At 38.6% G+C, this 102211-nt stretch overlaps 5 protein-coding genes and 1 pseudogene across 14 annotated transcripts; 3 read left to right on the plus strand and 3 right to left on the minus strand.

Moving 5' to 3' along the window:
- Window positions 1-2829: 2829 nt before the first annotated feature.
- LOC143878100 (uncharacterized) lies at window positions 2830-3547 on the minus strand (annotated as a pseudogene).
- A 1036-nt stretch (window positions 3548-4583) lies between these two features.
- On the minus strand, window positions 4584-26476 carry LOC143879143 (peroxisome biogenesis protein 5-like). Of its 6 annotated transcripts, none has more exons than XM_077381337.1 (10): window positions 26028-26467; window positions 22797-23107; window positions 21202-21395; window positions 20029-20092; window positions 19841-19953; window positions 14427-14469; window positions 10597-10731; window positions 10406-10502; window positions 9953-10020; window positions 4584-4826 (listed from the first exon to the last, which is right to left on the minus strand). In XM_077381337.1, the coding sequence occupies exons 3-7, from the start codon at window positions 21352-21354 to the stop codon at window positions 10709-10711; spliced, it is 396 nt and encodes a 131-aa protein (XP_077237452.1). In that variant the 5' UTR covers window positions 21355-21395; window positions 22797-23107; window positions 26028-26467; the 3' UTR covers window positions 4584-4826; window positions 9953-10020; window positions 10406-10502; window positions 10597-10708. The 6 variants fall into 6 exon arrangements, with proteins under 6 accessions (XP_077237452.1, XP_077237451.1, XP_077237455.1 ...); XM_077381336.1 differs by lacking the exon at window positions 4584-4826 and adding an exon at window positions 6199-6555; XM_077381340.1 differs by lacking the exon at window positions 4584-4826 and adding an exon at window positions 11634-11805 and having other exon boundaries at window positions 9682-10020; window positions 26028-26476.
- Window positions 26477-26734: 258 nt separating this feature from the next.
- CSN6A (COP9 signalosome subunit 6A) lies at window positions 26735-38125 on the plus strand. 2 transcript variants are annotated; one of them, XR_013251139.1, is made up of 10 exons: window positions 26735-27321; window positions 27422-27510; window positions 28323-28416; window positions 30455-30516; window positions 30611-30689; window positions 30812-30904; window positions 34501-34601; window positions 34988-35039; window positions 35322-35377; window positions 37813-37893. XR_013251139.1 is itself a non-coding variant. In XM_077381330.1 (9 exons), exons 1-9 carry the CDS (start codon window positions 27078-27080, stop codon window positions 37892-37894), a joined length of 900 nt encoding a protein of 299 aa, XP_077237445.1. In that variant the 5' UTR covers window positions 26738-27077; the 3' UTR covers window positions 37895-38125. The 2 variants fall into 2 exon arrangements, 1 of the variants encoding a protein (XP_077237445.1); XM_077381330.1 differs by lacking the exon at window positions 34988-35039 and having other exon boundaries at window positions 26738-27321; window positions 37813-38125.
- A 768-nt stretch (window positions 38126-38893) lies between these two features.
- LOC143879141 (Ribonuclease E inhibitor RraA/Dimethylmenaquinone methyltransferase) lies at window positions 38894-47615 on the minus strand. Of its 3 annotated transcripts, XM_077381331.1 has the most exons (3): window positions 47456-47615; window positions 39903-40048; window positions 38894-39640 (listed from the first exon to the last, which is right to left on the minus strand). In XM_077381331.1, the coding sequence occupies exons 2-3, from the start codon at window positions 39927-39929 to the stop codon at window positions 39128-39130; spliced, it is 540 nt and encodes a 179-aa protein (XP_077237446.1). In that variant the 5' UTR covers window positions 39930-40048; window positions 47456-47615; the 3' UTR covers window positions 38894-39127. The 3 variants fall into 3 exon arrangements, with proteins under 3 accessions (XP_077237446.1, XP_077237448.1, XP_077237447.1); XM_077381333.1 differs by lacking the exon at window positions 39903-40048 and having other exon boundaries at window positions 38894-39634; window positions 47456-47611; XM_077381332.1 differs by lacking the exon at window positions 39903-40048 and having other exon boundaries at window positions 47456-47611.
- Window positions 47616-49127: 1512 nt separating this feature from the next.
- On the plus strand, window positions 49128-65159 carry WRKY2 (WRKY DNA-binding protein 2). Of its 2 annotated transcripts, XM_077381342.1 has the most exons (7): window positions 49191-49286; window positions 49755-49809; window positions 49922-50394; window positions 55642-55827; window positions 63189-64048; window positions 64125-64283; window positions 64527-65159. In XM_077381342.1, the coding sequence occupies exons 3-7, from the start codon at window positions 49978-49980 to the stop codon at window positions 65038-65040; spliced, it is 2136 nt and encodes a 711-aa protein (XP_077237457.1). In that variant the 5' UTR covers window positions 49191-49286; window positions 49755-49809; window positions 49922-49977; the 3' UTR covers window positions 65041-65159. The 2 variants fall into 2 exon arrangements, with proteins under 2 accessions (XP_077237456.1, XP_077237457.1); XM_077381341.1 differs by lacking the exon at window positions 49755-49809 and having other exon boundaries at window positions 49128-49286.
- Window positions 65160-70750: 5591 nt separating this feature from the next.
- CLC-F (chloride channel F) lies at window positions 70751-84107 on the plus strand. The gene is made up of 9 exons (XM_077381343.1): window positions 70751-71382; window positions 71618-72020; window positions 73016-73210; window positions 76016-76470; window positions 76561-76665; window positions 79074-79307; window positions 79485-79697; window positions 81680-81912; window positions 83660-84107. The coding sequence occupies exons 1-9, from the start codon at window positions 71098-71100 to the stop codon at window positions 83739-83741; spliced, it is 2205 nt and encodes a 734-aa protein (XP_077237458.1). The 5' UTR covers window positions 70751-71097; the 3' UTR covers window positions 83742-84107.
- The last annotated feature ends 18104 nt before the right edge of the window (window positions 84108-102211 follow it).

Below are 102211 nucleotides of genomic sequence, written 5' to 3' on the forward strand. Positions count from 1 at the left end.
TTGAATCTTCAACTCTTCCATAGCGCATACCATGATCAACCGTTCCACTTACATACCTTAGAATTCTTTTACCGGCTTCCCATTGACTTCTTTTTCGGTGATTCCATAAATCTGCTAATCATACTCACCGCAAACATAAGATCCGGTCTTGTGGCCGTCAAGTACATGAGACTACCAACAAGACTTCTATAAAGAGTTGCATCAACTCCTTTCTTATCTTCATTCTTGCTAAGTTTCAAGCCAACTTCCATAGGTGTGCTAATATGTGTAGCACCTTCCATTCTAAACCTCTTTAGCAAATTTTTTGCATACTTCTTTTGAGAAATTAAAATTACATCCTTTCTTTGGTTGACCTGAACCAAGAAAGAAATGGAGAAGACCCATATCGGTCATCTCAAATTCTCGCATCATATTTCTTTTGAATTCTTCATACATGCTTGAATAATTACCGGTAAAAATCAAATCATCAACATATAAGCAAACAACTAAAAACTCACATTGGGTGTTCTCTTTAATGTAGAGGGTGTGTTCATAAGGACACCTTTTGAAACCGTTCTTCATGAAATATTCATCAATGCGACTATACCATGCCCTTGGTGCTTACTTCAAGCCATACAAAGCCTTCTTTAATCGGTACACTTTGCTTTCTTCACCTTTCTTCACATAACCGGGAGGTTAATCAACATACATCTCCTCTTCAAGAAACCCATTTAAGAATGCCGATTTGACATCCATTTAATAAACTTATCAACTATTTTGTGCCGCCAAAGCTAGAACCATACGAATTGTATCAAGATGAGCAACGGGAGCAAACACTTCTTTGTAATCAATGCTATATCTTTGCTTGTAGCCTTTTACTACTAAGCGAGCTTTATACTTTTCAACTTCACCACTTGCATTCAACTTTGTCTTGTATACCCACTTCACACTAATAGTCTTTTGCCCATTTGGAAGCTCAGTTAGCTCACATGTATTGTTCCTTTGGATTTAACACATTTCATGATCAATTGCTTGCTTCCACTTTTCTTCTTGACAAGCTTCTTCAAAACTAATCGGATCGGCATCGGCAAACAAAGCAAAATTTACTAATTCTTCATCGGTAATTCTTCTAGACTTTTCATAAATTTATCTTATGCTTTTTGTCTTCCTTGGAGGAGAGACGGGCCTTGTTGAAGACGATGATGATGATGGAACCGAAGAAGATAGAGAAGAATATGGAGTGATAGGATGAGCCATATCCTCTTCATTTTCTTCAATTCCACCTTCATGAGTATCTTTGCTTTCATTCATATCAACCAAAACTTCTTTCTTCTTCTCACTTTAATTCCAATTCCAAGACTCTTTTTCATTGAACTTCACATCCCTACTTATGACAATCTTCTTGGTCATGGGATTGAACAACTTGTATACTTTTGAACTTTCACTATACCCAACAAGGATGCATTTTTCAGATTTATCATCCAACTTTCTTCTTGTTTCCTCCGAGAAATGAGAGTAGGCAATACAACCAAAAAATTTCAAGTGAACAACACAAGGCTTATGACCACTCCAAGCTTTTTGAGGAGTCATACCTTGAACACTTTTTTATGAAGCCCGATTCAAGATATAGATATCGCATGCAATGGCTTCCGCCCAAAACATATTAGGCATCCCTTTTGCTTTCAAAATACTTCTAGCTAATTCCAGAATCGTCTGATTCTTCCTTTCGGTAGCCCCGCTTTGTTGAGCTGTGTACCGAGTGGTAAGCTGATGCCGAAACCCATTCTATTTCAAGAAATTCTCAAAGTGATGAGAAATATATTCACCAGCTCTATCGGAACGCAAAGTTTTCAACATGAAACCACTTTGCTTTTCAATTAAGCTCTTGAAAATTTTAAAGCATCCAAAGACTTCCGATTTTTTTTTAAGAAAATAAACACATGTCTTTCTACTATAATCATTAATGAAAGTGAGAAAATATCGATTACCTCCAATTGATGTTGTTTGCATAGGCCTGCATAATCCGAATGCACTAGCTCAAGAGGATTTGATACCCTCCAAGCCTTTCCAACGGAAAAAGATTTTCTTTGATGCTTTCCAAATGCACATCCTTCACATACTTGATCTTGGCGGTCGATGTTCGGCATGCCTCTCACCATATGCTTCTTGTTTATGAGAGATAAAGTACTAAAGCTCAAGAGATCATAGGCGAAGATGACATAGCCATGTCATACCTTTGACAATGGTGTTGAAATAAGGAAGACCTTCACTTTGAAACTTTAGAGGAAACATCTTGTTTTGAGTCATTCTCACCTTAGCTATGAGAACATGATTCTTGTCTTTGATTTTATATATATCTTTCTTGAAATGAACATCGTGCACTTTCATTAGAAGTTGCCCAACACTCAAGAGATTGTTAGACCGGGAACATAGAAAAAATTGGAGATGCACTTGACTCCTTTTTTTGTTTGAACATATTACCACTTTCCCTTACGGAAAGCCTCTTGTCATCATCCGTTCGAACTTCACTTTGGAGAGACTCGTCCAAGTTTACAAACACGCCTTTGTTGCCGGTCATGTGGTTACTACGACCATTATCAAGATACCACGTTCTAGAGCAACTTTTTACACATTACAAGCAAGAAAAAGAGTGTCTTCTTCTTTACTTTCATCTTTCTCGTGGATGAAGGTAGATTCTTTCTTGCTTTTTTCTGCAATCTTCTTTCGACAGTACTTTATGGTACGACCAAACTTTTGACAATGATAGCATTGAATTTGGAATAGAGGTCTTCCTCTCCCTCTTCCTCTTGTAGAAGAACCACCTTCATCTTTTTCATATTCTTAATTTCTTTATCCACCATTTCTCCCTCTTCCACAAAAAGAATTTATTCCTCTTCCTCTAAAGCCTCCCCTAAAAGAAACTAGTTTGAAAAACTTGTTCTAGAGGAGAATAATCAAATTGCTTTATTCGTAGTTCATGGGATTTGAGCAATCTCAACAAACTTTCTAAGGATAAAGTAGCTAAATCCTTTGATTTGTCAATTGCAACAACAATATACTCAAATTTTTTAGTCAAACTTCTAAATATTTTTTCAACAATCCTTCGATCTTGAATATCTTCACCATTTACTCTCAATTGATTCACAGGAGAAATAACACGATTGTAAAAATCTTCCACCGATTTCGAATCCTTCATCCTTAATACGTCAAACTCACATCTAAGGGTTTGTAATCTTACCAACTTTACTTTGTCTTCTCCTTTGTATGATGTATAGAGTGTATCACATGCTTCTTTTTCTGAAGTCACCGATGAAATTCGTTCAAAGATGACTTCATTCACCGCTTGATAGATAAAAAACAAAGCCTTCTTGTCCTTCTTTCGATTGTCCTTCAACTCATTGAGTTGTTGTGGAGTAAGAGCCGCTTGATTCTCCGGTTCTTCAACGTCATTCTCAACAATATCCCACAAATCTTGAGATCCATACAAAACCTTCATTTGAATGCTCCATTGGTTGCAGTTCTTTCCATTGAATCGAGGAAGTTGAGGTTGCAACATATTGGAAGCCATAATCAACCTTCAACCTATGCTCTGATACCACTTTGTTTGAATGAAACCAACGAGGTTGGAAGGAGAAGATGGGTTTTAAGAGAAGAAGATTGTTCTCTTGATGTCAAACACACAATGTAACCCAAGTTGTTTTGCTACTCAAAACCCTTTAAATTTCACTAAAAAACTTACATATGAAGAAAATACATGGTCTAAAATATGGCCTACATTCTAAATCCGGGATCAACTTTTCTTAATTACTATTAGCTTTCCTAAACACAACTAACACACTATCACATGAAAAATAAAAGCATTTCATAATTCCAAAGTGGTCAAGACTTATCTTCCAAGCTTCCATGAAAGTGAGTAACTTAAGTCCCAAGAAAGTAAGTAACTTAAGTCCCAAGAAAATCAAGTTGATGGATGATCAAGATCTAGTGGTCAAGATTAATTCCCAACAATAGAAAACATGCACTTTTCCGAATTGTACTTGTCCTAGTTGGTGAATGCCGTATCTTCTTGGGTCAATAGACCCAAAAGCAATAATGTTTATATAGTTAAAAGAATCATTCCCATGTTTTCATTTGAGTTCCTTTTAAAAGATCCGGTGGTGATCTTATACCTGAGATTTCTATAGAGGCATGAAGTAATTATTATCTTATATGGATCCATCTCAGAAGAAACAAATTCATTTCATCTCAAGTACAAATCCTACCATAACAGTTTCAACATGATCCATGCAAAAGAAAACAAGGGTCATTGACTTTAAAGAGCATATAAAGCCTCTCGCCCCAATATCCGATGTGAGTAGCTACCATTTTGATATATGTGATGGGAAGCGTCTGAAATAAAAGAAAACAAGGGGCCTTTGATTCCGGGAAGAGCATAGAAAAAGCCTCCCCACCTCAAATTCCCATTTAGGTGCAGATCATGTTGATTTACTAGTTCATTCAACACGTGCAATCAAAGGAAAGCAATGTCATTACAACTTAGAAAGAGTAAAATACTTGTCAAACCAAAAACTTTATCTCGGTACTTATTGTATGTGTTGTTCTATCAATGAGTACAATGGGCGATGGGAAACATAAAAAACCAAAGAAAAGAAAAACCCATTGATCTTAGGAAGAACATAAAAAGCCCCTCAACCCAAAATTTCCACTTGGGTATCTGTCATTTTTTTATGTATGTATAAGTACGTATATTGTTGAAGTAGGGGAGTAGCTAGGCAAAGCAGTACCAGCAACCAGGTCACCGTCCACAGCTGGGATGTTGGATGGATCTGGGCAAGATATAGCATTTTCTAGCAAAACATATATAGAAATATAAATAGACATCGATATATCATATCATAGATGCATAAATAAATGGAATGAAATAGAAAAAGATACGTGGCACTTTTTTTCTCTCTTCTTTTTCTTCCCTGGTAAAAGGGTAGAAATCCCAAGATAAAATGGCCTGTGATCCATACGTGTGGATTTGGTGCATAGGATCCCCAGCCCATATATAATAGACTCTGGAAATGAGATTCTCTGTAGTGGTGAGAGATGCAGGGGCAGTAGTGTGATAGAGACGAGGACATCTATGGTAGGAAAAGGAGAGGATTTTCTCATGTTATAATGTACGTGGGTAAGGGTTAGGGGTGCAGGGAAAATACAAGGGTTTGGTGGGTAGGGCCGTGCGGGAGAGGTAAAGAAAAAGCAGTTGGCTATTTATTTTAGTGCACGTGTTGGCTCGTACTACACCTACTAAAAAAGCAATGCAACACAAATGATTTAGAGAGAGAGAGACTACACACGTGTAAACCTCTATGGATTTGATATGGTGGTCTCAACCCTCTACCCTACGTGTGGCACGTGTCAGATGATTGGTGCATTGTGGGTTTCAGCATATTTTGGCAAAGACCCCAAAGCTGGACTGTTCAAGTGATCCCAACTCCTAATATTCCATCCATTGCTTTTTATAAGTTGAATGTGGTTAGTGGCCTAGCTTTAACTTTCCAATTCTAGTCCACTACCGAGTGGTATATGACAGGCCCTGCTGAGGCTGAGGCTGAGGCTCTTCAATTGATAGGTCCAGGTCTATGAGAGCGCACGCTACAGGATGGTCAAGACCACCACAACCTTAGACGGTTGTGACTGCATCCGCAAGCAAATCACCGTATATTTAGCCAAGATGACATACACAAAAGAAACATGATTACAGCGGTTCATCACGCGCTAACGAACCCCTTTTAATTGAAATGAAACCAACCCTTTTTAATTGAAATTAAACCAACTGAATCGAAGAAGGCGGCAATATATAAGAAATGAAACCAAATAAATATAGAAGGCGGCAAATTAAACCAACTTGTTTTCGTAACACCAAACACACGAACAATAAAAGCAAGTTTCTGTACTACTAAAACTTCAAATTTCAATAAAATGATTCGAGGAATGATAGATGCAAGGGCTCCCTTTATGCAAGGGCCGGAGAAGGGCCACGTCATTTTAAAGTCGGTTGAGAAACTGAATTCAGTTGCACTTAATGACGTGATCCATTCAAGGGCCCTTGCATCTATCATTCCTCGAATGATTTATAGTAGAAGATAATACAAGACCCAATATATAGCCTAGTATTCAAATACGAGTTACCATTTCTTGATTAAACAGCTTTCCTAAAACAACGACGGGACTAAACATGTCACTATTCGCCATAGTCAACTTCCGTTGCATTAGTTAGTGACAAGGGCCTTATGGCAAAACACCCATTTACTGTGGATCCATCCAATTGTAGGTCATGGCGCAACACACCCATTTACAGCCAACAGGATTCACATATGAACAATAGAAAGAGGCAATAACTATCATGCCATATTCAGGTTATGCCGGTATTTATAATGAAAATGAAGCGGAGGCAAAGGCATTATTATTCGGTCTACAGTGGTATGAAAAAATTAATTGCTGAAGATGACTCATCAAATGCCATTGCTTGGGCCTCGAATCACGATCTGATCCGGATGATTCACCCTCGCCTTCAGCATATGAGGAAATCTGCAAACACGGCAGCAGATGCTTTGGCAAAGTAGGGCACAACCTTTGAGCAAGTTAGGATTATCATTTGCATTTTTTGTATCTTTGGATATACTGGTACTCTCTGGGGGGCGGTACTTCGTGGGGACAGCTTGCCCCCTTTGTAATGTGCTGAGTTTTTAATAAAATCAATTGTTATAGAAAGCACACAGAAAGGGGGTGAATTTCTGCGATCTCACTCGATAGAATTATATTGCGTGCCACTTATTCAATGACCCAAATCATTTATTTCCTAGGGCATATTATGGATGAGCCATGGAACAAAATTCAGCATGGGAAATAGATGATTTAGGCTATTGAACAAGTGGCCCCAGTTAGTACTTCGGCTCTATTTGGTTGCCAAACGATGGCATTCATTAGAGTTCCAAAACGCCAATGAACTTCTAGACATATTCCTATTCATCTTTGGTTGCCAAATTTGCATTGAAACTCCTTTTAACTTCCAGACATGTTTGGGACATCTTCATTGCCTTTTTTTCCTACGTTCCGCAGCTAATGTTCCCTCCCCTCATCTTCTAACCAAATTCTACCAATGTGGAGACATTTAGGTGGAAGTAGTATGGAGAAATTTAGGTGGAAGAAGAGTGGAAAATGTCTTGTCTTATGCTCTCTCTCTCTCTCTCTCTCTCTATATATATATATATATATATATATATATATATATATATATATATATATATATATATATATATATATATATATATCTGTGTGTGTGAGAGAGAGAGAGAGTGAGGAAAGTGTTGGCACGCTCGAGCACACCAAAGCTTATATGCGCTCGAGTGCCCAATCACATGGGTCCCACATTTTTGCGGTGATCCAAACCATTCATTTGGAAGGCCCCATTATAGATAGGGTGTTTACCAAAAATCAGGTCCATTGGATCATCCTAACTCCTCCAAAAGTGGAGGGCAAAAATGGGCAGATTTGTGAACAAACAGTGTCTGTCCATTTTGACCTCCACAAATGAATGGGTTAGGATGATCCTGTGGAGCTGATTTTTGGTACATACCCCATCTATGCAAGGGCCTCTCAAATGAATACTTTGGATCATCCTAACAAAGTGGGTCCACATGAATTCTGGCCACTCGAGCACATAGAACCTTGGTGCGCTTGAGCGCACCAACACTCTCTCTCTCTCTCTCTCTCTCTCTCTCTCTCTCTCTCTCTCTCTCTCTATATATATATATATATATATATATATATATATATATATATATATATATATATATAGAGAGAGAGAGAGAGAGAGAGAGAGAGAGAGAGAGAAAGAGAGGAAAAGGATTGTACGCTCGAGTGTACAAAGCTTATGGTACGCTCGAGTGCCCAATCACATGTGGGCCCACTTTGTTAGGATAATCCAAAGCATTCATTTGAAAGGCCCTTACATAGATGGGGTATGTACCAAAAATCAGCTCCACAGGAGGTCAAAATGGACAGACATTGTTTGAAAGGCCCTTACATAGATGGGGTAGCCCATCCATTTGTGGAGGTCAAAATGGACAGACATTGTTTGTCCACAAATCTGCCCATTCTTGCCCTCCAGTTTTGGAGGGGTTAGGATGATTCAATGGAGCTGATTTTTTGTACTCACCCTATCTATGATAGGGCCTTGCAAATGAATGCTTTGGATCACCACAAAAAATGTGGGACCCATGTGATTGGACACTCGAGCGTACCATAAGCTTGGTACGCTCGAGCGTACAACTCTTTTCTTATATATATATATAAGAAAAGAGTTGTTGCGCTCGAGTGCAACTAAGCTTAGCTGTGCTCGAGCACAGAAATAGGGGGTGGGGACCTTGGGGTGGTGATCCTAACCATTCATTTGGAAGGCCCCATCATGGATGGTGGGCCTACCAAAAATCAGCTCCATTGGATCACCAATGGGTGTCTATTTGTCGGGCAAAAAATGGGCAGATACTGTTTGTCCACAAGTCTGTCCATTTTTTGCCCCACAAATGGACACCCTAAGGAGATCCAATGGAGTTGATTTTTGGTGGACATCCTACCCATGAAAGGGCCCATCAAATGAATGCTTTGGATCTCACCCAAAATGCACCCCCCTGTTTTTGTGCTTTGGATCCCACGCAAAATGCACCCCCCCTGTTTCTGTGCTTTGGATCCAAACCATTCATTTGAATGATCCTCACATAGATAGGGTGTCCACCAAAAATCAGATCCATAGGATCATCCTAACCATTCAAACTATGGAGGCAAAAAATGGACTAATTTGTGAAGGTTTATACACGTCCATTTTACCTCCACAAATCGTAGGGTTGGAATGATCCTATGGATCTGATTTTTTGTGGACACCCTATCTATGTGAGGACCATTCAAATGAATTGTTTGGATCACCCAAACAATGTGGGCCCCACTGTATTTTAAGCTAGTGTGTAAGTAACTTACCTACACAAGTGTGTAGAAATGTTCTCTCATATATATATATATATATATATATATATATATATATATATATATATATATATATATATGAGGAAAGTGAAGCTACACCGCCGGCTTAAAATACAATGGGCCCACATTGTTTTGGTGATCCAAACCATTCATTTGATTGGCCCTCACATAGATAGGTGTCCACCAAAAATCAGCTCCATAGGATCATCCCAACCCTACGATTTGTGGAGGCAAAAATGAACGTGTAAAAACCTTCACAAATTTGTCCATTTTTGCCTTCACAGTTTGAAGGGTTAGGATGATCCTTTGGAGCTGATTATTGGTGGACACCCTATCTATGTGAGGGCCAATCAAATGAATGGTTTGGATCACCAAAACAATGTGGGCCCATTAGATTTTAAGCCGGCGGTGTAGCTTCACTTTCCTCTATATATATATATATATATATATATATATATATATATATACACACACACACTAGTGGGACACCCCGTGCAATGCACAGGGGAGGGGGAAAATTATGCTTGAATGTCACTTAAAGCCTTTAATTTACTAACTTTCTAACTTCTTGTGGCTATGGTAAATGCTTAAAACAAAAAAAAATGAAAAACGCTTTTAAAACTGTTTTAAAAAAAAAAAACTGCATTCATAAGAATGGGAAGTGGAAAAAGAGAATAAAAGTACGGAAAAAATATATCGGTAGTAAAGAACCTGTAAGATATACAAAAGTGACTATCTGTAGACTTGCGAGGTTCTTATGATTTGCTTCCTATTGTCAAAACCTCACTCTACAACCAAAACAACTATAGACACCAACTGAAACACAACATAACATGTAACTGAAACAAAAAAAAATTAGGAAATCTTGCCGAATTGATTTCTCTAAAGCATGAAAGCAAGTAGCCAGGAAAAAGTGAGTGGAAAAAATAACCCAGTTTTCGACTACCTGCTTGATGAAAAAATAAAGCAAGTAGGTAGTCGTCGTCGTCCTATGCGAAATGGTGCCGAGTGGACCTGCAAACTCAGTACATACACGGAACATCATTCAGGATGGGGGGAAAGCAAAAGAGTAGAGTTCAAGAGATAAAGAGAATCTTTTCCGTAAAAACTGAGAGAAGAAAAAATTAATCTAGTTTCCTGATTACTAAAGACCAATCTAAGGTACGTTTGTAGCTAGAGTACAATGAGTTAAAGTCAAAATGTGAGTATGAAATCCAAATTATGTACAACCAAACAGGGGAAAATGTATCTAAACCCAAAAACCAAGTGAATAAAATATGAAAATATACTATAATTATAAGACTGAGAAGCAAAAAAAAAGTCACAGAGAAGCAAAAAAAAAAAGTTATAGAGTAGATGTATGTACTCAAAAAAAAAAATAAAGGAAAGAAAATCAAACCTTTAGTATGCCATTAGCCCATTACATCCACATGAAGATTCCATATCCAACTATTCATCCGTCTCGGCAACTCCGCAATTCGATTTTCTTAGCACACCTATAGACGATGAATAAAAATAGGATCATTTGATACAATGACACAGCATTTAGCAAACTTATCAGACTGTAATAAGAATTAAATTACTACACACCTCTTGTGAAAGACCCTTTACTGAGGCATTAGCTCGAACAACTGGAGTGCAAACCATCGAGTATGCTGATTACATTCTCTGGAGCATCAGCCAGGAGGCAACCAATTCGAGGCTAAAATCTGACTTGACACCACCCTGATATGCATCAACAAAAAGTTGGTTTGAAATAAAACATACAGAATAAACATCTAACATCGAAATGACTAAATTTGTATGGGAAGACAGCTTAGATAACGAAACAGAGGGTAAACTCGACATCAGTACATTGGTTCTTACATAATTGAAGACCGCCCAATTTAGATATAAAACATATTTTTAAACATGAATTTAAAGAGGTTCTAATCAAGGTAGAGCATTTTCTAATCAAGCTAAGGAACAAATATCCATGGGAAACACTCAAAGCTCATGTAGATGTTGCTCACTGTTTGGATCAATTTGTTTCATATCAATAGGTCAAAGTTGATATCAACAACCAATGGATATATCAACTAACACATCAAAATAAAGAGAGGAAAGTTCATAACAAAATACACGGAGTAGTGCAATATCATCTCCTCTGTTTTATCATTTCAATTATCTACCCCCTTATGTTATAATATACAAATAAATTGCAGATATTAATTACCTTATCAAAAACTTAACTATATTTGTAAAGGCCTTAAAAGATCTGCAACAAAGGAAGTCAATAAAACAAAGACTTTAAAAGGAAAAAAACAGAAAGGTACCAAAGTTACTAATGAAACAAAAGAATAATGGCTAGATATGAAGCTGCAAATAAGAAGAGAGAAGAAGAAGCTTTGGCTCAGTAAAATAGCAACTAAATAGCTCAAAATGGGTTTTCCGGCAAATAATGACATACAAAGAAAATTTCCATAACAATGATAATGTAATTTTGAATATAATAATATGTGCCCACAAAATAGGTGGCTTCATTGGATTAATAGACAAAATTATGATGCCAAAATAAATGTCAAATCACTTACCAAATAAATAAATCAAAGTTTTTTAATTAGGTAGAAAGTGGGTGTAGAAATTACTTTTGAGTTCTCTGTTGATTTCCGGAACTGAGAGTGGCAGCTTCGATGGAAAAACAACTGGATCCAAGTTGCAAATATTCTCTCGGCCTAATGCATCAAGCTCTCTCTAACAGGAAAGCCAGAAAATAGAAAGGGGTAAAAAATCCAAGAGTCTCTGGATCCCACTATCCCACTGCTTGCAGAAGAATATACACAAATCAGGTTAAAAGCCTTATAGTTCTGACACATATAGTTTCTCTAATGATGCAAGCACCAAAGCCCAAAAACATAATCAACTCCTTCCTATGGACAACAAAGATGAAAACCCATCTCAAATCTCAAGCTGAATGAAATCAATTGATGAAAAAAAGTTGCAGGTGGCAGGAAAAACAGGTCAAATTTCAAAGACTTTGGAATTTAGACATACCTCTGTGAGATTGCAAATTCAAATGATCCGGTAAGAAAGCCGATGGAAATGGGGAGCTGGAATACCAACAGAATGTTGCTGATTTGTCGCCAAATATTATGCTTCCGACGCATTTAGAAGGAGCATAAATAGAAACTTTACATTGGTGAAGGGAGAGAATCCAGCCTTATAAAAACACTGTAGCTGATAGTCATAAGGAAAAAAAAACCCTGAGGGTTACCAAAGAAGGCCGAGAGAAAAGTGTGCGGCAAAGAAAATGGTTTGCATGTTGGAATGAGAGAAGGGATTGGGAACAAGCTCGTCAGACGGTGAGAGATATCCAGAAATGGAGATATGCGGTGGGGAGGGAGGGAGATGCATCAAGAGAGATCTGGAGAGAGAGGGTTTCGGGAGAAACCTCTAGAGAGAGGCTTTGTTAGCGAGCGCATGTGGGAGAGAGAGAGAGAGAGAGAGAGAGAGAGAGAGAGAGAGAGAGAGAGAGAGGGCGGGGGCTGGAACTTGGAACTGGGGAAAAAAATATTATATTATTTTCTTTAGAAGGAGAAAGTCAGAAAGGATAAACCAAAAGGAAATTATTTTCACTTTTAAAGCACTTGGTGACGCGTAAGGGGATTGCCAAGGACTTTTTTTTTTTAACATGGATTAGAACGGTGAAAAGGAGTAAGATGATATTTTTTATTAGGAAGCAGCTGTTGACCGTCCAAAACACACACAAAGTACACTCGCCAGCTTATTATATTTTACAGACGAAAGGAAAAGAAAATCCTTAGTATCCATTCCTATATATATATCCCGTGCGATGCATGGAATGCAGAAGTATGATTCAAAAAAATGCATTCATATAAAGATGGAAATTGGAAATGTAGCTTCGGCCTAAAAACATGGAAAAGAAGACACATTTTAACAGAGTTATAGTATGTAACAACACTACCTCTACAGAGTTATAGTATGTAACAACACTACCTATACTCTGAATATAAGACTTTTAATCTGGAATTCCTTTTAAAACAAAATCATCCTAATTTGACAACTTCGAGATTTCTGTAGTTATCCTTTCAAGAATCTATAACTACGAAATGATATAAGAAATCAGAAACCTTCCGGATTTGGGCATGTAGCTCAATGGTGAGACATTGTTTCTTTACCTTGAGGTCACAGGTTTGATCCCAGCTTACCAATCCAAAAATAAAAGAAAAAAAATCAGAAACCACGCCCTCACAGCTTAATTGACAGTTTCTTTGGGCATCTTGCATGAAATTAGAGTAAAATTCTAAAAGCATATGAAATTTGAAAGTATCAATCAAAGAGAATTACGTACATGGAAGCATTAAATTCTTCTTTGGTCCACTGGTGGAAGACACATGATTTAGTAGAAACAATATTAAAAAGGTGATGCGCGTTATCCTACAGGGGGCGAAAAAATCATCTCCCTATTTAGAAGGATGTTAATATTTCCTCCAGGACTGGTGGATGGATATTTATATATTTAAATATGTATATGATCCACCTGTAGTATTGAATGAAGACAATGTCTAAGATTGAGGAAATACTCATTCAATTATTTTCTTATAAAACAAAAAAAACAAAATTTCTGTGAAGGGCAAAAGAAAAAAATAACAACAAAATTTCATGAAACTAAAACAAAAAAATCAGGGAAAACATTTTAAAACGAAGGAAAAAAGAAAACATGAAATTGATCCAAAATCCACTAAAGGCTTCAAAAGATCAAACAACCCCTACTTCTATTATCTCAAACACATCAAAGAGAACAAATTTCTTCACCAAATTAACGTAAGGCTTAAAATTCCACCAAATGTTCCAAAAACCTATGTAAAAAGCTTAAAATGAAAAAAAAAAAAAAAGACTAAAATAAGTAATGAAAACCATACCCAAATGACGAAGAACTTAATTGATTACTTAAAATCTACAAAAGGAACAAATATTTGCAAGAAATAAAAGAAAGGCAACTACAAACGAAGAAGCTTTAGAAAAATGCCCAATATGAAAATATTAGCCCCATGCCATAGAGAAACGAATACAAATAAGACATCATAGTTTGCAATGGAAAATGGAAATCATATTGTTACTCTACATTGGTCAAGGATTCTGTGATTCACAGATGTTATGAAGTCACCCAATAGAACTCCACCATAGGCATTGGTTAGTAGCAGACCTTGAAAAATGTCATGATTCATCATACATATTGTTGCAAAAGGACAGGTAAAAGAGCCATATTGCACTAAAGAATTTAGAAGTTCTTAGCTTCATCTAAACAAAAGAAAAAGAAGAAGAATTGCAAGCATACATTTGGCAATGAATTTGAATTACGATGCAATTGCATTCAAACTCCTTGGAAATATAAAACGTCCAATAGACCCAAAGCTCACCTATACATTTATACCATTGCATCCAAAATCCGACCAAGCTGCCCTGCAATCATAGAAGGTACATTCAATTAATCAGATAAATATTTAAATATGTATGTGAACCACCTGTAATATAGAATGAAGACAATTTCTAAGATTGAGGAAATAAACATTCAATTATTTTGTTTTAAAAAATATATATGAAAGGCACAAGAAAAAAACATATCAACCAAATTAACATAAGAAAAGCTGAAAATTCCACCAAATGTTCCTAAAACCTATGTAAAAGATTCAAATGGAAAAAAAAATTGAAAAAAAACACGTAATGGAAACCATACCGAAGCGATGGAGAACTGAATTGATTGCTTAAAATCCACCAAAAAGATCAAATATTTGCAGACAATTATTAAAATAATTGCAACTACAAACTACAAACCAAGAAGCTTTAGAAAAATGCCCAATATGAAAATATTAGCCCCATAGTGAAAGAAATACGAATAAAACATCAGAGTTGGCAAGCGAAAATGGAAATCATATTGTTATCTGTACAAATCGCTCTTGTTATTGACATTTTTTCTGATTTGCAGATGGGATGATGTCACCCAATAGAACTCCACCATAGGTAATGGTTTGTCAGATCCTGCAAAATGTTATGATTCAAAGAGCCATATTGCACTAAAGTGTTTAGAAGTTCATAGCTTCATCTAAAGAAAAGAAAAAGAAAAAGAATTCCTATCATACATTTGCCACGTCACCGTATTTACTTTTTTTGAAAGAAACACATGAAAATACTCCAAACATAGCAGAACAAATTCGAGTTCCATCTTCTCTTCTGCCTGTTAATGACAGCATCAACAATTACATAAATGGGTTAGGGGTTTTTAGTATTTAGGGTTTCATTAGATGGCCTTTTATATATTTGTTTAAATGGATGGCCTTTTATACTATTTAGCATTAATAAATCCAACTTTTATAAAATCCAACATATCTCCTGCATGTAGCAATGAAGGATGCTGTAACAGTAAACCTTTCCAGGTCGGGAAAATCCTGGCAATTGCAGTAAGAAAATTTCCTTTCTATTTCTCAAGGAAGGAACAACGCTGCAAAGTTTCTGCTTTCATTACAGCTTTCCTGAATGATCCTGCCCTTTCATCATCTGATATCAGTAGAAGCCTCAGTTCCATATTTATGTTTTATCATTCCCTGGACATTGGTGTGAATCTTGTTGGGCCTCATATCCTAATATGGTGCCACTATCTCTGTTAGCTTGTCTCTTACAGCCCTCTGTTTTCCCAACCTGAATACCAATTATCACCTTAGGGAGAAACTAAGGCCATGTCTGGATTGAAAGAAAACAATTGCTTATAAAAATATTAGGAAATTTTTTTAATTTCGACAATTTAAAAGGACATGGTTGTGGCTTATTTAGAGGCATTTCATTATAAATTGAAGGTTCCTTTAAATAAAACTTGAACTGGGGTGGTTCAATTTAATATTTTCATGTGTAATCAAACAAAGGAAAATCAGGAAATTCTGAAAAAAAATTCTTTTACAAACTTTTCCAAAAAATTCTTGCAATCCAGACAGAGCCCAAACAAATGAACATCATCACTTATAACCATTAGGAGTAGAACAAAAGCTCATGAAAACAAAGCTATATTCATAAAAAAAAAGAAATAAAATAACAAAAGTGATATGTCCAAATAGAAATATATGACATGCCCATCGCACAGAACTTCATAAACAAAGATATTTTTCAAAGAATAGGAAGCCAATACAGGAAAAGTGTTGGTGGAAGAAGAGCAAAATGAGTGGAAGCGAGAAAACTTGATACAAAAAATGAAATTCTAGCTTTATTACCTGTTTCAAAACCCATGGGAAGAGATACTTCCAGCCCATTTGAATAAACCACTGTGATTAATCCCCTGTGATTCTTCTCTCATCGAGAAAAATCCCATTAGGGCTTTTTCCATTGATGGGTTACGCAGACAGAGGACATTGCAAAGAAGCCTCCATGGAAGAACTCTAAAATGCCACAGCTTCCAAAGAAAAAGAAAACCGTTTAGGGATTCGTCTCTGGTTTATGGCAGGGGACCAGAGAGAGAAGACGGATGGGAAGCCCAAGATGAGAAGGATCATCCTAACCCAATCAAAGGTGGAGGGGAAAATGGACAGACACTGTTTCTGACCATTTTTTCCCTCCAAAAATGGCAAGGTTAGGATGATCCTAAAGGGCTCATTTTTGGTACACACCCTATCCATGGAAGGGTCTTCCAAATGAATGCTTTGGATCACCCCCAAAATGTGGGGCCACATGAGTTTTTGAGCAGCTGCTCAGATAAGCTATCTGAGCAGCTGCGCAGGAACACTTTACTCATATATATATATATATATATATATATATATATATATATATATATATATAATGACACCCCTACAATTTTCACTACTCTTTTAGAGAATTGCCGCGCAACCAAACACTACTTACCACTCTTCCACTCGTCTAGACATCTTTCATTCTTCTCTACTTTGTTTTGACTTCTTATTCCATTATTCTCCCTGCTGCCACCTTTGAGCAAGGAATAGGAAATTCTCGGGAAAATTGAATATCTTTCCACCCTGCAAATGCACGGTTGACATGCATGGTGATGAACATGTGCCTCTTTTTCTACTTCTGCGCACAGCTGAGTCACAACTTGCACGCTGAGTTGAATCAAGTTTCAAAATTTGGGTTGAGTCAAAAAGTGGGAACTCGATCTATTAATAACACAGAAGAAGCTCAATAAAGGGCTGGAAAAAAAATCAAACTATGGGCAGATTAATTTCATTTTCACTTGAAAATTTCAAATGGGGTTTAACATTGATTGATGGTCAGCATTGGGCAACTTGAAGACCCTTGCCCTGATCACCGCCAATTATTACTTTAGGAAACTTGAAGCTGCCGAAGCTGAGTTAAAAAAAAAAAAAAAAACATGTATATCCTCCGCCTTCTGTAATCTTTATTCGTAGAGGGAGATGCTATTTCGATCATAGAGCATTTTCAACAGTATCATTATGCCCCAACCAAATAAATCTCATTTTTTAGAGCTTTATTGCCCCAATCCAAATAGCTCCCACCCTATCAGCCTTCCAACCGGTTGCATATCTCTTGCTCTTTTTAAACAGTTGTTCTACATGCCTCTCATTTGAAGTTGAAATGTAAATTTCTTTTCTAAGCTATAATAATCATGATGACTGAATGCCTTCGTTTGTGCTTCCAACTTCAATCTCTATACGTCCCTCTTCTAAAGCGTGGAATCGAAGACAGAAGACAGCCACATGCCACCTCCATTAATGAGTTAGCATATATACCCAGACGCCCCGATGCATCTTTAGAACATGAGGCAGCTCTAAAAACTAAGGGGCCGTTTCGATATGCGAATTTTAGAATCCGGGACTGCATTTTCCTATATCTAATAGTGCACTGAACTGATTATTCGTTCTCCTAACACTGCATCACCTAAATTGCTATTTGAACATTCAGGTACTCCTTAATTGCTATATGAACATTCATGTTCGGATGTTCAGTTCAGTAGCAGAGGCGGACTTCAAAGGAGGTGAGTATGAAGTGACAACCTAGTTGGGGTCAGTGTTGGCAAGAATTATCAAACGGGTGTTTTGTCATTTTAAGGGAACATGCGGAAAATTCTTAAAAGGTGCATCCTCATCAAACATAGGGGTGCTGATTTTTGCTTTTCAACCTATTCCTAGATCTGTATATGAAATGGTGAATTCACTTGCCAATAGTGGGTTGCATAGATGATGTATTGATAGTGGAGCAATGTCTAAGCCCAATAAAATTTCTCTTCTGTAGTTTTTGTCTTTTCTTAATAAATTTCTCGCTATTTCATAAAAAGGAAAGATAGGGGGTGATGATATCAGCTACCTAAAATAAATTACTATTGTAAAATCAACACATTCTATCTTTTAATAATAGAGTGACTTATAAAGATGCGTATTAGAGCAGAACAGCTTCTTAGCCAGCTGGTAGCAATCTCATGAATTAGAGCATAACAAATTTCTGACTAACCATTAAAAAAAAATCTTACTACTAAGAGAGGAATGTGGGTCTTCAAGTATTTGAGTGTCTCTTTTTCATGGGGCTTGTTTGTTTTTGCTCTTCATTCTTATACTGTAAATCAATAGTTTGATTCTGGCTAACAAGTTCGCCGATTGTGAGGTAAGTGCTTCAAAGTGAAAAAATGGGAACAAATAATAGTCATTTTCAGTGGTAGCTAGCCACTTTATGCCTTTCGGGCTTTAGCTAAGTGGCTAAAACTTAGTACCAGTGGGGTCTTATCCAACTGGCTTGCATCATGCTTTTCTTCTATTTAATTCCTTTTGGAAAACACTTCTAAAACAGGATCCCGTTTAGAAAATAAAGATGATAGTGAGATTGACGGGTGATTTGGTCAATCCCAAATAGATTTTTGGCTTTGTGGGGATTCATGCCCCACCTTTCTTGTCTCTTGTGCAAGTGTCACGAGAGAGGCTCTCGTCTTTTTTTTTAAAGGGGATTCCCATTTTGCTAGCAACCCTTATTTCTTTTATTGAAGTAAAGAAAACACTAGAAAGCTAATGCACAAATAAAATCCAAAATGTGACAGTAAGAAGCTTTCTAAATAAGAATTGATTAAAAAAAGCAAGCAAGCAAACAAAGGGAGACAAGAGAATGGACTCTTTAGTCTTCCAAATCACTATATAACTTGAAGATAAATGGTGTGCATGTGTTCCTGATGTGACAGAATAACAGTGTCCTTCACCATATCTAAAACAAGGCTTCAATAAATAAAAACATATATGTAATATAACAGCAGCCTGATACCAGTTCTACCTGCACTCTAATTAAAAATTTTAGACAAATTAGCACTATGGAATTCGTTTTCAATATCATCTCAATTTCACATGGTGAATAGTAATGATGCAGATTGCAACCCATTTTGGCAATCTATGGGCAGAGAAGGACAATATGTCTAATAGTTTGAAGGATGTAAGGTTTACTGCAAATATGAGGGAATTTATTAGGCTGTATCAACACATTATTTAAGAGAAAATGGGCAAAGTAGGCTCAAAGTATTAATTGAAATCGTTCCAAAAAAACAAAAATGGGCAAAGTATGCATGTCATGCAGATCAATTTTCAAGAACTCAAAGACAACTTGGAAATCGTATTTCACTCAACGGTGTCAATAAATACTCCTAGATCATACAAATAACCAGAATATCTGGTGATCGAATCAACTGATCTCTTATAAACTTAAGGAGTTCAATTAATACTTTGAGCCGTTCAAAGTGAATTGGCCTCTCCAAGTTCCATGTCGATTGGTGATTTTTCTGAATGTTGACACATATATTCTTATTTTCCTTGCAAAAGGCATTTTAAATAAGGTTTCCAACCTGCTCAAATTGAGATGCCTGACCATTAGTCCCATGCTGCTGTTCAAATAAATCAGCCCAGGGTTCAGGATTGCCATGTAGCTGGTGCTGGCGATATTCCGTAGCCCATTTATCTGCAGCATGAAGAGCCTCAGATTTTAAAGAACCTTGGGACTCATTTCAATATTCTTCCAACTCTGGGTGCCTACCTTGTAAAGGCCCTTTAATCCGGATATCATTATGAATGTCTAAGGAATGCAGCAGAGCATTTATCTGAGAAAACAAATTCAGCCCAAAGTGAAATAAATATAAGAAAAATACCGATGCACTCTAATAATGTGCTAAAAATAGATACATTCAGCAAACTAATTATTAAGAACATCAATGAAGAACAAAATCAGGCATCCATACTTATTGGAAACTTGCAACGCAGTGGATAAACCAAAGCTTCAACAAGCTAAAGCAAGATAGGCCCATATGCACCTCAGAAATGGAAATCAATACAGACATTAAACAAATTATTAAGAAAATAAATGAAGAATAAAATTAGGTATCCATACTCACCATACTTATTGAACTTGTAACGCAATGGAGAAACCAAAGCTTCAACAAGCTAAAGAAAGATAGGCTCATATGCACCTCAGAAATGGAAATGTGTGTTGTTGCCAGACATGGACATGAGGCGTTAGACACAGAAAAAAAGGCAAAGCCCATTTTCTGGCTCATCCATGCAGTTGGCTGATACTTTTGAAAGATGAAGTATGGTGTGAGTATTGGTACATATTTCATAACGCATAAGATATAGAAAAGTGCATCCATTAAAATTATATATATACACATATTTGTCTCGGGAATTTCTCAGGGAGGGTGTATCTCATAATATTTTAAATTTTTTAGATATTTTCAGGTTTTTATCAGGAAAAAAAACTGGGAAAATAAAGTATTTAAAACATAGAAGTTAAGAAAAAATTAAGCCAACAAATAATATCATGAATTTATTGAGATATTTTTCATAATATTTTCGCTATAACAAGTGAATATGAAGATATCTGGATGATTTCTCACATTTTAGAATCTTGGTATTTTGTCGTTTTATCAAACAATTGCAATATCGCGGTATTTTCGAAAATACCGGAGATATTTGTGAGTATGATATATTTAATATGTAAATGGAAAAAAAAATTAATATATTTAATATGTAAATGACAAAAAAAAAGCCCAAAAAAGGATTCTTCTTAAAACAGCACAACTGACAGGTTCCATTATGACACAGTAATCTTATAAAAGAAGTTGTGTGTCGTTGCACATATGACCCCATCTAGTGCTTCTGAAAGTATAGTTGTCTACATACAAAAAAAAGACAAGAAAGATGGATGTCAAACCTGCGCTTTGATAAAATCTTCATTCTTTTCAGCAAAAAAATGGCGTGCTATAATACAGCCATAATCATGCATACATTGTTTGTCACCTTCAGACACTCCCAAAGCCGGAAGCGCCACTGGTCGAAATGGAATACCAGCATCGCTACTGTACATGAAGGAGTGTAAAAAACTACACAATACTCTTTGTGGTGGCCCTGCAAGATACAGGACAGAGATGTAAAAGGCAAGGATAGGATTCTATTCCTAATACTGAAGTACAACATAGTATGAAAATCTTCTACAATGTGGACATTAAGGGTGTGTTCGGCAACCCTCATAAAATTGGTTTTCACCATTTTTTCAGGCGCAGAAGTGAGATAATCTCAAGACTCTTGTTCGGTTGCATCAGCCCACAAAGCCCATTTCAACTTTTCCACCTTTTTATGCGACTAGTTGATGAGATTCCACGGAGCGACTCGGAGTCGCTCCACAGATTCTCATCAATCTGTTTCTACCCGGATTTTTTTGCGAGAATGGAAAGCCTTGCCGAACACGCCTTAAATCCACGTCATAACAAGGTTCAAGATCCAGATTGCATGCTCAGAAAACATGGAAAAGTTGAGTTAATCAAATTTTGGTTCTTTTAAAGGGTTAACTCAGGCTTATTTTTTATGTTTTCTGTCAATCAAGCAGGGAATCGGTTCATTTTTTGTAGAACAAAGAGAAACTGTCGACTGTTTGAAAAGACTAAGAAAACTCAATTGAGAATGCAAGAAACTCAATCAGGCAATAAGGAAACTCAGAAAAATAAACAAATGGCCAAAAAAATAAGCTTTTCAGACACAAACTCAATTAATACTGGAGCAACTTTGAAGTGGACTTGGGCCCTCATAAAGTCCACTTCAGTTGTGAGTTTTCAAACCGTGTGTTATACATCTAAGAAAAAAGATGAAGGAATAAAAAGAAAGCTCCGTGTGGGAGATATAAATATTTGTTCGCAATTCTAGTGCATTGTTTTATACTTTATACAACTTAGATTGTACCCGTCCTAACTCCTAACTACTTGTGACTTCAAACTAAAATGTTCTAGATTGTAGCGGCAATCAATGCTGTTAGCTTTAAATAAAGCAATAGGACCAAAGCTAGCAGCTTTTCAGATCAATACTCAATTAAGAAATCAGTCATGTAATCAGAAAACTTGCATGATACACAGAAATTCCAGAAAAATACTATAGAATAATTAAAACCATAGTTGAATTCAGTAACTATGTTACTGCCCTTAACTACCCGTGAATTCAAACGAAAATATTCTTAGAATGCAGTTGCAAGCAATATACAGAAAAAATCCATCCACAAAGCAAAACGACCAAATGTAGCTTTTCTTAGGTGGAAATTTAACAGAAAATCTGCCCATTGGGAACAAGCAGACCTTTGGAAAATAACAGTAAGATAAAATTCACAGTAGATGAACAAGTATCAGAAATTTTAAAGCATGCCAGGAGTCAATTTTTCCATCCAGACATTAGTGAAGCAAGTTACTCGGCTTACTTAAAATCAGCAAAAGGAAAATGAGTACAGACATAGGGCACTATTTCTTACAGCATCTTGAGCCTTACCGTCCCAAGTGGGTTGAAAGCGAGAATTAACACCACCTTCATAAATCTGCTGAAACTCAGCAACATGTGCATGGCTTTCTCTTCGCTGAACATTGGGCGGAATTGGAGGCCCGTGAACCTCATCCCATGCATCGGCAAGTCCTCTGTGATTTGCAGAATGGAAGCTACGGAGGAATTCTGAGCTCTAGGCATCTGGGTGTTGATATTGTCGCTGATCGGACTCCAAACCTGGAAGGGTCGTCAAAGGACCTTTATCGAGAGGATTGACGAGACCAGTAGGGTATTGTTTCAGGAAGCTCCCTCAACCTATCCTGTATAAGCAATGAAAGAACGTCATGATGAAATGAAAAAAGAAACTAATCATGGCAGACTAAAGTAGCTGGATAAAAATTTGAAGAAAATTGAAACAACAGATCATTAGATAACTAATATAGCTGAAGTAAGGACAACTCAACTCAACAAAGCCTTTTTCCCAAGCTAGTTGGGGCCGGCTAAATGAATCCTTTAGAAAATATTTCATGAAGAAGGTGAAAGGAATCTACCCGACTCTAATCCTAGCTCTAGTTGGGTTCGTCTACGTGGATCATTTTCTTCCATTCTATCCTATCCAAGGTCATGTTCTCTGTTATGTTCCTAGCTATTGAGTCTTTCCTCACTGTTTCTACCCAAGTTGTTTTCGGTCTGCCCCTACCTCTTTTTACTCCATCAACTTGGCACGAGTCGCCTCTTCTCACTAGAGCATCCAAAGGCCTACGTTGGATATGTCCAAACCATCTAAAGCGGTGCTCTCTCATCTTCTCCTCAATTGGTGCCACCCCCACGTTTTTACGAATGTCTGTATTTTTAATTCTATCTAACCTTGTGTGGCCGCACATCCATCTAAGCATTCGCATCTCCGCTACACTCATTTTATGCACATGCTGCTTCTTGGTGGCCCAACATTCTGAGCCGTACATCATGGCTGGCCTCACAGCTGTCTTATAGAACTTTCCCTTCAACTTGGTAGGGATTTTGCGGTCGCACAGAACTCCTGATGCAAGCTTCCACTTCAACCAACCTGCTCCTATTCTATGGTAAACATCCTCTTCAATCTCTCCTTCCTTATGTAGAATCTATGGTCGAAAGATATCCCTCTTAGGTACCTCCTGTCCAGTCATATTTACTACATCCACGTCCCGCCTCCTTACATTACTAAAGTTGCACTCCATATACTCTGTCTTAGTCCTACCCAGTCTAAAACCTTTGGATTCCAAAGTAGTTCTCCATAACTCTAACTTAGCATTTACTCCTGCTTTGGTCTCGTCGATTAAGACTATATCATCTGCAAAAAACATACACCGCGGCATCTCATTCTGGATACCCTCCGTAAGCTCATCCATAACTAGCGTAAAAAGATAAGGGCTTAGAGCTGATCCTTGGTGCAGTTCTATTGTAATTGGAAACTCACTAAACGTGTCGTCTATGGTTCTGACACTAGTTATTGCTCCATCGTACATATCCTTAATCACATCGACATATTTAGTAGGCACTTTTTTCCTTTCAATGACCCACCACATAACACTCCTGGGAACTTATCATAGGCTTTCTCCAAATTAATGAAAACCATATGAAAGTCCTTTTTATTTTCTCTAAATCTCTTCATTAACCGCCTAATCAAGAAGATAGCTTCCATAGTCGATCGTCCGAGCATAAAGCCAAACTGATTCTCTGACACCTTAATCTCTTTTCTTAGTCTATGCTCAATTACCCTCTCCCAAAGCTTCATGGTGTGACTCATTAGCTTAATTCCTTGGTAATTGGTACAACTCTAAATATCCCCTTTATTCTTATAAATAGGTACTAATGTACTCTTCCTCCACTCATCATGCATCTTCTTAGTCTTCAAAATATTGTTAAATAATCTAGTTAACCAAATCAAACCTACATCACCCAAGCATCTCCAAGTCTCAATAGGAATATCGTCAGGCCCCCTAGTCTTACCTAATTTCATATTTTTCATAGCTACTCTTTCCTCTGATGTTCGATTCTACGAACAAACCTCCGGTTTGTATCATCAAAAGCGTTATCAAGTTCTCCCAAATTCGCTACAGGTTATCCATTAAACAACTTATCGAAGTAACTTCTCCACCTCTCTTTTACTGACAATCTTTTATTCTAATCTTTGATGCATTTTATATGATTCAAGTCCCTGCTCTTCCTTTCTCTCATCGTAGCAAGCTTGTAGACATCTTTTTCACCCTATTTTCTCCCTAACCTATGGTACAAATCCTCATATGCCTTACCTCTAGCTTCCCTTACTGCCTTCTTAGCTTCTTTTCTAGCCAATTTATACTTCTCAATATTCTCCTCATTTCTACAATTATGCAAACATTTATTGAAGTAAATGGAGCTACAAAGAAATAATAATCGACATTTTTCAGCACTAACCAACCAGAGCTTCTTATTGGTATAAAGTCATTTTACCTTTCTACTGTTATAGTACGTGAAAATCATGTTGGAAAATCTGTTTAGAGATAAAGAGTATCACATGAGAATAATGAAATAATGACTTAATTACCAGTTACTTGAAAACAAAATATATTTCACAATTCTGTAAAAATAAGACAGAAGAATACGAAGAGTAAGTGCAACTCACATCATAAGAAGAAACGAAAAGGAAAATCATTGTGATGCATGAAAAGGGAAGAAAAAAAAGTCTTGGTTTCGAACTGATGCCCAATCTCAACAAAATCAAAAGACTGCAATAAAAGCATTGATAATTTGAAGACATCCACAAAAGTCAATGCTCCAGAACTAGCCAAAATGCGTTCAATGAGAAGGGTAAAACCGTTTTTTATAGGACAATTTAACCACATCCAAAATACTGTGATTGCAGACTACTAAACTTAGCACTTTCCAAGTGCCAATCTATAACAAAATTAACAGTTCACATAAAACAATATACAGGTCATGATTGGGAAAACAAATCCCATTTTACCCACAAGCAATAACAGATAAATATATATAGAATTACCAAAAACCCCTAAACAAGCTTAAGTAATAAAAGTGTTGCAGGGGAAATCCAGGAAATTTACATAAATAGTTCAAAACACCCAAAATTTACCCGAAGTCGTAACATGTGAAAAACAAAATCTAGAAAAGCAGAAGTCCTGAAATGTGGAAATTTTTTTGATAAAATTTCTTAAAAGGGTTCGAAGAACTCCGCGAAGATATGTGAGCAGTATCCGTTACCCTATAGTGAGAGACTAGTGAGATTATCAGTTGCCAAACCAACAGTTATGAGGAGACAACATAAGGCCTTGGACATATTCAACTGGAAAAAGGTAGCGGGCAAAGAAGAATTGGTAGGCCTGCGAAAATAATGGAATCGGGTACCCAAGCCAAGATGGGCCAAAACAAGAAGCACAAAATTGTACGAGAATTTGATGAGATTGTGAGGAGAAGGCACATGCGTCTTAAAGCAGAGAGACAAGACAGTGAGAAGAATTGATGATAGAAAGAACCGTATTTGCTAGGAGAAGGAGATATTGCTATTCTGCTGTAGTAGTGCAGATGCCTCTTTTGGGGTTCCCAACCCACCCGAGCCGTTATACCCACGGCTGAAATTTGAAAGCAGCAAGTCTTCCTCACCTTCCCGAGATGCGTGGTTTATTATATCTTCGTACTAAAGCATAGTGGGTCCCACCCTTGATAGATAAAAGCCATCTCTCCGGTACCCAATATGCAATCCTGATTTCCAATAATGTACATTTGTTTTTGGTTCAACAAGATAAAACAGGTCAAGTAGACGGTTCAGATGTATCAAATGTGGCACCTGCATCACCATAGTGTGGGTGTATCAATGTATTGCAATGTGGCTGCGCCAACCTTTTTTTTTAACCCACGTTAAGGACCTTCCAACCGACATATAGATCACTCTATCAGCATGCACTAGCTCCCTCTGCGTTATTTGCCTCACTCAATTTCCATGTTACTCTGATGGCCCAAACCGCTCATTTTTAAAAAACTCAACGAGTTAGCTTCTTGTGCAGGCTCATAAGGACACCTAATTGATCAAGGTTGGGATATCATCAGGCCACTTCATAGGATGATCCAAACCGCTCATTTTTTGGGCACAATGTAAATGGGCAGTACCATTGAAACCATCTTCATAGGATGATCCTAATCCTCCAATCTAAAGAGATTTTCCATAACCATTGGTTTTAGGCTTTTAGCTGCGGAGAGAGAGAGACCAGTTGCTTCTTGTGTCTCTGAGAAAGAAAGAAAAAAGAAATAGAAAGAATGAGCAGCGGTCTAACGTTCAAGCTCCACCCTCTGGTGATGGTCAACATCTCCGACCATCACACTCGAGTGAAGTCACAGATGTACGCTACCAACGGGGGAGATGACATCTCTAGGGTTTTCGGATGCGTCATCGGAATCCAGAGGGGACGTACGGTCGAGATCTTCAACAGCTTCGAGCTCCTTTACCACCCCGCCTCCCATTCCCTCGACCGTCCTTTTCTCGACAAAAAGCAACAACTCTGTAAGCAACCATTACCAACCCATCCAAATCATATATACTTTTATATACACATATGTTTATTGTTTTTTTTTATTCTATGCCATCTTTTTACATGAATCAGATAAGAAGGTTTTCCCCAGCTTCTATATACTTGGCTGGTATTCGACGGGAGGTGAAGCTCAGGAATCGGATATGCAAATTCATAAATCTGTAAGTTCTAATGTCATACAATATAACTATTCCTTACATTTAGCTAATGGGTTAGCTACATCAAATTGAAAATTCTCTAATTCCCTTTTTCATGTTACTGTCATAATGGGATTCGCCAATACTTTGTCTCCTACAAAGCCCATCAGTTCACGTTCTTATAAAAGTAACACAACTTAGGATAGCCTATCCTCATCGCATCGCATACTGAGCTACCATCGTACCCCGTACCCGTTCCCGTACCGCTCCCAACAATGAGAATCTAGTCTTTTAAGGTTGGCCATTTAAAGTCAGGGAATGCAGTGGAGGCTATGACCTGTAGATTGCTACCGAAAGACACAGGAACGTCAGGGCCTGACACATGATAGAATGGTATTGGAAAGGGGACCCCAGTAGAGGGCCCAGTAGACTCCCTAGCTTGGACTGCCATCAGGCTCGCCGTGACCTGGTATAAAGCCACCCCCTTTAGTTTCATGTTAGAGGGCCAGTAACTCCTCCATTACTTTCCTAAACAGATGAGCTTTTATGCATCGTCTTGCTCATTTTACATAATCACTAGAAATTTATAATGACAGAGAAGCCATCCCATATTATGCATCTGGTCACAACCAAATCTTCTGACCTTTGTTTGTTGCTTATCTTGCCACATTGTTGTAATCATTTCTGGTACTCAATACAAGTTTTATGTGCTTTAATACTCTTTATTGGAACATTGTCCTTTTCAAAGATTGCATTTGTAGCAAGCAGAATTTTATACAGCAGAGTGACATTTGTTCGATCATCCAACTAACAAACACATCTTTTTTTGGGTGCAGTTGATGGATATCAATGAAAGTCCATTGTATGTTCTTCTGAATCCTGCAATCAACCATGCACAAAAGGATCTTCCAGTGACCATCTATGAAAGTGGTATGTGTCATTTCTTGTATCTGATTTCCATCTACCCCTCTCGTTGTCTATCTTTTATGATAATTGTCTTCTTGAACAAAGGGTCTTCCAGTGACCATCTATGAAAGTGGTACATATTGTTTCTTTTATCTGATTTCCATCTAATCCTCCCATTGTCTAGGTCTTATGATAATTGTCTTATTGAACTACTTGTTGATACAGTTGTAAATTATAACTTTATATTATCAATGCTATTGCACTGCGGCGTAATATTTGGAGAATGCTTGCGACACATGAGATTTTAGATTGCTTACTTTATGTGTGTAACTGAAGGGAAGAGAAGTGGTGCACTATGTATTTTTGGCTCCCTCATGCACATTTTAGCTTCATGATTCCAAGAACAAACTTTCTAGTGTAAACATGTAATTAATAAAATGGAGAGGTACCCTTCCAAAATATTAATTCCTGGTGTAGTGGACGTACTTTTCTGTTTCCCCTTGGCTGCTTTGAGATCCATGATACTCGCATTCTGATGCAGGTATTGAATGGAGTTACATCTTCACATTTTCCAAAATGCAAGATGTGAAACAACCAGTTACTCCAAAAGCTTAAGCTGATGGAGATGGTGTTATTTAATCTTTTATACTTTAACACTCCCCCTCACGTGTGGCCCCTCTTTCTAGGGTGGCCTACACGTGGCACATGTGGCTCCTCTTTTGGGTTTGGCCATTGCATGTGGATTTTTGCTATCCGGTACTGGACCTTTGGCTCTGATACCATGTGAAACAACCAATTACTCCAAAAGCTTAAACTGATGGAGATGGCGTTATTTAATCTTTTATACTTTAACACAAGACATGTATAAATAAAAGGGTTTTGCTAACGAGTGCCCTTAGGGCACCCGTTAAGGTGCATTGGAATTGATGTTTGACCCATTTTTTGATGAGAAATTATATGGTGGCCGACCATGTAGTAACCAGGGTGGAGAGAGAGAAACCTACCACCCTTGATTTTTTTATCCAAGGAAAAGTAAAAAAGGGGGCTTTTCTTGGATAAAAAATCTAGGGAGGGGGGGGGGGGGGTTTCTCTCTCCGACCTTTACATGTAAAGGTCTGCCACCATATAAAATCTCTCTTTTGATAATAAAGTCACGGAATATGAGTATTTTTGTCAAACAGTGTGTAAAATGATTGTAAAACATCAATTCCAATGCACCTTAATGGTTGCCCTAAGGGCACTCGTTAGCAAAACCCTAAATAAAATGCCACATAAATTCTCTAGATTTAACTTAAAAATATGAACTTAATAATAAATTTTAAAAAGATCTACAGGGCTCACATACTCAAAGTTGTAGTTGCAAATAGGCGACACTAACTTGAATCCCCCGTAGCAAACCCGATGCACGTGGTTTACGGGTGATTGTGTGCATCCATAGGGATTAGTCCCGCCCTAAAATGGGGTGGGGATACCTTATGTCATCAAAAAGAAAAAAAGGCGACACTAGTAACAAGCAAAGTCCATGATAGTTAATTCAAAGAGAGTGACATGTTTGAACATGATAGTTATTTTGACAAATAGAAAGGATCCATGAAGATCCATACAAGTATCAATATTGTTACGTGTTGGACACCATACATTGGGCTGCCAGAAGTATCTAGGTATCATTGTTTGAGATTCAAATTTGCCAAAACTTAATGAAGGGCACACTTGTACAACTCTTCTAGCTCTGTGAGAAATTATTAGAATAAAAAGATTCAGAGTTTTTCGCTTTGCTGATCTAAATAGTCTGCTTGATTAGATGAGCCACACCTCCCTAAATGTACTTCCTTTTATGTTGGCTCTAGGATGATGCGATCTGCTTAGTTTTATGGAATATTGAGGAGTTTAGATGGCTTTATAATATTAAACTTACTTGATCTTACTGGTTGCTGCTGCAAAGAGTTATCATTTCCTTGCAAAAGTCATATTATTCATATTAATTTTCTACATGAATTCTTTTGAGACTCGTACTAACAACTAGCCTTTCTACTGTAATGCAAATTTATTTTTATTATTCAAGAGTTGCACGTGATAGATGGGATTCCGCAGCTAATTTTTGTTAGATCGAACTACACTATTGAGGTTTGTCCTGTTTCTTTCTTCTCTCTGCCTTTCATATCTCATACAAACATTGCAAATATAAGATGAGTAAATTTAATTGATTGTTCCTTTGAAGACTGTAGAGGCAGAACGTATCTCAGTCGATCATGTAGCCCACCTTAAACCATCTGATGGAGGCTCTGCTGCTACTCAATGTGAGGTTTTTGTTTTCAGTGTATTTTCCTCTCACATTCTTTTCTAAAACTTCTCTCCATTTTCTGTATTTGAACCACACTTTGATAAACTGAAATGGATAACACATGGGTTCCAAATGCAGTGGCTGCGCATCTTACAGGCATACATAGCGCCATCAAAATGCTCAACAGCAGAATCAGGATACTTCACCATCATCTTCTTGCTATGCAAAGAGGTAAGTAAGCCCGCTCGACCTTAATTTATTTTAAGAATGACACTTTATTGATAAAACGTAAGGAGAGAAACATATAAATGAGGACCCTATTGTCCAATATATAAATAATGCATAACTACAGCGTATTTTATTCTTTTCATTTGAATCTTTTATCTTTAATGGGTCTGAAATGCTGTCAAAACTCAAAACCATTTCCTATATTTCTGTAGTCAGTCTTCCAATCCTTATCAGCCCTGATTGCCTGTCGAACTCCCATCCAAGTTGAGTCTGATTGATAGAATCCTTCAATGATTACTTCCAATCCTTATCAGCCCTGATTGCCTGTCGAACTCCCATCCAAGTTGAGTCTGATTGATAGAATCCTTCAATGATTACTTCCATCGAGTGACCATTGATTCTGGTTCATGTCTTGGTTCTTCTTGCAACCATTCGATCCACTTACTGTGAAGGTCTTGGTTCTCAGCACCCAGACTGAGATGCCTTTTTTGGCTGGTGCCCACTTACTTTTGTCACCATGTTTTTATTCCTCTGCACATAGCTTGCAAATTGGATTTTTTGTGGTGAAGATTTTTGTAAGTAGCAATTTTAGCTAATGCTGCTGTCCAACAAAAGGATTCCACTTTAGGTGCCACAAGGGCACCCTGCACATAATAAAAGGTGAAGGGGGCTACCCACACTGGATGAAGAACTACAAGGAAATTTAATTGGTAACTTTCCATAGTTCTTCTCGAGCCATACCATCCTCCTCTCCCATTGAGAATATCAATATCTTCCAATATACAATGTTACTCTTCTTCCTATGGGTATAAATCTCTTCCATCTTACCAAGTAACTCATTTTTTTAATAGTAGCAAAATTATCACAGCGAATAGAAAAAGGAACAACAAGAACAGTCACAGACCAACTTGGACACTATTACCCTTGCCATCCTCTAAATTCCTTCTTAAGATTGAATGTTAAATGACTTAACACTACTCTCACAATACAGTTGTAGCTTATGGGACTTTAATTTTGTCGTGCTTAGGTACTGACGTACATGCATATTTGCACATTGTCCAATATGATATGAGTACTTAGTTTCTTCTCCATCCTTTCCAATATTGGGTCCTAGACTCATTTGTAACCCAAGATAAGCAATTTCTCAATCTTACGTCACAACACTTACAAAAGCTTGTAACCTTCCACTTTATACCAACGTTCTTTTACTTAAATCAACCTTTCAGTTTTATGCTTTTACCATATCATACTACCTCAATCAGCACTTCAAATTCCTTACTTGTTCTAAGATATCTTCAGACGCATCATTAACTAACCATGGACGAGAAATTAATGCTGCTATATTTCCCCTCCTCCCATTGAGAATATAAATTACTTCCAATTTACAATGTAACTCTTTTTTATATTTCTCTGACCCCTCTTTCTCCCACCAATCTCGAACTCTACACCTCATGGCACTTGTTGCCTCACACCTCTCGGTCTATGAGTTTTCTTGTTCCTTTTCCTGTTCTCTCTAATAATATGGCTAAAGACCATTCCATTTTGACATAAGTCCCACACCCAATTTCCATAGCTTTGGGTCCGCTACCCCGATCATGATTTCCCTACCCGCATAAGTAAAGGAAAGGTCCTTCCCTTTTGGGCCAGTTGGGGGCGAGGAGGGATTCGAACCCCTGACACCATGGTTCATAGCCACGTGCTCTAAATCCTCTGAGCTACCTCTCTGTTAAAAAATGAGTTGCTAATCTCATTGATGCTATTAGAGATATGTACAAGGGGAGGGACATATCTTCTATTCATTTTCCGAGTACTAACAAGTTGGCAAATCGATTAAGCCAAGTCCGGAGCTACTACAGCTCACATGTATTCAGGACAGTCCTTTCCCTTTGATGTGCACTTATAGTCCATTTTTTCTCATAATAATGATCTCACCAAAAAAAATTTCAGCATTCTTTTACTTGCATCAATTCTTAAGCTTGTAACCATCCACCTTATACCATCCCGCTCCTCATTTTAAGTGTGGAACTAGGAATTCAAATTACCAAAAGAGCCCTTTTTCCTCATCTCTAGCCGCGAGTCAACTGCTATTGAACCTTAGTATTGTCCGGGGGCACGATTCCAAGGAAAGGGCTAGAAGGTGTGAAGACTTAACCGCAACTTGTCATCACACACGTTCAGGTGTGGTGCCTAGTTCTTAGGTCTGGGTTTTCTTTAAGGAGAGGAACTCGAAACTGAACTGACTAGATAGACTTGTTACGCATAAGAATCACCTAAACTTAGTCGATCTGATGAGATGTGAATCTTGCGTACATAGGAAAGGAAAGCCCTTATTACGTAGGCACCTCCCGATGCCTTTTTCCAGATGGATATGAGTTCCCCGACTTTTACATATTTTATGATCACCTGGTCAGTGGTAGCGTGGAGACCAAGTCGAGTGAATTGAGGCAGTCGACTTAGGGATGGAATAAGATATAATAGAGAGAGGGCTTAGTACTTAATGATTAAGGTGGTGGGATTCAAACATTTATGTTCGTTTGGTAGGTAAGTATGGTGTTTGACAGGATCCACTGGTTTAGAGAAGACAACATCTATTCTCTTCATAAAGATTCGTCTTCTATAATTCTCAGAAGATCAATTGGAAAGTCACATGGAATAATGTTGTCATTTTAAAGATTTACATCCTTGTGACTCCACTCTGTTTTATGTGGAGGTAAGTATCATTTTTCAAAATGATACAAAAACTCAAATCCAAATCCCAAAGAAAAGAGAGCACCTTTCTTATTGCAAAGATTAAGTGCCTTATGAATTGGCTTCATTTCTAGCAAATACATTGCTTCCACAAACATGATATTTCTTGGAAATATGTTGCTTCCACATGAACTGAATCTGCACTTCTGTTGAATTCAAATAGATTTGCAACCCAGATTGTTCAATATGACTGATGTTCAAAGCTGAGACTTCTTTCAGAATGAATATCTGAGAATTTTCTTGAAGACAAGGGGTCTGTGCTTCACCTTTCTCTAAGAAATTATGTGATTACAATCAAGCCAGGTATTATATATTGCAACTGAAAAAGAAAAAGTTAATTAGTTAATTTATGGCTACCAATATTAGCCCTTTGCGTATAGCTTGCTTCCATATCCAATTGGCTTCTACTGGAATGATGCACAAATGTAATCTTTGAAGATCTATTGTCTGTGAATACTCCCATTTTCTTCCTTCCCTCAAAGGCTTCCTGGAAAGGAAGAAAAACATTATGTAAGTTACAAGTTGACTGATGGGCTGAAATCCTTAACCTCCTCCGCTTCTGGAAATAGTGTGAATAAATAGGTTTTTCTGGCCGACCGTGGAGTTTCTAGAGCATTCCTTATTGTGCGTGATTACATTAGAGGATTAGGGTTGTATTGGCTTGTTTGTTCTGTTTTTTGCTTGACCAGCTTGTGGTTTGTCTCTTGTTGGTTTTAATAAATTTTGGCTTCATCATTCAAAAAAATAAAAGATAAAATAAAGAGGCCTGTCTACTTTTGGTCTTAAAAGTGCTTCCGTGGGAAATCTGGCTAATTTCTAAACATATTGTCATCAATTGTTCAAACATGCAGGTGATATTCCTTGTGAGAACTCATTACTAAGGCAAGTTTCAAGTCTTCTGAGAAGATTGCCTGCCATAGAATCAGTGAAATTTCAAGATGATTTCTTGATGGTAAGTAATATTTAATTCATGATTTAAATTTCGGTTTCGGTTTCGCTCTTGGCCGAAACCGAAATTTCAGCCAAAATCCGGTAATAAAAAATGTAAAATTTTATTAATATTCGGAATAATAATATTTTGTTAAAAAATATTCAATTTTTCGAAATTTGGTAATTCCCGAAATTTGGAATCCAAATTTCGGTTTCGGACCCAACCGACAAAATTTAAAACCATGGGCCCACCGTAATGGTCTCAACTGTTTCGCTTCTTTGTGGGTGGACTCCTCTAAATGGAACCAATCCTGCTGGTTTGTTCTTCATTAAGATAAGACGTACCATATCATTTTAGACTTGTAAAAATTTCAGTTCCTTATGAATTTGCTTCTTACGATAAATCAGCAGAGTGCTCTCTCCAGAAATGGGAAATCCATTTAAATATGATCTCTTTCTGGTGAGTTTTTCTTTCTCACTCTGAATGATCTGTTGAGCATGACTTACTCCTAGGTTTGGCGATCTTTATCCATATATTGTAGTCTTGTTTTCATTGTCTTGAAAGATGTTAGAAAGTAGAAACCCCTTGCATCTTAAAAAGGAAAAAAACCCACTATAAAACAGTGATATGCAATTGTATCTTTTGACAAAACCTTGTTCGTATGATTTAACTGAAGATTTCGCGAGGACCCCTTCTGGCTATATCATCTATTGACGGTCCGGTTCCATGTTTCTTTTGTAGGAGTACAATGATACACTCCTGATGACATACCTTGCTATGTTCACCAACTGCTCGAGGTATAAAAGGCTCAACCTCCCATCGCCATTAGACATTGATTTGTTATGTTTTTTTTATGGCAAAAGCTTTATTTTTTTACGGCAAGCCAATTTATTTAAAGATAGTGAAGGGGCAAGCCCCGCGACCAAGGTGGTCAATACATTAAAAAAAAATCCCAAGATACAGTAAGAGAAACTCCAAATCTCATGGTGGAAGAAAGTCAAAAACCACCGACCGGGGCCTCCCAACCCCGGAACTAGCTAGCCTATCTGAATCACTGTTAGGGGATATTCACATGCTGGAAAGAATGGTAAAAGCTTTACTAAGAAGAATAAAGGGGCAATTCCCTCTACGGAGATGGTCTATGCAAAGATAACTACAAGGAACATAGAAAACAAGAGAACCCCAAAACTAAGCTTGCGGTAGAAAATCAAACATCTCCAACCAGTGCACCCCCCTAATCCCTCTTCTCCATCTCTCTTTTCCTGGGCTAGCCCATCCGCATCACCATTACTAGCAGATCTTCTCTCATGTGCTGGAAGGTAGCCTCTTTTCCCCCCACACAGTCCTGATTCCCATCCACCAAGTATGTGAATCCCCCACGCCGAGGGTGACTCCCTACATCCACCTTATCACGTTAAGGGAATGTCCCTCTACCAAAGAGGCCAGAATGTATCTTTAAAGCGAGAGAGAGAGAGAGAGAGAGAGAATGTTTCCGTATGTGATCTTGATGCCCTGAAGACTCGTCCTTAGATCTACTTCGTTGGAGTTAGTTATCCCTATGGGACTAGAGAACCTTGGGTCAGGCGGGACCCATATAGGACGTGTGCTCTTATCCAGCTCCTCACTAAAGCAGATCTTTCTCCAACGATGCCATAAATCAATGTTAGAAGTAAACTGAAAGTAGGAAGAGACTTCACCAAAAAGATAGAGACGGCAATAATCTTCGTGAAGGAGAATAGTGGGCGTTTAGTTGAGCTACGAAAAACTCAATCTTCCTTTCACTTCCCTTACAAATGATTCAGATGGTAACTAGCAACACCATGCTCCACAGTATTAACCCTCTTTTCCTCCAAGGGGCAGGGACTAAGAATCCAGTGAGTGTCATCTGAGATGGGAAAACCCACACAATCCCAAATCTTTGAAGCATGTAGTCCCAAATGTCTCTATCGTACTTACGAAGGATAAAAATATGGTCAAATGACTCTCCAACAACCTCTATACACAACGAGCAATGGTCAACAATGAGCATCTTGCAGCTTCTTAGGTGGTCAACAATGAGGATCTTGTCGAGCAAAGTTGTCCACACTCTAAGAGGTGCATGGATGCGCCACAATTTTGTCAGATGCGAAGAAGGGCAAAACACAATGTGATGGTAGAGAGGCTTGACAGAGAAGCTCGTAGAGGTATCCCAGATCCAAACCCTTTATCCAGCATATGGGTAACGCGTGCGACATCCTCATAAAAAAATTCCGCCTAGAGATGACTTTATAGGAAAGACTACCCTCCTCCCAATAAAACAGTCTTGGACTAAGGCCTTCTTGTCAACAGCCTCCGCCATGAGATCTTGAGACATCTTTGCACCACTTGTCTGGTGAGAACCTGATTCTGTCCCCCTTATAGACACTATATCTTATCCCCTTCTCAAAGCAATGTTTGTGACTGGGAATCTCCCTCTGTGTCGTAGAAACCGTGCTCCTAAACCTGTCATCAGACATCCAATTCCAATGGGCAGGACCCGTACTTGTTTTCAATGACCTTGGTCTAGAGATTCTCTCCTCTCCCAACCTCCACAGGCACTTTCCAAAGAGTGCTTTGTTGACACTCCTCAGCCTGCGGCATCCAATCCCACCTGCTTTGATGGGTTTACAAATCTCATTCCAAGTAAGAAGGTCAAACTTCCTCTTTTCTTCGGAGCCACCCCAAATGAAATTCCTCTAAATTCGTTCAATACGATTAACCAAACCTCCACAGGCACTTTCCTCTACGTACTTGTTTTCAATGACCTTGGTCTAGAGATTCTCTCCTCCCCAAACCTCCACAGGCACTTTCCAAAGAGTGCTTTGTTGACATTCTTAAGCCTCCGACATCCAATCCCACCTGCTTTGATGGGTTTACAAATCTCATTCCAAGTAAGAAGGTCAAACTTCCTCTTTTCTTCGGAGCCACCCCAAAGGAAATTCCTCTAAATTCGTTCAATACGATTAGCCACACTGATTGGGCATCTGAATATAGAAAGGTGATAAACTTTGAAGCATTGTGACGGTAAACTTTTCTTTGCCTGTCTAGAAAGAACAAAACCAAGCAGTGAGACACTACTACAGCTCTGTAAGCAATTAATGTTGTTTTCAGTTCTTGTATCAGTTGAATTTTGTAGAAACTACTGATTCATTTTCAGTTTTTTTTTCCTTTTTTGCAAATACGAGTGTATGACAACCTCCTTTAATGTTTGCAGTACCATGAACGAGGTGGTCGACAAATTCAACACTGCATATGACAAACAGAGTAGAAGGGGAGGTCGGACTGCCTTTATTTGACCCACCTGTTTTTGTTTCGATGGAAATATGGTTCCAAATTTTATATAGAAGATGTCATTTTTATGGGTACAGTGCGTTAGTTTTTTTGGAGATGTGCCCAATGAAAAATTTTAGTTATTGAAGGTAGGGTTTTTGTTTTTCAAATTTTTTTTTTCTTTCGACTTTCGAGGCAGCATGTATTATATGGTCTTACATTTATTCAATCAGTACCATCCATTGGATTTCAGATTTTGTTTTGAGCGCAAGGATGTGTTTACTATGGATTAGAAACTTGTATTGATTTTTTCAGTTATGGTTTCATTTCATGCTTGGGAGATTCTTCATCTTTATCTCATTCTCTCGGCGTAAAAAAATGCAAATTATGGTAAGCAGCCAGGGAAATCTATAGTTATCAAGTCTATGCGCGCCATACACTTGCCCGCGAGAAAATGTTATTTTAAGACGTCTCTCTCTCTCTCTCTCTCTCTCTCTCTCTCTCTCTCTGACAATCCATTTTCATCTCCATGTGTTTCGAGGTTTCTAAAGTTGTAAATGTAGAAAAAGAAGCCAGATCCCTCTTTCGGTTAACTCTTTTACATCCTCCAAGACAGACAATCAGCGAATTCCAAAAGCCAAGATTCAATTTAGTGAGTGGATAAAGACACTCACGATTGAGCTAAAGCCCTCAGTCTGAGGTAAAGGCTATAATGCCAGGCTCACCAAAAGAACTACAGGCTTAACTCAATAACCAAAATTCTCATAATCTTTAGGTTAACAATAACCATAGCTACCAAACGGAGCAAACATAGGTGGTATCAAAATTCTCATAATTAGAATGTATTTTCCAGAATCATAACCAAAACACTTACCCCCGAAGGGTTTCATTCCCTCAAGAGCCAGTCCACCCAGAAACACTTCCCAAATGCCACATGTTCAGTTGCTTTAATGAGCAACAGCGCCCAGCATTGCAAGTTTTAAAGAAATGGTGGTTGTTTCTTAAATGAAATTTCAACCATCTCCTGATTTCAAACTGTCGTTGCTGATCTTTTCAGCAGAGTTCCCATCTTTTATTGGATGCTTCAATGAACCAAACTGAAGCGAATAACTGTTTTTGGTACAATTCAAGAAGATGCTAGCTAGTAGCAAATATGAATTACAAATAACAATCAGGAACATACATACATATATTCACCCTAGATTTGGAGATTAATTATTATTGAGCTAATTACCTTGTGGGGAAAAGGGCCATGATCTTCACACAGACAACTCTGTTTTTGAAATGAGGATGCCATCACTATCTGCATATAACCATTCTCCATCATGAATAAAGGCACCTCCTATGTATATGGGAACATGTTTCTCTCCAACGCCTTTTTTGTTGGATTTCATTGGATGAGATGCCAAGGCTCTAACACCAATATCACACCCGTTAATCTCATCAACATCTCTTATGCAACCATTAACCAGAATACCAGCCCAACCCATATTTTGAGCTAACTGTCCCAAGTTACCCCCTACAATGGCACATCTCTTGCTTTCTCCACCATCAATCACCAAAACCCTACCATTCCCTTTGGTCTCTAGAAGCGCTCTAACCAACACATTGTCCTCAAACACCTTCAGGGTGACAATGGGGCCCGAGAACACCCGGCACTGCCCATAAACGTTGAAGATTGAATGAAGTACACGCAGCTCACCACTTGCCAGAAGTGCTGCATGCGCATCGCAAATTTCTGCAGTTGCTAAAGTGGCCATGTGTCCCTGCAACTAAAACATAATTTGTGTCAACGCCGAATCCAACAGCAATATTTTCATTCTTTTCACCTTTGTTATGCATTCCATCGTGACGTTAATAATTCTAGTTTACTAGCAGGCCAAGAAAATTAGAAACCATAGCAACATCAGATGATGACCATATCAGATGTTATCAGGTTATAAGCCTTCCTTGTGAGATCAGTGGTATGAGTATAGACACAGTATGTATAAACACATTGCTTGCTACCATGAAAAAGCATGGATGTTTATTTACCTTATATGCTTTATGAGTTGAGTGCATCAGCTGAATTAACAAGCCTCAGAAGAGATATGCAACAGGGGGTCATGAACTGAAATGTGCCGGTCTGAAACTTCTGTCCGGGTTGGGAGCAAAAATATCTTGGTTTTTCCCTCAGTTTTCTACTTGGTATGAAAGAAGATTAGGATTAATCCATGTAAAAATGCAAGAGGGATCAAAATAAGCATTCTACATGCAAAAGAACGCATCAGTTGGGGGCAAGGTGTAAAGCTCAGAATTCAACGTGGACGTGATGATAATTGAATCTGGTCAACTTGAAAGTTGGTAGGGTATGGCTCTTTTTGAGTTTAAGAATCAATATTATAGCCTTATTTTTCAGCTCTATTATCCAATTTAGTGTTTTGACTACCAGATCAACCTCTTCCAGCTCTCAACTAAGTGTTTGGGGTATTCAATTGACTTTTCTCAGATTTTAGCTAAAAGACAGCTAACTTCTGAACTTTGATATGAATCTTGATAGAGTCAGGTTGTGATGGTATCCCTCGATTGAGAGAAAATAAAATTGGTTAACTCTCAATTCACAAAAGTGAACTATAAGTCTATAACATGAGAGTTTCAGATGAGGACCGTGTCCAGTTGAGATGTCTATTCAGAGAAGGGAACCTATGCTAAAGATATTTCACAAGCCACAAATTTTAATGAAAAAGGGTAAGACAATAAACAAAAATCATAACTATTACGTTGATGTTAGAAGACTGCTGCATTACAACCTCTAATTTCTGTATTCCTAATACTCATGTCTGCTTATTTAGAAACATTTGAATACCAGCTTACTCTGAGAATTCTGCAAACCACCACACACATATTACATGTACAGATTGTCAACATTCTGCGAGCAAATAACATGCCTTTCCATATCAAAGTAAATGAAGTGGGCTTCGTATGAAAACAACAAGAAAATGTTCAAATGACCAAACCACTGGTCCGTTTGTCAAACTCTTACACTTTATAATTTTAAATTCTAAATCACATAGAAGAGTATTGTTAGCCCAAGGGTTCCCATGGGTTCAACATTTCACCTTTACCTTGTTGTTTTGATACTAGCAAACCCAATTTGATTAGTCTTTATAGACGTATTGCTTTGTAGTATTGTGCCTTAGACAGGAAATTCATATGTCAAACCAAAGAAAGCACATCTAGCACAATACAACTCAACACATGGGTTGCGGATCAACATGCACAATGAACCAACGAGCTTGTACACACATTGGAGACATCATCCTCGGAAGATGTTCAAGTCAAAAGATCAAGTCAAAGATCCCACAAGCATACCCAGCAAAGTGCCTGAAGAAGCTTGGAGATGAACTAGCATTGGTGAACACCTCATGTACCATTGAAAATGTTCAAAAAATGGAGGAAGTCACAAGATCCAAAGCATGTTGAAGAGTTCACTCACAAGTTGAAGATGTCCAAGAAAGTGCTGAGACAATCCAAGAAGACTCAAGGTTATACCTTTTATAGATTGTATTGGAGGTCATGTTGTCAAAATGTATTTGCACTTTCAAAAGGTTTCCAAATGGTTTTCATAAACAAACTTGACATCTTTGAAAACCATCAACACACCCCAAAATGTGTTTGAAAACCTTGGACAAAAGCTCAAAGCCTTAGGATTTAAATTTGCAAAAACTGAATTTCAAAGCAGGGCCGATTGACTGGGGTCTCCCAGGCGACCGCGAGGAGGTTGCTGGAACTCCAGCAATCACCCGATAAAAGTGGGCCGGTCGCCCAAGGAGGTTGCTGGAACTCCAGCAATCACCCGATTAAAGTGGGCCGGTCGCTCGAGGCTATACTGGTCGACCGCGGATATGCTCCTGGAATATTTAGAGCAATCCAGAAAGGTCTTGGCGGTCGACCGCCCATGACTAGGTCGACTGCGGATAGGTTTTGGACGCAAACTTCAATCGTCCAAAAAGCCCACGGCGGGCCACCACGACTACCACGGTCCACCGCGGAGGTTTAAAATTTGAAATTAAAAAGGAGCGCCTGATAAGGGCGGGCGACCGCAACACCCGGTCGACCGACCCGTCTGGCAAAGTAGCCGTTGAGGCTTGCGCGACTTGCTTTTTCTTGGCCAGTTATTTACGGTTTTGCCCCCAAACGGTCATATTACTACTTGGGCTATTTATACCCTATCCTTGACCTTCTAAACAACCTTTTGCAAGATCATTTCACATCCTTGAGAGCTTAAATTTTGAAATCTAAGGTTGTTTCAAAAATCCTCTTCTATGCTTTGATTTGTACATTTACATTCAACAAAAGGATCTCCATATGACTTTTATTGGTGTAATCTTTTTGGAGAGATTGTGAGCTATTGATTGTATGTATTAGCCTATCAAGAGGCATTGAGTGAGCTTCATCTTCTTCCTATTCATTGTAATCGGGATCTACGATTCGGTCCAACAACAAAGGTGAATCCGGCGCGAAGAGGAGCTTTTCCCTTTGATTCAGTTTGCAAGGAGGGATCACTACCTTGGATGCGGTTTGCGAAGATGAGTGATTTTCTTGGAAGCGGTTTTGCGAAGAGGGATTGTTCCTTGGAGGCGATTCGCAAAGAGAAGTGATTCCCTTGGAGGCGGAGTGCGAAGAGGGTTGATCTTCTTGGAGGCATTTTTGCAAAGAGGGTTTGTTCCCTTGGATGCGGTGTTCATTGTAAAGCTTGAGGATTCTGCAGTTGAAGAATCCCATTACGGTGAAGGAAAATCCCAAGGAAAGACCAAGTACTTGGGTAGTGGAGTAGGTCTGTTTGTGACCGAACCACTATAAATCTTTATGTGGTCTTCTTGCTCTCCTTCTTGCCTCCTTCTTCTTGTGGTGATTGGTAATATTTAAACTCTACTTTTTAATATGCTTAAATGAACAAGGGTTAGATCTATAAATGCAAAATTGGTAAAATTAGTTTTAATAATCCACTTAACAAAGGCAAAAATTTTAATAACCCAATTCACCCCCCCTCTTGTGTTGCCTATTGGGATTTCAAGTATTCATGGTTCAACAAAAAGACACGGATTGTAAATTTACAAAAGAATGTCATAGCATAAGAGATCCACGCTTGCTAATGGTTTCAAAGTTACTTTCTAGTGTGAACTGTGGAGAGTTGAAATGGAATTCAAAATTATATTTCATGACCAAATTCCCTGCAATGTCAAAAACTTTATGGAATCTGGATGCTTCAACCATGTACACAATTAGGGGTGCAAGTTTGGCCCTGTCAGCCTTGACCCGCCCTGAGCCCGAACAGGGTCAGGGCTGGATTTTCTAACCCTGAGGGCGGGTCAGGTTCATTTTTTTTTCCCTGACTCAGGTCGGGCGGGTTTTGGGTTAATGCCTCGGGTACCTTGACCCGGCCCAACCCTGAGTTTTCTATTATAGAATTGAACCATCTGTGCATGTTTCTTTTGCTAATGTTTTCTATTATCTTGGATTGATGTTTCTTTAGATTATTATTATTAATTGTCTCTGTTGCCCGCATGTTGCTGAATTCATATTGTCTTATTTTGTTCCCTTTCTCTGTTTATTGATCATTTTGTTCCATATGATAAGTGGTTGCTTTATTTTTGGCACTCTTAACAGGTATTTGCACTAGGGTCAATTAGGGCCGGCCCTGTCCAATCAGGGCGAGCCAGGGCCAGCACAATACCCTGTAGGGCGGGTAATGGGTTGAGGTTTTCCGGCCCTGACTCAGGGTCAGGGCGGGTCAGGGCTGAGATAATGGGATCCAGGGTTGGGCTAGGGTTTTGAAAAACCCGACCCTGTTGCAGCCCTATACACAATCATCTTTGATAAAATTCAAATAGCTCAACAACCTAGCAAAGATTTGTGCAAACATGTAAATTGGCTGCAGACACAAAGTAATAAGCAGTGTAGGTGAACTAACAGGTTAATTACAAATATCTGTGCACAAACAAAAACACATACACATAGAGAACCTATTAAATCCAATTGTATATACATGCTGGTAACCGAAGATATACGATTCTTCAAGCCATGTTATACATACACAGACATGGGCTTTGTTGGACTTAACGGCTCTACAATCTTCATCTCTAGAGTCTCCTTAGGATGGGAGAATATTTTTAAGAGAGATGTAATAGGACTGAGTCTCCTTACAAACCATCAATATTGAGAGAGATCATCCTCGACGTGAAATAATCTGGACGGATTATCTTGCTGATAGATATTTTATAAATAATCCCACATCTTCCGAGCCTGATATGGTCGAAAAATCAAGGCAAAGGAGGGTTCAACTGAATTCAAAGTCCAGTTGATCACCCTTTCATTGTTCATCTTCCACTTAGTCATCTGCTTTTCAGAAGAGAGATCTATATCAGATCCATCTAATATCCCCATCATTCATTTTCCCTCAACAAAGATGCAGAAATGAAATTCCCACAGGGAGTAGTTGGTTTTATCAAACTTAACAGAGATAAGATCGGATCTATCACTCATGGAAGAATGGAAATAACAGCTATCGCCTTGTTCTAGCCGATCTCAGTATACTTGCCATTGAAAAACCAATTGTAGTGCTTTATGCAGCGGGATACCGCAATCGAATGCCACCGGAACGCCCCGATATGAGAAAGCCTTTTTTTTGTTCGGTAGATCAAAACATTGGGTTTAGACATTCCTTTGGTGAACCTTAATCATTTCAAAATGGTCGCAACATACCTTTTGTTATTTCTTTCTATTGAAAGAATCATACGAACGATTGATTTCGTTAGCTTGGAAGGTTAGGGTTTATAGTCGATGTCGATTCATCATTTTTAACGTCTCTAATTCAAAACCGAACATGCCACCGGTTCAGGTACAAGATACTATCATTACCGCCCGGTCCTTCCCCCATCGAAGAGCCACGTATCTAGGGTTGACCAAATCATCACTGTTTGATCAAGGTGTGGCCACGGTCTCAATGGGGTTAGTTTTTAGTATGTACAAGCATGGGGTAATAATTCCATATTGATCCGAACCAATCCATATGCTCCCATTTTTAATAAAATTCCTCCAGAGTAGGATTTGCAGCTCAAATTAAAGCCATGAAACAGGTAGCTAGTAAATCAGAATTGGAACTGGCTCAATTGACAGAGTTAGAAGCCTTTGCACAATCAGAAACTCCAAAGGGGCAAACTGAATTCCTTCACAATAGGTTGTACTAGGACCACAAAAGCATCTCATAAAGTGCTCTCTAAAGGTTTCCTTGACAGCGCCTCATGAAGATGTGGAGGAAAATCCCACTGAAACTAAATCTGATAGAAAAACCTCATCAAAGGCAGATCCAGAATTCTAAACCCGTATCCAAATTACACATACCAGATCTGATCAAGAAACCCCCAGGGCTGAATTTGTGTATCCTTTCTTCCTCACGAAAATATTCTTGAATGTCTTTTTTTTTTTTGAAAATATTCTGGAATGTCTTTCTCCTCGTCATGAACCAGCAGCCTGGATCTTTAATGGCTGACACCATGTAAAACTAGATTGAAGTTGAGGAGTAAGAGTAGAAGGAGAAGAGAAGAGAAGAAAAGAGAGCAAACCAAACCCCACAAATTGTTATGTGATGAAGGAGTTCGAGTTGAACCTCATGGCTTGTATCCTCTCCATTATAAAATTAATTAAATGACAAATTATATCATTGCCCATAGGTGGTATACAATTACGAGAAGACATGAAAGTAATTATATCCTATGTATACACTCTCACATATGTATATGTACAACCCTAACCTTATCAATCCATTCCGTTTTGTCCGAAACTGATGAAATGTACCGTCTCAGTAAGGAAAACAACACAAAACAACAGGGTGAAACATTCTGGTCAGAATTCCTGTCTATTCTTTCCAATCAGAGTATATGTCCATCTGGAGAGCTAAAAAGAAAGAATGAATATGATTTTAGAAGAAATATACGAATTTCAAAGCTAGGGAAGGCATGAAATGGAGAAGATAAGAATAAACTGAAAAGAAAAGAAACATCTCTTTCAAATGATAAGTGCTTCGCCTTTGATAGGTCTCCTACTCTAATACGATGTAAAAATATGGCGATAAGATGTGAAGAAGTGAGATGAAAAGACAAGCATAAAGAAGAAAAAATGTGATGGAGAAAGTGTAATCCATTCATTTGAAAATCTCGAGTACAATACCCTATGTGCAGTTGTGCACACACTCCCTAACAATGTACATCATACAAGTTTTTATATATAAGCTACTTTCCACAAGATGACCTAAAGCATTAACAAAAGTTAAAAATGCACATTCTTTGAGAAACTTCTACCCATTTATCCCTTTGATCCATCCTTTACACAGCTGATCCAATTCGATGAGCTCATTTATTATCTCATAAAGCATGAATAGAAGATTACCTTGAGCCCAATAAGATCCAGTGATTCTTCTAAAGTCCAAGTGATTCAGCAGTAAAAACATGACTACCAAACAAAATGACAATTGTCTCCCTAGAATAATAGTAATGGTTCGGTGATATGTACCCATCTTTGGCACATGAAAATTTCAAAACCTCTTTGGATTTTATTTTTTTTCTAATTCATATAAATGTTCTAATGCCGCTGTATCTACTTGTGCTAGCATGAGGCTGCAAATGGATTTCACCTCTTATGGCATCTGATGCTAACTACCACCAAAACAACATAATCAGCTTTCATGTCCACAAAATTGTAAGAAAAAGGAACAAAAGGAGAACTTCATGCAAACAGAAACAACATAAAGCATTCTAGATGATTATCTAGACTAGAAGGTTAAAAATGATAAATATACGTAATGATATTCTAATGTATGTGCTATCGTATGCTTTAGCATATTTGTGTTGGTTTAGTCCCACAATTGTTAGTCAAGAAACTGCAACCCAAACTTTAATGGATTTAAGATCTTAGTTTTACTACTAAATTGAGTCAAATTGTAGCTGTAGTTCAATGAACGGCTTGAAATGATAGAAGAAAAATTCAATCTGATGGCTTGAAGCCATTAAAAACACCGTGGGCAGGGAAACTGTTACGTTTCTGATGCAGGTGCATCTTGGCCGCCCAAATCAATTACGCAGATCAACGGTCCAAAATGAGTTTAATAATTTCTTCCTTTCTTTTAAATATTTAGTAATTATCTCTTTCTTTCTTTTAGGTATTTATTTAGGGTAGGAGTTTGAATTAGGAAGAGTTTTATTGGGAATCAAAGTTTTCGCTTCCGTTATACGCCCCTGCGTTAATTTCCCAGGCCATAGTTGATAAAAAGAGTGAGGTGCACATGGCAGTGTTCTCAACCCATATCACAATTCACTGAAAACCAGTTGGTTAATAGGTTGAATCCGTTAACCCCTTATGAAAAAAGAGATTTGACCTTAAGATTAGCATGACAATGACTAGGGAAATGGTCAACAGCATCTTCAATCCATTAACCATATATCATGGTACTGCCTGGGACAAAACAAAATGCATAGAAACAGAGCATAATAGAAATGAAATTTTGAGACAGAGGAAATATTAAGCATTTTTAAGCAGAAGAGAGAGTTTACCCGAGAGAAGAAAACAATTGCAGGCAAGGAAATCGATATATTCTAGACTTTCTCTGTTGGGTTTCACTTCAATATCTGTTTTGTAAACTTTTTACCCTCTGAGATTTTGGGAGCTAAAATGGGAAAGAAAATGGTATGAAGTGCGTTATCTTTTATCCTTGGCTTTTGTGCCATTGCTTTCAAACGGAAATCGTCGAGAAAACGACAAAAGTCGTTCCAACCAAAGACAGTTGATTCCTTCATTGAGGAGAAAACAGAGTCAGAACAGAAAACAGAGGCTGTGGGGCCGAATATACAGGATTCCCACATCCAGTCGTGAAGGGCTGATCCTAATCCCTTATTATCCCTTGGATCTAGACGGGATCAAATCCCCTCCCTCCATCCCGAATACCTCTTGATGGTTTTTTTTTTCCGCCCACGACTGATCTGGAGAGCAAATAGTATAAAGGGAGCTTAAGAAACTTTAAAAACTAGCACAAGGGAGGTGATGTGGCAGATGAAGATTTCAATTGCAAAATTAAGGAAGTCTTTTTCATCAAGCTTGATCTATGGTTGCCCGCCATTTCCATATTTATTTATTTTCTTTTTGTTTTATTGGGTTGGGTAGGGACTATCGCACAAGGCGTTTCATGCAACAGCCGGTCTGTGAAATGCCTTGATCGCTAGCAAATTCCTTGTCTTATTCTGTGAGTGTGATGAAAAGTGGTTGGAGAATTTACATGATGGGTGGGTGGGTGTGCATTTCTTTGTAAAAGACACCCCCACAAGAAAGTAAAGTAGGGCCCACTTATTTAGATGACGGTGCTAATGTGTTGGTCCATGCAGGAGAGAGAGCCTACCTGTCCATAAGATGATCATAACCCTTTTGATTAGGGGGGACTAACAAATGGAAGGGGTTAGATGATCTAAATACATTTTGTAGTGTATTTGCACTGGAACGTCATATGAAATGTCCATAACTGCATCTTTCTCTGTCGTGTTGAGAATCGAAACGTGGGATGGAGGCAATCTGCAATCTGGCAGACTGTCTTATTAACTATGCTTCCTTTCAGCTGTTATGGTGAGCTAATCATTCACGACTATGGGCCACCTCCAAGTTTACGCCAATTCACGCTCCTTTAACTATTAAATACATATTTTATGAGGGATTTGCTAGGTACCATCCACAAGGCTGTTGCATGAGACCTCGAGCATTTGAGAAGGTCAATTATTCTGGTACCACCTTTTCGGACTTCCCCATAAGAGCACGAACAACCAAACGGGGAAAAATAATGTTTCGCGAAAGGCTACGTGAAGACATTTTGAAAGTAGCAATGTAGCATTGTGGGCGCAAAAGCCACGCCAAAATTGGCCTTGTAAATGACCCTTCATCAATCAATTTAAAATGATAAATGTAATGGACAGCAGGTAGGAAGGCGAAATCAATTTACATTTACATTTACATTTACATTTATTATAATGATGTCTTTAACATGGGAAATATCGATCATCAAACTACAGGAGTAGGACCCCCATTCCATTAGGTAATTACTACTTACTCAATTTGAATTCCTTAGATTTATGTATGCTGCTAAAATGTCCACGTGGCAAACGGTATAACAGGCTGTCACGATTGAGGTGGCGATGTGAAGGAGCCACGTGGCAGGGGGGGTGGAAATGTCTCCGAGCTGTTTCCAGAAAAGAAAAGGCCAAGAAAAGGAAGGGATGAGAAAAGCTCAACGACTCCACCCTAAATTCCGGTCTCGGTCAAACCGCCCTTTCTCTCTCAATTTTTCCTCAAGACAGGATACGAAGGGAGATATTTTTCTCTGCACAAATCCCATCTGCTCAGGTCTCATTCATTCTCTTGCTTGGACTCCACTTTTTAGTTGCCTAATCATTGTTTTTTTCAATCATCATTTGCTTTTCTTTATATTTGTTTTCAAACTTTTTCTTCATTTCATGTGTTTCTTCAATTTTTTAGGGCCTTGCCTTGGATTGATTTTAGATGTATTGATATATCTTTTGGGGTTTTTCTTCTCCTCCTCCTGGATCTATTTGATCTCCTTCATTTGAGTTATTGGGTCTTTAATTTGATTTTGATGGCTTTTGGTCCTGTCTCCACAGATCTGTATTACTCTTCACCATGCTCATTTCTTTTAGACCTTTCAGATATCTACTTTGCTCACATTTTTCCTTTTCGATCTCCCATGTGTTTGATTTGAAATTATCTGGTTTCTTTTACATCTTCCTGAATCCTCACTCACCTTTTCATTTTATCTCCCATTTTTCGGCTGATTGGGTCCCTTTAAACATTCAGAATTTTTATAATCTGTGATTGATATCGGAAGGCTTTCTTTGGGCAGAATTTCAAGGTGCCGTTTTTTTTAATTATTTTTTATTCTGCATCTCTAAGAGCCTCTGCTCTCTACAGATTTCTACCATTTTTCACCTTATTACAATCGGGGCTTCATTTTTCTCTTTCAGGAATCAGGCTCGTTTCTTTTACAACTCTCCTGCTTTCTTGCTGAATTTAGACAGTCATGGCTGGGATTGATGAAAATATTGGCTTGATCGGCGATTGGGTCCCTCCGAATCCGAGCCCAAGGACATTCTTCTCCTCACTCCTGGGCGATGATTTCAGCTCTAGATCTTTGTCAGAGATTCTAGCAGAGAATGGAACTGAAAAGCAGAAAGTGGCTGTGAATTTAACGGATGAGAAAGATGAAGTTGAAGGTGGTGATAGTTTGTCAGGATCAACGATGTTTTCCGGTCACAGGTCGAGTTCTCTTGCTGAGAGGATGGCGGCAAGAGCTGGATTTAATGCTCCCAGGCTGAATACTGCAAGAGTTAGACCTGCTAACTTGTTATCTCCACAAGTTCTGTCTCCTTATGTGCTTTCTCCAGGCATCAGCCCAACAACATTGCTGGACTCTCCGGTTTTCCTTTCAAATTCTCTGGTAAGATTTAGTACTTGGAAGTCTCCAATTGTTTCTCTTTATTGATATTCCCAGTCATTTTTATCTGAGCTGTTTACTGGGAGTGATAAAACTGAGTCAAAACAGACTGCAGAGGAAATAATAGTGATCGCTGTGAATCTATGCAACATGTCTCCTGTTTACTGGGGGAGAGCTGGAAGAGGCGGGTTTCAAAGAGTTGTTAATAATTCCTACAACTTATCATCCGTACATTTCGGACGAACTTTGTAAAAAGCTGTTAGCACATCTGTTTATTTACCATGACAAAGTTGAGAATGGGTCTCAACCCAATTTGGAACGTTTCCAACAACATACTGTACTTGCATTTTGGATGATCTGGTGGAAGATCATTTGTCCATACCAACCCATTTTACATTTTATGGATGGGTTTTACTCTGAGTAAAACTGTAAATTAAACGTGTTCAATAAAATTTTTGAAGCTAGTGCATTCAGTTGATAAGTGTGCTTATTCTTCATGAGATAGTAGGGAATCGGAAGCCTATAATGGTCCGAATATCGATCAGTGATGGTGCTATTCTTTTGAACAATGAACTCTTGGGAAATGGACTGTGAAATCAGGGGTTTCAGTGGGATGGGCCCTCAGGCTAATCAGATCCTGAAATACCTTGTAGCTGGGTGTGACGTGGCTTCAGATGTTTTGACCAAAGTTATGCCCCCCCCCCTTCCCTTCTTTCTTATTTTTTTGAATGGTAGCCCATTGACACCATCACGCTGATTTTTTTGTCAATTAAGTGGTTTTCTGTAGGATGTTGGGAGGATATCATCATGCACTTGATTTCCATGGATGATACCTTGAAATTCTTCTATTCTAACAATTTGTGGTTTCAAAAGATAATCTTGAAACTGCTGAAAATTTCTTGATTTGCTCAAACGATCGGATGTTAAATGCTTAAAGTGCTTCATAACTTGGAGCTGGCAGCAATACTAGACAAAACTGATGCATAAAAATTGGTTCTACTCCTTTTATTGATAGATTTAATGTCTAGGTTTGAGTATATGTCTAGATGTTTATAGTTGATTTAGCAAAGTGGAGAAATATCTTAGATACTTATGAAGAATATTGTGTTTGTGATGTGATCTACCTCTAGGATTTGTTCATTCATGGACAGACATGTTTATTTATTTATGGTTATAATTCGTATTTTTACTAATCCTAGATGTGGGGATGTTCTTGTCAACAAATGACCCATCTTTTTTTGTCTTTTTCTCAAGGCCCATCATCACTTAAACCCTTTTTAAACATTTTAAAATCCTTTCTTTAATCTTATTGGCCATCCCCCAGGGGCCCACCAATGATCTCACTTAACCTTCAACCCCCTCACACCTAAATTTATATCCTATTGGCCGGCTATAGGGCCCACCACTTAAACCACTACTCCCCTCTTAAATACCCATTAATCCTTACCTAAGATCCTATGTGAAGAAAACGAAAAGGATCCCCTCTCTCTTGCATCAAGTCTCTCCTTTCCCACTCTTTTACCTACACCCCTTGTCCCCTTTGATTACCCCTTTCAGTACCCCTTTTCTCCCCTCCTCTCTTAACCTTCACGACAAAGGTAAGCCACCCCCTTCTCGTTTTCTCTTCCTCCCCTCTCCCTCTCTCGACTTCCCTTCCTTTGTCCCCCTCTTCTCCTCCTTTACTTCTGCCACATCTCTCCCTATCCTTCTCCTTTCTCACATCCTTTCTCTCTCCCATCCCTCACGATTGAATTCATAAGCCGTCTCCTTCTTCTACGGCTCTCTCATCCCCAACGGCTGGATTCATAAGCCGTCCCTTCTACCCCTATCTTTTTTCCTTCCTTGATTTTGATTTTTTTAATCTTGATTTCTTTCTTGATCTTGATTCCTTTCTTTATCTTGATTTCTCTCTCTCATTATCTTGGATGTGAACAGCCCTTCCTTCCCTCCTTTTGGCTTACTCTCTTCCTCCTCTCAGACATTTTTTTTGCAGGAGATGATCAAGGCAAACCCTCCTAGGTGCTGATTCCCTTTCTCATTTGCTTTCTATAACTTATTTCCTCCACAATCTCACCTTTTGAACCTTCCCCTTTCTTTTCTACAGAACCAACCACTTCTCATCAGTTTTTCACGCCTATTTAAGCCAATCAGTCATGCTCTTGTCAACTATACACCCTACTTCGATCCTTTCACAACTCCCTTATTTCCTTATCCTTTTAGCATTGTTTGGGGCTTAGGTATTTTATTTGAGGTCTTATTTTCTAGGACATTTGACCGAGGTCTAATTTTTATTCATTAGATAGTTGTTCTCTTTTGGAAATTATTGCATGGAAGCACATGATTTGGATGGTGGTTGAACTCTGAAGATCAGCATTTCTTTGAAAAATCCTTACTCCATTTGATTATTTTATGATCCGTTTATAACTTTATACTGATTTGGGAATGCAATTTGTTGTCACGTTGATTTAAAATACTTATATTACTCCTAAATTACCTGATAGTCATCCGCAAAACTATAAGTTTGCACCAGTTTGGGATACATATTTGTGTAAGATTTTAGGTATAGATCTAAGAAGTTCTACAGTAAGGGATCTAAGTGTATGGTCCTTAGTTATGAATTTCGTTCCATTCTGACGTTACGAATGAAATGTTTTGTTCATGTTCGGAAAATGGAACAAATGCACACACACACACACACACACACACACACACACACACACACATATATATATATATATATATATATATATATATATATATATGAGAAAAGGGTTTCTGCGCTCGATCGCAGATAGGCTTATCTGCGCTCGAGCACAGAAACAGGGGAGTGGGGCCATTTGGGGGGGGGGGGGGGGTTAGCCATTCATTTGGAAGGCCCCATCATGGATGGGGGGCCTACCAAAAATCAGCTCCATTGGATCCCCAATGGGTGTCCATTTGTGGGGCCAAAAATGGACAGATACTGTTTGTCCACAAATCTGTCCATTTTTGGCCCCACAAATGGACACCCTAAGGTGATCCAATGGAGCTGATTTTTGGTGGACACCCTACCAATGAAAGGGCCCATCAAATGAATGCTTTAGATCCCACCCAAAATGTCGTAGCTTCTTTTCCGAAACGAAATGCCGAAACGGCCAAAGGGCCAAAATATTTTGTTCCATTGACCAAAATGAAATGCCGAACGAAACGGAATCGCCGACTGAGGTATGATCAAATGAAGCTTTTAAGCTACAAAGGCTGGAGTTGTTTTTTCGCAGCTCATGTGGATTTCAAAACTGCTTCTCTTTTTTTTTCAGCTTTTCTAGTTTTGAACCACAGTATATTGATTTTTCATTTTGTTATCTGAGATTTGCTCTTTATTGTTGGCATCTCCATACAAAAACCTCTATATTTTTTAAATTATTTTTTAGTACTGATTATTGGTTATATTTGAGGATGAGTTTTGGTGCTCACACTAGGCCAACAGTATCAACTTCTGTGAGTTTATGGTGGACACAACACTTTTCTGCCAGAGTAGGGCTGTTGCACATAATTGTGTGTATCAAACACATATATGTTAAGTTACCTAATTTGAAGTATCTGGCTGTCATGGAAATCACCTTTTGGTTTATAACTTTAGTTCCATTGTGTGGGAAACTGGCTTGTGGTTTGGCTGCTAGTTGCATGCTCTGTTCTTTAAGACAGAAGGTTGTATAAAATCTGAAGGAATTTTTGGACTGTTTCTATGCACAAAGGAGTGAGTATTTGTTCGAGTTCTGGGAGCAGAAAGACTAAGAGATTGGGATCGAAAAGAAAATTTTACTGGTAGCATGGATTACAAAGGGCCATATTTTTCCGTCAATATTGGATTTTTTAGGAGGCAGCAGCATGTGGATTCTTCTAGATTCATGACACTTATGGTTTTTGTGTGTTTTTCTCTTGATTACTAGGCTCTATATATCGCAAAATACATTATCTTCTGCTTTTTGTGCCACTCCTGCTCTTGCATGTGTGTCCGCTTACTAACTACCGCTTCTGGTAACTAATCTTCTCCTGACACGAGGAAATCTTTGGTTGATGAAAGAACCCGTGCAGATCTCATATCTCTTCTACCTTTGTGTTTGCTTAGTTTCCAATGGCTGCAATTGCTGTCCCAATATGTGTATTCTTGGAGGGATAAGTAGGTGGAAATCTGCTTTTAAGTCCATGAAACAGGGGGCTTTCGATGAATGCCAACAACTTAAATCCTTTTGTTTGGCTCCAACCCTAGTAACACATGGAGAATCATTTAGCCATTGATGTTTGTTGCTTAAAGAAAGATAGAATGTTTTCCGCGATGTACTTTTCTTCATGCATTTGAGTTGGAAAATCTTATGAGAATTGTATTATCATATATAAATTTGCATACATAAATTATAAAAAAAAACATAAAGCCTACATATATTCAAGCGATTCTTTCCATTGAACTAGATACTTTGCAGATGGATGCCAGTTGTTATCTTTGTATGCTGTCTTTTTTACCCATAGGTTGGCCTTGCATTGGTGTGCAGAAAATACAAAGACCAAACACCTTGGTCACATCCTTTTCAGATAGCCAAACTTGTTGTGCATAATTGGGTAATCACTATTGTTCATGACTTGCAACTTCACCTTTGTCACAATCAGTCATTCTGTCTTTATCATAAATCTAGAACCTGGCTGGTACGAAGTTACTAATATTAAAAATTGATTTTTCTTGCAAAGACTATAGACTCAGTAAAAGAATACCCAATTCCTCAAAGGGAATTGATATATCCGCCCCTTTTTAGTACTTGGGACACCCAGCAGCAGTGTATCAATGACTTCAGAGGGGCTGATTGCCACGTACACTGCTGCTGGGTGTCCCAAGTAATCAAAAGGGGCGGATATATCACTTCTCTTCCTCAAATTGTAGATTTGTGTACAAAACAACTGCAAGAGAAAGTGGCATAGGGATGCAACTTGGGTCGATTTTTGGGAATTTGGGTTGAGCTTTTACCATAAAGTCAAGTCGGGTTTAAAAAAAGCTCATCCCGACCTGACCCAAGTTGCACGCCCAGCGTAAACCTTTTAGTCTTGTCTACTTTAATTAATTATTTGGTGTGGGTCGTGCAACGCTATTTTCATTATGTTAATCCTAGTCAGAGCACATATTATGGCTGAAAAATCATGGTTTGAAACTGGCTGTCCGTATGAATCTGTATTAAAATTAAGTATACTTTCTAACATTGATTGCAACACCTTATTTTGCAGGCTCAACCGTCTCCGACAACAGGAAAATTTCCCTTTGCACAATGCAATCGTAGGAGCTTGATGTCGGTCTCAGCACTTCCTGATAAAAACAAAGATCATACATTTGAAGATGTTGCTACTGCATCCTTTGTGTTCAAGCCTCACGTGGAGTCAGGTTCCTCATACTTTCCAAGTGCAGCTAACAAGGTAATGTACTGGTTCCCTTATCTTCCTGGCATTTACTAAAATCTCTGTTCATGAATTTAGCAGCAGAAAGAATTGTAAACTGGAAATGTACTTAATTCCCACATTTGTTTGATAAAACGATCTTTTGATTAAAATTTATGGTTTAGAAGTTATTTTCAGTCCTATGATTCCAACCCAGCACTCTGTTAATTACTCAATTGGTTTCTAAAGTTTGAAGGGCGTGCACATCATCAGATCATGAGTTTTTTAATACCTAGTTGAGTTCTCAATTTTTTTTTATCAAATGTCACTACTCAATTAAAATTTTCAGTACTTAATCAAGTTCTATCAGGTTTTTATATAAATCAGGACAATCCTGTAGCTCATCCAATTTTTGGTAATATTGAATCCACTCAGTGAGTTTTTCAATTGTTGTGAAGTTTGTAAGCCTTGGCTAAATCAATATGAAAAGCATGCACACCAACCTCGGTACCTTACACTAAGAGTGATTCTGCCCTTTTTCTAGTTCCCCATGAAAACTGTCGAAGCACATAAGTTTGTATACGAGACAGGAATGTAGCTTGTCATAGTTCAATATTAATCTTATGATATGTCTACAAGTGTGGTTCAGACTTCCAGCTCCTATGCTTTTGTTTCTCGAGGCAACATATGTGTGTACAAAACCTCCTGATGCTTCGGTTTCCTTTATATACTACCTGAGTAATTTATATGGGCAAAAAGATCACTGGTGATTCTCAGCTTTGTGCTGTTGGCAACAGAAGATCCTTTACCTGTCCTCATCCAAATGAGCATTTAATTCTGGGTCCCCTTGATATGGACTGAGCCATACCAATGAATATCTTATGCATTATTCCATTTTATATTTCAATCCTCATGGAATTATGTGAATGAGGTCTCTGTGTAAAACCACGTTCCATATGGGGGAGCTCATCTGAGTTCACTTGAATGTGATGACTGAAGTGACAGTAGTCATATTGGCCCCTCGAATATGCGGCCTTCGGGCATTTTAAGATCTCTAGGGGCACAAAATGTTATTATACATTCATAGTTCTAGATCCAATGAACATGGACACACTCTTGATAGTTCTTATGAATACCTACACATGCATGCAAATGCAGTTATACACTATGATTTGTGGACACGGACATGAGTGTCGCATGTCGACACGGACACGGAGTGTCGGACACGGCAAACCCCCAAAATTTAGAAATGGGGACACGGCTAAAATAGAAAGTATACATGACGCAACAACAAATATTAGTTAAAGAAGAGCTACAAAAGAGTTTATAATAAAAGAATAGTTACTGATAAATGTGGTAAACACGATATGCAATAATCAAACTAAATGTCACATTTGACACAGCACAAAACGTGTCCACACACCCACATTAAATCTAACACTTATAACAGTATATTTAAAAGTGTCCAAAGGAGTGTCGACATGGGTGGACATGCGTGTCGTGTCGGACACGGCAGGACACGTGTGTCAACAATAAATTCGAAGCGTCGGCTAAATCATAGGTTATACATGAGTCCGAGAGTGAGAAGCTTGTTCTCATGGGTAACTTTTCCTAATGAGAATTTTACCCATCCTTTTCACGCTTAGCATCCCTTCTATAGATTCATCCTACATCAGATTTCGTATCATAGCGAAGTATTAGTCATTCCTTCGATCATTCTGCATTAGATTTGGTATGAGAGCTTGGGTTGAAAAAAAAAATCCAATGTAGGACAATTGAAGGAAGGGCTAATACTTTGCTTTGATATTAAATCTTATGTTTAGGGGACATTAGGGGTGAAATGGGTGGGTGAAAATTAAGGGTTTAGGTCCTAAAATAGGTGATTAGATTGGAAAAATATTTCTACAGGGTTTAATATAGATATGGAGTGGTGTAGACATGCCAAGAAGTTGTTGAAGGATACCGGGAGGTTTAGGATAGGTATGTAGTGGTGCAAACATATGTTGAGACTTGAGAAGCTGTTGAAGGATATCGGGAAGGTGTAAAATTAGTTTCTGGGCAAAAGGAAAGGGTCACAAGTCATGGATGGGTTTGAATGATGTTTCTAAGGTTGGATTTTTTTTTCTTCCAATGGGTATTTTAGGAGTTTTGAGTAGAAGATAGGTAAAAAATAATGCAAGAGGTTTTCTGTGATGTTGATGAAGGTTTGGGGCTCCTAGGAAGGTGGTTTATGGGAAGAAAACAAAAATGTTGAGAGAAGATTAGTAGAAACAATAAATTACAAGTAATAAGAGGTAATCTACTTGTATCATTAAAAAGAAGAAGAGGTATTCTACTCATTTCAAGGCTTCACACAATAAGTTTCTTTGGCATCTCACCAAAGAATCATTGGCATCTCATCGAAGAAGAAGAAGATGAAGCTTTTTTCTCTGAGAAGCTCTCAGTTTCAAATAGCAAAATGAATTTAGTGTTTTTTTTCCACAAACCCAACATAAAGTCTTTACATCAAACAAATAAAAAACCCTACGGACTAAACTACCCTTTTCTAAGGACTTAAAGACCTACTCCCACTTAAATTCCTATAATGCATGTGTGGGACCTATTTAAAATAGTCATAACTCAAAGCACTTAAGCTATTTTGATGTAAAAAGACTTTAATATCCCCTATGACTTAAAAAGACTCAAATAACACTCTAAAAACTAAATAAAACTCTTGTAACACTAATGATGGGTCCGATCGTCTTAACTCCTTAATTCTTCATATCATTTTGGATGTTCCTCATCACATATCTACATGATATGTTTTCTGGGAGGCAAACATCTGCTGGGAAGAGGAAACTCATCCTAATATAGGTCGGTTTAGTGATGTGGAATGTATCTGAACCGCGCTAATATGTTCCCAGTTTGCTGAGGTGGGGCATTTCAATGGGTAATGTATAGTTATTACAGGTTTTGTGCCTTATAGATGTTTGGATTGGTGGGACACCTTGTCCCTGTTGATGTAATCTGGTTAGAACAATTAATAAATTTGTTATCTTTAAAAAAAAGAGGGTATTCCATTTGCGAAATGAATCTTAATTGGCTTCCCATCAACACGAACAATGAGCTGAAGTAGAAGCACTGGCTAAAATATCCTTTAATCTTAATTTCGACATAATGTCTTTGGGCAATCCTGGCCTAGATGGTATTGGGCAATCCCTTTAGGGATTCTACATACTCTAACACTCCCCCTCAAGCTGGAATGTATATATCATACATTTCTAGCTTGTTACAAATATCACTCAACTTAGCTTTACTCAATGATTTTGTAAACATATCGGCCAGCTGATCCACAAATCGAGTGAAAACTGTGCATATCTCCCCCTTTGGGATTCTCTGATGAATGAAATGGCAATCCACCTCATTATGCTTCGTTCGTTTGTAGAAAATTGGATTGGTAGCAATATGTATGGCAGCCTTGTTATTCTGGCCTAGATGGTATTGGGCAATCCCCCTTAGAGATTCTACATACTCTAACACTCCCCCTCAATCTGGAATGTATATATCATACATTTCTAGCTTGTTACAAATATCACTCAACTTAGCTTTACTCAATGATTTTGTAAACATATCGGCCAGCTGATCCACAAATCGAGTGAAAACTGTGCATATCTCCCCCTTTGGGATTCTCTGACGAATGAAATAGCAATCCACCTCATTATGCTTCGTTCGTTTGTAGAAAATTGGATTGGTAGCAATACGTATGGCCGCCTTGTTATCACAATACAACTGAGAGGGAGAAGAAGGAACAATACCAATATCAGACAAGAGTGAACGCATCCAGATAAGCTCTGTACTCATGTGTGCCATGGCCCTATATTCAGCTTCTGCACTGGAGTTGGTAATGACATCTTGTTTCTTGCTTCTCCATGAGACCAAGTTACCTCCTACAAAGGTACAATACCCAATAGTTGATCTCCTATCTGCTGGAGATCCAGCCCAATCTCTGCATTAGAAAAACCTTCAATCTTCATATGACCATGCCTTTAAAAACAAGCCTCTCCCTGGAGCGCCTTTCAAGTACTTGAGAATCTGGATTACTGCCGCGCAGTGAGAGGTATGTGGGGAGCTCATATACTGACTGACTGCCCCTACAGCATATGAGATGTTTGGGCGAGTGACTGTAAGGTATATGAGCTTACCAACTAGTCTCCTATATCTGCCCGGATCACCCAACAAGTCCCCTTCTTCTGGAATAAAGCTTTACACTGGGATCCATGGGTACACAGATGCAGATTTCATTTCAAGGTTTCATGTCTCATCTAATAAATCCAACACATACTTTCTTTGAGATAGAGAGACCTCGAGAAGAGTATGCTATCTTTTTCTCAAGGAAGTACCTTAGGCGACCCAGGTCCTTGGTGGAGAACTCTCTGTAAGAAACTCTTCAATTTCTGTATGCCCCCTGAATTACTGCCAATGATGATAATGTCATAAACATATATTATCAACAATATACAATTAGCTGCAGACTGATAGCTGAAAACTGGATGTTCTACGGCGCATTTTTCATGCCAAAACGCATGACAGCCTCACCGAACCTCCCAAATCATGCTCGCGGAGATTGTTTCAAACCATAGAGAGATTTCCACAGGACACACACAGATGAGGGCATCTCCCCCTTAGCAACATAATCTGGAGGTTGCTCCATGTACACTTCCTCAATGAGATTGCCATGGAGAAAGGCACGAAAGGCAAAAAAAATCTCAAAACAATCTTTAAGAAAAATAACCATGTCCTACGCGAATAGTCATCAATAAACACAATAAAGTACTTATAACTAGAAGAAGACACGACCCTAGAGGGTCCCCATACATCACAATGAACTAACTGAAAAGGGCTCGACACTCTACTAATTACTCGGGCTGGAAAAGACACACGATGTATTTCCCGCGTTCACAGGACTCGCACTGAAAGGGGGAAATAGGTCCAGGAACAACAACATGCGTCTGCTGCAGTGACAGTGCCACTGATAGGCATCGACAAAATTATGTAAGGCAGTTGTAGTTGTATGTGTGCTGCAATACAGATGGTAGACTTCATCCACCTCACATCCCGAGCCAATCGTTCTCCCGGTTGAGAGATACTGAAAGAGACCTCCGTGAGGAAGAGAATAGAGCCGGAGCCAATGATCTGCTGACGTAGATGAATGAACTCAGGGTCCAGACTGTCAAGGTAGTGGACAACATGAAGCTGGTTCCGCTAACGGGTAAGGACTGTGAGGTCAGAGGTGAGGGGCATAAATAGATCAAGCTGCTGGCATAGAGAGACGAACTGGCTGTAATGAGACCACAACGAAAGCGTATCCACTCAGTATATGTGGCACAAATGCGAGTAAGGTTGTCGACACCAGAATAGTGTAGGGCAGTATGATCTCATATCTGCTTCGAGGTGGGAAGAAGCATCATGGTGGCAGCGATAGACAGAGTCATACTCTGCCAAAGAAGGGTGTGAATCAACGCATTCTCCTGCCCCAGCGAGCAAATCTGCTTCGAGGTGGGAAGAAACATCATGGTGGTAGCAATAGACAGAGTCATACTCTGCTAAAGAAGGGTGCGAATCAGCGCATCCTCTTGCTCCCATCGAGCATACTTGGAATCAATAGAGGAGGGAGGAGCCTAATGAATAAGACTAACCTTGCCTCGAGCAAGAAGATAAGTCTCGATGACGACTTTCCAAGTCAAGTAATTGGTCCCATCCAATTTCACAATAGTCATCTGGGGAAAGGTGCCCTCCACAAGAGAGTAGCTAGAAGAGGGAAGAGTCAAAGGCGGCTGTATTGCACGGACCTCATTGGTTGTGCCGATGGAGGGATCCTCAATGACAGGGGAGACAAGGCGATAAGCAAGACAACAGCCACGACAATCGGCAAATAGAAAGACAAGAAAAGGGAAGAAACTAGATGGTGCCAAGTATCGTATCACGGCTCCGAGAAGGAAAAAAGGCGAAGAAACGCGACATAGGGGCCAAAATCGAAGCCGTGAACACAAACGAGAGAGAGAGGGGTAGAGGGGATTCAAACCATTAGATAGGGGGGTTTGTGTGTGGTGTTTTTTTTTTTTTTTTTTTTTTTTGTGTGGGATAGCTCTCGGAACCGGGGAAGGAGGCCGACATAAGAGAGGAAAAAAGGAAAGAGAGTGAGGGGTGGCAGGGAGAGGGGCAGAGAGGAGGGGGTTATGGCAAGGGGGGTTTACGGCATGAGAGGGAGGGGGTTTATGGGAGAGAAAAAAAAGGAGGGGGAAGGAGGGGGGGGGGGGGGGGGGGGGGGGGGGGTTACGGAAGCAGGGATGGAGGGTCGGGGGGCGGGTACGGTTGGCTGAAGGGTTTCGGGAGCAAGGGAGGGATGGGGGAGGGCGGGGATGAGGGAGGAGGGGCGAGGGCTTACAAGAAGGGCAGGGAGGTGATATGAGGAGGGGGAGCTGTGGGAGAAGAAGGGAGAGGAAGAAGTGGGTTAGGGATAGGGAGAGGGGAGTGGGAGAAAAACTCAATGGTTGTCCCTAGGGGATGAAGGAGGAGGGGCGAGGGTTTACAAGAAGGGGGCAGGGAGGTGATACGAGGGTGGGTCGAGGGAAGGGAGCCGTGGGAGAAGAAGGGAGAGGAAGAAGTGGGTTAGGGAGAGGGGAGTGGGAGAAAAACTCAATGGTTGTCCCTAGGGGATCAAAACCCTAGGGCTCTGATACCATGTTGGGGAAGAATGGAAGAAGAATTAGTGAGTTAGGGAGAACTCCCCCTCATGTATTTACATTAAGAGAGAGAAACGGGTACAAAGACAACTATGCCCTTAGGCATTCTACATACTCTAACAAGGCTGAGGTGGTTGATATACTTACGGGTTAAGTATATATTCTTCTCACTCTGTTGGACATTCGCTTTCACTGGAGTGGACCTGACTAACATGAATTCCTGGCTCAGTGGTTCTTCTTTGGGCACATGGAGGTGTACTAATTTTATCTACAAAATCATGGTTCTTATAAATAACTGTCATAATTTTTTTTATTTTCCTCCGTAGTGCTAATGCGTTGGGTGATTTGCTTCTTTGAGCACTCGATAAGAAAAATGTAGGGCAGTTTTTTTTTAATATTTTCATGCAAGAGCTCGCACGTATAGACTCTATTGAGAACTGCCTATCATGCTCTTACTTCGTGCAACCAGGGATTGAATCGATGTAAATGCATTGTTGCTTCTTAAGTGCATGAGCACAGTGGCAGCACTTCAGTTGTTCCCAATTCCAGTACACCACGACCTTTATTTCATCAACAGTTCATATTTATGGAAATATACTCGCTACATTGAAAATTTTCTTTGTTTTGTTATTGAATCAATAAATGTTTCCGGCTCCTTATGATCTTCACCTTCTACAGGTAGCCTCTGCGTCCAACCATCACCAGTCTTTGCCCAGTATAGAGGTCTCATTTCAATCTGAAAACCCTAGTCGAGCTCAATATATAGAATTTGCTGAAGTTTGTTCTCAGAACCAACAAGGATTTCATTCCCTAGGCGACTTTCCCAATTCATCCATTGAAAAAGAAGCCATTGATAAAATTGTGTCCAATCCAAAGATGGCTGATACTGTTGTCATCAATGCTGAACATTCTCCACCACCAGACAATCAAGAGAATGGACACGAAGATCAGAGAGGAGAGTTACCTTCCATGGTTGTGGGTACACCTTCTGATGATGGATATAATTGGAGGAAGTATGGGCAGAAACAAGTGAAAGGTAGTGAATATCCTCGAAGCTATTATAAGTGTACATATCCGAATTGTCAGGTGAAGAAAAAGGTGGAACGGTCTCATGAGGGACACATTACAGAAATCATTTATAAGGGTGCCCATGAACACCCTCAACCTCTTCCAAATCGTCGCTCGGCCATTGGGTCTTCGTCTCACTTGCCCAATGACATGGACATTAGTGAACGAAACGGTGCACATTCTGGTTTTGATGGTGAAGGAGGGGTGTGGGCAAGCAGCACACAGAATGGAGCTGTTAATGCTGGCGCTGACTGGATGCATGATGGCATGGAGACAGCATCATCTGCATCTGTACCTACTGAACTCTGTGATCCATCCACACCCACACTGGCACAGAATGGCCTTGAATCCGCTGACGCCATCAATGTCTCATCCACCATGTCTAATGATGACGAGGATGATCGGGGAACGCATGGGAGTGTATCATTGGGTTATGATGACGGTGGGGATGAATCTGAGTCAAAAAGAAGGTCATCATCTTATAATTACTTTGTTGATGTTATCTTTTACAGGGATTTATACTAAGTAGATGTATGGTGTTGGCAGGAAGGTGGATACCTGTGTCACGGAAATAAGTGGGGCAACAAGAGCCATCCGTGAACCAAGAGTCGTGGTCCAAACAACCAGTGAGGTTGACATCCTTGACGATGGGTATCGTTGGCGCAAGTACGGACAAAAAGTTGTCAAAGGAAATCCAAATCCAAGGTATCTCTCAGCTTCGGTGCTGAAATGGGTTAAATTTCAATCAGAAGCAACAACAGTGACTTCCAAGCCCCTTTGGTTTTCCAAGTCTAGCTGGCTCTGGATTAAACATAAGTTTCATTCATAGTTCTATTCCTACAACAAATTATACAAGGAAAATTCGAATAATTGCTTTTTACTATTGTAATTTGTTAGAAAGAAACATGAAACTGCTTACTGAAAAAAGCAATATGATTTTTGATGCAGGAGCTATTACAAGTGCACAAATGCGGGATGCACAGTTAGGAAGCATGTGGAAAGGGCGTCCAATGATCTAAAGTCAGTGATAACCACATACGAGGGCAAACACAATCATGATGTTCCGGCTGCGAGGAACAGCAGCCATGTGAGTTCTGTGCCCTCCAGTGCACCGTCAGCTACCCAAGCCTACACCTCCCAAGTCCATGATGATGGCATGCCAAGGTTCGATGGCTCTACATTTGGTCTGCCAGCTGGAAGGCAGCAGCTGGTACCTTCATCAAACTTCTCTTTTGGGATGATGGCAGGGTTGGGTTCCAGCCAAAGGAAGTTGCCTGTTATTCCTGCTGCGCCCCATTCGTATATGGGGGGGCAGCACAAGGCAACAAACGAGATGGGGTTTCTGATGATGCCCAAAGGAGAACCAAAGGAAGAGTCCATGTCCAGGACTGCTACTGTCTCGAATGGTGGAGCTGTTTATCATCAGATGATGAGTAGACTGCCCCTTGGACCTCAGCTGTAAATAATAATAGAGGTGTATATGTTGGAGAATTCATTGATGTTTCTTCTATACGAGGTGTTTAAAATACCCATATGACATAATATCAGTTCCTATTAGAAAATGGTGCTCAGCTTAAATCATTATCCCTTTCTCTGTTTTCCTTTGGTAACAAGAAACTGCAGCGTCCATGTGATTAGAATAAACTTACATATACTGTTGACATGTACCCATTTCCAACTTTGGAGCTTTAGTGCTTCGCCATAATTCAGCTACAAGGAGTATATAATTATCGAAACCTAACACTGTTTGCAGGACCCTCAAGCTTTTCAAGTAGTCCAACAGGGCTGTCTATGCTACTTGCGACAGCCCCATACACATACCTCTCGCTTTGAAGTGTGAGCAATAGAATGTACAGGCCCACCAGAAACTGAAACCGGGCCTTTCTCCATCTAGCCCTTCAACAATCCCTGGATAATTTTCTGGACTCTGGCGTCCAACCTGGAAACTGCAGGTTGTTTTTTGTTTTTTTGTTTTTAAAAATGGTGGCAAAGCACAGGTACAGATTTTTGAATGGCCAAGACCCGATCTTAGAGGCAGGATGCAGAAACTCATGTCAATGGGATGCATTTTTGTCCTTAACATGATTCTGCCCACTGATAATGGGTGTTGAAATTGTTGAGGGGTCCCCATCATGGGGCGAGGAAAGCTTTTTAAAAAAACACTATTGAATACTGTAGGCATTGATGTTACGAATGGAGCTCGGGACCAAGACCATATACATCGACGGGAGGAGCCCACACATGTGCTTTGTGAAAACAAAGAGAAATGATATATTCACCCCTTTTTTACTTGGGACAACGCCTCTGGTGTAAAAGAGTAATCATAAATACATGAGTGGGAGGTCTGTCCCAGGTAAAGAAAAAGGGGGGTCACAAAACTACAAAAACATTAGTCACAAAAGCATATGTTGGAAAGTGATATATTCTTTCATGGGCCAGCCCCATCTTGTGTATTAATGACTACCCTCTACCTTACAAACGGGTATGTAAGTAAGAAAAAGGGGTGAATACTGAATATATCACTTCCCTGTTTGTTGCACAAATCAGGTTCCTGCAGAGTTCATGCTCACCCCATTACTGTGTCCCATCGTAATCTGATTAGATCGCATTAAGCAACACCTATTTTATAGCTGTAGAATGACTTTCTAATGGTGGATGAGTCATTAATATATTTTTTAAAATGGTAGAATTTTATGAAGTAGCAAAAAATATCATATTTAATTGCTACTATTTTGATAATTGGGTTCATTGACTAGAAAAGCAATTTTTTGGGGCCAAGAGCAATCCATGGTGGATTTTCCGCTTCTCTTACTGTAGAAGTTGCTGCTGGTGGATCAAATATCAAAGGTGGTACTTCAATCCTACCACCTTTACGTGTTTGCTCACCCATTCACCATACAATTTCTCAGTTGGATTCATCTGTTTGTGGCCGTTTTACCTGAAAGGACCAACACACAGCTGCACTCACGCTAAAGTTGTCCGTCCCCCATTACCAGCACTAATAATAATAATAGAATGGAACACCCATATCTTTATCAACTCTCCTATATACCGACGAATTCTAGATTCAGTGGCGCCCTTGCCAAAAAGAAGGTGAAAGCGCTACGCCATTGGATGCACATCACCATTCTGCCAATAGGGGCACCCTTTCACCTCTTTGTTGCAAGGGAGCCCTTCAGTCTAGCATTCCTCACTATATTCTATGAGGAATGGTGAACTGAAAGAATGCCCCTTTAAGAAAACTCAGCAGCAAGGGTACCCCCATTATATCCATGCCACACAATCATATTTGTGATAAATTTACAAAATTCTTGCATGGTTTTTATTTATCATAGCATATGCTTATATAGAGTACATAAAGATAAACATAGAATGGAATCTAGATAACAATGGAAAGAGATAACTACAATCTAATTCACTTTGCTAATCAAATCTAGTCTATCTAACCCATTCAAATCAAATCTTGTGATCTGATTTTATTCTCTAATATATCTACATGCCTTATCAACGAACTTTCTTAATCTACCACACAACTAATCCAACGGTGAGATCAACATATTCTAACATGCCCCCTCAAATGTATATGGATTGGAAATCAATATACGTTTGATTACAATAGATAACCTCAAAAGAAATATATAAAAATTGCAAATTTTGATGGACACTACTACGATTGATGTCCACCAGCAGCTAGGTCTAGAGGGAAGTTGTGAGCATTACCTTCATGCATAACTTCCATACCAAGGTTAGCACGATTGATGATATCAGCCCAAGTGTTAATAACACGACCTAGACTATTAACTACAGATTGGTTGAAGTTCAAACCATTGTTGAAGATGAATTGCCGCCTGTTGTTGAAGAATGTGTCGCATGAAAGATGAGCCGCGAAGAGCCCCAAAGAACTGAATTGGACTCAAGCCGGAATGGGCAAGTTTTTAGGCCGGTTTTGAATACCGAACCTTCGGAAATGGGTCATCATGGACCAACGCGGAAATGAAAAAGAAAATGGTCACAATGGACCAATGCCAGAATACGCAAGAGATGGGTCAGAATGGACTAATGCCAAAATGGGCAAGATAGGCCTCAATAGGCAAGAATGGGTTGGCTCAGGCATGCACCCCATGGAACGAGGCACACCAACTGAGTCCAAGAATTATTCCAGACATGTACTTTAAGAAAGGTACATCACCCTGAAATGGATCAAAGAAGAAATTAGGAAAGGAAATTAAGATTTGAAAGGAGGAGCGACAATTAGCAGATGTGAAAAAATAATAGCAAACATAAGTAACCAACACGATGGGAATTTTGTAGCTGTGCAAATAACAAATTTGGGGGTGCAAGACAAGATTGGCTTCCAAGAGAACAATGGGGTTAACAGATTGCAAGTAGACATGGCAAAAAGTGACCCGGACCCACGGGTTCACCCGGCCCGCCCGTAAATTACTGGTCTGGGTCATCAATCAGTGACCATTTTGAAATTGACCCGCGGGTGCCCGTAGAGAAGTGCAAAAGTTTTATTTTGGCCTTTTTTCCGTAATTGTCATAAGTGAATTTTCTTTGTAGTTTTTTCGGTAATTGTCATATTTTAGTATATTAATTTGGTATTTTTTCGTAATTTTTCTACTTTGCTTCCATTTTTCTGTAATTTTTCATTTAAAACTTAGTACCCGCATGATTATTATTTATTGCTAGCCACCTTTGCACAAATCGTACTTCTGCTGATCTTTGCCGCAAAGGATGGGCGACAAGCCGACAAGTAGCATCGACGAAGGTGGCTAGCAAATCCCTATACAAAAAAAAATCTTAAAAAATACGTCAAAAATCTAGGTGACCTGTGGGTTGACCTGGCCCGTACGGGCCGGGTGCGGGTCCAAGCTCAATGACCCGTAAAATTTTCCGGGTCATTTTGACCCGGCCCGTTTGACTTGTTCCCGTACGGGCCGGGTCAAACCCAGTCCGCCCAGCCCAACCGTTTTCCAGGTCTAACTGCAAGGAAAGAGGATGGAATATGCGGGGTGCATGTATCAATGTAGGGCTTTTTGAAAGGACAGAAGAAACTGAGTCTTAGAGATCAAAGTATGGGGCTGCTATTATTTACCCTTTTCTATCGGTTCGTGAGATGCCTGCTGGACAGGACTTTTACTTACAACTCTTTCCACGAGCACCATTGCCAAGTAGAGGAGATTCATCCCACAAGTTCACTGGCATTACCACTGATCCACATGAACTAGTGATAGAAAAATATCTTGGTGAAGTCATCCCACAAGTTCGCTGGCATTACCACTGATCCACATGAACTAGTGATAGAAAAATATCTTGGTGAAGCAAGAGGCTGTGGAATGATTGGTGTTGGGAAATATGGTTGTTGACCCATGTATTGATCATCCATGCCGACCATAGCCCGACCCTAATATGGAAGCATGAGGGTTGTAACGAGGCTGACAACATGACATCTAATAGACGACAGATCTGTTATTTGGTTGAATGATAGTATAATGTGGAGTGCAATTAGGGCATGTTGGAGAATGACGACAGTGGCAAAAAAAATCGTGGAGGATTTGCAGCGAAAGGTTAGGATCTTGATGGAGAATGACGACGACGGCAAAATCGGACACCGTTCACCGGGGAAACCGTGACCCATATGTTTTATCAAGCATCCCACTTTTCCTTCAAGAGGCTCCATTTTCTGTCCTTCGACAATAACATGCCCCAAATTGATATCAACACAAAAAGAAGTCTTGCACTCGTAAAATTCTTAAAATTTTCTTTTTGAGTCTATATGTTGTTGCCGTATCATTGCCGCCCATCTCTTTGCTTTTTTTCCTCTTCTTTGTTGCCTATTCCGGCATTGATCCATTGTGACTCATTTCTTGCCCATTTTGGCATTGGTCCACAGCGACTCATTTCTCTTCGCCCATTAAGGCTTGAGTATCATCTAGTCCCGTCGAGATTTATTGGCTTTTAAGCCCTCTCCGTGACACATCGGCATCTTCTTCAGCAACCATCATCAATGATCATTGGCATCAATATCAATCTTCATCAAAGGATCTTTGTCTTTGACTTTTGAAAGTGTGCATTAAATCAGTTGATTTTGATTGCATTTGTAATCTGGGGAATTCTATTGTATTGGGGAATTTTTTTATTGTTGTCAAACATATATCGATTTTCAATCCATATAAGATTGAGGGGCATACTAGAATATGTAGGATCCAACAGTTGGATTGGGTTAAGATCTCACCGTTGGATCATCTTAGAAGTAGATTGGGTAAGTTGGCTAAATGAAACAACTAGATAAATTAGGCAATGGATAGAAGAGGCAAGCAAGCAAGAGAGATTAGAAAGAAGATTTGATGATTTTCCCTCCATAACTATCTTGATTTGATTCGATATTTATCATGTAAGTACTCTATATAAGCACACAATGATCCTCTTGTAATAGCATTGAAGAATTAATGAAATCCTAAATTTGTCAATTTAAATGGCAATGAAAAATTGTAAATTAAGTTACTTTTGGATTGAAGGAATTTCTTAGGAAAGTTTAGAGAAGGAGTGTTTTTTTTTTGCCAAAATTTAATGCTTTCCACTGTTTGATTCCACACGAAAAAGACTTGAACTACCGCAATTCAAATTTTATTTACAGGACCTTTTAATTTATAATGATATCCCTAATATTTATCATTTCTCTCTAAATTATGGAAATAAAAAAAAAAAACTTAAGAAAAAGTTTTCCTGAAGAATTATTTTTACTCCTAACGAAGGATATACCCTGGGAAAAATAGACTGCAAGGGGCATCGTCGCCATTGGATCCACAACATCAAAGTTCATTTATCATAGCATTGGAAAATATAAAAGTAATGGAATAATTAATGGTGGCTGATGATGTGGATGAAATGGGGTGCGCTTGCGGTTGGGTTTTGCACGAGCGCTCTTCAGTTTAGCTTTCTTCAGGGATTTACCAGGCAATTTTGCGGAAAGCTACGAGATTAAGCTAACTACAAAAAATCACAAATTTTGATCTCAGCCATTTCACAAAAAAAAAAGGGAATGACCGATTTCCCCGCAACGAACAATTTTTTTTTTTTTTTTGGGGATGGGTAAACGCACTTTGTCGGGAGCGAAGTGAAAAAGCATCCGAAGACTTCTTTTGCAAGAGAAAAGAGTCATGGCATAAACGGGTGCGAATTATCCTACAGAGGGTGCGAATTTATCATCGCCCAAAACAAGGCCCTATAGTATAATCTATTATATTTCAGGTCTGCTTCCTCTCGGCCTTTCCCGTATTATTTATCTTGTATTTAGCCGCGAGAAGATCCCGAGATCGGCAGAAATCGAAGAAATACGCAGATTTCTCTCACTCTCTCTCGATCATTCTCACCCAGCAATTCCTTGTATACTCTGGAAAATTCCCATTATTAGTGTTAGGATTAGGGTTCCTGGTTCAAATATTTTTGGGTATTGAAGAGCCGATTGACCTCCTCTTGTTGGCGGTCCTTTGGAGGGGTGTATGGGTTTGTGAAAATGTCGGGAGGGGAGTTGAACGATCACAAGCATCTGCTGCGATCGAATTCAGAATCGGATGTGGAAGGTGAAGGATCGAAGAAGAAAGGGATTAAGGATCTGTTAAAGCAGTTGGATCGGGGGATTTCAAGTCGGCGTTTGAGCCGGAAGCATCTGGATGAGCCTTTTGATCATCGCTCTCAGGACGCCCTTGCTGACGGTGCACCCCCCGAATGGGCCTTGCTTCTCATCGGATGCCTCCTCGGTCTCGCCACTGGCCTCTGTGTTGCTGCATTTAATCGCGGGGTTTGTTTGTTTTTTTAATTCTAAGATGCTTGGTAATCTCATATGAGTTGGATAAAATTGTTGATAATCTCATTATAACCTAAAGTGGGTAAGTAGTAATTACAAATGCTTCTACGTCTCAATACTTGGTAGAAGCACTATATACCATAATTTTCCAAATCCAATCTCTTACCTACAAATTGTTCTCATATCATCAATTACATTCTAATATTTGCCTCTTCATTCTTCATTATAGGTGCACGTAATACATGAATGGGCTTGGGCAGGTACTCCAAACGAGGGGGCTGCTTGGCTTCGGTTACAAAGGCTGGCTGATACATGGCACAGGATACTTTTAATACCTGTCACGGGAGGAGTTGTTGTTGGCATGATGCATGGATTACTTGAGATCTTTGATCAAATAAAGCAGTCCAGGTCTAATCAGAGGCAAAGCTTTGATTTGCTGGCAGGAGTTTTTCCCACAATAAAGGCAATCCAGGCTGCTGTAACTTTAGGTACTGGTTGTTCTTTAGGTCCGGAGGGTCCAAGTGTTGATATTGGCAAGTCATGTGCCAATGGGTGTTCTGAAATGATGGAAAACAACAGGGAAAGGAGGATAGCTCTTGTTGCAGCTGGTGCTGCTGCTGGAATTGCTTCAGGTATGCCAATTCTCTCTAATCTCTTTGCATGTCACCACTCCGAATTCTTCTTTGGTCAATGCCACGACTCTTTTTTACTGTGAAAATAATTCTCTATATATTCATCTCCAAAAGTGGCTCTTTATATGAGGCAATGTTCTCTATAAGCTTTCTTCTTGTGTCCTTAACCGTATACATGTTTCATGCGTTTTCTAAATTGGATGCACTAACAGATGGGCCACATTGTGGATGATAACTATGACAAATTGGTGCAAGTAGCTTGTTTAATCCTGATTACTGGCTTTGATTAATATATACATATACACATACACACACAATAAAATAGATGAGGAAAATAGAAGAATGTCTCCCAAGTACATGCACTTGCAGTAGAATCAAGTCAAGATGATGTGAATCAAATCCTTCTTGCATCAAAGACCTTATCATTTTCAAAGGCACTTGAGCTACTTTTTTTTAGTTTCCTTCATAAGTTGTGTTTCCTCACCCTTTTGAGACCTAAAAAACTGGTCGAATTTCTTTTCTCAGGAACACATACAAGATTCATCCCTACAAAAGGGCAATGATAACTCTTCCATTAACTACTTAATTTATTAATTTAATAGTAGCAGAAATGCATGTCCTGCCGAGACATAATTTGTAACTTGCTATCCTCTTTCCTAGCGGTAAAGTGGAAAGACTGATTCGTTCACATAAACATGAAAGTCCAACCACATTGTATTGCCATAACCATAGTCACAAATATTTCTGAAATTGGTTTGCGGAATTCTCTGTTTTCTCTGTTTTCTATTCTCCAAAGGTTTTTTTTTTCTGATACTTATGAAGCAATTTCCTGGACTATTATAGTTGCTCCTGTTCACGGTATTTTTGAGAATTGTATGTTAGAATATGTTGTCAACTCTTTTAAAATTCATGTAATCAATTCAAACCTACTGTAGTTGATCTCACTACAAGTTGGGGTGGTTTCCCTTCTTATATTTTTTTTTTGGGAATTTCAGGGTTTAATGCAGCTGTTGCAGGTTGCTTTTTTGCCATTGAAACAGTACTAAGGCCTCTTCGAGCAGAAAACTCACCTCCATTTACCACTGCAATGATAATTTTGGCTTCTGTTATATCGTCTACAGTATCAAATGTTTTACTTGGAGAAAGGCCAGCTTTTACAGTGCCCACGTATGAACTGAAATCTGCTGCTGGTATTTTGTCTTATTCTAACCCAGTTGCATATTATGGAAATTGGCTAAGTATCTTTATGGAACCATGTAGATAACTATTGTTTTTTGAAGGTGATGAAAGCTCTATCATCATTTGTTGCACTTCATGAAGATAACTATTTTGTCTTGAACACTTACAATTATATAGTAATTTAGATCATAGATATGCAGCTAACACCAGTTTTCTTTAAGCTTTAGATAAATATGTTGAATATTTGTTCTTGTGGAATCTCAAGTTACTTCTAAACATTGATATTGCATAAGTTACTGAATAAAAAAAACCCTAGTTGATTTCCAGCGAGCAAAAAAGAAACAGAAAAAGAAAAGGAGCAACAAAAAACTACTTGCGTTGGTATCTAAGTTGTAAAATCCGTTTCGTTCGCCGTTTCGTTTTGGCCACCGGAACGGAACGTTTCAGCTGTTTCATTTCGCGTTTTGGTCGAAACTTTTTGTTCTGCTTTCCAGAGGGATTTTTTTAAAATAGTTAAAAATATGAAAAAATCAGAAATTGTTAGAAAATTAGAGAAGCTTGAAGAGCTTAAAAGAAGATTAGAGTAGATCTTAGTTGGTGGGAAAGTTTGTAAATGAAGTTTGTAAGATAAAGGTGAAAGAGAAGAGTGTGGAAAAACAATGGTTAATGGGCTATATGTAGTGGTGTGCATGCTTGTGGATTTAAAAAGACGGAAAATACCCTTTCAACGGCTATAAAACGGTAATAAACAGTCATAAAGTGAGGGTAGAATAGTCCAAAAACACTCCCAACGGCTATAATGGCATTCCTGTATTTTTTTAAATTTTTTTCTCTCTTTTCAGACAATTTCGGCCGAAACGGACTGAAACGACCGAAACGGAACGAAATCCGGAACGAAACGAATTCCGACTGGATTTCATTCCGGTTTCCGGACCGAAACTGAAATTTCGGCCTGTTTCGGCCGAAATGAAACGAAATATACAACTTAGATTGGTATACTAGCATATTTCCCCCTTCACCATTCTTAATTAAGTTTCTGAATAAAAAAAAAACCTAGTTGATTTCTACTGAACAAAAAAGAAACGGAAAAAGAAAAGGAACAGCAAAAAAACTACTTGCATTGGTATCCTAGCATATTTCCCCCTTCACTATTCGTAATTACGTTACTGAATAAAAAACAAACCTAGTTGATTTCTACTGAACAAAAAAGAAACAGAAAAAGAAAAGGAACAACAAAAAAACTACCTGCGTTGGAATACTACTATATTTCCCTCCTCACTATTGTTCTGAAGGTGCTTCAATTATCAATTGACAAGGTGACTAGAACTTTTGCCGCTCTGGTGCCTTGGTTGTTGACTTGTTGGGACTGTATTGCTAGGTCAAGGAACTGTCTATAGGATTCAATCTATACGTGACACTGATGGTGGAGGTGGATAAGTAGAAGAATTATGTTGAGGAGTTTACTTTAAACTGAGTTCCTGAATTCTTGTTCAATTTGAGATTTTGACGAGCTTAGTGAAGCCTGAGTAATAACGAGCAATTGTTTCAAATCTGGGATGTAAATAATCCATTCACCAGCACCCGTCTTCTTGGGAATGGATTTTTCTAGTGGAAAAAATGTGGCATTTTTACTACTGCAATTTCTTAGAACTGCAATTTTTAGTCTGGCAGGGCAATCCTGTACCTTATCTGTGCAACACTTGTCAGTAGAGCGAGGGGAGAAGATAACTGGTTCTTAGTTAAGCCAGCAGATAGATTTTCACAATTAAATAGGTTAAGATGAAGCGTACCTTGAGTTACTTTGTCAGCTTTAATGAAGGGAACATACCTCCGAGTGAAGGTTTCGGATTTCAGTTTTGTTGCATTTCAGTCGTGACAAAAACAGAGACATTTAGGTGGGGATTTCGTTGAAAATTTTATAAAACATGAAAACATATGGAAACATACACAAATGATGGACATTTAAGCTGAAACTTCATGAAGTGCTGGAATAAGAAAAACTACACACTAAAAAGCCATCGCATAAGGGGAAAAAAATGAAAAACTACACACTAAAAAGCCATATCATAAGCAAAAAATCACCCATAAAGGTTAAACAACATCAAACACCTATTTAGGTTTGCTATATCATGGGGCGGTATTCTATCGAAACATGTCTGTTTTAGATTGAAATTTGTGTAAATCCTGTAAAATCATGGCAATGTATGGAAACATATGCAAACGATGGACATTTAAGATGAAACTTCGGGAAGTGCTAGAATAAGCACAAATACACACTAAAAAATTATCACATAAGGGAAAAAAAACACCCTTAGTAGTTTAATATCATCAAACATCTAATGCACATGTCTGACAATTCAATACATCCCAGATTTCACATGTAATTCATATAAGTATTTATACATAATACATACGCCACATTTCACATGCAATTCATATAAATATAATTATGTAACACATATTCCAATACTACTTTTCTAGTTTTGGTTTTAGTATGCGTTTCAGTGGGGATGGAAACTGAAACATTTTGGTTGTTTCATCTCGATTTTTGTGGAAATTAATAACCATGGGAGGACATGCCTATGTCAGGGAGCTTCTTAACAGTCCTCCCTATTATGCCACATATCAAAGAAGGCATTGATGGCCATTTGTTAATGAAAGTAGTACTATCTATCACATAAGATGACATGCATGCCCCTATTTTGGTACATCATTGGATATTAAGAGGGCTGTTTGGGACAATAATGACTTGGGCGCGCCCTCGTATCATGTTCCTTTGTGTAATTTGTTTTTTCTCTTGTTGCCTTTTCATGCAGAACTACCCTTATACCTCATACTAGGTATGTTGTGTGGAGCAGTAAGTGTAGTCTTCACTCGATTGGTTACTTGGTTCACAAAATTTTTTGAGTATATCAAGGACAGATTTGGGCTTCCAGCAGTAGTTTGCCCTGCTCTGGGTGGTTTAGGAGCTGGCATAATAGCTCTTAGGTACCCTGGTATACTGTATTGGGGTTTCACAAATGTTGAAGAAATCCTACATACAGGAAAGAGTGCTTCAGCACCTGGAATTTGGCTCCTAACGCAATTAGCCGCGGCCAAAGTTGTGGCCACTGCTCTTTGCAAAGGTTCTGGGCTTGTTGGTGGTCTTTATGCTCCGAGCTTGATGATTGGTGCTGCGGTAGGTGCCGTTTTTGGGGGTTCAGCTGCAGAAATAATTAATTCAGCCATCCCAGGAAATGCTGCTGTTGCCCAGCCACAGGCCTATGCACTGGTAAACTTTCCTTGTCTGGTCAAGGAATTCAATCAATTGATCAGCTTGCCATGGATATAACGTGTGATGGTCGACTTCTCCATGATGCAGGTTGGAATGGCTGCTACTTTAGCTTCTGTTTGTTCGGTTCCCTTGACATCAGTGCTCCTCCTTTTTGAGTTGACAAAGGATTACAGAATTTTGCTTCCACTCATGGTAAATATTTAGCCCAGTGATTGCTTATTTATACAGTTCAAGTGAGGTCAGGCACTATCCTGATATTACCAAGTCTGCATGAATGAAATTGTTTTCTACTCTCAAGAGTTAGATTGAATGTTATTCTGGAAAATCCTTTGGACTTTCAAATGTTGGGAAGTTCATTGGCTAACTATAACTATGTGAAGTTGGACAACTTCATATACTATTTAGGAATGTGTCCATTTGGTTCCTCATATGTCCAAAGTTTCTCCCAATCTTAATATGTCCATCAACTCATTGATATCATTCACATAGCTGAGCTTCTGAAAGGAGTGAATCATGCACCTGTCTTGCTGTATCTCGCTGGATTTGAGTGTGTGGTCTTCAAGGGTCCTGTTTGTAGTTGGCATTTAATTGAATGATTTTATACTTTGCAATTTATATTTCTGTTTTCCGTTAAGAACTAATGCTTTATAAATACCCTTGAAGAGTCCAGATCTGGCAAATTGAATAATTTGGGAACTGCTCTTGAAGATTGCTTACCATATATGTGGTAGGATAACTGATGGGGACATCAACATTGAGAAAGAATTCAAGGTTTACAAGCGCAGATGTGGACGAGACTGATGGTGGAAACTCTAGCATGGGCCACAGACATAGGCGTCCTTTTTTTTATACATGGGCGTCATTTTTTAATTATTTATCTTCTATTTTCGTCATTTTATGGGTAGTGATAAATCGACCCCCAAATATCTTAAATCGACTCCCCATGTGTCTTTCTCTCCTCTGGGTTAGACAGAGAAAGAGGAGAGAGATAGACATATAGGGGGTAGATTTAAGATATATGGGGGTCGATTTATCACTCTCCCATTTTATTTGTGTAGTACTTTTTAGGCATCAAATCTCACCCATTTGGCGTGTTTTTGGTATTATTAGAAATGTTTTTCAATTTCCTATCTAATGAGCCCAAGATCACATGATTTGGATGTGATTTGAGCAAGTTATGAGTTTTTTAGGAAGTGGTATAGGTCTATTACGAGATTACTATTTTATGTAAGTTTTTAACTTTATTTAGTTTACTTTGGATTAGATGAATGATTGAGATTAGTTGCTTAGGTCTTAAGTTATCTTCTAGGGTTTCTTTTCTTATAAATACATCTTATGAAAGCAATGTAAGGGACTTTTGAATATTGAATAGAGTTGACAATTTGCTTCAAGCCAAATATTTGGGTTTTCTTCTTCTTTCTTATTTTTGGTGGTTTGGAACCATCATTCTCATCTTCTCTACTCTCTTTTTCTATCAAATATGCACAACAAGGTTAGTACATCAATCTTTTCAGTTTCTTTTGTGTTTTGAACCCTAAAGTTGGAAAAACCAAAATCCATATTTCTTGTTTGTTCTTCAAGATTTCAATCTGAGATTTTGAGGGATTGATTTTGTGATTAAACCTCAGCTAAAACACTCAAAACCCCTTTTGAGCCTAGTTGAGATTTTCACCATTTTCAAGTCCTAAAACTAGTTTTTGAGATCCCTAGCTTAAACCTACCATCAAACCCCTCCCTAAACCCTATATTTTCTTCCTTTTAACTTCCTAGATCATAACTATAATCTGGACAGCAGTATAACCCCAAAATTTCAGATCTGTAAAATTACCGAAATACCCTTGTAGCCTAAATCTGGACTGCTTTGAACCCCTCACTGCTGTTGATAATTTTCTGATGATCCTCATTGATTAGTACTATTTTCATTCTTGACATCTAATTCATCGGTATATGCATTAGCTTTTAGTTCTTTTAATTGGTTGCATGCGTAAAACCTAGTTTAGGACTAATTTTGCCATTAACAATCCACCCAGAGGATCTTTTACCTATTGATTAATTTGCATAAGGTTTTTTTCTTGTTAATTGTGATTTTTCTAATTATTGAAAGTATCTAACGTCTTGTTATTGCTACTGCCCCATAATAAAATTATAGCCAAATCAGCCCTAGGTTAGTTCTTTAGGTGTTTGAGTCTTCCGTGTTAACCCTAAATCTTTCCTAAAACTTTTATCCCATTAGGAGTGTAGGAGTCTCCCTAAATTAGGTATTGTCCTGCATCAATAACCCATCTGTTACTATTTCATCTCCAACAATTTGTAGTTTTCTGTGGGGAATGAATTATGTAAATGGATTAAAAAAAACAATTGTTAGAAGAATGAAATTCCATCTACTTCCATTTTCTCCTCACTGATTCATCAAGAGGGTTTGGTACCTTTTAATAGCTTATATGATGTGCACAATTATGTATTCTGTGACTTGAAATGGGCTTCACATTTTGGTTTCATGGGCACGTCCTTTAGATTATTGCAACAATGAACCATTATATGTTTGAATTTCGCACAATATGGCTGAAAAAGTAAGGAACAGTGTTGTCATATGCAAACAGGGGGCTGTTGGATTAGCAATATGGGTGCCTTCTGTTACAAACCAGCCCAAGGAGACCGAGGCATCTGATACAAGGACCATGGGGCGGGGTTATTCTTCTCTTTCACCCGCTGGAGACAAAAATCAGGCTATTTGGAGGCGACCTGATGATGAAAGTGTTGTTGAGCTCTCTACTCTGGAAAATGGTGATGACTGTGAAACTTTTGATGAAGATACAGTGTTGGGTGATCTGAAGGTTTGATTTTACTGTTGCAGTCTTTCTCCCTTTCTGTGTTGCTAAACAATTTCAAATAAACTATTAGATAATTCTTGTTCCCACAATTGCTCAGTTCTTGGATGAATCAGGGTACGCAATTCTGTCATTGGGAAAATATCTCAACTCCTGGGCTTCTATGATCCTGTTTGTTTTCAGGTCTCTCAGGCCATGTCGAAGAACTATGTGAAGGTCTCACCAACAATAACTCTTAAAGAGGCGATAAAAATTATGCATGACAGCCACCAAAATTGTGTTCTTGTGGTCGGTGTTGAAGATCTTCTTGAGGGTATCCTTACACTTGGTGACATTCAGCGGCGACTGTCTAAGACAAATGATAATGATGCCGATGGTGATTCAACAATTTTGGATGTATGTGCTCTTCAGAGTCTTTTCAACTGCGCCCATCAAAAAAAGTTTTTTCAACCCTATAAACACTTCGATTTTAATGCCAAAATTTACTATTTGATTAATTCAGTCATTATTTACTGAATATATTATGTGTGTGTCTATATATATATATATATATATATATATATATATATATATATATGAGGAAACTGTTGGTGCGCTTAAGCTCACCAAACTTATGGTGAGCTTAAGCGCCCAATCACATGGGGGCCCACTTTGTTAGGATGATCCAAAGCATTCATTTGAAAGTCCCTTACATAGATGGGGGGTGTACCAAAAATCAGCTCCATAGGATCATCCTAACCCCTCCATTTGTGAAGGACAAAAATGGACAGACACAAATCTGCCCATTTTTTGTCCTCCACAAATGGAGGGGTTAGGATGATCCTATGGAGCTGATTTTTGGTACACCCCCTATCTATCACAAGGCCTTGCAAATGAATGGTTTGGATCACCACAGAACAAGTGGGACCCATGTGATTGGGGAGCTTAAGCGCACCAAACTTATGGTGCGCTTAAGTTCACCAACAGTTTCCTCTCTCTCTCTCTATATATATATATATGGGAAAATTGTTGCTACTCTGTCTTGTAGCTAAGCTTATCTACTCGGTTGGGTTAAATACAGTGGGGGCCCACATTGTTTGGGTGATCCAAACTATTCATTTGAAAGCCCCTTACCTAGATAGGGTGTCTCCACAAGAAAATCAGATCCAGAGGATCATCCTAACCCATTCAACAGTGGAGGGAAAAATAGGAAAAAAATGAACATGCACAGTTTGTCCACAAATCTGCCCATTTTTCCCTCCACTGTTGGATGGGTTAGGATCATCCTATGGGTCTGATTTTTTGTAGACACCCTATCTAGGTAAGGGACTTTCAAATGAATGGTTTGGATCACCCAAACAATGTGGGCCCCCACTGTATTTAACCCTACATATAGTATCATTCATTCAGTATGGTAGTTAATAAGAAGTGCTCAATTTTCTCTTCTGCCTTTGTACATGTGATTCATCATAGTTGTGCTTGTTAAAGTATAAAAGATAAATAACCCTTTCTCCAATAGCTTAAGCTTTTGGAGAAGTTGGTAAGTTAACATGGTATCAGAGCCAAAGGTCTGGAGTTCAAACCTCCCGGATAGCAAAAATCCACATGTGATTGTCGGCCCAAAGTGGGACCACATGTGCCATGTGTTTGCCAAGTGGGCCACATGTGCGGGGGAGTGTTAAAGTATAAAAGATAAATAACACCTTTCTCCAACAGCTTAAGCTTTTGGAGAAGTTGGTAAGTTAACAGTACTATTCCCTGTTGTAGCTACTGTGCTTCAAACTCATCAAATCTCACTCGATTTGCAGTTTGTGACTAATTAATCCAGTATTTGCAACGAATGTAGTGAACTCAGCATTTATTATCTAAATTTTGTGAGTTAGTTGGTTAATTTATCTCTTAATTTGATAAAAAGAACATTTAAAATTCATGGGTAAAAATTTTGAACAGTGATAACAGTGAATTCATGGATAAGCCTTAGATAAAAAAATATATTTAGCGGGTCTGCGAATTGTTCAATTGAAATATTGATATGCTCAGTGAATTATCACATCCATTTTGATTACATTATGAAATACTTCCAACCAGTTACTGAAAGATCTTTTTATTATTTCAGTTGAAAATGAGGCTTGTTCAAAATCTACTGTAATGACTTTTATAGCCTGTTGGGCTTGCGTCATACAGAAATTCTCATTTTGCTTTTCTGATTTTATAAGTTTTGCTGTTGCATTTTTTTCTAATGCACGTGTGGACTTCATAAAGGGTGTTTTTGGTAAAGAAATTATTTTGTTTGAAAAGGTAATCTTTATAATTAGAAAGAGGGAAGCCCCGAGATGGTACATCCCAAGAGAACAAAAAGGTAAATAAATTATATGTTGACGTTTCGGGATTCTTTACAGGTGAACACCTGTCTTGTTTCTTCTGTCTTTACTCGAGGAATACGCTATCAAGGGAGTGAGCGTGGTATCTTAACTTGTTATCCAGACTTGGATTTGGCAACTGCAAAGGAGCTCATGGAGGCCAAAGGAATCAAGCAGTTGCCGGTGGTCAGGCGTGGTGGAGACCTGAGAAAAGAACGGAAGCGCAAAGTTGTTGCGCTTCTTCATTATGATTCTATCTGGCACTGTCTCAGGTTAGCATGGTTTCTCCAATATGGTGATGACACATTCTCATTTTGTCTTGTATTCTTGGTTTGTACTTTTCTGGGCAGCTCATCATTCATCCTCAGTGGGAAGTACAATTCTAATATTTTTTGCAGTTGTATATTGTTGACGTTTCTCCCCTTCAACAAGCACCGTTTTGGTGTGCCATAAAAAATGATGCAGGCTTTTCAGCTTAAGTATTTTACATGTCAAAATTTGATACAGCTTATGTGTCCAGGTCTAGCTTTGCTTTTTGATTCTATGCATTTTAAAAGTTTGATATAGCTTATGTTTGACTCAAAAGTCAAAACATATTACATTGATTTCTTATGTAGTGCGGTAGCAGAAGTCCAATTGATCTGGTGTGTTTGCTAGCACAAAAACAATGTACCAATATATTGCCTTGGGGTTGCTATCATTTTTTGACTGTTGGTGCATAAAGATGGCCACCAACCGACGTTGTGCTTTAGTTTATATTGCAACTCATAAGTGAAGCCTTTGTTGGCTGGAGTTGGTGCTTTTGCATATCTCACTAACAAATGGCCTTTCTTTAGGTATTTCTGATATTGAGTTGAATAGTGCTCCTGGCTTAGGATGAATTTTGCCAGAGATAAATATTGCCCACATGGAGGCCGGAACGAAGGCCTACAATTTACTTGATAAAGTTGAAAAAAATAGAGGAATCCGAAATACCCAGAAAGTGGAGAAAAGGTGAAATCAGTCAAAGACAACCATGGACCGAGGTGGCGTGGGGTGGGTTGGTGAGGGATCGAGGGAAGGGGGGAGTATTTCATGGTACAAGAAGGTTAATGGCACGCTATATAAGAGGTCTAGTGACTATAGAGAAAAAAAGAAAGAGAGCATTCAATGAAATGATATAGGGATGGAAAGTAAATGTAGCAGAGATTTATGAGTTAAAAATCAAAGATGTCATTGTAAACAAGGTTTTGGGGGAAAGGGACCATGAATGGCCAACTTTACTAGCTATTGAAGCAGAAGAATGTTCACTGTGATTTAGAATTCAACTAGTCAACAATGTCACGAGGTCGATGTGGGTGAGTATTCAACTTCTGTTAGTCTATCATCATAAGAGCATGGCTTTTGATGGGTTCTTAAAGGTGTGTGGTCTAGTTAGTGCTAGGGTGTGAAGAAGATTACAGACTGGGCTGAATGGCATTTGAGCAAGATGGAATTACGTTGGGTGTATTAGTGGTTATTTTAATACCCAATACCATTAATATATTTCTTCATGTTATCACTCAAAAAGAAAAAAAGAAGAAAAAAGATGAGATAAATGCTTTTGGGCTACTCAGAATATGGCCCTCTCATCGTAATCATTCTATGAAAAAATGATTTGAGTTCCTTTTATTGGTCCAATGCTTGGCTTTTTAGTGTAAATGTGAGTAGAAGAGTACTAGCATTCTGATGTAGCTTGATTATATGATTTTCTATTTTAGATGATTATATAATTGCTGTTCTACCACTTGGTGTCACATTCATGAATACCTCATACCTGTATCTGATTAAAATATGACACCAAGGCCCTGTTTGTTTTGGAGTTTTGAGTAGCGATTGAGTGTCAAAAACTGATTATTGGACACAAAATTAAACATGAATTTCAGTCCAATAATCAGTTTTGGACTCACAATCGGTTCTCAAAATAAAAACAAACTGGGCGTATGAAATAAAACTTTTACGCTGTAAGGTCACTTATAATAACATACTTTTTTTATGCAGAGAGGAGGTAGATCGCTGTAAATCTAGCTACCAGCCCAGGAAAGAAGAAGACCTTCAGGAAATCATTTCGAATGGCCACTGAATATGGAAAGTCCCCTTTGATTCATTACTGGGAGGCCTGTCAGGTAATGGCTGTTTGTGTTTATGAGAACCTCCTTGCACAATGCTGCTAGTGGCATTTTATGCGCCCAATTTTTGTCAGCCAATGAATGCCTTTATCCCAGTGGGTTCGCTGTATAACTAAAGACCAGGCAATTATGTACATGTTAGTTTTTATTCCAAGCTGACAGGTTCAAGCAATTAGATGAGAAAAGAAAAAGGATACGATTTTGAGATTTGAAAAGCTATTTTGGCAAATATCAGCAAATTGCCAAATGGACTTTGACATTCATATGTTCTAATAACGTGACTCTTGGATTGTAAAAAATATGTTTCTCTGTTCCTAAAAGACTCTATGTGGTCGGATCTGTGACCTTCCGGTCAAAATGCCATTGACAACACCTTGATTGGATGCTCTAGGTCTTTGATGCAACAACCCTTTTTTAGGGTTTCACCAACAAAATCTAGAGATTTTATATGGTGTAAGCCCTTATTTTTCAAAAGTACTGTACGGACCACATGATAAGATGATCCAAACTGTCAATAAGATGGAGCACAATGTAAATAGATTGTTCCCCAAAAATCATTTCCATAGCTATAGATCGGAGGGGTAGGATCAGCCTATGGAAATGATTTTTTGGGAACAACCTATTTATGTTGTGTTCTGTCTTATGGACGGTTTGGATCATCCTATGATGTGTTCCGTACAGTACTTTTTGAAAAATAAGGGGCTTACACAGTTGCACCATATAAAAACTCCAAAATCTAAATAGTTGATTTTGTAGTTCTGTATCTTAAACATGAGATGTCCGTTTGGTAGGGGACCAAGACCCTGTTTGTGATCCTAAATTGTCACCATTGATCCCAATGGTTCTGCCTGCCTAGTCTCTATCTCTCTTTGTTTTTTTTTTTCAAATGAAACGGTGGAATCCTTACTATGCTAAAAGCGAGAATCCTCTATTTTTTGGCACGTTCTTTCCTGCTATTGCCTTATGCATCCCGTTTCCGTCTAAGTCCCACGTATGTCCTTTTTTACTACTTCTTCGTCATTTCCGCTTCTCATATGTTCTTGCACATGAGTTAAAAAAAGACGTCCCGTTTTTGTCAAAGTCCCATGTATGTCCTTTTTCACTACTTTTTCATCATTTCCGCTTCTCGTATGCCCTTGCACATGAGTTAAAAACAGACGCCAGCTGTCTCCTTTTTATGCCTCTTTTGCCTGTAATTGTCATAATTTTTTGTGCTTTTTCCCGTAATTGTCATATTTTATTACACTCTTTCGTATTTTTCTCGTAATTTTGTTACTTTGGTACAATTTTTCAGTAATTTTTCATTTAAAACTTATAACCATGATTATTATTTATTGCTATTATGTATTGTCAAGCCACCTTTGCACAAATCGTACTTCTGCCAATCTTTGCAGCAAAGGATGGGCCACAAGCAGACAAGTAGCCTCGGCGAAGGTAGCTAGTAAATCTCTATACAAAAAAAAAATATCTTCAAAATAACATCAAAATTTCGGTTGACCCGCGGGTCAACTCGGCCCGCACGGGCCAGGTGCGGGTCCAAGCCCAATGACCCATAAAAATTTTCGGGTGATTTTCACCCGGCCCGTTTGACCTGTTTCCCCATGATTTAGAGGGAAATGATGTGATTATGAGAGTTTTATATAGTGTAAGTCCTGATAGTGAGTATTTTTATTTTTTTTAAAAAAGTACTGTATGGCTTACATCGTAGGATGATCCAAACCGTCCATTTCATGAGCCACAATGTAAGTAGGTTGTGTGCCAAAATTCATTTCCATAGGATAATTACAACCCTCCAACCAATAAATATTTCCTAAATATGCCGTTCCTCTATAGACTGCAGGGCTAAGATCATCGAATGGAAACGTGTTTTTTGGGAACACCCTATGTACGATGTGGCCCATCAATTGGACGGTTTTGATCATCCTGTGGTGTAAGTTATACAATACTATTTTTTTTGTAATAGGGAGTGTAAGAAATATGTTTTTGGTTTGCAAGCTTTGTCACAAAATTCTTGTTAGAATACATATGGTGTAAGCCCATACAGTGAAGTATTTTTTAATAAGCCAGTAGCGGTCCCCGCAAAACCCCAACATACCTATCAAAAAAGAAAAAATTGTACCGAATATTTTACGGCCTACACCATAGGATGATCCAAACCGTCTATTTAATGGTCCAAACAGTCCATTTCCGGCTGATTTTGACCTGCCCGTTTGACCCATTTCCCCATGATTTAGAGGGAAATGATGTGATTATGAGAGTTTTTATATAGTGTAAGTCCTGATAATGAGTATTATTTTTTTTTGAAAAAGTACTGTATGACTTACATCATAGGATGATCCAAACCGTCCATTTCATGGGCCACAATGTAAGTAGGTTGTGTGCCAAAATTCATTTCCATAGGAAAATTACAACCCTCCAACCAATAAATGTTTCCTAAATATGCCGTTCTTCTATAGACTGCAGGGGTAGGATCATCTAATGGAAATGTGTTTTTTGGGAACACCCTATTTACGATGTGGCCCATCAATTGGACGGTTTGGATCATCCTATGGTGTGAGTTATACAGTACAATTTTTTTTTTAATAGGGAGTGTAAGAAATATGTTTTTGGTCTGTAGGCTTTGTCTCAAAATTCTTGTTAGAATATATATGGTGTAAGCCCATGTAGTGAAGTATTTTTTAATAAGCCGGTGGGGGTCCCTGCAAAACCCCAACTTACCTATCAAAAAAGATAATATTGTACTGAATATTTTATGGCCTACACCATAGGATGATCCAAACCGTCCATTTAATGGGCCACAATATAGATTGATTGTTCCCAAAAAATAATTTACAGATGATAATCCTTTGTTCACGCACGTGCATTGTTTTTACTAGTTTTATTAAAGCCAAAATACAAACTCCCAACCCAGAGAGTAGAGGGAACAAAGAGAAAGGGAGGAGAGAGGAAAAAGATAGATATAGCAAACCCACTCGTGGTGGTAAAACGTAAGCCATCTCTTTTTTTCACTTTTTTTTTTTTTTTGGTAGTGGGGGAAATATATGGGACCCCACAAAGGAAACAGTAACAACCTTAAATTGAGCAGGTGGGACCAATTAAAGAGCCAACAGGAAGTGCAACCTCTAGTTTTGGATGTGGTTTAGGTTTTCTACACTCGGTACGTACACTCCCATTGGTTAGTAATGGAGGCTTTACCTTAGGAATAGGTGCAACTTGGGTTAGGTTTGGCTTGAACTTTTGCTGAAAAATTAATTGGATTCAAGCCTAAACCTAACTTTATTTCAGGTTAAAAAGAGAGGGGATTTCATTGTCGGGAAAGACAAACAACAAATAGAGAAAATGCAATCAATATTAGGGGAAAAAAGCAAAGAAGAGGGAGGAAATATAATTTCGCCGTATAAATAGGCTCACCAGTTCCATTAGACCTGGCAAAAGTGACACGGACCAGCGGGTCCGGCTGGTCCACCCGGCCCGCCTATAATTTATGGAGTCCGGGTCACTAGTTAGTTACCTGTTTGAAATTTGACCTGGCCCGTACGGGTAACGTGAAAACTGGGCCGGGCCGGGTGGGCCCGCGGGTGCCCGTAAAAACCCAAATGATTTAGATTTTATATTGGCATAAGCCCTTTTAGTCCCGTATTTTTTAGAACGTACTGTACAGACCACATCATAGGATGATCTAAACCGTACATGTGATGGAACACACTTAAATAGGCTATGCCCCAAAAATCATTTCCATAGGATGATCCTAGCCCTCCGATCAATAGAGGTTTCCATAAATAATAATATGCAATTCCACCATAGATCAGAGGGCTAGGATCATCCTATGGAAATGATCTTTTGGGTCCAACCTATGTATGTTTTGGCCCATCACATGGATGGTTTGGATCATCCTATTATAGTGTGGGAATAAAAAACAGCAAAAAACCAAAAAAATCCGGGTGACCCGCTGGTCCATCCTGCCCGTACGGGTGGGGTCCAGGTTCACCAAATTGTGACCCGTAAAATTCCGGGTCATTTAGGACCTGGCCCGTAAGACCTGGAGCCATACGGGTTGTGAGAAAACCTGGCCCGGCCCGGCCCACCCGTTTTTCAGGTCTAAGTTCCATGTCCTTGCATTTTTGGGCAAGATAGAGTGCAGTGAATCCTTAAGTTGATCTTTGCTTTGCAAATCTCATTTAAGGAGCTTGAAGAAGGGCACTACATGTAGCTTTTCCACTAGACAAAAAGTGGGTGGGCACGGTTACATGTCCTTGTCGCCCATTCCTTGTTAAGCAAAGATATGAATAACAATAATACAGTATATAGTGTGTAGATAAATGAATTTGACAGAGGACTGCGACAACAACATGATGTCCTGTCTATATATGCTCCACGTGCTCACGCATCACACGTCCTGTGCCATGCTTTGCCACCCATTATTTCATTTATATCTTTTGACGTAAGAATTTAGCCACGAAACAAACGCATGGAATAATGACAAGAAAGATTACTGATTTTTCATGGATTTCTCGAATACGTAACTTTCATTTCATGTCATTTGGTCGCCCACTCTATGGTAACTTCACTCAAATGGCGTTTTCACTATGTCAGATAGCCCTTTTCGGGTAGTCATCTCCACCGATTGCCTTTTCCATGACTCGAACACATGATGTGATGGTTGCTCTAATACCAAATGTTTTGCATCTAACCAATAAGCCAAATGCCCCAAAGCTTGATAGAATGTGTTTGGCTAGGCCCTTAAAACCTTTCCCATACTAGGCATCATCCATCCCATGTCCCTAATCTCATACCTAGGCAGTCCCCCATCTAGGATCGTAACATTATGCAGAGGTGTCTCTCAGTATTGCCCGAAATCAGCTTTTCACCTTTTTGTAAAGGACTGAGATAAGTCTCACTAAAAAAGAAGTTACTTATGCTCTAAAAAGCATGTTATTTAAGCTCAGGCTTTCTGAAAAAAGGCTAAATGCTGATTTCGGCAACGCAATTAGCCAACAAATATGCAACCATCGCATATTGTACGCACTTGAGTAGCATTCAGGGTATTATGATACCACTCTAGGCATGACAAATATAACTGAGATATCCACGCAAACAAATGAATGAATTGAATGTAAGAGTAGGTAAAATTCTCATGAACTTTCAATAATATTTTAGGCATTTACTTTTCATTCAAAAGTGGTTTGTACTCCCGATATTACAACCAAGGGATTTGCTAGCGTCCATTGCAGAAGGCATTTTGCGGATGGTCTGCTGCATCTGACAGCAGACACACAGACTTACTTTTCAGTATGTTTTGTCTTCATTCACAAGGTGGCTGCTGTCAGATGCAACAAACAATCCACAAAATGCCTTCAGCGATGGACACTAGCAAATCCCTACAACCAAATTAGACTTAATTTGAACTCTATATGTCGTGTCTAGTATGCCTGAGTTGATTTGTTTAAGTCACTCTTTCAGAATGCCCCAAAATCAATTAAGTCCTACAATTTAATCACAAATATAGAGATACGAAGAGTTAACACTATATCACACTGAGTTTAGTTAGCCTTGTTTGGGAAACCAACTACTGATATAATGCAAACTGATTTTAGCAAAGTTACATTTATTTTGTATACAACCCTAGGCTTGGTCTAGTTCTCGACTTAACCTCCAACTCCCAAAGAGCATATGTCCAACTTGTCACACCCCTTACCCATTGTGTAAATATTGTCCGGTTCTAGGTTTTCCCACCCTCTCCAGTTTTGTTTTCCAGCAGTACTAATTGTGCCCAACCCACTCCGCAGGGCCCATCCATTGGAGATGTTGAAAATGCGTCTACACAGGGAGAGGGAGAATCCACATATATATAGCCCATCAACTTCTCCTCCCGTTTGATATGGGATCTCACAATCCACCCCCATTGGGGCCCAGTGTCCTCGTTGGCACACCCCCTAGGGCCCAACAACCTTGTTGGCACATCATACTATGGCAACTCCCGCTCTGATACCATTATGTCACACCCGGTCCCACTGTGTAAATATTGTCCTGTTCTGGGTTTTCCTCCCTTTCCGATATGGGATCTCAGACAACCAGACCTTTCAGCCACCAATAATCCTTTAAGTGATTCACATGTGTTAAAGTATAGACAAATTGAGTTGAATATTCACTCATATCATAGGCCCTGTTAGTGTTAGATTTTCAGCCCCAATCGATTATTGGACTCAACATTACATTTTGGCCCTGCTTTTTTGGATTTTGAGAACTAATTGTGAGTCCAAAATTGGACTCAAATTTACGTTTACTTTTGTATGCAATAATCAGTTTTGGACTTGTAGTTCTCAAAATCCAATACGAACGGGGCCTTAATTTTAGGTCCAATAATTGGTTATGGGCTCAGAATCAATTCTCAAAATCCAAAACTAGCAGGGCATTATTTGCTGATATAAACTACCATGTTTTGATAATGAGACAAACTCACCTTGTCTTTTCGTTTTTACTTGGCTGCATGCTGGGAGCTTTTTCGAAATTGCCATAGTTTTGGACCCTAGTTAGATAATAAAAGACATGGTGAGTTTGTCTTGTTATCAAAACATGGTAATGGGAATATCACTAGCCTATCTTTAATATATACTTTTTTTTTTGAAATAGTATCTGTAAATATGAGCAATGATAGATACAAGGAGCCCTTGCATAAAGAGCCAAAAAAGGGCTCTTCATTGGATCACGTCATAAATGTAACTGATTTTACTTTTTCAACCAATTTTAAATTGAAATTGAAATTGACGTGGATCCAATGAAGAGCCCTTTTTTGGCTCTTTATGCAAGAGCTCCCTTGTATCTATCATTGCTCCTATACTATACACTAAACATTGTTTCTTTCATTTGTCATTTGTTTTCTTTTCATGGAAATATTTTGTTTCAAAATTTCTTTATAGAAATTTTTTATTGGAATTTTGTCTATGTTGGATTTTTTACACCTCGGGCGTACTAGATGGGGCCCACCATTTTACATGTTTTGATATGGTGGGCCCAACATCTCTACCCGAACTCATGGGTGGGGCCCACCATTTTAAATCCATGTATAGAGTGAGGCTCACTATTTTACACCATGTTTTGATAGGCTGGGTCCCACCAACTCCACTCAAACTCATACATCGGGCGAGGCCTTCTATTTAATCTAATGATTTGACACCACCATTTTACACCCATGAGTGGGTCAAACATCTGCAGCAAAATCCATGAACAGTGTAAGACCCACTATTTTACACCATGTTTTGGGAGGTTGGGTCCCACCAACTCCGCTCAAGCACATGCATCGGGACTTCGGGAGAGGCCCTCTATTTTTATCTAATGTTTTAATGAGGTGAGTCCAACAATCTTCACCCAAGCCCCTACATAGGGAAATCTTCTAGTTTAAGAAATTACAAATAGAGTCATCACATTTAAGTGAGTTTAGCAAATCAGGTCATGCCAGTTTGTGACCCAAATACCCATGGTAGATTTTTGTCTTCTGACTAGTTAAAAAGACCAAAATGTCCTTATAAGTGAAAAGAGGAGCATTTCCTTGTAAAAAGACCAAAATACACATGGCGCTCAATGATATGTTTATAATTAAGGGTATGGAAATATCATTTTTATGTGTACTAGCATTCTTGAAAAAAAAATGGGCCCACCCAAAAAAAAATGGGGTGTAAATGGTGGGCCTCACCCTGTACATGGGCTTGGGTGGATATCATGTGACCTACGCCATCTAAACATGAGGTAAAATGGTGCGCCCCAATGTACGGGTTTGAGTTGATTTGGTGGGACCCACACTGTCAAAACATATCACCCAGTGAGTATTTTGGTGATTTTACAATGTAATTTTTGTCTTTCCACATAGAAGGACATTTTGGTCCGTGGTTAATTTTACAAGGTAAAATTGATGGCATGAGTTGATCTGTAAAATTCACTCAAATGTGATGACCGTCTGCTTTTCCCAACTTTTTGCCAAGAGGGTGCTAGCAAAATGGGATCCGAGTAATGCTAGGGAAACCGAGAGTAGACCTGAAAGGGGACCTAACAAATTGATTCACGCCACAACATCACAAGTGACGTGAGCCACCCTTAATTTTAGGGAAATCATAAAAAAGTAAATTTTTTTTATCACATGGCATGTTCTCATTCCAAGTCCCCTCTTAGTTGTTACACTCAGTCTCCATATCATTTTCCTTTGCGAAAACCTCTTATTCTTATAGGATATATGGTTTGTGAGATATATCCCATAGTTGGTTTAATCATCCAACCCATTAGTTTTATAGGTTATGGTTTATGGTTAGGGTTATGATTTTGTGGAGGTTTAAAATTGATGGCTAGAAATCATGCTTCAATAGATCGGATGGTTAGGATTATAGTATGGAGATGGTTTTTTAGGAACATCCTATCTATATGAGGTGCTATAAAATGAATTGGGGGGGGGGGGGGGGGGGGGGGGGGGGGGGGCGCCTGGATTTTTGCCGAAATTTTTTGCCACTATAATTTCCAAACGAAATCTTGCCCGCGCCTTGGGTTTTGCCCAAATGTCTGCCACTCTTTAATCTCCAAACGAAATCTTTAATTTCCAAACGTGTCAATCTTAAATATCCAAACGCAATCATGTTTTGATTTCCTTTCAAGTTTATCTCTCCAAAGATATCTCTCCTAATCTCTCATTTCCTTGGAAAATCTATTAGGTATTTAAGGCATTTCCCCTTGTTTCCAAAAAGGGCTATTTTTGTGGCATTTTAAAGCATTTAAGATCTTCGTTTTTAACAACTTCCTTTTCCTTATGTATTTAATTTTAAAAATGCCTTACCTCATTCTATTTAACCACTCCTAATTTTTGAGGCATTTAATCAGTTCGATTGGTTCCCATGTTTGATTGTGAGGCATTTAAACTCCTATTTTTTAGGCATTTAAATGAAAAAATATTCTCACATAAAATTTAGATAAGCTTTTGATACAACCTATGACCGGAGTTTGTTTATTCCTAAATCCGCTTCTCCTCAGTCATGACTGAGTGTGTCACGCCCAAATCAGCCTTTAGTGTTTTAGTGAAAGGCTGAGATTAAAAGACAAGTTTTTGGAGTGAATCATCTCAGCCCTTAAAAATAAGTGAATGACTGATTTGGGGGAGACACACTCAGTCATGACGGAGGTTAAACGATCTCTAAAGTTTGGTTAAGGCTCACTGAGTAGGTGTGAAAAAAGAAAATTCTTAATTATATTATTTTTACATTTAAATTATTTAGTAACAAAATATAGAAAACATGACCTAACCTCTACCGTTCATTCTAAATTCCAACACCTAATATGTCTAGGCCTCTAGGGTCCAAAAGCAAGGTAATTTAACCTCAATAAGTTCTACCTGTACATCATTTCCATAGGATGACCCTAAACCTCTGATTTGTAGAGGGACTGTACATTATGGTAAATTTTATAAATCGGAGGGTTAGGATCATCCTATGGAGATGATTTACGGGATACAACAGATTTACATTTGGCCAAATCCAACAAATAAATAGCTTGAATCATCTTATGAACGTGAAAACACAGAGACAAAGGGCTGATCTTTGAATAGGAAAAAGAATGGATCTGCAGGGTCCCAAATGAATTGGCTTATTCGACCCTTTTCTTGTGCCTCTGAATCCACAAGTACCAGCGGAGGACCAAGAAACCACCCGACCTCGCATATCCGTAACAGTTACAATGGTATTGTTGAAACTCGCTTGAACATGAATAACTGCCAGGAGCAGAGTGTAGGGCCGACTCTACGCAAGCGGAGAGTCGCGCTTAAGCCGGCTAAGGAGATTCGGTTCGTTAAAGATTTGTCTTGCTAGCCTCTGGAAGGAACGACTCTATATAAAGAGACGCGCTACGACGCTGGATACTCGATAAAAGTCAATTGATCCCGCGGGGACGGAAATCAAAATCGGGCTTGTGCCCCGTTCCTAGTAATAATATGTATATTCTGAAGAAGGCTACTTGACATTTTTTTTTTTTTCAAAAAAAAAAATTGGAGTGGTCTGACTATGCCAGGCCTCTTAATCCCAGGTTATAAATGCCATGTAATGCATCAATAGTTTTTTATTCTTTTTGAAACATACTGGACTTTAAACTCACACACCACATAAAATCTCCCCTTGTTCTATCCATGAATCCTATTTCTATATTCCTATAAAAAAAAAATTCTTAACATAGAAGGCACAGTAAATTGTTACAGTACACAAACAAACAAGAGAAAAATGAGAGTGTTTTCATCACTAAATTTTCATCACTAAATGGGGTCGAGAAATAAATGTGAATGGATTTTATTTTTTTTTAAATTAAAGCAAACTGATTTGAAATCTATGTCACCTTCTTATTTTTTTAACTTTATATTAATTTAGTAATTGTTATATAATCACCATCCTCTGCTCCCTCTAGAGCAAATTCCTAGCTCCACCCCCCATGGGAGATGGGGTATTGGAAGCTCTAGCGCAGGCTGCTCTAGGTCACGAACGGCGCCCCCATTTTTATATGCAGTGAATAAAAGATAAGGAAAACACTTTGAAAACGGGATTCCGTTTGGAGAATAAAAGCGGAACCGTTGATTTGACCCTTTTAATGTGTACTTATTACTTTTATGGGATTTGAGCTCCCTCATTTGTCATTTAGTGGACATGGCCCAATAATTGATGCCTTTTTTTTTTTCCAGAACGGGATTTTCCGAGCAGTGGTCAAAAAATAATTTTTATCTATAATTGTGCACGGTAGTGTGTTATTTTGGTTTGGACTAAAGGTGGACCCCATTAAGAAGTAGAAAAATTGGTAACCGGGATGCCCTTGATGGCTTGAATGGACTTCAAGGCTAGCTGTGCTTTCCATACCAAAAGTTAGGATTGAAAATAAGGTTTTCATACGACGCAAGTGTATGTTGAAGTTCAAATAGTGTCCACTTTATCCGATGATCCAAACCATTTATCTATTAGGCTCTTGCTATCGTCAAATCCACTCCTATCGGACAGTTCTAACCCACCGTTTGGGTCCGGACAGTTCTAAAAGCGTACTCAAGAATCCGGCGCGTTCTCAGCTAAAAGAGACGTGGGAAATAATAAAATATTCATTAACGTCGCCGTTCTAACCCAAAAGAGACTGAGAAATAATAAAATATTCAATAACGTCACCGTTCTCAACCAAAAGATATGTGTTAATAATAAAATATTCATTAACGTAGTCGTTCTCATCCAAAAGAGAAGTGAGAAATAATAAAATATTACTTTAAAGATAACGATTGACGTTGGATTGTGAATTTGTTAGGAAGGGCAACATACGAGGACTCTGATCATGTCAGAAGGGTGTTGGGGTTTTTTTTCCACCTATTTTTGAAGTCACCCGTGTTTGATGATTGTTTTAAAAAGTACTCAAAATCCGTAATTGTTCAAAACTATTACCAGCATTCCGTACTTTTCTCTCTTTTTGTTTTTTTGGGTCAATGGGTGCCGATAAAGTACAAGGAGGGTCCACTTGTGCAGCGATCCAAGCTGTTTATCTGTTAGGCCCTTGCTATGAATTAAATGGGCTATACAGCAAAATCCACTTCCAATAGCCAACACTAACTGCCGTTAAATGGGTACTGAGAATACAAAGAATCGATTATTACTATTCATAGCCATAAAAAGAACGGTTAGAATCATAGGTTTTGATGCCGCATTAGTATTACCCATCCACAGCAAGGCCTAACAGATAAACCATTTGGATCATATAAAACAAGCCTTATCTACTTGCTCTTCTAGCTCTTCATATTTTAACTTCCCAGGCTCAATCTCAATCTCGGACAGGCGTTAGAAACTACCAAGCTGGAGTACAGCAGGAACAGAGAGAAATTTTCGAAATAATATACACATCCATCATATTACCCTACGAGGAAAGATTGTTGGCTTAAGTGCGACCTTATTTAGGCCCTGCTCGTTTAAGATTGTGATAGCCGATTGTAAGTACAAAACCAGTTATTGGACTCAATATTAAATGTAATTTGAGTCTGATAATTGGTTTTAGACTCACAATTCAATTGTCATAACCTTAAATGAACAGGGCCTTAGAATGGTGACACACATCATTATCACGTGGTAGGTCCCATGTTGGTTGATCTGGGCTGTCCCTTTCCATCTGGTTTTGCGCTGCTTGTTGTGAGGCTAGAATCACATATGTTGAGATAGTCTTCTTGAAACAAATCCTGTTTAGTATTTACAAAATATTCTTTAGCAAGAATTACATTGTATTGAATATTTGGCCACATACGAAGGATAATGATTAAGTTGGAGAAATTAACTTACCAAGCAACGGAGATGTCCCTAAAAACCATTTTTATACAATCTTAAATGCTGATGGATTTGAAGCTTAATATGGTATTCAAGTTACATGCACATGGGCTTTTGAAATCCGGATAAGCGGACTTCAAAAAGGCTTTAAAATTCACTTATCAAACTAGTTGCAGACCCGTGCGATGCATGGGGCAAGGAAAAAATATGATTTAAAACTTTTTTAAAACAGAGAAAAAGAGACCCGTGCATCACGAAAAAATAAAGAAAAACAAAGAATCAAATGAAGCGAATGAAAAATGGGAAAGAGAGAAACAAAGATATACATACACTATAGCGTAAAATCCATTAAGTACCAAATACACTATATCGCAACTTGTCATGATGGTCTACATATACTGCCATCCGCACAGTGTCCAGGATTATTGCCGCCATTAGAAATAGTAAATTGAAAGTAAAAACTAAAAAGAAAATAAAGTAGTGACTACCCTTGAGCCATGAAACTACAAAAACTACAGAAGATTGCGTCTGGTGTTTAGAATGATCTAACTTATTAAAGAAAGATTCGAAGATCCGATGGGGGGGGGGGGGGGGGGCGTCACGCTATATGTGGCTCCGCCCCTGATGGCAGTAGAGAATGTCTTCAAGGATGGAATTTTAGGAGGCATTCACGTTTTGGAATCGCCATATTCACTCTAGTGGACCCAATTGTGCGATGCACAATGCAGGGGATGCAAAAAATGGATGAAGAAAGGAAATGAAATTTGACTAAAGAACAAAACAGATGAGTATAGGATTGGTATGAGGTTTACTTTCAGATAGGATCCGGTAAGAAAAAAAATGAACAAAACAGACTTTTATCATATCAATCTAAGATCCACAAACTCAAACGAACAGGGCCTTAACCTCAAATAATACTTAATGCTCTGTTTGGTTGCCGGGTTTTTTTTGTGCCTGGGAGTTTTGTGGGAGAGTAAGTTAAATTTTGGTTCCATCCCATGTTTGGTTGCCTTTTAGCACTAGGTTTATTTTAATCCCACTCTTGTAATGATTACTTGTGGGGTGAATTTTTTAATCCCACTTTTGTAATGATTGCCTTTTCATCCCATCCCAAGATAACCCCAGGAACAAAAATATACTCAGGAACCAAAAATAAGCTTGAGAAGAATTTTTTTCTACCCAACAGTTCAAGCAACCAAACAAAGGTTTTTTTTTCTCCCACCATATCTCCCAGGGTATTTTTTTCTCCCACATAACCAAACATGGGATTTTTATTTTACCAGGATACTTCCAGGACTTTTTTTTTCCCACCTATCTCCCAGGGTATTTTTTTCTCCCACTTAACTCCCGGGAACAAAAAAAACCCGGCAACCAAACAGAGCATAAGAGATGCTTTAAAAGAGGCTATTAGTACAACCACATTTGGGAAACCCTGCAAGAACAGAGAGTATAAGCACGGAAACATCTCCATGTTTGATTATACGCATTGAACATATAATAGAATATTAGCTTGATAACAAAAACAAAAAACAAAATGATAGAAGAGAAAGCAAAAATAGTCTTAGATCAAAATCTACAAATGAACCAAAAAGTGAAAAAAAGGGAACAGAAGGAGCATTTAAAGCACCTATTTTCATGTACCCCCACACATATATCCTCAAACACATTTATTACCGGAGCAACGATTGTAGTCGAGATTTTATTTCCATAATTACAATTTCAACAAAAGAGGCTTGGGTTTGGTTTTTACAAAAATACCCCCACCATGACAAAATAACAAGAATACCCTTATCTCATAAAAGATAACGAAAATATCCCTACTTAAATCTCATGAAAAATGACAAAACTACTTATATCTCATAGAAAGTGTTAAATACACCTATCTCTTCCAAAAAAAACTCATATATCATGGAAAATAAAAAGACCCTATCTCATAGAAAATGATCAAAGTACCACTCACTCATAAAAAATGACCAATACACTTATATCTCATAGAAAATAATAGAAAAGACCTATCTAATGCAAGACAATTTACATGGTGGGCGGCTCTGCACTTACGTGCAACCCGAAAAAATACTGGTGGCCTCATTTTTTTGGTGATCCAACCATTCATTTTGTTGGGCCCGGATTTTATTCTCTAATTCAGATCTAATTTTATTCTCTAATAAAATCTTCTCCATAGAATGATCTTAACCCTTTGGTTTGAGAAGGTTTAAAATGGACACCGCAATATAAAAAAAACTACATAGATCGGGGTTAGGATTGAAAAATATTTTCTGGGCACACCCCCAACAAATGAAAAAAATACGTGTGCCGACATTGTTTGGGTGGGTGATCCAACCATGCATTTGTTGAGCCCTAATGTAGATGGTGTGGGCCCGTAAAATCTTCTCCATAGAATGATCTTAACTCTTTGATTTGAGGAAGTTTAAAATGGACACCACAATAAAAAAAAATGCATAGATTGGAAGGTTAGGATCATCGATCCTATGAACAAAATACACTATCTCATGAAAATGACAAAATAAAAATTATCTCATGTAAAATAATAAAATATTTCAATCTCATGGAAAATGGGTTAAGGTACTTTGGCTATTATCTTTTATGACATAGGGGTATTCTTGTTATTTTCTCGTAATAGAAATGAAATTGTGGGAAACGGTTCTCTAATAATAAATGTGTTTGGAGGATAAAAGTGTGTGTACATGAAAATAGGTGCTTTAAATGCTCCTTAACGAGTGCTAACGGCACTCGTTAGCAAAACCCTATACATATATATATATATATATATATATATATATATATATATATATATATATATATATATATATATATATATATATAACTTATAATGGGTTTTTTGAAATTCGGCTGTGCATGTTCACAACCGGGAAAAGAAACTATTAAGATGAAAAACGATGAATAATTTGTTTAGATGATAAAACTTAACCGGGAGTTCATAGTAGAATATAGCAGAAGCAAATTTGTTTTATGTGTCGGAGACCATCAGATCATCTTCCCATCGATGATAAAGTTCTACAAAAGAGCTTCATTATTTTCCATCCTCTAAACCTCAAGGCACGGTGGTTTTATTTGACCACCGGCAAATATACAATAAGATACCATGGTAATAAGAAATTGTCAATATATATATGGGGGCGCGTGGTATATGAGCTGAAGCTCAAAAATTCTATCGAAGGCTGAGTTTTTATATAGGGCATCTCCAATTTTGTTTGACTCATCCAAGCCATTCATTCCATAGAAGTTGACATAGATAGGTTGTTCCTGAGAAACCATCTCCATAGGATCCTCCCAACCGTTCGATCTGCAGTGGCACAAAATAGACCATTTTGTAGACGTCCATTTTAAACATCCACAAATCAAAGCTTGCCATGTTCCTATGAAGATGATTTCTTAGGTACACCCTATCTATGTTAGGTCATATAGAATCAATATCTAGCATAACCCAAACAACATAGGCAGCCACCCTATTTAAAAACTCTAACTCAAAAATTCTATCTGAGCTTGAGCTCAGAAACCATTTACTATATATATATATATATATATGAGAAAACGGTTTCTACACACATATGTAGATAAGTTATCTACACACTTGCTTAAAATACAGTGGAGGGCATATTGTTTAGGTGATCCAAACCATTCATTTGATTGGCCCTCACATAGATAGGGTATCCATAAAAAATCAGCTCCATAGGATCATCCCAACCCTACGATTTGTGGAGGTAAAATGGACGTGTATAAACCTTCACAAATCTGTCCATTTTTTGCCTCTATGGCTCGAAGGGTTAGGATGATCCTATGGAGACGATTTTTTGTGGACACCCTATCTATGTGAGGGCCAATCAGATGAATGGTTTGGATCACCCAAACAATGTGGCCTCCACTGTATTTTAAACTAGTGTGTAGATAACTTCTATGCACGTGTGTATATAGGGCAAAGGTTTTCTGAGGTATCGCTCACCGTGAGCAGCCCTCTATAAAACACCACATGGATGTTGTTTGACTCATCCTACCCATTCATTCTATAGGACCTCACATAGATAGGGTGTCCATAAGACCTCCATACCATAATCCTAACCATTCGATTTATAGGCGTTTAATTTGTAGCCATCCATTTGAAAATCTCCACTAATTATAACCATAACCCATAACCCTAACCCCCTAACCATAACACTAATCCTACCTATAACCTACATAACCAATGGGTTGGATGACTCAACCAACTATGGGAAATGGGGTATCTAGAGGGTTGCTCATGGTGAGCGATACCTCAGAAACCTTTTTCCCATATATATATATATATATATATATATATATATATAGAGAGAGAGAGAGAGAGAGAGAGAGAGAGAGAGAGAAGAGATAAGAGAGTTCATTGTTGGAAAATTTCAAATAACTTAAATAGAAAAGTCAAAGATGCTTTTGTTTTGTGTTTAAAATTTGGAGGGAAGATTCAAATTAAAGTTCTCCCCCTCTTTCTTTGAAAACTAGAATCAATTGCATGAATGGGGACTTGAACTCAAGACCTTGATGTGTGTGTGAACATTGTGCTCTCTAAACCAAGGCAAAACAAATAGTCCCACATAGGAGCTTGAGAGAATTTTTCTCGTCCATATAAGATGGAGAGTTGGAGAAAGGCTTGAGCTTTCAAGGGGCTTTAGAATTTGTTGGGTCTTGGGCTTTTAGAAGAGCACAAGCCCATGTGTAAAAAACACACACGCGCGCGCCTCGCCTCGCCGGGCCGGGCCGTGGTCCTGGTTTGGGTTTAAATGAAAATTGTTATTTTATTGCAAAAAACTGTTTTATTTTTTACCCTTTGGTTTTGATATGGACACACTACCTTAATTGTAAAGAACCGTTTAAAATCTCAACGGTCACAAAACTGACTGTTGGGAGAAAAACGTTACTGGCCTTTAAGGGTGTGTTTTAATGGTGGCTCTCCCCAACAGACACTTTCTGGTCTCTAAAAGGGAATGAGACAGATTGTTTAGGATATATAGAAAATCACACAGACGTTTTTGCACTTTCTTTTCTGTTCTTCTTCCTCCTTTGTTCCGTTCATTCTGAGCACAGTTCCATTGGTGATTCTGGGTGGACCAGTCAGCGAGTGCACGTGGACTGGGACCAATTTCGGCTGTTTTATCTTGGAGCGTCGGTTCGCAAATCCCGGTTGCACCGTTAGGGGGCAGATACGATTCTTAAGGAGAGTGACCAGTGGCACGACTCAACCTTATTCTTTTCAATCCGATTTCCAGAGGGTTTTTCAATCAAACAGATAAGTTCTATTTTATTTCTGATTTCCAAACAGAAAGAGTTTTTCTCATTTCAAATTGCAGATTTTTTGGGTTCTAATAAACCATAGATCAGATCCATAATCTAAATATTTATTCCAACAGTCTTAAGAATCGTAATAAAACAGATCTGATCTTATGGCTTCTGATAATCCAAACCCAATTTCTGGTGAGAATTCCAATCCAAATTCTGTCGTTCGAACACCTGTTGGGAACAGAATTCTCAATACTGTTCCTGATTTTTCCAAAATCGAACGACTAACTGGTTTGAATTACAAAAGGTGGAAACAACAGATCTTGTTTGCTTTGCAACAAATTGGTGTTGCTTTTGTCCTTACCCAACCAAAACCAAATGAAGAAACTGCTGATTGGGATAATGCAGATTATATCTGCAAAAATCATTTGTTGAATGGTTTGTCTAATGAACTTTATAATATCTATTATTCCTATGAGCATGCTGCTGATCTTTGGAATGCCAATGGTTTGTTTGTACTGAATGTACTTGAAATTATGAATGAAAAATCATCTTCTTCTGCTTACATAGTTGAATCTTTTGATATATGGCATGGTGGACTATGTCATAGAAGTGCACCTTATATTAAAAGACTTTGCAACTTAGGTTTAATAAATGAAAAGATTGAACCTAGTAAAGAAAAATGTGAAATTTGTGTTGAAGCAAAATTCACTAAGAAACCTCACTTTAGTGTTGAAAGAAAAACTGAATTATTAGAGCTAATTCATAGTGATCTAGCTGACTTTAGAAATCTTGAATCTAGAGGAGGTAAAAGGTACTTTGTAACCTTTATAGATGAC

Source organism: Tasmannia lanceolata, unplaced genomic scaffold (genome assembly GCF_043159265.1).
Source record: "Tasmannia lanceolata isolate RefF3 unplaced genomic scaffold, GAP_Taslan_0.1 ptg000006l, whole genome shotgun sequence".
In the NCBI taxonomy this organism is placed as follows: Eukaryota; Viridiplantae; Streptophyta; class Magnoliopsida; order Canellales; family Winteraceae; genus Tasmannia; species Tasmannia lanceolata.

What these genes read in the sequence shown, in the direction of transcription:
- LOC143879143 (XM_077381337.1), bottom strand. Translation starts at nt 21,354, where the DNA reads ATGTACAGTAGCGATGCTGGTATTCCATTTCGACCAGTGGCGCTTCCG. An exon ending in AAGATTTTATCAAAGCGCAG is followed by an intron (nt 20,093 to 21,201) that starts GTTTGACATCCA and finishes TTGTTTTCTCAG; the next exon opens with ATAAATGCTCTGCTGCATTC. An exon ending in GCAATGGTATAAATGTATAG is followed by an intron (nt 10,732 to 14,426) that starts GTGAGCTTTGGG and finishes GATGCATATCAG; the next exon opens with GGTGGTGTCAAGTCAGATTT.
- LOC143879141 (XM_077381331.1), bottom strand. Translation starts at nt 39,929, where the DNA reads ATGCACTCAACTCATAAAGCATATAAG. An exon ending in CAACTCATAAAGCATATAAG is followed by an intron (nt 39,641 to 39,902) that starts GTAAATAAACAT and finishes ATTATGTTTTAG; the next exon opens with TTGCAGGGACACATGGCCAC.
- CSN6A (XM_077381330.1), top strand. Translation starts at nt 27,078, where the DNA reads ATGAGCAGCGGTCTAACGTTCAAGCTCCACCCTCTGGTGATGGTCAAC. An exon ending in GATCGAACTACACTATTGAG is followed by an intron (nt 30,517 to 30,610) that starts GTTTGTCCTGTT and finishes GTTCCTTTGAAG; the next exon opens with ACTGTAGAGGCAGAACGTAT. An exon ending in TCTTCTTGCTATGCAAAGAG is followed by an intron (nt 30,905 to 34,500) that starts GTAAGTAAGCCC and finishes TCAAACATGCAG; the next exon opens with GTGATATTCCTTGTGAGAAC.
- WRKY2 (XM_077381341.1), top strand. Translation starts at nt 49,978, where the DNA reads ATGGCTGGGATTGATGAAAATATTGGCTTGATCGGCGATTGGGTCCCT. An exon ending in TTTTCCTTTCAAATTCTCTG is followed by an intron (nt 50,395 to 55,641) that starts GTAAGATTTAGT and finishes CTTATTTTGCAG; the next exon opens with GCTCAACCGTCTCCGACAAC. An exon ending in GAATCTGAGTCAAAAAGAAG is followed by an intron (nt 64,049 to 64,124) that starts GTCATCATCTTA and finishes TGGTGTTGGCAG; the next exon opens with GAAGGTGGATACCTGTGTCA.
- CLC-F (XM_077381343.1), top strand. Translation starts at nt 71,098, where the DNA reads ATGTCGGGAGGGGAGTTGAACGATCACAAGCATCTGCTGCGATCGAAT. An exon ending in TGAACTGAAATCTGCTGCTG is followed by an intron (nt 73,211 to 76,015) that starts GTATTTTGTCTT and finishes CTTTTCATGCAG; the next exon opens with AACTACCCTTATACCTCATA. An exon ending in GTGATTCAACAATTTTGGAT is followed by an intron (nt 79,698 to 81,679) that starts GTATGTGCTCTT and finishes GATTCTTTACAG; the next exon opens with GTGAACACCTGTCTTGTTTC.